This window comes from Cyclopterus lumpus, chromosome 2, assembly GCF_009769545.1.
Source record: "Cyclopterus lumpus isolate fCycLum1 chromosome 2, fCycLum1.pri, whole genome shotgun sequence".
In the NCBI taxonomy this organism is placed as follows: Eukaryota; Metazoa; Chordata; class Actinopteri; order Perciformes; family Cyclopteridae; genus Cyclopterus; species Cyclopterus lumpus.
In genome coordinates, this window is record NC_046967.1 from 3,033,429 (window position 1) to 3,177,607 (window position 144,179).

At 41.7% G+C, this 144,179-nt stretch overlaps 1 protein-coding gene across 6 annotated transcripts; it reads left to right on the forward strand.

Moving 5' to 3' along the window:
- Positions 1 to 31,283: 31,283 nt before the first annotated feature.
- Positions 31,284 to 119,382, forward strand: nlgn4xa (neuroligin 4 X-linked a). Of its 6 annotated transcripts, none has more exons than XM_034552439.1 (7): positions 40,693 to 41,143; positions 52,021 to 52,068; positions 60,317 to 60,319; positions 62,101 to 62,253; positions 103,580 to 103,765; positions 106,532 to 107,321; positions 118,000 to 118,894. In XM_034552439.1, exons 1-7 carry the CDS (start codon positions 40,693 to 40,695, stop codon positions 118,892 to 118,894), a joined length of 2,526 nt encoding a protein of 841 aa, XP_034408330.1. The 6 variants fall into 6 exon arrangements, with proteins under 6 accessions (XP_034408336.1, XP_034408344.1, XP_034408330.1 ...); XM_034552461.1 differs by lacking the exons at positions 52,021 to 52,068; positions 60,317 to 60,319 and adding exons at positions 58,258 to 58,276; positions 59,733 to 59,750 and having other exon boundaries at positions 40,759 to 41,160; XM_034552445.1 differs by lacking the exons at positions 52,021 to 52,068; positions 60,317 to 60,319 and adding an exon at positions 31,284 to 31,585 and having other exon boundaries at positions 40,422 to 41,143; positions 118,000 to 119,382.
- Positions 119,383 to 144,179: the final 24,797 nt, after the last annotated feature.

The window sequence follows — 144,179 nt, forward strand, 5'->3', positions numbered from 1 at the left end:
TTCTGATTCTCCTGATCATTTGCCGGCCGCAGGAAAAACTACCACATCTCAGGCCTCACTGACCGCTGCAGCGCAAAATTACATCTCGCCTGTGTCGTCCCAAGTCTCTGCCCTTTGCAAACATGTTGAGGCTTCTCTCCCGTTAGCTAGCAGCATGAGCAAATGATGATGATGTAACATAAAAGCTAGTTCCACATATTGCAGGGTCACCCTCAGATCAGGTGAGAACTATGTGGTCCCATATCCCCTGTAGGCTGTTTGGACCACTCCTCAAGAACACAAATTATTATTATTATTATTATTATTATCATTGCATGAAGCAGCCTAGACAGCGGTTCGGGTGAAGAAATACACCTTCTGGAACAAAGCTGCACCTGAGCCGCAGCACTAGACCGCTAGACGGTCGACTAAAGATAATGCGCCCTCCAACCGCTGCATCTCAACATGCTGGGGCTCCTGCCTCATCCTCCCCATTGAGATATCATACTCCAGTGGCTGCAGCCCAACATGCTCTGCACCAACGCAGTAAGAGTCAGCAGCTGACCCCCACCTGGTCCAACCCGGCTTCCGAGATGACCACAAACAACGGCATCGATGGAAGTGACTGGATGTGGGGAATGTGTCGAATTCTAGCTAAATAATGGAACCATAACATTTACGTTCCTCTCGAGCAGTTCCCTGTCTGCCTGGGTTCCTAATAAGTAATTGTTTTGGCTCCCCACACAAATCAAAGGCTCTCTGCTATACAACAGGCATAGCCAAGAAACTTCCTCTTCAAAAATGTACTGACCGTAGAGAATTCTTATCCACCTCCTCCCCATCGGAGCGCGTTAGTGGTGATTCTCTAGCACAACCAGCACTCACCATTTCAAGGCAGCCTTACCATCTGTTGTACACAAAGGCAACAAGCTGGTGGCAAATAATGTCAATAGACACTCCACAGATTCAATTTTATTCATTTTGTATAGCCCCAAATAATACATTTGCCTCAGAGGGCTTCGTGCCCGCCAGCTGTGGCAACCCTCCTTTGAATTTGTCCTAGGTCCTGTTTGCTGTCTCTTTTCTGTCTTTCAGGATGTTGATCGTTTTAGTTTGGTGAGTCTCTGGTTAGGCAGTCAGAAAAAGGGCTGCAGAGAGGTCAGCTGTGTATGGGCTGCTTTTGCAGTTAATGTGTGAGTGTAATGATCCAATGCTGTACGGATCAGTTTGGGTTTATTTCCTCCGTTCTTGAGTCATTGGCGCTGCTGTTGGGTGTCAGACCTAAGTTGGATGCTGTTGGTCCTGGACTAGAAGCATTTAATGGCTTTATGGAGAGAGACAGTTTAGTTTCTAAACTGGTTTTGTGATCATGGTCATGCTCCAGTTATGAGAGCTCTGCACAGCCTTTTGGGTGGTTGGACCCAGTTTATATTGCAGCCTTTGAGCCGGGTTGGAGCTGGAGCACAGCTCATCCTTGGATACATGGATTTCAAGGGACTTGACCCTGCAGAATGTCCACATTCATGTAATTTTAAAGCACAGAAAGTTCCCGCATTTCTCTTTCCAGATATTCCAATACTATACCAGTACAACCAGCTGCCATGTGGCAAATCGCTGCCTCCGATTACTTTATTCAAGTGCACGGAAAAGGCGCCGATAAATAAGGGATCAGGGTTTTGTCCTACTTAGATGACCTAATCCTTATGCCCCCTGTCAGGAGAAGGGTGAAATCCACATGGTGGAAGTTTGAGCTTTTTTTGAGGGGATTTACCCCGTGCTGCGCACTCCCGTCAGTCTCCCTTTTGAGCCGATAGACCAAACTTCTCTCAAGATTCTATCACTCAAGACTGCGCTCCTCCTAGCACTGGCTTTTGGCAGCGCAGAGTGAGGCACCTTTCACACAGCATTGCACTCTTAAACCCATCATTTAAAAAGGGTTTTCTTTGGCTTCTGAAACATTTCATGTATAAAAATAGCTCTTAGGAAAGCCTATAATAGCCTATATATAATGTTAATTACGTATTCTAACTAAAGATTTTATGAGTACAGGCATAGCCCTCTAAGCTTTGGAACCATCTGGCTCCGCCTATGCCAGCTGAAGAAACGCTGGTTTAATTTGGGAGCAGAACTATTTTGCAATTCCATTATATATCATAAGAGGTCGTGCAGGGCACAAGGGCATTAAAAAAATCTCCACAACTGTGCAATCACATTGCAACGGAAGGCCAAGAAGGAAAAGGTTGGCCATCAATTTGCACAGCTACCACCATTCCATACAGTCAAGTGGACTGACATTTGAAAGAGGCTAGAACCAAGAAGCCTACTTAAAGAAAATGGAGAGGAGGAAGAAAAAGGGTGTTCAACCGTAACCTCCCCATGCCATGTCCCTACCAGGTTGAAAGGTAAATGTTCAGTAAACCTGACCTGAAAGAACGACTGAAGGAATAAATGAAAGAAAACAAGAATACATTTTGATATTCAGTTTATTTTGTATAGCCCAAAATCACAAATCACAAATTTGCCTCAGATGGCTTTACAATCTGTACACATACGACATTGGATCAGGAAAAACCTCGGCTGAGCCTTCTTTGTAAATGTCAAGCTCTCACTTGAGCTCCTGGTTGATGATTGTGCCGAGGAAGCAGAACCACTCCACAGCAGCAATTTGTCATTTAGGATGACAGGGGCAGGTGGGGCTGTGTTCTTCTGGAATTTCACAACCATCTCTATTGTCTTTTGAGTTGACCTCTCAGTCACCAGATCACCAGGTGGTCAGTCTCCCACCTGTAGGCAGACTCATCCCCACCAGAGATGTGTCCAACAAGGGTGGTGTCATCAGCGAAGTTCAGGAGCTTGATGAACTGGTGACAGGAGGTGCAGCTGTTGTCCAGGTAGAAGGGGGAGAACCGGTCCTGATTTTCTGAGAGTTAAACATGTTTCACCAGCTTCACAAGCTGCTTGTGTCCTGAGTGGACAAGTTAGAGTGGAACAGAGAGACTGGAGTGGACTGGTTACACAGTGTTGTCCTCTTTTGTGGTTAATTCTAGTAAGTGTTGCAAAGGATGCAACATGAATGCGAAGGGATGTGGAAGGGTCTACGAACTCAGCACTTTCACCCAGGAGAACGCTGATTGTGTCTCTTGCAAAACACAAAGTCTTGTCACATCCATCATTATTCATATGGGTCCTGAGTGTGTTTTAGAAACGTGACTTGTTTGGTACTCGCTCATGTTAAGTTTTAGGAAAGGCGGGGTTGACATTAATTTGACTCAAAGTGGTTTTGTTGCCTAACTTCTTATGAAGATAATTTATAAAAAATAACATGAGAATCCTTTATAAATCCCAAAGTGGGGACATTTGAAAAGACACTAGCCATGTAACAAGCATATATTAACACTTTGTCACTGACTTGTGCGAAAATGAAGCTCAGGTGGAAATTCAGTAAGGAAGACACTCTTTACACTCTGGTTCATTCATAATCTCAGTCTCTAATTCTCCCAGGATTTTTTCCATCAGCTGATTGGTTCATTTAACATACATGCCCCCCAATCAGAGTCGGCACAGTTTCTGTAAGCCAATCACATTGTTGTCAAAACTTAAAACATGTTCTCTCTGGGACCGTCAGTTGTCATCTCAGCTCAAACAGATGCGACCCTCCTCCACCCCAGGCTCCTCCATTCAGTCCTGCTCATCATCGGGTTACAGCAACTCCCTTCTACACCACCAGTGTCTGGACTCCAGGGAGGATTCTGCCTTAGCAGATATCAGCATCACTGCCCCGTGCTTATCCTAATGCTGCGTTCACACCAAAAGCGTTAATGCACAGACGCAAATGGATGAGAATAAAGTGAAGTTCTGCCGGGCGTCGTGAATCGGGCGAATAACGCAAATAGCGCGAAGCAAAGAATAATGAAGAATTTACCCAACACCGTGTTGCAAAAGCTAATCAGCGTTGGTTGAGATGCTCATCTCCGACGTCCGGCCGTTGTACTGTGGCCCTCTATTGGCCAGCTGCCACTGTCCAAACCGCTTATCCTATTTAGGGTCTCGGGGTGATGGCGCCAATCCCAGCTGACATTGGGCGAAGGCAGGGTTCACCCTGGACAGGTCGCCAGTCTATCGCAGGGCTCATAAAGAGACATATTCACACTCGCATTCACACCTACGGACAATTTAGAATCCAATTAACCTGAGCTGATGTCTTTGGACTGTGGGAGGAAGCCGGAGAACCCGGAGGAAACCCACGCTTCCACGGGGAGAACATGCAAACTCCACACAGGTGTGCCCAGACCAGGATCCGAACCCGGGGCCCTCCTGCTGTGAGGCAATTGCTAACCACTACACCACCGTGTGCAGCCCTGTAATAAATTATTGTTAAACTCTAAACAAGTCTCTCCTGATTGAACTGATGCTAGAAAGGTATGCAGAACGTCATAGTCTGAAGCTTAATGCCACTGACCAAGCTGCGTTATTTGATGCATTGGTCAGAGAATGTGTTTAATATACTGTGTATAATACAGTATACATTTATGGGTATTGACCCCGACCTCCCATTCTAGTCAAAGCATTTGGGGTGTATCTCACAATATGGGGCTACTCTAGTATACTTTCTAAAAGATCACTGGACTGGATGTCACTCATCTTAAAAAGCATTGGTGCAAAATTCATAGCAGCTTTTTGTTAATGTGATTGCGGCATGACCATATAGTGTTAATGGAGTTGTGTATTGATTTTGTGAACACAAGTGCTTTTTTACATGGGATGCTCCACTGATGCTCAGTGTGTGATGCAGGCAGTCTATAATCATCACATAACTTGTGTGGGGATGGAGCCAACTCAAATAAGTATACCGGTATCCGGAATAACTGTCTGACAGTGACAAAAGTGTAAACAAGTAAAATGAGCTTGTTAGAAACAGAATGATCTTGAACTTAAATTATATACGCGCATGAATGTGCCATCTCAATAATCATAGCTGAGTGATGTTTTACTCCCCTTACATCAGTGGGTGTGCTGAGCTCCATTCATTCAGCCTGGCATCTGTTTTACATTAACTTTAGCTTGTAACATAACCGCACAGTGATTATAGATTAAAATCAAGCTCATTTGGTATGATACCGCCTAGCTCTATATCAATAGCCCGTTGCTGCAGAGGGATCAGCTCCAAACTGATGATATAGTCATTAATATCATCTTGTGTCTGGCTTGTCAGAGCCAACTTAAACGATGGATGATACAATAACCAATTTCACCTCCCTCTAGAATGTCTTTGACTGGATTTACATTTCAAAAGCAACAGGCACACCGCTCCATACAGAAACATATTTATGCTCAAATACATATTTCGCATCAATAAATTGAATAAATCACATTTTTTACTATTGTAATGTATTCAACAATGACAATCTTAGCATGGAACATGTCAAACAATGCTTATTTTCATCCCAATTGACCAATGATCAAATTTACTAGGATACATATTTTCGCTTGTTTGTTACATTGGAATACTATATTTGGATTTAAAATGGATGGTGCTGTCAAAAGGGTCCATTCTCTGGGGACCATGTACATCAGTGGTCGCCAACCCGTCGATCTCGGAGACGTTCCCTGTCGCTCTCCAAAATAAAATAAGAATAAATTCAGAAACTCATTGGGCTTCATTCTGGAACATTTTCTGAAGTGTCTTCTGAAATGTTTTCTTACGGACTTCAGAAGACAACGTCAGAAAAGATCTCCTTCTGATTCATGAACGCCTGCAAATGGGTTCTTACACAGCCGAGGTGTTCTCAGCTGCGCTCTTAAATTGAACGCGTGTTCTCGTGCACCTGGCTTTGCATACAGAAAGGTCCCTTCCAGCTCCTTATAAGGGCATGCAACTGAAGAGACGTGTGCACAATCGACAGACTCCACAGGCCACGCTTCAGGAAGCAACTTCAGAATCATGTCAGAGCGGAAAGCGAGCACCGGTCGAGTAAACTGACTGAGACCTACCTTCACCGGTGCAGAGACTGTTGCACAATGTACATTTGTATTATAATTATTTAAATCTGAGGATGTCTGTAGAGTTGATGTCAACGTAATCACGAATGGTCTAAGTTCAGAACGAATCCCAGATGAGAAAACTGTCATGAATGCCAAATTTATCCTGAAAACTGCCAAATCCAAAAGGTACAGGAGCCGGATTACTGACAATGCCTCAGACTGTCTGTGCTGATGAGCCCAACTACAAGCTCACAGACAGTGTTCAGTCACAGACACCTCACTGACTGGAGTCACATGACTTCTGATGGCCTTGTGATGGGACACAGGCCTGAACTGCACTTACATTAGTTGCCCTGACTGAGAATGTTGTCAGTGTTGTGTTGTAACTTCAGTCGATAAATACAACATTAATATCGGTAGTTCATCCAGCCTGCTCATTGCAAATGTGTTTTCTCTTGTTCATATTGTGTGCGGTTAACAAATAATTGACTTGTTATGTTTATGTGAAATTAAGTTATTTAGTGTGTTCTTGGTCACATCAATTTGAATGCTGGACCAACGTGTTTGATTTAATTCAATCACAATTAGGACAAATAAAAAGTCTGGACAGTGTTTTTCTCTCAACGCCTCAATAGGGAGATCTTGGCTGTCACCAAGGCAAGAGGTCATTGATCTTGGGCTTAAAAATGTTGGTGACCACTGATGTACGTACTCAGAAAACTTAGAAAACTCATTAAATCATATCAGTGTCAATAAACCTTACTGTTAGCTGCAACTTAAAAATGTATATTTATTGTGTGGAAATGTTTAGCTGATGGTAGTATCTCAGGAAAGATTCCCAAATCAACCAGATTTCATACCAGACTTGCCAGCAGATATTTTGTTCTGGATCAAAAGGTTGGGGGTTGGGTGAATGGCTGAACCATATTACTATCTTAGATCCTTGTTGCTATGGGCTAAAATAATTTACTCTTTTATTTAGTATGTGACCGGGCAAGAAGAGGCCGCGGCTGAATTTTTGTTCCAGGTCAAATTTTGGAAATGTCACTTTGGGACTTCACCAAATAGATACATATGTTTACTTGATAACATTTCTCAAAACCAGGGTATTTCCATCAATACATAGAACGTAGGTTACATTTTTTTATTTAGTTTAAAATCATACAAATGTGTTTTTAGCCAGGCTCAAAATATGATTTCATAACCTACAAGGAATGTAAAACAGGACATAAATAACTGAAACATTATATAAATAACTTTTTAGATGGGAAGGACACACTGCACACACACACACTGCAATAAATAAAACACAATATAATAAAACGCCAAGCCAAAGGAAGGTGGAGCATGCAAGACACAATGTTCACAAATCAACCGTAGAATTCAACTAATGAAACCCAACAATATTGAAATACAATTAAACATGAAAATAAAAACATTAGTTGTTATATTACTTATACATATCAAGATATAATAGGACAGATTTATAGTTTTTAAAAACTCGGAGTGGCCTGGGGCTCTAAATGAATTGGGAAATACTCAATTCATTACTCGATTCAATCTTGAAATACATCTTGATTATGTACACAGAATATTCAGCTCAGGCTTTGAAAATACTGTTTTATGGAGACACACATGAATTGAAAATATTTTAAGTATTGATGGCAAGGCTGATAGAAAATAAATATACGCAATGTATTGATGAAAAAAAATCAAGTCATGTTTTTTCGTTGAAAAATGGTCTCGAAACTATTGTCATTTTCATTCATTTATTTGTTCTTGTTCAGATTCTCTGTATATTTGAATGGACAGAATAAAATACAACATTTTGATTGCCAATGATTTATGGATGAATTTACAGTAAACCATTGCCAATGATTTATCGATGTATTTACAGTAAACCATTGCAATATGTTTTTTTCATTTGGAATATAATTGGGTTGTGAACAGGAAGCTTCCAACCCAGGGGTCAGGTAAGGGTCACCAAATAAATCTGATGGGTCATGAGATGATTATTGGGAGGAGAGCCAAGAAAAAAATCCATTCTGCTGCATAAATATTGTTAATTTGTCTCACAATGGCAAAAACAGGTGGAAATGTGTCTGTCATGTTGTTATAGGGACCGACAGTGAATCACTACACACATTGAAACATTACGGTGCAGCGGCTTGCTGTAGCATTTATTTAGGATTTTGACAGCATCATCACGAAAAGTTACCAATCTTCATGACGAAAATATTACTTATTGACTGGCGACCAAAATCAGTGGACACACGGTTCCCATTAAGATTCGAACCGCGGATCATGTCCGGAGTCTGACCCTTTAATGAGAAACCAAAGGATTTACAGAGTACTATTATTATTTATTAAATTAGCGTTTTCTTTTGTTACATCAACCTTAATGCACACAGCTCACCATAGCGATTGTTGCCGGTGCAATCACGTGTTTGATTTTTGTTAAACGATGCAAGAAGAAAAGGCAGCCGGTGTTAGAATATATTGTAGAAATATTACTATATTGCAAGGTTACTTAATATTACATACCCAATCTACTCAGGTTCACATTTTGTAATGTGAATGTTATATGCTTTATACGTCAGCCTCTTCCCTCTGTGGCTTCGTGGTTGTTCAGAAGACCGTTTCAAACTGTTTTTCTTTTGCATAGTGTGGTTTGTGAACGGCACAACCTGCATAGTTTATGGTTCTTACACTGCGATTCATATCAAGTATGGTCTAAAACCGCTTGCTAAACATAACTTAGTCACTGGCGTCAATTTAGTTTACTGCCAATCCCGTGAATCTGGCGTATATAAAGTATTGAGTCATAATTCTCGTGGTAGCCACACTTCCTGAAGGCAACGTAGTTGAGGCAGGTCCTCAGGCTTCTATGTTATGGTGTCACTCATGAAACCACGCCCCCGTGGTTGAAACCACGCCCCCACGGCAGATCCCAGCCAAAAGTCTGAACCTGAAAAAATATGATTAGAAACTGGGAAAAAAAAAAGAGTCATACACTTATTGTTATTTCGCAATACATTGTTGAATTTCAGCTCAAGACCAAAACTTACATTTTCAGGTTCAAATGTTTTTTCATATGATCAAAACTATCGGCCTGGATTTGTCTCCATAGGGAAGCTTTCAACAAACTCTCCCGTAGATAGGTACAACTTAATATACAATGGATTGGAAACAAAGAAATGGTACGATAAAAGATAGTTGAAAACGACTTGTTATTGGAAACAATGAACAACCAGAGCTGTCGTGGGAGGGGTGTGAAGCCCTGTGTGGACTTGGCACGCACAACGCACAAGTTAAACTGTGCCTCCACAATTTACAAGAAAAGAATTTCATTTGTGTTGCAAATGCTTTTTTAATGGAGATAAAAACGTTAAAAAAAAGGCATAAAAGTGCAAAGGTTTTTTTTTTTTTTATATACTCGTCTTAACCTTCTAAACTAAGCATGTTTTCTATAAACAAATCGCCACAACTACACTGTTTATCCAAACCAGAAGCTGTAAATACCAACATTATCATCGATTTCATGTGCGACAGAAGCTTAAAATTGTGCATAATTGTATTGGCAATGCGCAAATCAAACAGCATTGTACTCGACTTTAACAACACTAAATTCAAACCTTACAGTTTGGGCACTGATGTATGCTACTTTTAACTTTCAAAAGCTGCGTTCCTCGGAAGCCAGTCAGCCAATCAGAAGATTTCTGAGCACAATGTCACATGAACGGTTTAAACTAAAATAATATAAATCAGGGTGAACAAAGGCAAAAACAACAAGTGATCGCTAACCCTTAAAGAAATACACAAAAAGGACATCCACTAAATCTGGGTCCCTTGGACACAACAGAAACGGTATAAAAGAGAATAAAACATAAGGGCATATTTTCTGAAAGTTTGGAGGCCGAGGGCAGAAAGCTGCTGCTGTCAAACTGCTGTCAGCTGACATCTAGAAACCCAGCAGTTTGAAACACTGGAGCTAACGGAGGGTTTAGACCCCGTTTACACGATGGGAAAACGCATATATTTTCATACGTTTTGGCCTTTCATTTACACAAAAACTGAGGTTTTATCACGGAAAACGATCATTTTTAAAAACTCCGGCCAAAGTGGAGATTTCTGAAAACTCTGTTTTTGTGTTTGCGTGTGAACTCGGTCAAACGGAGTTTTAGGTTGTCAAACGTCACAGTTTGGTTTGCATGTCTTTATCCTTCTCGTTACCCTGCCGACTACAGGTTTGGCATAGTTATGATGGCGCCCGGGGGCGTATTTATGCGGGAACTTAAACAGAAACTTAAACAGAAACTTTTTTGAAAACGACCTTGTGTGTACGACGTTATTTTTGAAAACGGAGGGGCAGAGATATTCGTTTCTGTAAATACCCGGCTATGTGTAAATGTGGCCTTAGTGAGCAGCAGACACACCGCAGGCCCAACTCGAGACTTTAGCGAGTGAGAGAAATTGATACGCTCCTCCGCGACCTTCACTGGTTACTGGTAGCCGCCCGCATCCGCTTCAAAACATTGGTATTTGTGTACCGTGCTGCGAACAGATCGGGTCCGGTCTACATCCAGGACATGGTCTAACCTCACACCCCACCTCGCTCACTACAATCGGCTTCTGCCAATCGGCTTGTAGCTCCTTCACTACGAACTAAACACTCAACAAAATCACGACTGTTTGCGGTGCTGGCTCCTCATTGGTGGAACGAGCTCCCCATTGACATCAAGACAGCAGAAAGTCTCTACATCTTCCATCACAAACTAAAAACACATCTTTTCCAAATATACCTTGAATAGGGAAGGTAGCGCCGTAGTAGCACTTTAGTAGCACTTAAATGGCACTTACTGATAGCACTTTGTAGTTTAACACTTGATTCTTGTTGTTCTGAGTTTGGACTCATGGTTTAATGCACTTATTGTAAGTCGCTTTGGATAAAAGCGTCAGCTAAATGTAATGTAATGTAACACAAAACATTAACGCATTTTAAAAAATGCGTCCGGGTTCGTAAAACATTCAGATAGAACATCCCTGTGGTCTCTGATTGGGGTATTTATGAGATGTGGCCTGAACTGGTCATCAGGGACCGAGAGAGTAACCAGTGACATTACCCACAGTTTAAAATGGGAAAATGTAATAAAAACAATATAGGGCAGCTACACTCACTCAGAACCTGCTTTAAAGATGATCTCCGCTTGTCAGCGACATTACCGATGTTAAGAAACTAACGTGCATATATCTTTTCCTATGGCCTTAATTGCATTTGATTATCTCTTGAAACTGAAGACACTGGATTTTTTTTTTTTAGGGCATACAAAGTAATTCATCTGAACTGAGTTCAAATGTCCACACTACAAAAGGCATAAAACTAAAAGGTGGTCTTTCAGTACCAAACTTTAAATACTATTTTTGTTTTGAGACCAATCTCAATCTGATTGAATCCGGAGGAATCGGTATCTTGGAAACCAATTGAAGAACATCTTGCCTCAGCACGCGGGTCAGAGGACCTGGTTTATTCTAATATTCCGCTCAAACAATATAAACTCTCACTTAGCCCAGTTATATCTGTTGTACTATCAACATGGCGTCTGGCTGAAAAAGAAACCAAAAAACACAACTCAAGTGGCATCTCGACACCCCAATTTTTCATAACTGTCTAATTACCGGTGGGGTCCCGTTTTCTTCATCATGCAAAAAGATACACAAACTAGCAGATGTCTTTAATGAGAATGATTGAGGACGACCTATGACATAAGGTCTATATGTCAGGTCTATACCTACAACTAAGATCATCACTAAAAGCATATGGGGTACCATGGAATGATCCTTTGGGATCACATCACTTGCACTCTATTGAATACAGAGGGCCAAACCGAGGGATTAGTATCAAAACTACTCATTTTTTTTGTATCCCTTACATATTGAACAGGTCTGGGCCAAAGACCTCGAACACATGACAGAGAATATGCTGCTGGACTGGGATTATATTTGGAAAGGTATAACTGGAAACTCTAAAAACCCCAACCATCAGCAGATTTACCTACATGTTTTACACCAAGGAAAAGTTATTTAATGACAATAATCACATCACCAATATGTACTCTTTGTACAGGAGGACTTGTTGGCTCTTTCATGCACATGTTTTGGTTTTGTAAAGATGTAACCCTTTTCCGTTTGACAAAGATCTTGAACTATGTAATTCATGCACTCCTGCTGTGCTGCTTCTAAATGATTTTTCCACACTAGAATTATCACAAACCCCCAAAACGCATCTTATTAACCAGCCTGACAGCTGCAAGATAAATGCTAGCAATGCACTGGAGGCCCCCACATACACTCACAAAACCCCAGTGGTTAGCTAGCTGTCTTGGTGTGAACATGGAACTTTCAATAGCCAGAACACATGGAAAAAATGATCTTATCCTGGTCCTCAGCTTTAAGCAAAATCCAACAATATATATGTAATTGTATCAAAATATAACACATTCCCTTGTATAATATCTGGACATAGGGGGGGTCACGAATAGTGGGAGGGGGTAATTAATAATATGTATGTATGTTTAAATGAGTATATTAATATTAATATTAATATTAATATTATATGCATGGTGTGGTGAGAGCATGGTGAGATAGGCCAAGCTTACATTAGATTGTGGGCCTGAATTATTACCCAAGCCTGGCGCTGGATGAGAGTCTGGATTTTGAGTTTGAGATACAATTACTGATTCTTGTTGTTCTGAGTTTGGACTCATGGTTTAATGCACTTATTGTAAGTCGCTTTGGATAAAAGCGTCAGCTAAATGACATGTGATGTAATGTAATGTAATGAGTAAGAAGGCCAGAAGCGCGCAAAAGCATATACTTTTTTTTATAAATAGAACAATTTATAAAACAGATATGTTGGCACTTATGGACTAAACTTTAAATCAAAGTTTGTAAAGATTTCAATTTCCCTTGCTGTTTCAGTTAATTGCAGAAAAGGCGCTATATAAATTCGTTGTATTATTATCAATGGGGGATCCAGAGACTCACAGTGATTTGGTTAGTCATTTTTATGTTTTTTTGACAGGATTTTCGCAAACTAAATTATAAAGAAATACATTTGTTATTTTGCTGAAGATCACCTGGAACTTCTTTATTGACCCCTACGTTTCCCTGGACTCCTCTCTGTGTACCTCTGCTGTATCCATCCTCCTCCTTGTGTCCAGCAGTGCTTCTCCTCTCTGCTTGCCCTCTCTGGTTTCATAAGAGGCTTTCTGTGTCAGTGAATTTTCCGCACCCGTGCTTCCCGTCCACACACTAACCCCAGGGGCGCAGCCTTGTTTTATGCATGTCCTCTTCCCGTTGTGAGGCCCATAAATGGTCTCTCAGTGGGGAAAAGTGGGCCAGGGCTGCCTGATGCCACTCACATGGGATGCGCCGGGCAGCTGAATGCCACTGATGGTCTGCCCCGAGCCTTCGCTGAATGTGCCTGATTGACCCTCCATGCCGACTCCAATACTTAATGTACTCTCGTAAACTGCACTATATGACTCCAAGAAAGCGACTGTTAAACAGTGATTGCACAGGTCATGTACTCGACCACTGCTTGGCTTTGTGAACAGCAGATCCACGACTCACCCTTAGCCTGTGGAAGACGTGTGTCTAAAGACCAAGGGGTGCTTTCACACAAAACTAGTTCTGATCAATTTAGTTGAACTGTGGTTGGTTTAGCACTTTAGTTTTGTAGTAGCAGATTCTAAAGCCCTCTGAGGCAAATTTGTAATGAGTGATTGTGGGCTATATCAAATAAACTGAATTGAATATGACAGCCATGCAAAAGTTCTGCTTACATTTTGTCTCCAGCTTCAAGCTGGTAAGAAGAAGGAAGAGGTCTACCGGTGTCCATTCATGTACTCGGCTACATCCTCCCATCTGACATTCATCCCAGCTGTGTAAGCTGCCACGGCACGGTCCATGCTGGTCTACATGCCACTTCCGTGCCCGCTTGCCTTTGGAGGAGCTGAACATTGCCAAAAGCCTAGCATCCATCTTTCTGCCAATGGCCACCTTCTTTAGCAAAGGTATATCCACACCGCCCTCTCCTCTGGACCAGGTCTAGCTTGCCTGTCTGACTACTTGCACAAGTGTGCTGCTTACTTGGCAGCATTCCAACATAACATCTTCCTGGTGTCCTCCACAACGGCCACTAAGCTCATGGCTTCTACGGTGGGGAGAATTATGGCATGGCAAACAATGAAATGGCGTAACATATGACATATTGCTTCCACCTAGATGGTCCCATTTCCCCTGATGTCCACTTCTGGGTTAGGAAGCACATCTTCTGGAGAAATCTGCACCTCAGCCACTACATCCCAGACAATGAGATGCTCGCTCCAAGAAGAGGAGACCTTCAGCCAACATGCTCCGGCTCCAGTACCTCATCGCCCCCTGCTGAGGTATCCTAATCTGACAGCTGCAACCCATCAAGATCATGCCATTGCAGTAGAAGCCAGCGGCCCGACCTCCCTCTGATCCAACCCGGCTGGCCCACAAACAATGGCGTCAGTGGTAGAGATGGGAAATGTGAACCGGGAGTCTTCCGGTTGAACAATGGAATAACAGCCCTTTTCAAAAGCCACTCACCTTCAGTTTCATTTCATCCAGTGATATGATGTGTGATAAGTCACCGTGACCCGGGTCAGACTCAGGTCTGATCCTTTTTAAGGAAGCCATCGCATTGGCTGCCGGGAACGAACACTTGTTTCCTAGTGTCCTACCTGACGTGGGCAAAGAAAGGGAGTGACTTATGCAGGTCCTCCCTTTTTATTCAAAGATGGAAGCGCAGCAACATTACAGATAAATGATTGATTTACACCTAAAATCTTAAACTCCTTTCGGTCAAGAAATATTTCTCATGATACGTCGAAAGTCACATGAGCAGGAATATGTCAAATGTATAGAGAATATGTGCAACGTACAGAGCGGACAATAATTTAGTATCTGCCACTTTCATCCACTCCCCCTAGAAACCTGCATTTATTTTTTGTTTTAAGATTTATGTATACAGTCATTTCTATTTACTTTGAAAATATGTTAGAAGAGTGTTGAAATTGGTTCTGGTACAATAAAATAAAAATGTTTTAAAAGTTTCATAATCTTTCAAAGAAAAGCACCATATCTTTGAAAGCAGTTTCAAGAGGAGCAGCCATAATGTCAAAAAGATGATCAATAATCTACTATACTCTCTCGCTCTAATCACCTTTAACCTGACAACCTACTGAGGATTTTTGATATAAGCTATTGCTGCCTTATAGACTATTTTTGTCTCTTGCTATTTTTTTCAGATTGGCATGTCCATAGAAATTAGCATTTTTGGAAAAATGTGTTATTGTATTGATTCTTTAGACATACAATTTAGTCAGAGGAATCAGAGGAACTCAGTGCACTACCATGTTGGTCACACACACACACACACACACATATTTAGATCCGTTTGTGAATAAAAAAAAATGACATTTTCTTCAGAAATGTCCTATTTTGTGCTATTATACAATAAAGGTTCACAGCCTGATTTTTGTTATAGCACTTACAAAGGTCCCCCTTATGTTTCTATAACACAGAGAGTTTGGGAATACACTATACACATTGCTTTACCATGAGGTTTAAATGGAGGAGTCAACAAAAGGAAGAACTGACAGCGTATATTGAGGAATATAAGATAAAGACCTCGTGGCAGTGATTTGTCGCTCTCTAAAGGTTTAGGGTAATGAAACAATTGAATAGTTTGCGAGGTAATGCAGTACTGTAATGACGGAAGTCCCTGGACGCTCTCTGAAATAGTCTTCAACAGACAAATTAGCTGCAGATTGCTCTGCGCAAACAGAAAGAAAAGACCAGAAACAGCAAATGTGAGGCCTATGGTAATGTAACTTTGTTTGTGTGCTTTAACAACCCCGTGTTTTTACTACGCACTGAATGTGCTCAGCATCACGAGGAGGACCAGCTCATGTTTCCACTGATGCACTGGGAGTTAGCAGACTTATGTAAACACTTGTATTGTCCCCTTATAGAATGTTACAGTGAAGCAGTGTGTTAAATTTAGAAAACATGTAAAGCTTTCTCAAATATCCTGTGGGGGGGGGGGGGTATCAGCATGCTTTAGTTAGAATGCTGCTTCGAAAAAAATATACCGAAGCACGTGCCACCATCAATATCTTTAATTATTTATTTTATATATATTTATTTGTTTTACCTGTATTTTAGCTATTCTTATTTATTTATTTTTAGCTTTTAGGATGTTTTAATTATGTGAAGTGTCTTTGAGTATTATGAAAAGCGCTATATAAATTAAATGCATTATTATTATTATTATTATTATTAATTATCAAAAAGCTTGCGGTAAATATGCATGCGTCAAGCTCCTGATTATGCATCTTTTTCTGTCTAACTTGCAAACCATTCTTTGAAATGATGATGATCTCAACCAGGAGATTGTAGTCTTGTTTGGTTGTGTGCGCGCTTGCGTTTGTCAAATATCAAAAATTAAAATAAAAGAAATTGGTCAAATAGGATACGGGTCCAGAGGAATAGAGTGCCCCTTTTTTAAAAGTGGAGCTTGCTGTAGCTCTCTAATATTCTCAGCAGGTTTATGACCACCCATAGACCTGCCTGCTCCACTTAAGTGGGATAATAACCCTCCATACAGCAGACCAGGAGGGAACTAGCTGGAGGAGTTTAGAATCCTTTCAACTAATTAATTTGTGTAGGCCACAGCGATGCTGCTGAAAAATACATGGAGGAAAAAAACATTTCTGTGCTCCCTTAGTGAATACTAAACAGTCCATCTCCAGTCACTGAATTTCATTTGTATAGAAACTGCTGGGTTCAGTGCAGACTGCTTTGAACCATAAGCACATTCTATATTTAACAGTCAGGTAAATCCCACTGAGGCTCAGATCAAAGTGTCAGATGACAGCGCTCTCTTTGGGCTGTGCGGCGGCGTTGAGCAGCAGCCAAATGTTCCACTTGTTCCCGAGCTCGCATGTTTTGATCTGGGATATTTTGTGCAATACAAACACACGATTCACCCATTTCTTTTGGCCCATTATCTGGAAATAACTACGTCATTATCTCACTATAACGATGGTTCTTTAAGTTTTTCAATTAGTTTTTTTTTCTTCAGGATTTAATTATAATCTTTATCCTAACACAACAGATATGCATCAGGACTTCCGTGTGCCATTATCAGGATCCAAAAATGTCAGTCCATCTGGTTTTATCACACTTTAATCTTCCCTTTCAAACTTCAAGGAAAGAGATGCAAACAGGACATTCACACCACCAGCATGTATTAATAGTTGATCATCACATAAATAGCAAGATAGTATGTTGTTTTGTTATGAATTGGTATTTAATTACTATTCTATGAATACTGCTCAAAATGATTTGCGATCTTAAGTAGATGAGAGCTTAAAAGTAATCAAAAAAGTCTCAGTAGTTAGCAACCATAGCTGTTCTGTCACTCCCAAAATACAAGAACAAACATCATATTTGAGCAATGGACCGAAATTAATTAAGCCCAAACTGTATTTCTATCCATGGGTAATGCTCTCCTTAAAACTCAAGCACATGTTCACACACTGAACATGTGCACAAGCGTAACTGGCCAATCAAATGGCTATTTGACCATTTACTGCCTTTATGAAGGGTTGTATGGAGTCAACCCTTCAAGAACCTCATGAGAACCCCCCACGCCCAGCATGCACTGCGGCTGGGTCTGTTGGTTTACCACTTCTTGAAGCCGTAAAAGGGCTGATGCATTTAGGGACCTCTTCTCCATATCGGACTTTCCATGTCGGTCTCCTTTAACTTATGGAAGGTCCGAGATGCCCGCAGCCCGTTGTCTAACGCAGTTGGACGTGGAGTGACGATACAAGTGATGAAATGGATGGACTGGATGAAGAGGCAATGGCCGGTGATGCTGCTTGAACTGAGCTAACTGACGGAATGGCAGGATGGCTAAACCAAACTTGCAATGCTGAAGGAATTAAATATATTAAACATTATTTCATTGTCTACTAATTTGTGTCGTCATAGTTTTTAATCTTTTTCCTTTTTATTAAGAAGTGTCCTGCCTCGTGTGTCCTGTTTGTTTTGGCCCTTTTTGTCTTTGTGGTTGTCTTTCCTTTTTTCTTTTCATTTCATTTCTCTCGTCATCCTTCTGTGTTCCCACCAATCAGCTTTAATCCTGCCCTTGCGTCTTCCCAACTGCGTCTTGTCGTCTGATTAGTTATTCTTTATAGTGCTGTTTACTTCCCTGTTTGTATGTTGTTGTCTTCTTGGGACTGGGATTGAACGTTCATCCTTGGGTCCTTCCCTGCTGCGTGCTCTCTGGCATTGTGACAGAACAAACCGACCAAATATGGACCCAGAAGGATTTGTTGGCCCAGACCTTTATGAGGCAACTCATCAAACCGCTGTCTCCAGAATGACTGCAGATATTCCTCCAGTAGTATGGAAAGGGAGTCAGTCTAGTCTTTGGAAAGCCAGGAGGTTTCCACTAAACCTGGGCAGAGGTCTTTATTTGCCCTCCTGCATCTCAGTCTGCTAGCAATCAGTCTTTACCTTGGCCCGCTAGTAATCAGCCTTCACCATATGCACCGCGTGTTCCTGTGTCGGCGACCTGAGCCTGACCTGTCCTTTTTGGCCTCAAGTCTTATTTTTCCTGTTTCTAAAGGGTCGACGCCCTTCAAGGCAGGTGAGGTGTTCTGCTCTTTAGTCCTGCCTCCTGGGTGCCCTCAAAAGCAGCTCTATTCGTTGGTCCTGCCTCCTGGTCCCCCTCCCGGGTGGTCCAGCTCTTGTGCCTATCCTCCACAGTGGCTCCGCCCACCGGCTTCAACATATATTCAAGTTCCACAACCACAGCTTCAGTGTTGATTTGAAAAACTAAAATCACTCCATTCACCCTCTGTTTGTTTGGGGCAACTCATCAAATAGATCCCCAACAAAAGTCTGCTAACATGAACCATTGTGTATGTAAAGCTGTAATGAAATAATTCTAAGTTAATTCTGTAATTTCCCTATTTTTACAACTAACTTACAATGTTCTGAGGAAAAAGTGAAACTATTGTTAAATGACGGATCTGCTAAATAAAGCCTTAGTAGTGAAGACGGGTACATCCACTCGCCGTTGATGTGTGTGTGATGGCTCCACAGTAGAGGTCAGCTGACCTCTACTGTGTAAACCTTGGAGGAGGACCATGCTGTAAACTCAGCATGGTCCTCCTCCAGCAGACCCCCTTGCTGCTTTTTTAAAAAAGTGCCTGAAAAGCTCTTCAACCAGTTCGGAAGGGGGGTGGAAAAAAGTATTTGGAAAGGCAGTGAAAATGAATTATTGTCCAAGTGTAAAATCCAAAGGAGTTTCCATCACTCGTGCTAATGAGAAGGCATTCAGAGTGCAAACCTCCATGAAAGTTGAACTATTCCGAACCAGAAGCATCATTTCTCTCTCTCGCAGATGCAATTTAATTTGCCCTCTTGACCCTGAAACTACACGCTGAGGATCTGGGCTCTCTGAGCCACACTCACGACTCATATTGGAGATTGTAGGTGTAAATGCAGAATTAGATGAACTAAATATAAAACCATCTCTTCGTTGGTTTACGGTCTGTCTCAAATGTTACGGAAATGTATTCATTTACTTTAAATTCTTACATTGTGAAAACATAAAAAATCTAAATGAGGAACTTTGATAAGAAATGCTTTGATTAGTTATCAATTACAACCCATCACTATTAGTGGATGTAAGACTCTTTTGCTTTGTTTTATCTATTTGGGCTGTTATCCATTTGTTTTACATAGATTTTTCACCTCGAGCATCAAACGGAGGATGTCTGCATCATACTTTGTCTCAGTCTGACAGTCAAAACCTCAACAAGGTGTACACTAATAAAAGCACAACACTCACTGCTCTAGAAAAGTGAGTTTTGGTCTTTGCAATGATGCGTGTCTGAAATATAAAGTTGGATAGACCAACGTCACGAGCGATTTTCTGAAACCTTGAGAGATTTGAAGTCAAAAGTTCAAAAAGGTGCATACAGTATTTTCATTGGGACAAATTGAAAAATAGCTGCTGGCGCTAGGAAAAAAAAGCAATATGGACCCCGGCCCTATTTCTCCAACTGTTCAAAATTAAAGTTCCTTTGACTGCATTCTCTATGACATTTTTAGGGAAACCTTTCTGACGGATTGTTAGTAAATTTAAAGTTTAACATTGTAAATAGAAAAGGTAACAAAAAGGGCTTTGTTTAGGCTTAAAAAGATGTAGATTTGTTATGTTATTTAAGCAACGGACGTACATTTAAATATGTAAATGTTGACTTGGTTTCACACAAACTCAGTTTGTATAGCCCTCAGAGGGCTTTCCAATCCGTAAACAGGGACCTCCTAAGTAAAGGTCCTCCCCATCCCCATGGATCTCCTCCCTAAGTGGACTTCTGCAGACTTTAATTACAAACAATATTGGTCAAAAGCCACAAAATACATCAATTGCCAATCCAGTTTTGTTGCATGGGAACTTAATCTTTTGGGAAAAGGCTGCAGAAATCATACGCTGGAGTCTGTCAACCCAACAGAATCGGATTCATATGCAATGATAGTTTACATCCACGTGACAACGTCCTATATAGACGTTATGATAATTCGGACTGGTGCAAAGGTGGAAGTCAGCTGACAAAGTCTCCAGAGGGAGTAGGTCGGGTTGGATGGATGGGTCAACAACATATCAGACTGGTAAGAGTGTCGGTTGGCCTTTTTTCTTTCACCACGACGCCTCCCTTAACCATATGGTTGTAAAAAGCCTCGAGTTGACAAAGAGGTGTGATGGCGCTTCATGGATAGCAAGCATCAATAGGTGTTGAACGCACGTCCTTGTGGATGCTGCTCATGTGATTTCCCCACACGTTGTCTTAAAACAACTGGTTAATTGATTACTAAGGCGGAATAAATACAAACAAATGTGTCGTGATACAAAGGTTGTTGAAGGAATGATACCTTTCTTACTGCAACCACCAATCACAACCCAGGGAGGTCTCCCAAGATTACTTTTCTGACAAACAAATAATCCATCTTAATCCAACATGGCAGCTGTGTGACTGTGGCCTTCCACCCTGCCACTTACTGTCCCAACAGATAGTGCTCTAATGCAGCTGTAATGAACATTTGACATAGTTTGTTTCCTTGCTCCTCTGACTCACGCATGCATGATTACACAAACTAATGCACACTGCTTATGATTTTATGTGATTAAACAAAATTCCTCAAACCAGTGAGAGCTGCAGCATCCTCGCCGCCTGCCAGAGACTAATGGGCTCTCAGGGACCGCAGCCAGTGAACAGAGTGCTGCGAGGCAGGGCCTGCTTTTGATAGGTCAAGGTCATGGACTGGAATTTGGTCCTACTACAGCCTTATCATTTGATTATCAACACGTATAAAGGCCTACTGTTTAGATGCTGCTATTAGTGGGGATTTAAGTCTCCATAACTTTCATTTGACATGATTATGTGAGGAAACCCCCACCTCAATACACTATAAAGACCATTTTCAAAGTGATTTTAAACCTACTGTTAAGGTTGGTTCTAAAGGTAAGGTAGGTGAAGGAATGGATTGGTGAACGCAGGTAGGGAGGTGTGGTGGCTGCAGTGCAGGAATGGGAATCCTGGGCACAGGAACAGGGTCACAAAGTCAAGACGTCGTAAATCACAAAAAAGTACCGTTTGTTGGAGCGGCCGAGCGGCACACGACCACTGAGCTGACGAAATAATCTGTCTATGGGTCCGAAGGAAGCCGGTGTTTCACAGGATGGTTTGATGACAGCCAGGTGTTGAAGATGAGCCCAGGTGATGGCACTTATTACATGAACTATTATAATTGACGGAGGCAGAGCAATAAACTACACTTATTACATGAACTGTTATCATTAAGGGAGGCAGAGGAATATACTACACTGGCGAGGACGAGCCAAAAGGAGGAGAGGACGGGTTATACTTTATGCTAAAGATAACACAGAAGAGAAGATCATAGATTGGAATAGAAAATACTCACAATAATGTGTAAATAAATAGAGTGAGCACGTCTTCCTGATTGAACTTGTGCTAAGCTTCCCCACCATGCAACCTAACATCTCCTATTAGTTTGAACTTCTATATCCTGGGATTGTAACCCTGTTGTGGGATGATAAGAACAGAATGCAGAGGCAAAGCACAGAGCAGGATGCACAACATCAACAAGTGGCCACATGACATACAGCTGCTCTGTCATTGGATCCGCTTTAAAAGGTCAGTGTTGATTTGATGGCAAGGATAACGCTTCCACTTGCTCTCACTTTAGTGGTTCCTATTTTAAATGGTAAATAGATGGTACTTGTAGATCTCTTTTCTAGTCTTCTGACCAATAAAAGCGCTTTAACACTCCTACTATAATTCACCCATTCACACACCGATGGGACAGCCCAAGGACACATCCACATGGACAAGTGGAGCCAGGGATCGAACCGCTGATCATCCGACCCTCCCACACAGATTGTTAATATTGTTGTTATATTGTATTTAGAACAATATTTTAGAAATTATTTTTGACACGGCAACTTCAGTATGGTTGCAGATTTATAAACAAAAACATCATGAATTGTTCGTGGCCATTCACCCCACCTCGCTACATAAAGGGTGTATTTCCTATTTAAATACTGAACATTTTGCAAGAGATATGGTCAAATTGCTTTTGCTATATTAAAAAAAGTCTTGTTTCAGAGAATATCTATTATATCCATATGGCTCTCAACATGACGACAGCATGAACAGTGCAAACACGAGCAACCGTGCTGACAGAGCTAAGAGTGTTGACCTGAGGGGGAAGTGGGAGGTACGCCACGCTTATCCCATCACCTGTACCCGCAGAGCAGTGGCCATCAGCTATGGGGCACACTCACGTGCACGTACATGCACTAAAAGGAACATGCAACTAGCCCATTTATGTCTCTGATTACAACACACAGAGGGAGAGTGACTGCGTTCTCTGCTCGTGTAACAATTACTTTACATAGCAATGCATTGTGGGCTGCTATATTAATGGTCTGAATATAGAATGTAGCACCATTAAACTTAAGTTGTTTTTCATCATTCACTGCAACTTGCTCCTCTGTTTCTATTGAATCGTAGTTTGACAGGCAGATGGCTCAAGGGGTAGAGAGCAGGTCTTCCAATAATCCAAAAGATGGCGGTTCGATCACGGACTTGTCCTGTCTGCTTCCCCGGGTGTTTTACAGCAGCCCACGGCTCCGAATGCTAAAGAGTCATTTCATGTACGTCTGAGATGATAAAAGTACAGCTTAGAAGTTCTTTAAGAATCTTCTTAAACATGTTTCCATGTCATATCAGCTTGAATGTAGGCGCTTTTCAGAAATGGATTTACCATGGTAAACTATGGTACTTGTATAGCGCCTTTCATGACCCATATACTGATGGCCGGGGTTACCATGCAAAGTGCAACCTGCCCATCAGAACCAACTAATCATTGTAGTCTCGGTTCAGATTTGCCAGCAGCAACAATGGTGTGACATCATCACAAAGTAGTTCCATCCGCTGCTCTCAGGCATACGTTTTTTTTATGATAATGGTAGTCACACCAGTTCATCTGTCCTTCAGCTGGACAAAGCCAAACATATTTTTGTACATTATGAGAGATAGTTAGGATAATTTTAAGCGATGGCAGATAACACAACATTATAATATAAAGGAAATGAATTGCAAACAATGTTTGTGTTGAGAGAGAAAACAAGCCAAGTAAGGAAAGGACCTCCTCAACGACAACTTTGTGACAAAGCTGAATCATGACATGTTTTTAAAATGCACAGCAAACACCAGCTGAAATAAAGACTTCACCCTAGACTCCGTGATATCCACAACATATTGTGATCCGCGGCAACCCATCTGTCTGTGTCCCAGTCCACCGTGGCAGCTGTCATTTACGATGAAGATCAAAAGCCCTATTGGTCAACGGATCGCCTGGGAAGTCCTGCGGTCTAAGGTCAGAGAGAAACTGTGGGCAACATCAATCCAAATCCATGAGTCGGGGTGACACTGGACGTCTGCGAGGTGCACTTCTCTGTTTGAGAAGTGGGGATTTTCTAACAGCACAATGGCTCAAAGGAAGAGCCTCTTTTTTTCCGCTTTTAGTGTAGTATTTGGGAAAATGTATCGGTTAATTTTGTGCCTCATCACCCCAATCAATCCGATTTATATTTCTTTAAATGTAAATATGTTTCTTTAAATGTGCCTGGCAGTCGGCTTAATGGAATGCATCATCCAATGAGATCTTGCTAGCGAAAATAATTCTCAACTCTTTCAGAATAAGTAGATAAAAATAAGCCCGAAGAGTATCTAATTGATACAAATTAATAGATACTTATGATGATATATGTACTGTATGCGCTTATGTATCATGTATGTGTATATACATGTATGTGTAGATTACCATATAGAACTAGGAGTTTGAATATGTGTGTGGGCGGATCAGTATAGTATGTATGTATGTACGTATTATTCATAATCAGAAATTCAATCAATTGAAGCAGTGAAAGCAAATTGTGTGTGATTCTCTCTCTTCTTCTGAGTCCACCGTAATCATTATCTACAATATTCTGGAGTCGTTGACGGCAGGTGGAGTCACAGATCATCTGAAATGAATTATGGTCAGGTCACGGGTATTGTACAGTACAATATTAGCCTACAGCGGGCAATTGCTCGGTCCATGACCCCTATTGTCAAAGACATATGATTGTTTTCATAGCAATGCAATTTGATGTAATAAGTACCTGCACATTAATGCTGTGAAAGCCTTTTCGATTGACAACATTTGCCTCGTTTGGGCGATTTGACGGCTCGAGAAGGTCTTTAATAAATGATTCCTTGTGGGCAGAATCGATAGCGCTCGTATAGGAAGTCATCGTGATGTGATCTTGGCGATCTCGAAGAACTCTCTCCCTATAAAACGTCAATCTAACTAATATCGCTCCTTCAGCAATGGGATCTCTGAGGAAGGGAGCAACCATATTTTTGATAAAAGTGGCCAGTTTATCCAGCTAACTTTAGCTAGCCTGCGCTAAAGCAGGTTCAAGTTTATGGATGTGTTGCTATGGTGATGTTGCCAAACATGCTTAGTGAAACCAAAAAGCCTGACTTATGTAATCTTATCCTGAAAATGATCTGGCTAACTCAGTTAGCCGGGTACGAGGAACGGTGCCCTGATCTGCTTATTTTTCTATTTTCTACCAACTCACAAACACTCCTCTGTTGCTCTCCTGAAGGTTTCTTCCCTTTTTTCCCTGTGAAAGGTTATTTTTGGGGAGTTTTTCCTGATCCGATGTGAGGTCAAAGGTCAGGGATGTCGTATGTGTACAGATTGTAAAGCCCTCTGAGGATAATTTGTGATATTGGGCTATACCAAATAAACTGAATTGAATTGAATTGAATTAACCATTTTTCTTAAAGAATTTGGGGATACATTAGAAATTACCATTATTATAGCAGCAAGTAACTATTCTGTGCTTTCTTTACATAGCGTGGCTGACTCAACATGCCCTTTAGGGAACATTTTTGCATGTAAGTGTGCCCCACTGGCTAGTTCATTGTTGCTATCCACTCTGCTAATACCATTGTTACCGATGATACCGCTATCCCGACCAACTGCGTCGCTGGTAGCACTGGTAGCACTGTTAATTCTCACTCCCATCTATTCAAATGCCAACGCTTGGCAAATATAAAGCTGTATCCACACAAGTACCAATTCCATTACTGGAGTTACAAACAGAGCTATGCTCGTTCAATCACCAGCTCCTCTTTTCTACTTGTTAAAGAGTCCTTGAGCAAGATACAGAACACACTTTTGTCCCGATGAATAGTTGCATGCTGGCTCACGGCCACTGGTGGGTAAGTGTGTGTGTGTGTGTGTGTGTGTGTGTGTGTGTGAATGGGCACGTTTTAAAGTGCTTTGGATTGCTGAAGCAGCGTCACTCATCATTTCAGCCCAGAACATTTGTGTCAGGAGGTTGCTCTAATCGACACATTCCATGTGCCTCTATAAATCTGAGCCATTAAAGCCTTTGTACTAGTACTTATTCATTACTTTGTCTATGAACTAAATTATTATTTACACTTTTATGTTAGCCAGCAATATCTCTGCTGAGAGAGATGGGGAGCTCAGGTGGGTGAATGTCTCTCTTAATTGCTGACCTGATGACTTATAGTCTCGATGACTAATACAAATGTAAATCACTGTGGCAAACTGTAAGTCATTGGCATACGGCGAAGTCCTATATTTACTTAACTCTGACAGGCCAAATCATTTAGTCCAAGCATTTAAAACCAGAGTTATTAATTCATTGATCTGGTTATAATAGTAGTCTGGTCAGTGAAAATAGTCCGGTCATGTATCATAATATAACTATCTTGACGTTGAGCTATATGCAGTTGCTGATGGAGCCATGATCTGTTTGGAGATACATAACAAGGAAAACAAATGGCACATTTAGAGAAAAGAACTAATTCAAATGCATAATGTACACCATTACCTGAAATAGAATTAGCACCACATATATATTTCTAATGACTGTGACTCAGTGGGCAGCAGGGTCCCCCTGCAGAGGATCAGCGGTTCGATCCCCAGCTCAACTAGTCCATGTCCATGTGTCCTTGCTCTACGGTTTATGAATGTGTGTGAATGTTAGTTACTGCTGATGTGCAGGTGGAACCTTAGCCCCGCCCATCAGGGGGTGAATGATGTCATGTAGTGTTAAAGCGCTTTGAGTGGTCGGAAGACTAGAAAAGTGTTTTTTTATTCTTTATTTAAATGACACATTCATTTTTATTGTGATTAAATATTGGGTATGCTAAGGTAGCATAAAAGAGGCATTAATAAGCTGTTGTCTCAGTGTGTAATTAAGACACTTTATATAATAAGCCTTATCGCCAGACAAGGATGTCGATTTTGGATGATCCTTCAAAACCTTAATAGTTAGGATAAGTAAAAATACAACTATATCTTATTATTTCCCTAATTTATCTGCACCTGGCAACTACAAACACACACTGTTGGTCAATGATGGGATGCCAACTATTACACACCCATCCAAAACCCCACCCTTACTTTGCTCGTTGCAAAATGACACTGAATGTTGGCCCTGGACCAAAATCATGCCAAAATCAATATTAATTTATTCCTCGGACGCTACGCTCATATTCCCAAACCAAGACCAACGTTGTTACATCACACTACACTCTTTGCTTTTGATGGATTAACATTATTGTTATGTCATTATTCACAGAACCACAAGAGGTCAGTCCTTAGGCAAACAACTGGTCTTTCTAAGTGACCGAGGGGAGGGTGGTCTCCAAAATGTTTGCACATAAAACTATCTATAAAGATAGAAGTTGAGTTATTTTTGTATTTTGTTGGATCTGGCCCGAGAGTCACGGCGTGTTTTATGGTTTAATGTTCCTTTTTAAGTGGAAGGTTTCATACATAAACTGTAAGTAAACAATTTGTGAACCCAAGATTATCGGCTTGTTTTTTGCAACCAGAAGTGCCACGAGAGGGAGGAGCTAAGTACAATTGAACGCTGAATAACAGTTTTAGGCAACCAACATGTTATAATTAGCTTCCATGAAGTGAAAACACAATGTGTCACTGATTGCTCCTTTTTAAAGACAAATGGTTTAAATTTTTTTTTAAAAAGTCAGAAAAAAGACAGCCATTAGCCCCGCCTCTATTGCATCAGCACAGTGACGATGCTAAGTATTCACTGGAGAGGCCTTGTCCTCGTCTCCACGTGTCAACACCAGAGAGCGAGCTGCTCCTGAAGAATCCCATCGTCATGCCTCAGCGGCCCTTTTATTTTCTTTTGGTAACTGTTTGCTACCCTGAGGCGACAGGAATTGTCTGTGCTTAAACACAGAGGAAGAGAAGAGTCCTCGCTGTCTCAGATCCCCCCCCATCTCTCTGCATGCGGTTACTGACACTGTTTGTTTAAATCATCAGAGGCGAGCTTGTCCTCTGTGAAGTATTAAACGCCACACTTCATGCCCTCAACTTGGGGCGCTGCTATAATTCCACAGGTTTGACAGTTTCTTGAAAGCACACTATCCATCCACGGACACGCAATGCACAGCTGCATTCACACAGGTGTGATGGCGCCGCCTGCACTGCTGACTGCAGCGTGCCTCTGTATGTTCTCGGGACAGCAGCGGCGTGTTGCCTTTGTGTCTCCGATGCGTTATCAAGTCAAATGATGAGGTCGTAGTGATGTCATCAGGGTTATATATTTTAAAAAAAAGACTGTTATGAAGCGAAAGAGTGGACTTGGTTTGAAGGATGTTGGCGTTTTGTTGCATTGTGTGAAATGTAGGATCCAGTGTTTAGGGATTTATAATCAGCCAGCTGCTTTTGTTTTGACCACTTATTGAGTTACATTAAAATGAAAGCAGCATGCTTGTTTTTAACAGTTGAGTTAACTGAACTAGCACAGAAAAGTACTCAATTTCCAAAGTAAACTGAACATTTTAGAAAAGAACAATATTAAAAGGACTGGACCATTCCATATATATTTTTTAGGTTTTTGTTCAAAATCGAACATTGACATTTTGGTGTGGAATAATGATATTTTCCTACACATGTTTTACCACACCTGACCTGTGGGTTCCTGCATGTTGACGCTGCTACATAAACAGTATAGATACAAGACAGTATTACACAGGTGCTATTTATTGTCATTGTGCAACACCGTTATGCTACAAAATGCAGTTTGTCTGCACATTTTGAAAACAAAGTCTATGACACTGATGGCAGGGTGCAAGGTGCCACCTGCTTATCAGGACTAAGTAATCATAAACACTCATTCATACACCGCAGGAACAGCCTGATATTTGGGGTTAAGTGTCTTGCCCGAGGACACATCGGCATGGACGAGAGGAGCCAGGGATCGAACCTCCGACCCCCTGATAGAAGGGTGTCTCCCACTGAGCCACCGTCGACCCCTAGCGTTCACATTAATCATAACCTTTATTTATTAGCTTGATAAACTTAACTAAGTCCACATGCATTTAGCAGAAAACGATGAATGAGATAACTGGAGACTATATGAATTTGACCCTCAACAACTATCTCACGACATTAATTTAAATTTTACATCGCACAGGTAAATAATGGCCTTATGTTATGACATTTTACACCAACAATCTGGAAGGCAATTGAAGCATATTTTGCAATACTTCTCCTAAAACTTCCACTCTGGGTGTAGCTTTGATGATGAAATCCTCACGACAGCTCCATCATGCAGCATACATGCTAATACCGGAGGAGAAAGGTCACATGCGTCATGCTCCGAGGTCCACGGGCCACAGGTTTGCAGGTGGATTCGTAATGCTGCTGAACATTTGATTTGGCTTCGCCCGAGCCAGCGGTGACATCCCATCATCAGTCTTACGAAAGTCACCCAGTCGATCTGGGCCGAGCTGCTGACTGGCTGATATATACATCAGAGGCGAGGAGGATACCCCCGACCGCTGGGGCTTATGGTGTGGGGAGAGGGGATAAATGGTGACGATTTCAAAGGGTGGCCTGCCTGCTGTGCAGCTGTCAGCCAGTCTGATCCTCCGGCTCCGTTCTCCACTGTAGGTCTGTGTTCACTGACATCGTGATGGGGAGCGTTGATTATTTTTTGTCCTGGTTGTTTTGAAATGAACTTGACCTTGATATGGTAGCAAATCCTATTGCAACTTTTAAAAGCATTAACATCCATTTCCAGCCCTTTTAATCGTTATCTAAATTTATCTGCAGGCTGTTGAAGGGAAAGAATATCGTGTTTCATGTCGTTATTGAGATCGAATAAAACGCGGATGGGAATTGAATACAGAAGCCTATATATATTAACTACAGAGGCAAAGAAGGGAGTGGAAGGAAATTGTTATTGAAGTCCGCAAAAGAAAATGATTTTTGTTTGGGGTGTCAGAGACTCCAGCTGTAAAACATGGTTAAACACAATAGATTTCCTGTCTGCTCCATATCTGTGACTGGTGTTGAGAGGACTTTTAACTCGACACGACTTTCTCTTTCACAGACTTACACAGCAGTCTATATTGCAACCAAAAGAGTTTATTTGGTCACTTTCATCAATCTGATATTTCCTTTATTTGTACTGGGATTTAGTGTTGATGTTGTCAGTCCATGTGGACAAAAGGGGAGGGGGGTTTGATCCCATGTGGACCTGCGAGGAGAAAGATGAAGCTCAGCTCCCGGGGGGATGGGGAGCCATGCTGCCGGGTCCCATCTGTGGGAGCTGCTGGGGAAACCTGCAGGATTTTTTCTCATGTTGTGCTGAATCCGACCCAATGACAAGCATTAGGAATAACTATAGGCATTGTCCTTACCGCTGGTCGTGTATACTTATGTAGCTCATGTAGATGCATCAGTACATTCAAACAGTTAAATTCTCCTCGCAGTTAAGATCTGGAACCGTCTTCCAGAAGATGTGAGACAGGCCTCAACGATGTTTAAATCCAGGCTGAAAACAGTCCTTTTTTTACAACTGAAAGTATTTTATCTGCACTCTTTGCTTTTAATATAATTAATTAATGATTATTTGAATGTTTTTATGGAATGATTTTATTTGCCTTTTTTTGTTGTTGTAATTTGATGTAGCTGTAAAGCACTTTGAATCGCCTTGTGTACGAATTGTGCTCTCTAAATAAACTCCTTGCCATTTGTAATGAAGTCGGAATGAAAAGTTAGGAAACATTTAAAGCAAAACACATTATTGTTGTTGAGGAAGTAAAGACATGTCAAACAAGATGCACCAACAACAACAACAACAACAACAACAACAACATTTTAGAGTGACTCATGGGGGATTAAAAATGTTTTTTACATGACATCTTCATCGTCTTGCTACATTAAATACATATAGCCATATTCACCACGGTCTTAACTTTTCTTTGCGTCACAGTGAAGGAAAGCATCCCCTCGCGTGGCTCCCGGGACCCCCAGGACCCTCGGAAGCCGCCGTCGCCATGTTCCGTGCTCCGTGCCAGAGCTGCCACCACACGGCAGCTGGTTAAGGGTGATTGAGAGAATGCGGCAATCTATTGGCTGCAGGCTTAGTAAATTTCAGGCGGTGTAGTCCAATGGCAAGAGAGGGGGAGAGAGAGAGAGAGAGAGAGAGACAGAGAGAGAGAGAGAGAGAGAGAGAGAGAGAGAGACCTGGTTTCTCTAACACTAATCTTGTCCTCGCGACACACTCGCTCTATGAGAGCAATTAGATTCAGCCTCGTTCCCAGAGCCTCCGCAGTGACTCACTGGAGCATCTTCTGCGCTGATAAAGCCGCATCTCTTTTCTCCGGCCGCCACGCGCACACAGGACGTATCGCCGGAACTGCGCTTCTTACTTTGGATTTGTCAAAGCAGGAGGCTGGAGGTGGACTTAATTGTGTGTGTGTTTTTTTTCTTCCCCCTTTATGTGGCGTGTGTTTTGCCGAAAGTCGGGACTTGCATAAAAAAAAAAAAAAAGAAGAGTGACACGGCTGAGGTGAGTGTGCCGCCGGCTGGATGCGATGCTGAGCCTTACACGTTGTCTCCAGAAGGAAAACACACATTTATAGACGAGGGGTTGCATTTCTGTGTGTTTAGGCGCTGGTCCCCCCCCCCCCCCCCCCCCCTCTCCTCCTCTTCCTCCTCTTCCTCCTCTCACGGCTTGTCCGGACGCGCTTCTGTCTCTCAAAGGCGCATCATCCACACCACATTTACTGGCAACATCGGCTGGATCACAGTCATATTGACAACCAGAACTTCTTATGAATAGTATTAAAACGGGCATAATGTGTGTGTTTGATGTGCACACCTCCGCAGCAGCAGAGGCGGATTCTTGCGCACTTTCATCCGACTCCAGTTGCTGATTTGTTCATTTGTAAATGTTGATAGAAGAATGAATGGTTGCCACCAGCCGGCAGTGCAGACGCTGATCACGAGTCAAAGACCAGGCTGGTTTTATTAATTATGTAAATCAGTGATGAGCTTTTGTCCCCCCCCTTGTGCACGCGCGCGCGCGTCGCACACACACGCGCGCACTGCTTTGACTAAACTCGGTGCCAAAGCAACAGCTCGGTTAACTTTAATGCCGGCGGACGGACACGAGAGGCGGTTGTGACCTGACGCCACGAAGTGTTTCCCCTTAACGTGGAGAAGCATCTCAACCCATTTCACACCTGCGCTTTTTAAACAAAAATGTTTTTACATTTGATTATTATTTTATTTTCGTTGTGTGTGGACGAGCTGCAGTAGAGACGGGCACCTGCCAGCAGCTCTCTGCGCGCATCGCAATCCGAGCAGCCACAAGATGGTGGTGGAGATATCTGGATGGGGATTTTGAGGGGGGGGGGGGGTTGTGCCTTGCGTGGTATTTCTTTCCAGATACAGCTCTGCTAATGCTGTGATTTAGTTGTGCTTATAGCATTCAGAGGTGCATCGTAAGCTGGTTTAACATGGGATGACCTTGTGTGTGTTAGACCTGACCCACGATGACAGGGCAATGTCCAGAGTGCCTGTTAGGCCCATGTGGACCACATCTTTTAGTCTTTTACTAGAAAATACAAGGTTGGACAATATCTTTGCAGAAATGCTGCTGCTCTGTCTCTCTCTCTCTGTGTGTGTGTGTGTGTGTGTGTGTGTGTGTGAGAGAGAAAGATAGTTTCCTGGGAAAGTGTAGTCGTGACATCGTATGCATTGTTAAACCTGCTCAGGTATGCACTGCTATTGCACGAGAGCAAATAACTTATTGCTCTCTGATGAAATATATTACTAAAGAGCGTCATATTTAGCTCCAGTGCACTCATTCATGGTGTAGAGCAACGGTTGCCTTCCTTCACCATCTTTAACAGAGAGGGGAGACAGATTCACTCCAGGGAGGCTGTGTGAGACATTTGAAGATCATGGTATGGTTGTTGTTTGACATCAACTGAGAACCCGACATGTCTGACTTCAGTCTGCATGCACATGCGGTCATGTACTCCAGCTCCACGTCCAATCCATCCTCGTTCAATCATTTTCTTCTTTGGCTCTTTGTTTTCAACAAACTGCAGGATGAAATGTTAACAGCATCTCTCCATAATCCACTCCTCCTGCCTGTTCCAAATAACATCGAGGATTCCTGGAACATGTCATGGTACAAATGCAGGAAATTGTTTTTTATGGTTTTGTCGGAGAACAATCTTAAATGAGGGTGCATTTAAAAAAAAAAAAAAAAGAAATATGCATGGGTTTTCCTTAAATCTTTTTTTCATTTTTAATTCCACTGACTCCTCCCCGTTGCCTCTTTTTAAATGGACAAAAGGATTTTGGCGTTTTTTTTTGTCGTTGCAATTTTTATTTTTCATTTTGCTCTCTGTGCATCTGCTTCCATAATCTTGTCATTTCCCCTGCAGGCCTTCCATCATGGTGCATCAACATATTCATGTGACAGTGATGACATGCAGATGCTGAGTAGGCAGTTGTTTGCTGATCTGTCCAAACCGTATGCACAGAAACGTATGACTAAGAGGTAGAAATAGCAATAGCTGTGTAATATGGTATTTGTCTTGCTGGACTATCTACTGTAAATATATTTTATTTTATGTAAGCAGACAAGCTCTTAAGGAGGGATTACTGGAACAGGGAGATGTCCTGCATCCCACATTAATTTCTCCACAACCATTTGTCTGTATTGTGTACAGTTTGCTGCACTGAATCTGACAGATCTGTTAATGTGTTTCATTTATTCATATTTATACAAGTGTGAAGACATTTCTCCTTGAGAAAATATTTAAATAGCTGCATGTGAAATGCATAGGCAGCGTGGACTTTCCCATTATAACAATGTTTTATTTACCGTTTATGTCTGTCACAGACTCGTGAGGGGCAGGCACATACGATTAAAGACCGCCCCCTTTAATGGGAAGACACATTAAGTAAACCGCCTGGAGCAAACCTGGCCAGTGTCTGGTTAGTTGTAATTCTGCCTCCTTCCATTGTTGGGACACTAAATGGTTTTGCAAACATGTTTCAGTAGACCTCAAGATTATTGAGAGCCGGTGATTATTAAACGCTGGCTTCCGTGGTCAAGTTTCTGAATACTTGGGCCTCTTGAGTGACATTAAGGCAAACAAGAAGCATTACACACTGTAATCGGCCAGTACGCTATACACGTATCTATTTGAACCCTCTTTCAATAAACCTAATCAAGTTGTTCCGTTTTAAAACGGTGGCCATCTCCCAACGTTATATAATAGGATGAAGAACCTGAGAGTTGGTGAGAATCGGGTGAAGAAAGTAATAATGAATAAGACAACTGCACACTCACACAAAGACTGCGTTAAAATTCAATTATATTCAGTTTATTTTGTATAGACCAAAATCACAAATTACTAAAGGCTTTACAATCTGTACACATAAAACATCCCTGACCTTTGACAGGGAAAAAAGTGAAGAAACCTTCAGGAGAGCAACAGAGGAGGATCCCTCTCCCCGGATGGACAGATGCAATAGATGTCATGTGTACAGTAAAGTGGGCACCAGGTCATCTTATTAGAGGGTTCATTTATTAATCTCTGAGCCCCAAATTCCAACATACACAGCATGCAGCTGGTTTCCCCCCCCCCATGCGTAAAGCCTTGATCTCGTACTTCCTGTGGGTCTCTCCTTGCAGCAAGACCACATTCACAAAGCTCCCAAAAGTTCTCAAATGTCTCCGCCCATCGCGTTTTGCATAGTTGGAAAATGTTGGAAGTGCACGGATAAGTGAAAACGTGCCGCACAGAACTCACACAAAGGGCTGTTTTTGATGGTGTGAAGTCACCAGCATACGTCATTAATGCAGGAATGCCTTTTGTAGGTACCGTTGAAAAAGGTCCACCGAAAGCTCATTTGTCCGACAGAAAAACAACCTTTTCCCCAAAATACACACTCTCCCAACAACGAAAAGAAGCATGTGGCTAATTATTATACCGAATGACATCATTGGACATTCCTGTTAACAATATTTGTATTCCTGCTATGGCAAAGGCATGACCTGCCTTACTGATTGGCTTACCCTCATATTCTCAACCTAACCAGTCTCACTCCTCATGTCGTCGAAAACCCAACCAACAAAAACACAGAAGGCAGCAAGTAATCAGAGGCAGTGGGTCATGCCTTCAAAATCAAGCAGGTCCAATGACATCATTCTGCATGATGATTAGCCATCTGTTGCTTCTGAACACATGACATCTATTCATCTGAGGAGAGGGATCCTCCTCTGTTGCTCTCCTGAAGGTTTCTTCCATTTTTTCCCTGTCAAAGGTTATTTTTGGGGAGTTTTTCCTGATCCGATGTGAGGTCAAAGGTCAGGGATGTTGTATGTGTACAGATTGTAAAGCCCTCTGAGGCAAATTTGTGATATTGGGCTATACAAAATAAACTGAATTGAATTGAATTGAATGGACAGGCGTGTACATCCTTTATTCTTTTGGAGCAATGGGACTCTGGAACAATGGGCATTTATTTTTGGGATAACGGGCTTTCGACTGTATGAACTTTCGGTCCAATGGATAATTTTTGGGTTTCAGAATAATTGGCAGTTGGAACAATGGCAGTCCCAGTTCTATACACATCCAGTGTTAGTCCATACTATAGCTTAAACATCTACTAAGATGCCGCGTTATAAAATTGTGTGGCCCTGGCAGTATGTTTTGTAAGCCTGCCCCTCATCCCAGTCCAAATACTGCTTCAAAAGCACAAACACAGCATACATGTCTAATAAATACATTATGTATATGTGGTTATTATCAGCTGCTGTGTGTCTGTGACATTTTTTGGAGAGGGTGCCTCTGACAGGATCTTTTTATAATGATTGAAATGCAAATGACAGCAAGCGCCTTCATTAGTATTCATGAGCTTATCTCCTGTAATCATTAAGAGTGAGAACAACGTTCACAATCTGCCACGGAGCCTCTGCATTCAGCCCGAGCCGTCTGAAGAACCGTTTATCATGAACCGGCACGTTATTACGAACACTGTACACTGTGTCAGTTTATCACACAAACATTTTCAAGCATGTGACCTCGGTGAAAAATGAGCGACACATAAACATAAAGTGTTTGACAATTTCTGCGCTGCCGTGTGAGGCGACTGCAAACACAGGCGCTGATATCCTTAATATAGTAGTTGATTTCATCATTAAATATGCGCTTTTGTAGGCAAAAATCCAATGATGGAAAGCCCGTGGTTGTTCTCAAACACCGAACAAAAGGACACGCTAAAGGCCGTTCATCTCCTGTTGCTAGGAAATCTGTATGCAGTAATATTAGTATAATTGAAAATATAGTTTCATTTCCATACAGTCACAATAAATGTAGTTATGTAATAAATTAATAAACACATACTGTATGTTTTTGTTAACATGCTTTTGTATTTTACATTTGGTGTATTAATCTGAGCTCAGTATTTAGCACTTTTCAAGAAAATCAGCTACCCTTATTAATATGCAAACGGTGGGGTAAATATGAAGATGAGTTATGTTCTGTTCTGGGGTTCCTGTGTTCTCACGGCCATACTGAAACCATTGGTAATGCATTTCCTGAATTTGTATGATGCTGCAGTTGAATACCAGCGGTTCCTGAGAATTTATGAAAGAACAAAATCTACAACAAAATGATAATCATGGTATTATTCCATATTTTTCTTTCAGTCAATAAATCCCTGTCTGTGGCTCTCAGCTCCAAAGCCCCATGTTGTTGTAAGTATGCCGTAGACTCATACCAGTATTTGTAGAATCTAAAAAGTAACAACAACAACAACAACGTGAATAGATTAAGGATTCAATATTTCCCCCTCATTATATTTTCTGGCAATGTAAACTGGATTACCACGTGGTCAAAATGGGCAACGTCCTCAGACCCTCAGGGGATCTACAGGCCTCAGATCCTCCATGCAATTAATTTGTGGTAATTGAATAAATTCCTTCTAATTAAGTGTTAATGCTGTGTACACCACTAAAGTCCATTATAAACTGAAATGATAAGGGCCTTTGTCACCTAAACATATGCATTACTGTGATTACATGGTTTGTGTGCTTCATAAAGCTACCACAAACTAATTATGGAATAATCCTTTGTCCGGCTGGATGAACTGTAAATCCTCCACTACCCATGGAGTACTTCAGTCCATAGTCCTTTACAAATCTCTATCTGATATCAGCATCATATCAGTATACATTCTTATGCAGATGATTCCCAAATTCTTCCATTCTAATAGTATGCGAAAAAGCAAACTACATGCATGCTTTATTGGAGTTATCTTATCGCATAACTTTAGTGAAACTCCGATAAATCAAAAGTTATTTTCATCTGGGTCTCGACTTTTCTTCACATTTAGGTTTGTTGTCCTCCAATATATAGTCTCTTTGATCCCAAGATAAGTTTTTGAATTTTTTTTGTTCAGTCCTGCTTCCAGAACCAAAAGTGTTGTTAATTATATGCAAAGCACAAAGTGATAGTAATCCATACGTTCGTCACATTTTAATCTTTACTACTGAAACTGCACACTATTGTTATTAAACTGTTAACAGAAGAGATACAAACATATATTGAGAGGTTCATTGGGAGGAATCTTTGACTGGTTCTTGTCATTGGAAGTTTGTTCATGGCCATAAATCCAAGTCCAATTCATTGGGAAAGAGTTAACAAAACATATCTAGAGATTTGTAGATATGAGGCCAAAGTTAGACATGGACTAAACCCAGTCCTGCATCAGAGTAGCACTGAAAGTTATCACTCTACGCTGATTCTTCACTTAGTCACTTATGATAATGTAGTTTTTCTGATAGTTCATTTATATTAGACAATGTAAAAATAGTTTTGAAGGTATAAAAGGTGTAAAGAAACTATGAAAATGAGGGAAACATATTTCCAATCCATCCAGCTGTCGACACGTAAATCAAAACTACAAATGTCAACCTCGGAGGCAGTCAGGGACTCACTTAAGTCAGTATATGAATGTCTAAATGGCAATCCATCCAACATGTGTTGAGATATTTCAGTCTGTGCTAAAGTGGTGGATTTACTGACATCGCCACACACTAATAACGAATAGATTGAAATAAAATAAATGGATTTGAATCAGCTGTGTGGTATAGTGTGGCCAGCCTTCTCCAATTAAATGTTTTTTTCAATTTTATGGCCTAGAATAGTCCTGCTTTTTTTTTTCAATCAATGTTGCAAACTCATTGAGGACATCTCAGAAATAACTATAATGACTTTTTCTGTGAATATGTCTGTTTTTGTAATGCAAATCCATCCTAGCAGACATCAGCTGCAGTATTGATTTCAGGGCATTTTACTGGAACATTCAGAAATAGGAGTAACTGTAGCAGACATTTAAGAACCTATTTTCCTCCCAAAAATATTTTTAAGGGCTTATTTACAGCAATCTTGAAAAAATATCTTTTCATTGAAGGCGCCACAACATTGTTAGCAAAGCAAAAATTATGAGACATTTGTTGTCTGTTTTTGCCACTTGTAGCACTTTGCAGCTGTCACCGACAGTTTCCATGGAAACACAGCTATCGGCTATGAGACGAGTGTGAGTACTGAACATCAAACTATTTTAGGTTTGAAGGTGCTATTGATCAACATTTATAACATTCATCCACTAGATGTTCAGAATCTGAATTCTGACTCCGGTTACACGTACGCTCTCATCGTACATACATATTTAAATTACAAATGACAGGATAAATATAAAGACATTAAAGACAACAATAGCAACATGTGTGTACAATACAAACAACTACAACAACAGTGAATTAGGGATGTAGTGCAGAAAGTGGTGATAGTGCAAGTAGTGCAGATGGAGGTGATTAAGTGTTCAACAGAGTGACGGCCAGAGGGAAGAAGCTGTTCCTGTGTCTGGTGGTTTTGGTGTACAGTGCCCTGTAGCGCCCCCCAGAGGGAAGAAGCTGTTCCTGTGTCTGGTGGTTTTAGTGTACAGTGCTCTGTAGCGCCCCCCAGAGGGAAGAAGCTGTTCCTGTGTCTGGTGGTTTTAGTGTACAGTGCTCTGTAGCGCCCCCCAGAGGGAAGAAGCTGTTCCTGTGTCTGGTGGTTTTAGTGTACAGTGCTCTGTAGCGCCCCCCAGAGGGAAGAAGCTGTTCCTGTGTCTGGTGGTTTTGGGGTACAGTGCTCTGTAGCGCCCCCCAGAGGGAAGAAGCTGTTCCTGTGTCTGGTGGTTTTAGCGTACAGTGCTCTGTAGCGCCCCCCAGAGGGAAGAAGCTGTTCCTGTGTCTGGTGGTTTTAGCGTACAGTGCTCTGTAGCGCCCCCCAGAGGGAAGAAGCTGTTCCTGTGTCTGGTGGTTTTGGGGTACAGTGCTCTGTAGCGCCCCCCAGAGGGAAGAAGCTGTTCCTGTGTCTGGTGGTTTTGGGGTACAGTGCTCTTTAGCGCCCCCCAGAGGGAAGAAGCTGTTCCTGTGTCTGGTGGTTTTAGTGTACAGTGCTCTGTAGCGCCCCCCAGAGGGAAGAAGCTGTTCCTGTGTCTGGTGGTTTTAGCGTACAGTGCTCTGTAGCGCCCCCCAGAGGGAAGAAGCTGTTCCTGTGTCTGGTGGTTTTAGTGTACAGTGCTCTGTAGCGCCCCCCAGAGGGAAGAAGCTGTTCCTGTGTCTGGTGGTTTTGGCGTACAGTGCTCTGTGGATTCCTGTAACGTAGGCCTAGTCTGTGGTAGCCTATTCTTAGGATATGGCTAGCAAATGTAGGTAACGTTTAGCTTGTAACATGCAGCTCCTATTATGCTAACGATTATGTTATTTTCCTCCACTTGAAAACAGACCCTAGCTGTTGGTAGTTTCAGTTTGTTTTGTGCCAAATTGTAATTTTGTGGGTTGTTGTTCCTAAGATTAAGATACATTAGCTTATATGTGCTAATGTTAGTTGTCACTTGTTGCCACAATAAATATACAGTCCATTTAACATTTACAGAGACAAAAATTAAACCATGTGTACGAACAATGACATCTTTACTGTACTTAGATGATATTTTAAGTGTGGGTGGAGCAGGTACAATAGTACATAAATTAGACTAATGGGGATTCATCCTCTGGAAACCTTAGAATTCATTTAAATTCATCCCCAAACTGTTGCGACATTCACAGAAAACCCCCACACATATTTTGTGGTCAAATTAGATAAAAGAAAACCAGGGAATCACTTTCAAACCATCCAATATTTGCTAAGATATTTTAGTTTGAATCAAAATGGCGGACTGACCAAATTACCAACATTACCATCCCTGGAACCCCCGTTGTCTACTTAAAACATTCTAGGATACTGCTTGGACTAAACCCTTCATCTTTTTTCTTTTTCTTTCAGGATATCCCATCAAGCTGGAGCCCAGGTAACCACAGGGCATCCTCGGCTCTCTCCTGTTCTGGACAGGGGGGCTTAACAGCAGGTGCCAATCTCCATGCAGGCTCTCAGGATGGGGAGTTCTGAGGAAGCTGCTTTGTTGGGCTGGAGCTCCTTCATCCAGCTCGCAGCCTGAGGAGCAGTAGGAAGCATCCCGGTGGAGGGGCGGGGTTGGCCAGCGAGGACCCGAGGGTGGACCATAACCACGACCTGCCAGGCTCAGCACAACAGTAGCATGTCCGCGCCTGGAGGCCCTTCATGGATGTGTCGCTCCACAGCAAAGGCCAACCTTCTGCTGTGGATGGCACTGGCGTCCATCTGCATGGCCGCCGTTCAGACCCAGCAGCACCCAGTGGTCACCACCAATTATGGAAAATTGCGTGGAGTGAAGGTTACATTACCAAATGAGATCCTGGGACCAGTGGAACAATATTTGGGGATCCCGTATGCACTAGCCCCAACGGGGGAGCGGAGGTTTCAGCCGCCGGAGCCACCCATGTCTTGGCCGGGAATCAGGAATGCTACTCAGTTTGCTCCGGTTTGTCCTCAGTTCCTAGAGGACCGCTTTTTGCTCAATGATATGCTCCCTGTGTGGTTCACCGCCAACTTGGATACGGTGGTAACCTATGTGCAGGAGCAGAGCGAAGACTGCCTTCACCTCAACATCTACGTCCCCACAGAGGACGGTAGGTCAACCGGCGGTGTCGCTTGTCTTCTTCCGGTCTTTTACCTCTTCCTGTGTGTCTTTGTGTTGTCTTATCACTTGCCACTTGCTTGAGCCGGTCTACCATGAACTTCAAGGCCGTATTTCACTGAAGGCCTCAGTCCTTTTCTACTCACAGGAAATAATATGCGGCTCGTTTGTGATTCATGTTGTTCACCGATATATATTTTTTTCATGGCACCTATTAGCGCTATAACAAAATCAGGGTGTTTAACTTCAATGCCATCATCATTTAAAGGTGATGCCATTCTAACACAGCTTGTCATATCTGCCCTTCTAACCAGGACTAGACCGCCCCGGTTTTGACTATGTGGTTATTGGATTATTGTTTAATTGGTTCCTGGAAATCCACCACTAATGTTCAACATGGATGAATATGATGATGGCCTTTCTTTTTGCATTTCAATTTTCTTTACTCGACAGAGAGACAGTCAGGGGACATTACGGTTATGTGGTATGACCACCAGGATACATTGTATGGCCACCTGGATGCTCCAGCTGCTGCTTTTGTATTCCAAAGTCTATTTGTGGCATACGTTCTTTATCGGATCAACTTATTATATAGCTAAATTCATCACATTGGCGATTCACAACGATAGACAAACAAATACTATGTGATTGTGGGCTGGGGGACAATAAACACTTCTAAACTAAAAGTGGGGAAATTGTGAAAGTGGATTGTTCATGCAGGATGCTCTTCAATCCTTTTTGTGGAGTTTCAGTAAGCACCATCTGACCTGCAGCAACCACCGTCACTACTGGAAGCTCATTAGCTTCAATAAAATAATCATTTAGAATTGTTAAATTATTCTTCTCTTTATTTAAAAGGGACCATGTAAAGTTCAAACATAAATGGTCATAACAAACATAACACAATAGCAAACAGGACAGGATGAAAGACACAATGCAACATTATGTGGAACGGTGCAGTCTGAGTGACTGTACACAAAGAGTACTGAAAAAAAGTGATATAATAAATAATTGTAAGCCATATAGTTACTACAGGATTTCATCATCACATAGTCTGATCTTGAAATATGGGTATTAAAACATATTAAGTCGTTTTAAATTCAGCTTGATGAACCCTGCAAGAACCCTGAATTAATTTATATTGACGGGTAAACTTCTTGCTAAAGTATATGGAATATACATATGAAAACAAGAAAGTTAAAAATAAAGGCCAGTCTCTCGTATGAACCTGCTTTAAACAAATGTCCGGTTCTTTAGGTCAATAAAGAATCTGGTAACCATCTGATCATTTATAGTACTCCTTCGTAAACATATTGCCGTATTCTAGGGTCTGAGCTAAATATAATGACGCTGCTTTGTTTAGTCTGCTGTGTACAGGTAACACAACAATGATTGCATTATTATGCTTTGATTAGCTGGTTATACAAAATGATTCCCAGTGGTCATGCTGGTAATGCTTGATTATGGAATTGATTCTATGTGGTGGAGCAATTTGATTAAAAATACACATCGTTTTGAAATGTTGATGAAGTCCAGTTGAACTAAAATTGAGTTTTTCTCCTAGCTCTAGACATCGCATCTCCTCACACAATAAAAAAGACAAATAAATCTGGGGCGGAGACATGTGTAGTTTACATTTTGGAATAATGATTATTTCTGCGTATATGGAGCACTTGTTTTCCAGGACTCAGCCTCACACCCGCATTACAGGCCAAGAGAAACGGTTCATATTTCTGACATCAGCCAAAATGGCTTTTGTTATTCTTTTCAATAATGAAAACAAAAACACTTAAATATTGGGCCCAGTCATCAAAACACAAATGTATGCTTCTTAATTTTTACAGTGCATGTTTATTTTATTTTAACCTCTTGTGATTAACTTAATGACTAAATTGAACAAAGGTTTTTCGTGCACTAATTACCTGCTAGCCCTCTAAATAGCCCTTAGTTTGTTATGTGTGGCCTTGCATCAGGACTCAGAGCTCTGCCAGTCCTTTGTGACTGATAACAGTGCTTTTAAGCAAGAGTGATGTAAGATTTAAATTTAAATAAATAACAACACAGAATGCTATCAGGCCAAAGGCTCCCCCATAATAGCTCGCTTCCAGCACTCCCCTCTTTCAATGAGCACTTGTGACTTGGGAGTGGCTGTGCGGAGCACTTTACCCACGCGGGTCCGGCAGCAGCCGCCACCGTGTACGAGACTCGAGCTGTGTGCTGTAAAAAGTGTGTCGAATGTAACCTGCGGGGGTTAGAGGTCAGCGGGACATTGTGGATAGTGAAGCACATTAACGCGTGTGTCAGGCTGAGATCTTTGACAGCTAAGAGCTAAATTTGGACTGAGCTCTTGAGTACATGGTAGATTAAAAAAGTGCAGGAGAGGGATAATCTCACAATCCGGTGTTTTTCTGCGGCTTTTCTCAAATGATTCAGTGTACAAAAGTTATTGTACTCGAGTAGAGCACAATAACATAGTACATTTTTGTGCCTATTTTATGTGAATTTAAATATAATGTATCTTTAATAGCCAAGCCGAGCAGCGGCGATATGCGTTTCCTCTCACAATAAGGGATGGCTACACCAAGCTTTGTTGTAGTTTCTAATCAATGAGTTACGTTTCAGGCACTGATGTCGTTCCCAGACCAAGAAAGTGTCTGACACACCAGGAGTGAAAGGGGAAGCACATGGTGGTTATGCATTGCTAGCTAGACCTAACACAAGTAGAAGATTGTACGGCTCCCGGAACGTAGTTTACGATACATCTAACCAATCAGTTTTGTGTTTTATGGCCACAAATATAAAGTATCGCCACCATCTCTTTTATTCAGAAAGGTTCCATGCATGTAGGTTCTTCTAAATGGGGAGCAGTTTGCTTTCTTTGCTAACAGTTCAAGGTATTTTCTTTAAAGATCGATCATCTCTTTAAACAACCAGACTTTTGATACCACCACAGTAGCATTGACCAAACTCAACAAACCTTTAGCGTACATTCTTTTACTTCATTTGAGTAGCTGGAAGCACCAATGTGGCCATTCTGGCTTGGAGAATATCTCGGACAACCTTTTGATTAACTGATCAATTAATCAGAGGCAAAATGCAGTTGATAGTTTTAGCCAAAAATGTATTCAAAGTAGTAATTCATCTGCATTTGCTACGGATTTTTGTAATATCATTAAAATTCGCCCCTCTCTGATTTAATGCTGCTATCGTATGGAAACATTACACAGAGTGTGCGAAATGGCATGAACTTCCAAAAATATACTGCCGTTTAGCACGACCACGACGACACTGTTCTTTAGTTTGAAAGGTTTTCATCAGACGAGGCATTGGGAAACATGACGCACGGCATTAGTCCAGGCAGCGCTATGTCTCCGAGCTATTTTTAATGGATTCCTGAACGCACCGGGAGTCGGTGTGTGTTTTTGGAGGTGAGGTTAACCTGGAGGAAAACACACTGTATACGTGAACATCACCCAAAGTGGAGTTTTGAGGCGTTCACCTAAACACAAAATAGAATGTGAGGCTTGCCACATGGAAACCGTATTTTGTTTTTTGTAGATGCAGATAATGTACATTTATTTTCTATTAGATTATTACAGAGACAGACGTGTGAGGAGAAACCAAGAAAAGTCAGAATAGTGTATCTTACAGTCTGAGCTCAGCGGGGAATGACATGTCTATCCAAGTTAGAGCTCCCCTCGCTGCCCATCATCTTTATATCCCCCGAGTTGGCCTTTTCAGAAATCCAGTGTTATGTCAAAATATCCTGCGAGCCGAGGATCAGGGAGGGATTTATAGTTTTACTGCACTTCAAGTGGGTTGACAGCTTAAGTGATGCTTATTCTTTGTCATCTGATTTTGAAGTTGAGAGAGGAAATCCGCTACCGCCTGCACCGAGTATGCTCGAATGACTGTTTTGTCACAGCCTTTTAGACTTCCAGCCAAATCCATTGGCCGAGCGGGCGAGGTGCTGGCTGTCTGGAGCTGCAATGCCCAGGAGCTCTTTTCATGGGTGTGCATGGAAAGCGAACGAGGCTGTGAAGGATGTAGACGACGTGTGGGAGTAGAGGAAGAGAGCCACGTTTTTGGAGAGTCCATGTGTGGAGGCAGTAACGCCGGCTTCATCAGCCTCTGCGGCGTTGCTGCCGACTGGCTGAGGGAGGCGGCGTGCAGCTGTAAAGTGAAGACGTTCCCTCTGAAGGGCGTTCTCAGGGAGGGGAGGGGCCCACGCCACGGCCCGCCTCGCCTCCATGTTTTAATTGTCGACATCTCCCACATTAGTTCCGTTTTACTGCTCAACGCTTCCCTTCATACGCTCTACCACAGGCACTACGGAAAGCTTAATGTTTCACCGGGAGACATAATTTATTCCAAGCCCCCCCCAAAAAAAATGTTTTTCAGCTTTTTTGTGCAGCACTGGAGCGAGCTCTTCCTTTAGATTAAAATACTCTTTGCAGCACTTCATAGGGCATAGATAAAATGAGGTAAGCAGTGGCTCTAAGACTGCATTTTTAGAGTCACTGCAGTTCCGTTTTATTTACTTGCATCTTGATGCCAAACACATCAAGTGATAATGTAATATGCAGGGTGTTAAGTCAGCACTTCCACGATGCTTGGTGTAGCCCACAGCCCACATCTGTGCTCCACGCAGCCACAGTCTGCTTAATAATTGTTTCCTTTCCGCATGGTTCATACAGTTAGATACCTGCATCAGCTACAACTATAACACTACGATGTTAACATGTTCATTGTACTGCAATAATAGCTTACATCATTTTACTATACAACACAGGACTTGAACAAATAGTTTTAGGTTCTACAAACACAAACGCATTAATGCAATAAGTACCTTTTGTACATTAATGTTAAGCAATTTTGTTTCAATTTCCTTTAAGACTGTTTTGTCTGGACTCTTGCATCACTCTTCCAATTATTGTTATACTTCGTGGCATTCTAATAAGCTCAACTGTACTGTGTGTATATATATATATATATATATATATATATATATATATATATATATATATATATATATATATATATATATATATATGTGTGTGTATGTATATGTGTGTATGCATAGATATGTAATGGAGGCAGTATATTTTACAGTTTAACAATAACACATTTTGGCCAAAATGGCATCAGTGCACAGTAGACTTCAATGGGAATTAAATAAACATAAATACATGCAAGTAAAAAGTCAGGTACTCAACAAAGGAGAGAGAGAGAATAAGCAACCATTTCTTAACCTTTAACATCACTGGGGATATGCATTGTACTTTATTGGGAACTTTGCCTGACTGACAGACCACAGCTGGCTAGCTACCTCGCTAACACAGCAATCAACGCTAACATGCATTTGTGACATGCCGGTTGTCAGGGACGGGATTATATAGAAAAGGAAATATGATTCGGTCATTGTTTAGTATTTCACAAACTAGTTATCGATTTACCGTGTAGACGCCATCTGACTGCACGCCACCGTCGGCTCAGCTGGGACGCCCACTGATGAGATGAGGCCTATTGTGGCATTCACCATCAATGCAAATGTAGCTTGTGTTTGTGTTCGTGGTGTGTTGGTTTATTTTTGTGTTGGTTTATAGTTTTAAACATCAATGAGGTGGTTGGAACATTTCTTGACTTGAGCTGTATTTTGCTTCAGTAACATTAGCTTCGCCCGCATTATATTCTATATTTGGTGCAAACATGTACACCAATTTACGTCACCGGGTGTAGGAAGCGTCGTGGTTTATATTCGAAAACAACTTAGAAATGTTGATTTTACAAGGTTCATAAACCTCTAAATGTACTGTATTCTGATTTATTGTATTATTATGGTGTGTGTGTGTGTGTGTGTGTGTGTGTGTATGAACAGCTTGAGCAGATGTGAATATTCACGCTCGGCCTACTCACACTGACATGGCACTAGCCCGTGTTTGCGCAGCTTGCCCTCGCACTATTGTGCAAACACTCCGCCGTCCCGGCGACGCTGCCCCATTATGTGCCCGTTGAGACCGATTCTCCACCATTTGTTGATCAGTGAACGTTACGGCACACAAACGGAGGCTGGAAGCGCAGCGAGACAAGGAGATGATGCACTCTGAACAGTGCGAGAGCTCAAGGACTATTGGGCTGCATGCATAATGAGCACTTTTATTTATTACTTCTTTTTTTTTTTATCGCAAAAAAACTCTTCGTAGCGAGCCGCACTTTGCAGGAAGAGAGGTGCAGGAATGAGTCCTACAACCTGGACATGAAGCTTTTGCACACTTCCCTTTTTTTAATAGGCTTTTGGTTCGATTTTGTATTTGTCTTACGATATAAAATATGTCTAACTACCCATCATGTGAATTCTGATCCTTTTAAGTGTCTTGAGCTGGTTGCTAAATGAGACTTACTAATAGTTTGCCTTTACATGCTCGCGTTAAAAAAAAAAATCATAAAGTGTTGTTCAATGTGAAGATTATCTTTCGAAACAAAATGTGAAAGTCACATGAATGTTTGTTTGCCAAATGATTTATTCAGAGCAAAAATGTGCCTTTTTGTCGAGGGAAGCAGTGCGATGCTAACTTTTTTTTTTTTTTTTTATATATATATTTTATTCTCACAAATATTTTCACAAGAAAACATGGAAAGCAGACAGAACACCCTACATTAAACATTACAGAAAATTACACAACAAGTTAGTACAAAGAAAAGAAAGATACACAAGTAGATGAAATAAAATTAATTAAATAAATAAAGTAAATAGATAATTCCCCCTCCCAAAGAGAAAATAAATATGGTACCGTTAGTGTTGTACCCATGCTCTCCAAATAAGGCTGCCGGATATTCAAAAATAACTTCTATGAGCCCCTATTACAGGAAATCTCACATCTTAAAAATACACTTTGTAAAGCTTAGTAGTTTTTACAAAATGTAAGAATGTATTTTGCTCAACGCAGCCTCACTTGAGTTTGAAGACATTGAGCTGCGAGAACACTTTGGATGTGTGGGCGTAACAAATCACATTTAAAGGAGTGATTACACATTTTTGGGGAATTCTTTCTGTTAGAGAGTGAGATGAGAAGATTGCAGGGCCACCGAGACATATCCTGGTGCGTTAGTCCACGCTGTCAACAGCGCTACGACATTTGTTTGCATTAAAGGTACGGTGTGTAGGCTGTGTCGGCTTAATCTTATCCCGAGAATGTTGGAGGGACGTGTGGGAGTAGAGGAAGAGAGCCACGTTTTTGGAGAGTCCATGTGTGGAGGCAGGAACGCCGGCTTCATCAGCCTCTGCGGCGTTGCTGCCGACTGGCTGAGGGAGGCGGCGTGCAGCTGTAAAGTGAAGACGTTCCCTCTGAAGGGCGTTCTCAGGGAGGGGAGGGGCCCACGCCACGGCCCGCCTCGCCTCCATGTTTTAATTGTCGACATCTCCCACATTAGTTCCGTTTTACTGCTCAACGCTCAGTAAAGTAAAAGCCAGTGTAGTGTTAAAGAGTCCCGTTCCATTCATATGCTCTACCACAGGCACTACCGAAAGCTTCATGTTTTACCGGCAGCCATAATGGCCGACATAGCAAGCCGAATAGCTCTCTGGAGCCGGTGTCTGGTTGGTCCGTTCTGGGCTACGGTAGAAACATGGCGGCCTGGCTGGCTCTGTGAAGAAGACCCTCTCCACGTGTAGGTATAAATAAATAAATAAATAAAACACAACAATTCTTATTTTCAGGTGATTACAGAGTAAAGAAAACATTTAGTTATATTCCATTTTTGCCCATATATTCTCCTAAATGCTAAACCCTGGTCTTTTTATTAATGCAGCCGAGGGTTACGTTGGGCCTTCATGAAGGTGATCAAATAAAAAAAGGAAGAAAGCTTAGGGAGAGCAGCGGAGGGGGGATCCCTCTCCAGGATGGACTGAAGTGCAATAAATGTGGTGATTACAGAATAAACAACATAGTCCTTCACAATAAAAGCCCTGGACACATGTCAAGGGAACTAAAGTGCACTCTGTCATCACAGAGAGGCAACTCAACAGAATAGCTTCCATTCTCCTTTCTGAACTTTGTTTGTTGGGAATGTAGTGGACTCATTTAGTTATGTTGTAACACTGCTGATTCATTTGGAATATTCTAAGTAATCAGATGATAAAAGCAGGCAAAAGTCAAATTAGGTGTCAGGTGATCAATTCAACTTTTAATTTGTGCTTTCTATACACCTAAACACAAGGACGGCGTTTTGAGGAATTACTTTCATTATATTACATAATAGATGAACATAAACGATACAAATTAACTTGTTTGTGTGTGTTTTTTTTAATGAATGACTTTTCGATCGACAAACGGGTCGGGCGTATCAAATTGGGGATCCTGAACATCAAATTACTGGTATGCTTTTTATTGCCGGATGTGCCTGAACGATTGATACGAGTCCCACGCATTTAATTTCACACAGAGCTGAAGTCAGGACAGAGTTAGCCTAGCTTAGCATGGGCAACTGGACTACATGTTTACATGGACACTGCTGTATCGGAGGCTGAGGATGCTCCAACCAGAGGTCTGACAGCAGCTGCTGGATGGATCTCTGAACTAAAGGCGGAGCGAACAGCCACACTTCAAGTCTTGAACCATCTTCAGCAGCTGTAGCGGTTTGTCTGAAAGGACAACGCGGTCTCATCACGCCATTTAAAATAGGGCTGCTGCCCATTCTAGTCCAACAGGTCAGTGCTATCTGACAGGATGGAGACCTGCCAGTCAAAAGGAGCAACAGCTGAATATATGTTTTTGACTGTATTGTGTCTTTGTGAGCTCAGCTTGTTCTTCTGCATTTGGCGCCCCACCAGCTGGCTTGGAGATCTCCAATCACAGGAGCTGCACGTCCATCCCTGCAGTAACTCACACACACACACAACTAAAAAAACATGTTTTTATCTCAATTGATTTGAGAGTTCTTAGAATTAATTGGAGCTTACTTCCTGTTTTAATCACATCAGTGTTATTATAAACCAGCGCAGGTTAAACAGGTACACTTCCAGAATGTCATGGTTTCAGAGACGGTGGGTGATGAGGGTGACTTTTCCCCCTCTGATCTTTAAAAGGTAGAACTCTTTAACGTTCAGCCCTTCAAAGTCAGACATGAATAGAATACCACGCCACTAATTGGAGAACGTATTCATACAGACAGATTGTTCCATGTTGGATATGTTGCAATGAGCTGCGATTACAAATGGAGCTACGGGGTCAGTTCGCAAAAAAAAAAAAAACACCTTTACTGGGATCTCTCCATGCTAAATTAATTGTTATTTATTCGTCCATGCGTTGAGATGTTCATCTCTTTAAGAGCTCTGCCTCCACATTAACACAGTGGCGGTTAATGGCATTTAGTTTATGACACACAAAGCATTAAAAGAAATGTATTGTACGAATGAAAACTAGTCATAAAGGAATATCTCTTACAAGATCGAGTGTCCTTTTTAATTATGTATAATTCACAGAATACACTTTTAATATTCATTGGGATTCTTTTTGTTGTTGTTGGTCATTACACATCATGAGCATGGCCTTCAGCAGTGGATCCCAAACAGCAGGGTTGTTCTTCAATCAGAGGGTCGGCGGTTCGATCCCCGGCTCCGCTAGTCCACGTCGATGTGTGTGAATGTTACTTAGTCGTGATGGGCACCTGAGCCACTACCATCACTGTGTGAATGGGTGAATAATAACAAGTACAGTTAAAGAGTGTCGGAAGACTAGATGATACAAGTACAGGCCATTTACCATATCTTATGATGGCGTATATCGCATGAATATCAATTGAATACAAAAAAAGCCAATTTGTAATCTTTCAGAATAAAAGGTGCTCTTATTTACAGACACATATTCAACTTAAAATAAACAATCAATAAAATCTGCCCGCAAGCCAAATGCGTTTGTCATTGTCTTTCAAAATTGAAATGAAAGACATTTTAAAGTCGTTAACTCGAGAGGTCTAACTCCGCTGACGGGCGCTGTTGTTTTGGTGTTTACCTCGGTATGATGTTGGGAACACGCAGTACAACAACGGAGGATATCCGTCGTTCACAAGTGGAAACCTTTTGATGTTACTCCTTTTGGAGCGCTCAGTCAGTCCTGTCAGACTGCGCTGAGGGCTGAGATGTTCCATCACTTTGTTTACTGCGTCAACATTGCCGATCTGACTGCCACTATTTTTCCGACTGCTGAACTCCCGAAAAAATCGTAAAGCGTGTTATTTGACTATAACAACCTGACCTAACTAAGTGCATATAAACATTGTTATACCTGTACTTGTATAGTTAAGCTAAGCTAACTCCTGGATGTTCTCTTCATATATTACTGAATTGTGATGAAATCAATATTCTCATCTAATTCATCTAAGAAAGTAAATAAGCATACGTCCGCAAATAAAGAACAATTCTTTTGGAATTTGGATTAAGCGACTATTTAAACACTTAATATACTACTTAGCCTACCGTTAATACTAGTACCGTAGTAATAATAAAAATCTTCTCACATATACAGTACGGAAAATATTAACTTCATATACATATTTGGAAAGACGTGTTATAGTTATCCTAAAGTGGTTCGACCATGAGAATGAAGGGCATCAGAAGTGACATCATCTAACCCGTTCTTTGTGAATTTGCCCGTGACGGTTCATTAATGAGTGTGTATGTGGAGCTGGACTGGCTGTTTTGGTGCTAGTCGAGGACACTCCGTCACAGCCTGTTCAGCCCACAATGCATTTGTTCCCAATTCTTTTTTCCTCACACAGCACCGCTACCTTTTTCAATAATTTTTGTTCCCTTTTTTGGCTGATATCTTTTTTTTTTCCTTTCAAATGTTTCCCGTTATTCTACTTTTCTAGGGGCCAACTCAAACATGCAAGGCGCAGGTTTCAACAGTAATGATGGTGGCGCTGATGAAGGTATTTTTCCTACAGCCCTCCCCCCCCCTCCCCTTTTTGACCAACAAAATAAAAGCCTGACACTTGTGCATGACAGCAGACCTATTTTTTTCACCCCTTCCTCCTCTCTCTTTTTTTGGACTCCTCTTGAAGTGCTTCTGAGTGCACCAGCGTTTTCCTTTTGAATCAACCTCTTTGGAGTCACGTAAACCAAGAGGGTCTCGTCTGAGGAGAGAGGGCACCTCAAAACAGGAAGGAGGTCTCAGAGCTTTACTCACCCGGCGTCGCCAATACAAATGTATTTTCTGATGAATTAAAATGTTAAAACGATCATGTCCCTTCTCGACATTTCTTTTTCTTCTTCTGTTGCTTGGTGAAGCATGAGCTCTAACCCATGTTGTTTTGACAAGAAGAAAAGATCTTTTTTCTTCCATCTATTAACGCCTCGCTCCTCTGCATGATAATAACCCGATAGTGCAGTATATTCTCTCGGCACCGTGTTGGGTAATCGGTGAGGACTGGCAGATGACTGGAGGTAAAAAGGAGACATTTCAGTTAAAGGGCACCATTTGTCTTGCGGGGGAGTGACATGCAAGTGCCAGGAAAAGCCGTTTCATTTCTGAATCACATGGGCAGTTGTTCAATTCTTACGGATGTTGCTCCAGAGAGTGATATTTGACATAATCCTCACCGTGCATTCTTCTACATGAGTTAGCATTAGCCAGGCAGCAATGTGAGCAGAGTGTTGACCTGGGGCCAGTCTTTCAAACTAAGGGTTTAAATGTTCTTTATTGATTTATAAATGTCATAGCATCCACGTACCGGATCGAAGGGGACTTCACTTCTGGTTAATAGGCAGCTCTTTTTAGACTAATCATACAAAAATAAACCGTATGTGACCAAATCAAACCAAGATATCTGAATGAATTAGCTCTCCTCGCGATAGACATATTTACAGTATGACCTCTTCAGATGTTAATGTTCCTATACTTGTGTTATGTAAAACATTACCATGCAATTCAAAGAAAATACAATTATATCCCAGCTCAATTATATTTTACAATTTTTCCAAAATATTGTTTATTTCACAATGTCCCTTTTAATTACAAAGTAATTATTTTAAAATAATGATTGGATTATTCCACAGATTTGCTCTATATTTAAAAACACTTTGATTCTCCTTAAAGATGGATAGGGCCTTGATTGCTGTGATTTTGTAATTCTAAATTACTGCACTTAAGTCAGAAATAAGAAAATACTTTAACACCATAAAATATTACATTTATTGAAAATATAAGAGAACAGAAAATAGCCCTATGTCCACAGTGCTAGACATATTATTTGAAACAACTATTTCAATGTAATAATTGGTTTAAATGAAACTATTGCATTTAGATTTCAACCTTAAAATCTCTGATGCATTTGTATTCCATTTTCACAACCTATTTCCGTTAATTGCCTGACGTGCAGTAACCTTTACAAGCTCGAACATCTGACAGCTTGATTAAGTGATGGATAAGTAGAGATAAAGTACGACAAGATAAGGGTTGTTAAAGTTGTCGGAAAGTGCAAGTAGAACTGGTTCATTAACAATTACAGCTGGATGTGGAAAGATGTTAAATGGACTCTACTTTTCTAGCCTTCCTACCACTCAACGTGTGTTAACACTAAAGGTTAGAAAGATAAGTAAGGAAATATACATTAATAATTGGATGAAAATAATTTAAATAATATGTTTTCAGTTTAAGCTGAATATAACAGCAACTAAAGAAACTGCATTTAATTAAACTTGACATTCAATTAAGGAATAATAATAATTTACTGCCTTTGCCTGAGATTGTCTCAGTTGGCTACGTTGCAATTTAGTGAGTAAATTCTCAGTAGAAGTAAATGTAAAGCTGTATTATTGTATTATAATACTAGCTTCATTGCTAGTATTACTATGCTACATCGCATCATTTCTGATAAATCCTCACCTGCACAACACTGATGTAATGAGCTGCTGCTGTGGTAGCTCAGGTGCTAATTACATGCTTATCGTGAGCTAAAATTTAATGAAAAGCGCAGTGCAAATTTGCCCCGCAGTATTATATATGCAAATCTTTCCCTCTGTGTTTTTTTTTGTGCCAGTTCCATAGTTAAAATTGATGAAATAAAGGATCCCAGTGGTGTTATTCTTATCTGATGAAAGGACTTCCAGCGCTCCCTATCCTGTCTTTGTTTCTCAGCTCTCTCCATTTCTTTTCTCTGGGGTCCCACTTTATAAAAATGAAGAAAAAAAACAAACATTGTGACCCAATTCACAACAGGTATTATCTGTTAATCGTGAAAACGTTGTTTTCTGCAAGTGTTATTGGAAAGAAACAACCCACATTTAATATTATTTATACATGAGATCAAAGAAATGCATTTTGATGGAGTTAGCAGGCTTTTGTTGTCTTCCTCTCACAGACAGAATATACTCCAGCCCTTAATACCGATTCTGTATTAAAACTATGCTACAATTATTAGAACAATACCAACATTGGTTTGGCTCTACACATGGGCTTTCTTGACAATATCAACAAATCATAGAAATACGTTATTGTTAAATGGACCTCACAACAGATTGTTTTCATAAAGTGTGACTGTAGCAATAAAGCAACACATCCTATACCAAAAACAACGGAATTTGCCAATGACTCCAAAAACAACATATATGACCCTAAGAGAACCAACAACAGACGCATGTTGTGAAACATCCACCTGACTTCCTCCCTCCTCAGTTATTGTTCTTTATACTACGTCACATGACTTCCTTTGCTCCCGTTATAATTACTACGGCCATTTGAATTTGCAGCCTAACAAGAAACACAAATAAGGGTCGTAATACGCTTCCTGTACAGAGGACCTCTACGGCCTTTTTTCTGGAATAAAGATGCATTTGTGCTCGATGTTGCTAGCTTCAATGCATGATGGGAATGTTCAATGGACTGCATTTACATAGCGCTTTTATAATCTTAGCGACCACTCAAACACAAGCCAGGATCCACCCACACATTGGTGGCAGAGGCTGCCATACAAGGTGCCATCTGCTCATTAGTAGAGGGACGGGGATCAAACCATCAACGTTGTCATTAGTGGACTACCGCTCTACGCCCTGAGCCACAGTCGGCCCACAATAACCACTTGAACTTTCATACATTTAAAAAACAAGGACAGTTTATCTGTACACAACTCTATGCTTAATTTCAAGCTACATTAGTTCATATTATTGGCCACATAGGCCAGGAAAACCTATTATCGTCTAATAAAGTCTTTACATGTAGAACTGTTTCCTATCTACACATCAAGCAGACACAGATAACTATCATTCATAATTTGCTACTTTTAGCTTTGTTTTTGGTCTCCTCCAACTCCAAACAAAAGATCTACTGTCCACCAGCTATTCTCTAACTGTGCAGGTAGTGTGCAGTGTTTTCAGAAGTGTGTTGTGGAAAACAGCTGCTGCTGCTGCTGGAAGCAAGGATGATGAGATTGGTGAGAATGGACTGAAACCCTGAAGTTAAAACCAAAACAATGAGCTAAAAGAGGCTGAAAAGCTCATTACAGTTGAGGGGAAAGGGTAATAATGATCTGTTGGATCCCTTATGAGTGGCACTGTTCACGTTACACACATTTGATCCATCGTTAAACTCATTGAAGTGCAGCTTTAATGTTTTGCTTTATCACATTAAGTTTTAATATCAAAAGCCAGCCAAGGCATGAGGGAAAGGTTACTTCATGTGGATGTTTCAGGCAAGTCGGACGATTGAGAGCAAGCAACAGGATTGATGGGAGATGTTGTTTATTTGGAGAAACTCCTATAACACAATATAATTAGTTTACAGTGGTTGTCCTGTGGTTTTCGATTTAAAGTGATGATGATAGATCGGAGCTGGTTGGCCATTGAAGGCGGACTTCAGGCCGAGATGGCCTGACCTTTAGTCGCAAGTATGGATCAAATCCCGAAAGCAAAGGATCCTACAGTTCCTATAATGCAACTCACTAGCCTCTTTTATTGGACTCTTTTTGTATGGTAAAGTCTGAATAGTAATTTGGTGCAGTGTCCCTTTAACCCTCGAGGTTTGCTAACAGGCTCTTCCTTTCCTATCAGAGTGTCCTTAATGAAAGAACCTGAACCCCAAAATGTTCCCAGTGTATGTGTAAATACAAGTATCTCTCTTTGATTAAGTTGTCTGCTGAATAAATGTAATGAAATGATACACTAATGTTTAATAATTCTCCTCAGAGATTTCTTTTTGTGCTCCTTCGCAGGAGAGCGTTCCACAAATTGGTTTCATAAAGTGATTGGCTTCTTTAGGAAACTGTCATTTATTTAGTCGTGCTCTGTAGCACCATCTTCTAAAAGCTCGAGTTACCTACCGGGGGTTTCATCACACCGGTTAGGAAACACCATCACATGTTGGGCTTGTGCCGAACAGATGTAGCGTAGGGTACCTCAAATCAGAAGGGCCAGATCTTTGGGAGGTGGCAATGCGTTGTTAAAATAGATTAAAAACCCACCATCTGCCCTCAGCTGGTGGGGGAAAAAAGATCCTTTGATCCAATACCTTTGATTATGTAGACAGAATGTTCGTACTTAGACGTTACTAGCTCAGGTCTATTGTTATAGAGTGTACAATTGAACCAAAGGAACAGTATGAGCGCGAACTTTTCATCAACACAGTTTCTGCTGAAACTACACTACACTTGGAAAAGAAACGTCTTCTTCATGGTGGAAGGTCTGGATGAACAGCGTCTTCAGGCACCACTTGGCTCAACTGTGTTTTTAGTAGAGCACGTCGGATCGATGCGCTCTGTTTGAACATCTGCAGTGGCAATGAATTACTCCCGTGGACCCCCCCCCCCCACCGTGGCTGCTGCCGCAGAGCAACCTCACAGCATGGCAGACGGCCTGGCTCGGTCCGGCCTCGTGTGCAGCGGACGCGTCCACGTCACATGTTCTGGAAGTTGTCTCGTTACTGTGAGATGAACTTTTGTCTGAAAGGATCATATTTGTGGGGTTTCTACACACACATGTTTACATGCTTTATTGTTCAAAAGACACATTATCTTTCAAATTCAGTTCATGAATACAAGCTTTATTTTTTATTTGGTATTCATAGGGGGGGGGGCTCTAAAGCGGTGAATCCGAGGAGGATATATATATATATATATATATATATATATATATATGATATTTACGATATTTACTCTAACATTGTATTGGTAATGATATGGTCCAGGTTTTACGTTCTGATTTACCTATTTTAGGTAATGCAGCACTACAGTATACATTTAGAATGCTTAAAAGGCATGGCCATATTTTCAGCACAAATACACATTTGTATATAACATATACTATATGGATAGTATAGTATACAACATGCACAGTATTTTAAATGCATCTTTGTCCTGCTCCATATCAGCACAAAGAGTATATTGGATCAAAAATATATTTCCATCTGTTATAGGTAAACATATATCGTGCATTGCTTAATATCTATGTTCACAGCCACATTCTAGATTAGATTCTTTCACAATATACTCCGCGTTTAGTTTCCTGCTGACAGGTTTTTGTTTGACTTTGGGCCAAATAATGACTTTCTGTGAGCGGACAGAGTAGGCTGGCTGTTGTTTTTGGCATGACAGTCGAACTGTATTGAACAGGAAGTAGGTTGCTGTCTGTGCAGAGCATTCTGGGACAGACAGAGGTGATGCGATAGTGGGGGAGGCAGTGATGAGAGACACACTTAACATCGCCTCCCTTTAGCTGCCGTTTGTATTCATCCAGCTAAGAGTAGAATACGCTGAAAGCAACGGGGAAAATTCAGATAGACCCCCCCCTGGAACAAGCTCAATACCATGCCCTTCCTCCCCCCACCCATATAAAGATGAGTAATGTGTGCACCGCCGCGCAGCCACTGGAGGAATATATTATCCCTCCAGCCCGGGTGGCAGTGATGAATGTCCGGGACGAACTCGCTGCACAGTCACCCAGGCAGCGCCACGGGCCCGAGAGAGTGAGAGGGAGAAAGACAGAGCACTTGAAGCAGTTTGATTTCTTTAGTTTTAAGTGCACTCCATGCTGACAGGATTGGGACACGGTGCCCAGAGACCACCCTCTTCTTCCCCGGCCCATAAAACCTGGCTCTAAATCGGCAAGGAATCTCCCAGTTTGATCAAAGTGCCCTGAGTGGACCCCCCCCCCGCCTCATTCCCTCCCTCTGACTTCTGACTCTGCCGATGCACTACACAGAAAGAGATCGGCAGTAACAGTCAATATGACTGTTTGTTTGATGGAGAGTCAGCCAAATAGTTTGGTCGGAGCCCACAGAGGCCTGCAGCGACCATCAGATGCATATCGGTTCGAGACTATGACAACGTAATGGCAGCGCTTTTGTTTTATGTGCCTCTCCAAGGTTGTTTCTGTTCCACCGGGCCTCCTTCAATGTGGAACTGAATGACAAACGGGAACTTATTGACGCCAGCCGGCCTTCCTGCCTCCATAATTAGCAGGCTTTTATTTTTGTATTTAACAGGAGTGAATGTCCGGGGTCGGCGTCCCGAGCCCAATTCGGATTCACCCCCCCCCCCCACAACCCCCTCTCCTCCTGCTTGGCTGTGGGATTAGCAACCCACTCGAAGCACAGCGGAGATTAATAACCTGTCACCGTGGGTTGTTTTCCACGCTTTGCCTCGCTGTTTTCTTTTGCGGAGGAGGAGAATGATACACTCCTCCTGCCCCTGCGCCTCCTTGGCCGACTGAGGCGCATCATATACAGGAACGCCAGCTTTTCCAGCGGCACAGCGTTGTGCATTTTGCCAGAGCTGGAAGAGAAACGAATGGTGTGGGGTAACGGGCATCCTCATTAAACTAATTACACAGCGCAGACTCAAAACTAATGGCATGCTCTGTTTTAAATGACAGAGATGACTTTAGATACCATTCCTGTTACAGAGCATACACTTAATTTCCTAATAAAAGCAGGTGCTCGAATAATGGCTTGGTCTCAAGGTCAGCATGACAAATAAAGAATAGATGGAATTACCTGTACAGCTCGAGTAGTAAACTCAGCGTAATGCACATCTCCACAGCAGTCATGTTATACTCTGCTGATTGTATCTATTGTTTTGTTTGAACAACTTTAAACTTTCTATGAAGGTTAACATTTTGACATTTAACATGAAAACCCAAAGGGCATAATCCATTAATTGGCTGGCAGGATTAGGGTGAGACGATTCCCTCACCATGCTCTCTGGTTGGGGTGACATTTGACCCATTGACCCTTCCCCTTTAACGCCCTAACACGACCCCAGAGGGGAGGGGGTAATATTGGTGGATGAAAACAATGATAATTGTCAGAAACACAGCAGCAGAGTTGTGAGTATTACATAACTGTGCTAATGCAAATAGTGTTTAGTTTGCAATGAAAACAAATCGCTGATCAGAACAAGCAGTAAACTATAGGTGTGTTTCAAATAAAGGCCCACTTTCTGCAGCTTAGGTAAACAGAACACAACATCTTGGCTTTAAATCTCTCACACTGGCAGCACACAAGCTGGCCAGGTCCCTTCTCAATTTGACATTTTCCTCAGCAGATGCTCTCATCCCGAATGACATTTGAGAGACTTCCAAGCAGCCCGGTCAGCGAGGCCGCGGATAATGGGTTCGTTCAGCTGTTGGTTCCAGGCAACCAAAGCTCACTGTAGTGCGCGGGAGGTCTAGAAAACGCAGGGCCGTGTGAGGACAACCATGATTATTATTTTTGCAGTTTTTTTTTTTTCTTTCTGAGAGATACAAACATGTCCACAGAGTGCCTGTTTCACGTGTTGGCAGAGTGCACCTAGAGGAGCTTCGAGAGAGCTGAGGGCTCCTGATGATGAAGGCTGATGTATTGTGAGGATTTATCTCCTGCTTCCATCTTCTTTCATGCAAAGGGCCCACTCTTAATTTATAATCACCACCTACACATGTACTAATCACCCAGCTTAATCACAACTGGAGAGCCTCATAAACAAGGTATTCATCTAGCCTAATTGCAGCATTCCCTACAAATTACACAAAGAACAAATGGAGCAGTCAAGAGGGGCGATGTGGAGATTGCAGGGTTTGAAGCCAAATACATTCTTATTAGAGTGCTGGAGACTCATATCTCTAACATCATCTATCCCTTGTATGTGCTGTACTGTAAAAATAACCCCGAAAGGTCAAACTAGTTTCCTTGTTGTGTAGACAGTGTTTGGTTGTTGATTACAATAAATGAATGCCATCCGTGTTGGGTGACCGTGGTTCACTCCAAGCTGCTGCTGTTCTCTATACTGAAGACTTTAGCCAGAGAGAGTTGTGGAAGAAATGTTTTTATCTTTTAATGAAAAGCTGCCAGATGTAGGAATGTTTATGTAATTCTAATGCATTTAAATTCATTTTGATGGATTTTTGTCTCCGTAGAATGAGACAATCTGAAATAAATTGTCCCCTGCAGTACGTGATGGTTTCCGCCTCGGGGTCCCTTGTTGGAATTGTGTATTGGCTTTTTCATAGAGAGACGGGCCGATAGATCAGCCAGACCAATAGAGAGAAGGAGCTGAGCTTGTTGCAACTATATTGGTATTGATGCATATGTAGGCTAAACAATATAGTAATAAGGAATGTCAGCAGAAAGACGTCAAATGTCCTGCGGAGTAGATACCCCAAAAATATTTTGGGTATCCTTAATATTTATTTATTTGTGTACTATGATTATGTACATGATCTTTAGATATGTAATTGTTATTCATACCATTCAGTGTAGGCTATCGGGGAGAAAAAATACTAACATTGGAAAAACATCAGAAAGCTAATGGATCTTTTTTACATTTACCAGCATCCAATTGTAAAGAGCTGTTTGATAAATGAAGGATGAATGTAAAGACGTAAAGGGTTTAATTGAATAGGAAAGCATTTAAAAGTGTCTTCCTGTCTTCCCCAAACAAATGTCCCCATGGGTCATACTCATGAGTAATTTGTACAAGCAGATCTATGATGATGAAAATTAACAAAATGTATGTTAATTGTTAGCCTGCAACCTCTAGTGACAGAGGGGACAGAAGGAGGAAGTCAGGTGACGCAGTTTGTGTACCACGTGAAACCAAATGGTCATTTGACTTAAGTTAACTTACATATCGTACTTGCGTAATTTAAGTTAACAAGCATACATAAAGATAACTTACAAACTTGCTCATTTGAACCCAAACAAGGATCTATTCCTAAAACTCAGAAAGTAGATTTATTGCCTAAAACTAACCAAACTGAGACCGTTTTACAACGTTAGCTACATGTTTACAACTAAGACTGTTTGTATTCGTGAAAAGGGTTAATACTCATTATGGAGAATGGCTCTTGTCACACTTTGGTCTTCATCATGGTGCAAACACTAAGGAATCTAACCCGCCATCCATTCCTCACTAGCTTCAGTTTTGTTCACTGTAGTTTAATTATTCTCTCACTTAGTTCAATTACTGGGTCGTTTTATTTGTTGTTTCAACAGTGATGTTTTGTATATGTGTATGTGGTACCCCAAAGTCTATTTTCATGCTATTCTTTGTGTGTTTGTGTATGTAGTAACTTGTGTATTGTAGTGAAATATTTAAGGTACTAAAATCAGATTGTGGCATGGGGCCACTGTGCATGTGGCCCGTGATAGTTTAGGTCAATTTTGTGAATTGATGCATGCATCTGTTTTGTTTATCTGCATTTCCCTCACCTTATTTTAAAATGTAATGCACAACTGAACTCTCAGAATGAAAGTAGCTCAAAGTATTTTTGAGTAAATATACTTAATGAGTTACTTTCCACTGCTGACCTGCAATTCAGCACTCTATTGTGACATTAGTGGTAGTGTAAATACAACAGGTACATTTTTTGGGGCATGTTCTTTGACAATTAGTTTTTTAGTCACAATCTGCATGTGGTTTTACTTCAAATGCTTGCTGGATAGAAAGGAACGTTTCATATTTCTTTTTATTTCTTCTTGGCAGACATCCACGATGAGAATGGGTTGAAGCCAGTCATGGTGTACATCCACGGAGGCTCCTACATGGAGGGAACTGGCAACATGATCGACGGCAGCATCCTGGCCAGCTACGGGAATGTCATCGTCATCACAATCAACTACCGGCTCGGTGTTCTGGGTGAGTCCACCAATCCAAGGCTGTAATTAGTTTGAAGAAGGCTGGTTGAGTCAGTACAGAACTATTGATTAAATGAGTCATTATGATGCCTCACCGTTTCACAAAATGGATGGTCTTTGTGTGAAGGAAAGCTCTGGTGGATGATTTGTTGCTTTTTGGGTGCACAGTCAAGGAATCGGACAGTGGAAACCTTGTAAAGCTCTTTCATTACATGTTTGAATCTTTGATAACTTCAATTAAACTCGAAACACATTAATGGTCTGTATGTCGAAACAGATTTCATCATTTCCTTCTTCCAGAGCATATATATACAGTAGCAGATCTAGTCTATTAATTCACACACACTTAGGGAGAGATGTTTGATATATGCTTGATTGCTTGCGTGGTTTGTCTTTTTTTTAAATTCTATCATGCTAATCAGCTGGCAGTGTAGGAGATAGTTTGCATTTCTTTCTCTAATTTGCTTTATTACAAATGTTTGTATTCATATGCAGCCTCGCATGACCTTTGAAGCACAAAATAATCCCATGCAAATGAAGTGAAGAGTCTCATATTTGTAGCGTTTTACTTTACTTTAATTACTCTGCAGCATCAAACATCCAGCAGCCTCAACACTTCCATGCCTGGAAAATTGATCCGTTGTGATCTGAGCCGGTATCTACACCGCACTGCTGGGCATCTTATTTTTGTTCCCTCTGTCAGATGAAAGTGGTTTGTGGATCACACAGGGATACTTTATCTTGCCTTTGACGTAAAGGTTTGGGTTCTGAATATCTGTTGCCCGAGAAAATGTCGCTGTCTGAGAGGAGGGTGATGACATGTTCTGAAGAGTTTTGAAATTCCAGATGAAGCTTATCTGTGGCCGTTTTCTCACTGAACATCTGGCCTCTTCTGAACAAAAACGCATTTTATAAGGGTTGTCAGAAAGTTTACTTTGCCTATTCTAAGTGTAACCTCTAATCTATGTGGAAAACAAACATATGAACCCGTCTTTTCCTTTCGGAAGTCTCATCTTTGTAAATGGCTTGTAATGCCTAATTGGTGACTTCAATCGAAGTTCATCCCCCAGGGGCACATTATCAGAGTACTCGCACTGAGGAACACAGATGTAGAAATAACTGAGCAAAGAGGCTGTTGAGAGTTTATTTCTGCTGTAAATATAGGTCTGACGTAGCTATTAAAGAAGCATCTCTCACATGTGAGTCCTCAGCCACAAGCTTGAAAAGAATCCATTAAACAAGCTTCAGAATTGCAGTCACACTCCTGCCTCTGCAAGATGGAAGGCAATATAGATGGTAGGAAATAGCAGTCAGCTCAACAGAAAAATCAGCAGTTGATTAGAACAAAATCACTTCAATTTAGCCTTAGCTGGGAACTTGTAGAAAGTTCTTATGTTACATTGCAACATGAATAGTGATGTGGCCTCTCCCAGGCCAACAATGCCTACGAGCAGTCCATCTCCTCCATCCACACTGGAGAAGCTAACGTCTACTGGACACCTCTGCGAGAGTTAGCTAGCGTGCTAGCTTAGCTAACCGTAAGCTTTTAGCACCGGACTCAAGGCTACGATGGCTCCACTCACCTCTCCATCCGACTGTGCCAACTGCTCCCACCTGGCCAGATACCACTGCTCCTAGTCCCGCTGCTATGCCCGCTGGGACTGCCTCGCCACCTGAGTCCAGTGTTGCTGCTCGCTGTCCGGCTGCTGATGCTCCTCCAATCACCGTCCACGGGGATTCCTGGATACAACTTGGGGCTAGGTCTGAAGCCTTGGCCAGCTCAACTCCACACCACCAGGAGCCATGGTCCCTGGTCGGTGCTCGCAGCAGGAGAGGAAGGTGTTCCCCCCCTCATTCACCCCCCTGCCGTAGCATCCAGCTGGTGAACAGCTACGATATTCTGGACCAGCATGATTTCCCTCCTCTCCGGCTTTTCCGCGATTTGCTGTCCCCTCTGAGCCTTCCAAAAGCCACAACGCAAAACGTCTCCCACAAAAAAATCTGACATACTTGAAAAGTTTCCCAGCTTCCTGGCCAGACACCCACATGCCCAGGACGTGGTCGTGCATGTGGGATGCAATGACATGTCCAACGAGTCCTCTGAATTACTCAAACAGGATTTCAGCATTCTCGTGGAATCCCTTGAAGTCCTTGTAAAATGGGTCTTTATCAGTGGACTTATCCCTCCGCACAACCGCAGCATGGGCCGTTTCAGCCGCCCGCTGAGTCTCCATTCATGGCTCAAGTCCACCGGCGCAGCGCGAAATGTGTTTTTTATTGACAACTTTAATCCTGATGGTTTCCACCCAAATGGCTTAGGGTCACGCACTCTATTGGACAATATGTTTTACTCCATTCTGACGCATTTACTCCATTCTGACGCATTGACTACCTCACCCTGCATTTCCTCATCCGGTAGCATAACAAGCTCTCCCCCCAGTACAATCAACAATAGCTCCCCTTGGTGGCCTGGTGGGCCTCCTACTACTATCCCTCTAGTCTCCACCTTAACTTCCGCTCCCCGACCCATGAACAATCCGGCCAGAATCACCGTCTCCGCCTCGCACCCTACTTTTGGTCAGGTTCACCGTGTTGTACGAGTGTTGCGTCCAATCACACGTACCCCTAAAACCTCCTGTGCTGATGACGACACAGTGTCTTCCCCCATAAAAATAAAATGTGTCTGATTAATGCACGTTCTGTAGCCAACAAGGCTCACATCTTAAATGATTTGGATTTTCTATTTCTGACTGAAACCTGGCAACGGGAAATCTAAATGAACTATGCCCTGTGAACTGTTCTTTCATTGCGACACGCTTCACAGGCCGCGGTGGAGGTCTCGCAGTGGTCTGGAAGAATCTGTTTTCCTGCCAAATGGGAAGCACAGAACTGTTTACTACTTTTGAACTCCAGCTGACTAAAGTTGGTCGGCTAAAGACGTTTTATTGTGTTTTAATTTATCGACCTTAGGTCAGTTTTTATCAAAGTTCACAGACTTCCTGACCTCTATTATCAAGCTAGATAAAGTGGTACTGGTTGGTGATTTTTATCTGCATGTCAATGATGCCTCAAACTGTGTAGCCACTAAGTTCCTGAACATTACTGAATCTTTTAATTTCACACATGTTTCTGGCTCCACTCACAGGGGTGGTCATATCCTGGACCTTGTGTTCTCTCTGGGTCTAGATATTGATCATATCCGTTGTGAGGACCTACTGATCAGTGATCACAAATGTATTTTCTTTGATCTCTCTGTAAATGCTGACTCTGTATGTCCTAAACGAACATTCCACTCCTGCACTATTACTCGGAGTACAGCTGATCACTTTGCAAAGCACTTCAGCTATGTTTTAAACACAAATTTGAATGATGTTGAATTTTTAATGCAATCTTTTAATGAACATGGCACCACATTGCTGGACAAAGTGGCACCTTTTAAGAAAAGGACTAGGACTGCAAACAACACTTCTCCATGGATAGCAGTCTACTCCTTAAGACGGAGGTGTTGCAGGACAGCGCGGCTATGGAAAGCCACTGGGCCAGAAATGCATCGCACATATCTGAAAAATCTCAGAGTTTATCTTAATCTATTAGTGAAAGAAGCTAGAACTGCATACTTTGCAAACTTAATTTCTTCCTCTAAGAGAAATCCAAAGATTTAGTTCGACACAATTAACACCATTGTTTCACTACCTGTCTCTATATTACCTTGCTTTTCTGCTGATGAGTGTAATAAGTTCCTTACCTATTTCATTGATAAGGTAATGGCGATTAGGTCAGTTATTGCTCCTGGGATTTGTTCACCCAACTGTAGCTTCTCACAACCTCTTACTGTTCTGGACTCTTTCCAGTCTATCAGCCTACAAGAGTTGATGGACTTAATTAATAAATCAAAACCATCGTCATGCCCTCTGGATATTATAAAATGTTCTCTCTTTCAGAAAATCCTGCCAATTATTGGTTCTCCTATAATAATGATTTTTAATTCAACCTTGTCTACAGGAAGTGAACCCTCCTATTTCAAGCATGCCACTATCCAGCCGTTAAAAAATAAAAAAACTTAGATCCTGCTGTGCCCATGAACTACAGGCCTATATCAAAACTGCCTTTTCTGTCAAAAATCCTAGAGAAGGTTGTGGCCGGCCAACTAACTGCTGCAATGGAGAGGCACAATATGTTTGACAAGTCAGGGTTTCGCAAACAGCACTCAACTGAAACCGCTCTCCTGAGTGCTTCAAATGATTTATTAATGTCATCTGACGCTGGTTCTGTTTTAGTGCTCCTTGACCTCAGTTCGCCGTTTGACACCGTGGATCATAATATCATGATTGAGAGGCTACGTGATTGGGTGGGCATATCAGGCATAGCGTTGGAGTGGTTTTCATCATACCTCGCAAACAGAAGTTTTACTGTCTCGGTGGGAGAATTTGTGTCAGACATCTCTCCACTGTCCTGTGGGGTACCACAGGGCTCGGTCCTGGGGCTTCTATTATTTTCTTTATACTTCTTACCCATGGGACAGATCATTACAACCTATAATGTTGCTTATCATCTATATGCAGATGATTTCCAACTCCATGTCTCCTTTAAACCCAGTGAGGCATTCAGGTTAACCAGCCTCCTTGATTGTGTCAATGCTATTAAGGACTGGACAGCAGTAAATTGTTTACAACTGAATGATAATAAGACGCAGGTTCTAGTTATTGCACCTGATGCTGTCCCTATGATCAAGCAGAGTATTGGTCTACTCTCCTCTGCTGTCCACCTAAACCTGCGTAATCTCGGGGTAATTTTTGATAAATCCTTGTTGTTTGACCACCAATGTCAAGCAGCTGTCTATCAGCAAATTGAGATCTATTTTATCGACAGCTGAATTAGAGATGATCACACATGCTTTTATCTCTTCTCGTATTGATTACTGCAATGCACCTTTCTCCTCTCTCAGTAAATATGCGATTAACCGGTTGCAGGTAATCCAAAATGCTGCTGCCAGAATACTGGACAAATAAAAATATAAATAAATAAACTGTACTTACTTACTAGGAATGAAATAGCACAATAGCAGCATATATTTTACACCTGTTTCTCCCAGACAATCAGTTCCAGATGGAACATCCTAAAAGTGAAAAAGTCAAAGATGAAACTTTCTACAACATCCAAATTAAATGCTACATTAGTCATTTGTTCATGACATCTGATATGACAACAAGCATTTACTAATCTGCTGTGCTATTAACTCAACATATTTGCTCTGTTCCTTCCAGAACTGTACACTAGTTTTGTTATGTAAAATGTGCAATGTGTAAGATCTAGACAGAACTTTGCTTTTTGAGTTGAGAGTGAGAATTATCTCAAATTTACTTTAGATTAAGTTCACTCTTTAATTAAAAAGGACTATTTGTGTGTGCATATATCCTGAAAACAGATTTCAGTTCTGCTATTTTGCGAGAGAACATATCGTCGTTGACTATATGGACGGAAGTCATGCTCGTGAATAGAGGATGGAAAATAACTTTTGGCTATCAGTGCTATCATGTTGTATTAAGGACCTAATGAGGGCTATTCAAGTGTTCACAATGGGAACTTGATTTACCTCAAAAGAATGACCCAATATAAGTCTATGTGAAAAACTATTTAGGCCCCATAGGGTCACGTGACATACCCATGAATTGTAATTCCACTATTGGCCACCATGTAGAATTAGCTTCAAGGCCAGGTGCTCTTCCTGAGCCTAAGTCCACCTAGCATGCCCTTCTCCGGTCTGCGCTCCAGAATTAGAAAGCTAGCGTTAGCTAACTAACAGTTCTGCCACTAAATTAATAAAATTAAAAAACTTTATCTACACACCGTCTTAGCACAGGAAAGCACATTGCTATCGCCAGATAATTAGTCTTCAACACTGATTAGCCATACTTTGTAATGTGCTGATAGCTTATTTCAAATAAAGGAGAAAACAGGATTGCGCTGTGATTGAAGGTGGTTACGGAGAAAGAAAACGATTAGCATTCTATTATTGCATCACATAGATTAGTCCAACATGTCAAGTCTATTTTAGAATAGCCCTTGCAAGATCAGGGCTGATTTTAAACAGTAGATTGTATCTATTATCAAATATGGAATGCAGATTCTTTATGAATTTAAGAGATGTCTATATTTCACAGCTAAATAATTTAGTTTATAGCTTAAAAAAAATTCTGTATTTCTTCGATGTTTGAATCTTTAAATTTGATCGTCTATGTGGCTCATCTGCATGTGGTTCATTGTTGAACTGAAGCCACATCTTTACGCTGCTGCTACCTTCAGCGCTGCTCTGCTTCGCTTACCATTTGTTATAAGGCCCGAGCTGTCTGCACCAGTCACTATATTTAGTTGCCTGAGAGCCGGGGGGAAAAGGTGTTCTGGAAAAGAGTGCACCGCAGAGAGGAACAAAGGAGGTGAAGAGAGAGAGAGAGAGAGAAAGAGAGAGAATGCAGATGAGGGTATAGACAGAGACAGAAAAGTGAGTGGAACAGAAAGAGAGAAAAAAACAGTGACAATGTAGAAGTGGTGATCTTGTTAGACTGCAGATGTTGGTGTAAAAACACACCAGTCCCCAAATCACAAAGTGATTGTGGCTCTGACAGAAACGAGTGTTCCATCTCCACTAATTGACACACAGTAGATTCACTCTGTGTGCTCATATAAAATCCTTGTGTCAGTGCAGTCACTGGAGGGAAGCCATCTCTGTGAAAAAGGTGAAACACCTTTCGATTGTAAGCCAAAGCAGCTTCGAGCAGTGTGGTTCCAAACAGAACTGGACTCATTGGAGTCTGGTGTCTCTGGTCCCTTTGGGAGCTTGTTAAAATCGTATTTATAATCCCAGTTAATCACAAAGTTGGTCCTTTTTCTAGATGCCATCATTTCTGCCAATCATTTTAATATTGTACTAAGCTCACTCCTGTTTTATTCCATAACGGCATGGTAACAAAAAAAGAAGTTAACCTTGACAAGATGAGGTAGAGGTGCTGGTGCAGCTCACATCCATCTTCTTACGTCAAGGCCTGATTAGCAACCAGGCATGGTGTCCAAGATAGACCCAGGGAGACACTGGTTTTCCAGGTAGTCCTCCAAAATAAGGTTGACTAAGCTGGCGGTTTGTCTGCTTGTGCCCTTTCTTTCAGGTTCCAGCAGTTACCAAGTGAAAGATAAAAAGGTTCTCACAAGTGTGTGGTATTAAATTACCATCAGATCGTCTAGACTTTTTGGTCGCAGCCCATTGTGGACCAAATGAGGACAGTTATATTCATGGGACAGAGCAAGAAAGGTCTGCTAAACGCTGTAACAGAGCACCGAGCAGTCCCCTCCCCTCACACGATTTCTGGGTTCGAATGGTTCCAACAGATACCTCCAGCCGCTGTGGGGAAGGTGCTCACGTACAGCTCTGCCCATCGCAGTGTGAGAACAGACAGAGCTGAGGCAGACATGTTGTGTGGAGCGACGACGAGCTGTGCACAAAGGGCAGCTTCCGACAGTGTCTGTGCTGACGGGTTGATACGTTAAGACGGGGAGTGAGAGAAGTCATCAGACACTTGTCACCATCCGCTATTTTAACCCCACCCACCCTGTTGGACAGCTGTTTCCCTCAGCTACTGTACCCAGCACACGCATTGACCGATACAGTGAGGGTGAAGCCATATATGGTTACTGTCTCCCCCAGCTATTTGCAGAATATTGTGGAATATCTGGGGCTAGAATCAATATGCAAAAAACGAAAAAATATGCCAGCCCAAATATCATCACGGTTTATTTATCACTAAATCACTGAAACAACCAAGACTAAGGAGAATCATGTCAACAACATGTCCACATAGACCAACGATTGGCTTGTGTTCTTCAAAGTGCTGCATCACTCAGCAGCACAGACTGCAAAGAATCAGTTTAGCACCAAGGGTGCCATTTACTCCCCCAACTGCAAGATGGATGATGGAGTCACCGGGTTCAGGGTGGGCTGGTTATGAAAATATAAAAAAACATGTTTTATTTGACTTAGACTTCAGTTAATAATGATGTTAAGGTAATCGTCAAGATCAGGAAGTATGAGATAATCCCAAGCATTAAAGGATCGGCGGCCACAGATAATTCTCATTTCTTATTGGCTGGAGGGTGTGTATTGATTTCCACTGCACAGCTGCAGCTACTAATCACATTCTATAATATAACTGATATGAACTTACATACAATGTGACACAGCAAATATATTTGGTTGGAAACAGAACGCTGACCAGATTACATTTTCTATTAACCTAATGAGGAAATGTTAATTAATGTGTCTGGCAAGCCACACAAATGTTGATCCTGACTGTATCGTGATTGCAATGTTTACTGACTGTCATTTGTTCTTCGGTCTTGCAATGCAATATCTGCTCCTAATGGCTGCAGCATCATTAAACTTCCCTAAGGTTATGTTTAGGTACTGGCAATACAGAAAAAAGATCATGGCCTGGTTTAATACAATCTAGTGCAGAGGTCTTCAACTAGGGGTGGCAGACCCCCTAGGGTCACCCCTGCCACCCCTAGGGGGTCTGCGAAGGTACTGCAGGGGGGTCGTGAAATATTTGACAATTTTTCCTATTTTTAAACACCTTTATTGAAACAATATTTTGTAGCAAATGGATAAATGGAGGCAGAAATGCACACATTCAGCGACACACAGGAGCTCTCAAGTTGGGCACCGGTTCACTCACAGCGAGACTAGCCCGGACGTGTCCCTCCAAGCCTCTTGCACACAACGAGGAGGATCCGCCCCTATCGCTGCTGTGCCAATCACAAGGCTACATGTTACATGATGGCTATGTCAGGTTCATCGTTATTGGCCGAAAGCCAATTCAGTCCCCAGCTAACGAAGATCCCAGACACGCTGCAATATTATTTGAAAAGAAGATACCGTTGTAAACATTGTTATCCAAGATAACGGTTTATGCGCTAATAGGCAATCACTCATTGTCGTTTTCACATTTATGTGTAAAAGAAAAACGTCAATTTGAATAGCTTGTATGCATGATTATAATGCAATTGACAGACAATGTTGATATTGGTATCAGTTGACAGGGTGTGTTTATAAATGGGACGGCCACTACTCACCTTGCACATGTTTGAAATGAAAACATATAGTAGGGGGTCCCTGCCCCATCTCTCTATCAGTTTGGGGGTCCTTGAAGACCCCTGGTCTAGTGATTCAAAGCACGAGACACAATTTTGGTTATCAACAGTTGAACGGGTTCACCATAACATGCTGTTTGATATTTTACGGCTGCAAGCAAGCAGCCATAAAAATCCAAAAGCAGTTCAACCTAAACTAGTGTTTCTCAAATCTTAACCATCTCGTTCCTAAACGTAATCAGAGACGTCAGGATGTGAACCTATAAATGACACGAGATCACGCAAAAAGGCTTCATGCGTGTCCAGCTAGCCAGTGACTGCACACATGTCTTCCATAGACGTAGCTCTTCTATCAATGCTGCTATTGCATCAGTAATATCATAATTATGTTATTGAAAAAAGAGCAAAGAACAACACTGTAGACTTTTCTAAATGGAAAAAAGATCTTTTCCCACTTTTGTGTTTGAATAACAAATGTTTTATCACCTGCCAAGTATTGTTGCCTGCTGTTTTCTAAAAAGTTTCCTCAGATGGTTCTATGCAACAAACCATCTGGAGGGTCAGGTTAGGAATGTGTGTTTCCACCACAACAAAGGATCCAATTTTACTTTCCACTGGCATTGTTTTCGTTGGAGTAATTAAGTAATAAAGTTTCCCCACATTGCACACTAAACATGAACACATTTGCCTATGTTTTAATTAGTGTGTGACTGTGGTATAATCAGGAAAATTGACTCCAAGCCTAATGGTATTCAACACAATGCTATGGCATGCTTCACAGCTGCTAAGAAGTCTTTTGGTGTAAGTCCAAGTCAACCAATTCAGAACTTTGTTTATATTCAGTCCAGAGAGGGTCAGTTGTGAACTGCCAAACATATGTTCTGCTATGGGTTATGCTAGAGATTATTGGAATTCATTAATTGAATCGAAATGTGGACTAATTGTTTCCAGAAAAAAACATTTTATCAAAAAGAGTTGCATCTCTCTGTTCAGAGACCATTACATTCACACAAACATTTTCCTGTCAAAGCTATGCTCATGGAAACTATGTTCAATGTGAAGGCCAAATAACTTCATATTCAAAGTATGCAAGGCCTGCATCTTGGCACCACCCATTTTGTTTATTGTCCCAATATTTTACAAGTTCAATACTTAAGTTCATTTGACGTCTATTATTTAACATGTTGTGACTTAAATTTGCTTAACCTACTGGCTCCTGGAACCTCCAGAGCACTTATTGACGGGATGATGCTCATGTTTCTAACACAGCAGAGACACCTGCCAGCATTGGTCTGCCGAAACAGGTTCTCATTGTAGTCATGATCTCTTTTACGCTACTGGTGCCTCCTAAATCTGGGACTCCAAGGAACCTCCTGCAAGGTGCTCTCTCCATTTGAGTTTTCTCTCCACAACAAGAATATTGACAGTGAAAGTGCACACAAATCCATGAGGCATCACCAAAGATGACTCCCTGACATGACGGCAGTGCACAAGTCCCAGGGCACATGATACACACATTAGGGCACATATTAGCATGACCTTTCAAGTCCATTGCATGCTATTAGTGTAGTAGCAGCATTGTCCACACGTTCTCGGTTCCCCTCTTTTCAGCATGTGGCCAACACCATAGCTACAGTGGGTCATCTGCACATGTATATTTTGGTGTGGGAGGTACCAGGACAAGGTCTCTTGGATAACACTAAGTGCCATCTGGCTTCAGGAAGCTGTAGCATGAGCCAGAGTGAGGGTGAGCTCCATTATGCTGCACTGGGATCTGTCAGAGGCACATGGCACTCTCCATTTGCTCTGCCTCTGACCCCCCACCGTTGTGGCCAGACGTGAGATGACTCATGATGGTTGACTGAAGGAGATGTGATTTATTTTCTGTGTGCTACAAACCAGCCGGAGAAAAAAGGTTAAACCCGCAACCTGTACTCCGCTTACTCACTTATCTGATTCACTACAAGTACATCGAGGCCCCTTAGACCGGAGATATAGTTTACCTCATTTAATCACATTTATTGGAACACAATGTCATGAACAGTTGGCCAGGAAGTGATCAACCATCAACTTGGTCAGCGGCCCTTTGCTTCAAGCAATGACGCACTAGGTGCCCCTCTAGCGTCAGATTTGTAAGTTCACACTCGTTACAGTCTCTTTTCCAAAATAAATTTGCAACACAGGTTTACTTTATCCTATGCAACACAAATATGTGGTTATATTTAGGCAATAGGCTTGTCACATCACTTCTATTCATTATAATTCCCACTCGCCCTGCGCAGACTTCTCTTTCCAACTACGTCAGTTGGTATCACATGCCGAGGGCCACTGACCAAGTGTCTGTATTTAATAATTTGAGAGTGGGAATGGGTTGTCTGAGTGTACAGTGGGCGTACCAGTGCTTTTTCATTTAAAACAGCTCTTGGGTTGTTGCAGCTGGAAACGAGGCTGATGAGAGTTTGCAGGCTTGGAAATCAACACAATGAGCTCAAAAGGCTTCTGACAGCCTTGTAAAGAATGTGTTAATAATTGGGATTGCAGCCATGGATAACATCATGGGAATCTTTTAATAATCAGAAATAACGAAGACACACATGCAGCAGGTAATACATGCTCGCCTGGTCACGCTGCTACCGCAAAGAATTTCAAAGGTTTGCTGGCCTCAAGAAAAGAGAGATTTTTGAGGACACGTCCCCTAAACACAAAAGCAGACACTATAAAACACAAATTGAAAAACTAGGAAACTAATTGTCTAACTAATAGGATATGAAAATGAGAATTTGTTAAAGGAGAAACTGAAGCAGTGTTTATCCTAAGCATCATGTTTTTGACATCTCATTCAGCCGTCCAAGGCCTGTCACAGTGAATGGAAAGTATGAAATGCTGTCGTGACACTGACGAGTTGAATAAAATGTTATTTTTTGTGGTATTACTTTATGGCGCAGCACTGTTTGCTGAGTTTGAGTCAGTGACCCTGAGAGGGAAATCTCTCACAAATAAGACAGATGGGATGAAGCTCTGAGAGGCTGTCGAACCGCTGCTCACCAATCAACTGGCGCAACCTGGACTCTCTATAACCTCAGGGATTATTAAAGAAACAAGACCTCGCCATCAGATAAAACTGATTAAGAATTTATCACTAATAACTCTCATTGGGTCTGGCTTTGCTGGACAATTTAGTTTAGTTTCTTCAATAGGTTTAGTTCACAGCCCTCATCTGTCTCCTCCGCATTACACACCTCCCCCTTGGTCCCCCCTGCTGAGCAGCACAAAGGGTTCTTCCACCCTCCCCTCCTCTATGTGACAACTGACCAGGTGACAGAGACTCCACCGAGGCAAAGCTGCAGGACCTGATGGCATCAGCCCCAGGGTCCTGAAGACCTGCGCTATCCAGTTGTCGGATGTCCTGCAGCACCTCTACAACCTGAGCCTGAGACATGAGGAGGTCCCGGTGCTGATAACGTTGTCCCTGTACCAAAGAAGACAACTCCATCCGACCTCAAGGACTTCCGACCAGTTTCCCTCACATCCCATGTGATGAAGGTGCTGGAGAGGCTGGTCTTGGCTCACCTTCGGCCGCAGGTGGAATCATCACTGGACCCTCTGCAGTTTGCATACCAGCCTTGTGTGGGCGACGCCATCATCCACCTGCTGCAACAAGCTCAGTCGCACCTGCATGGAACCGGTGGCTCTGTGAGAATCACTTTATTTGACTTCTCCAGTGCATTCAACACCATCCAACCACTGCTGCTGAGAGAGAAGCTGCGGGTGGTGGGGGTCAACTCGTCCACCGTCTCCTGGATCACTGACTACCTCACAGGCAGACCACAGTATGTCCGACTGGGCCGTGTGCTGTCTGGGACGGTGGTCAGTGATGTTGGAACTGTTCTGTCTCCCTTCCTGTTCACCACTGACTTCCAGTACAACTCGGGGTCACGCCATCTGCAGAAGTTCTGATGACTCTGCAGTGGTCGGGTGTATAAAGGATGGACGGGAAGTGGAGTACAGGGCAGTTGTGGAGGACTTTGTGGAGCGGGCCGGTAGAAATCACCTTCTTCTGAACGTGGCCAAGACCAGAGAGATGGTGGTGGACTTCAGGAGGAAGACGACAGCTCCACAACCGCTGAGAGTTCTGGGAGAGGATGTGAACTGGAAGGCCAACATTCATTTTTATTTTGTATAGCTTTCCTAAAACAGGAGAACATTCCTGATACAGGAGAACATTCATGCCCACTGCTCTGGCCAGATCCTCCTCAAATTGAATTAACATCAATAAACCTTGCACCGCTTCACTTTATACTTACTTATATACACTGTATATACTTTTCATTTTTTTCATTTTCATTATTATTTAATTATAGAAATTTCTTACATTTAATATGTCCAGTTCTGCTATTTTTTTTAGTGTATTGTATATATTGTAACCTTGTTTGCTGCTGCTACAAAAACATTTCCCCCTGGGAAAGAATAAAGTATATCAGAATCAAAATCAATGTCCAGACGCTACAAAATATACATTATGGGACAAAGTAAATGCTAAAAGTTAGTTTAATGGTAATACAAGTAGAGAAGAGTTGTACTTTTATCTGCTCCATGAGGCTAAAAACAAGTTTGATCTCCATGTGCTCCAATTCCAAGACAGGCTTAGCTTGGTTATTTATCCCATATTTCTAAGAGACACATTCATCCTCACCTCCTCTCCATTATCCATGTTTTTCTTTTCCTCTTATGTTGTTCAGCATCATTCTATTCAGCTGTTTGTTACTAGTTGCCAGAGGGCAGGTACTCGGCCTCCCAGCAGCCTCCTCTTCCTCCTCCTTCATGACTCCTCCATCTCTGCAAGGACAGCTGTGGCTGGGAGGAGGTCATTACCACTCCGAAGTCCCTCCCCCCTGGCGGTGGAGCGACGACAGCACAAGAGGAGCAAGAGGGAAATGTGCCGTTAAAGTACGACAATCGTCAGCGGCGGATATCCACCCCAGTCATGAGTCAGACGATGAGGTGATGCCTTCTGACATGACATAGAAAGGCAGAAGGCTGCAGCTGCCGCTCAGCTCCTGCTGAAAGAAAAAAAGAAGAAAAAAAAAGGACAAAACATGCTCTTCATCTTGGCCACATGATGAGTGAGGAGAGGAGGGTGAGCAGAGTCATCTGTCGCTTTGGCAAAGCAACATGACAAGTGGTGCTCTGTGTGCTTTTCCCAATGTGTGCCACTGCTATGGTCTTAACTAGTCACCAGTGTCCACTGGCTCGTATTACGTCGGCCCCTCTCCTCCGCCTTCACGTCACAGCATGACACACATTGATTCATTTAATCGGCTCATTGTAATTGTTTAATACGCCTATTTGCTTTGTTTCAGACAAACGAAGGGAAGATCAATCTCATATCTTTGTTAAAATGGAGCTGGAATTTGGGCCAGGTGCTAGTCTTAGGTTCTGAGAAATGAAGCCAACGTGGAAGTGCCTTCAACCTGCATTATATTTAATGGCCAGCAGGGGGTGACTCGTCTGGTTGTAAAAAGCAGTCCAGTTCTATAGAAGTCTATGAGAAAATGACCCTACTGCTCACTTGATTTATTACAGTAAACATTGTTAACATGAGGCACATATTTAGAATCGATAATAAAGGGTGTGTTGGAAAGACTGTGTTTTCTAACCAAATCTGCCTTTTTAAAAGCGTCACAGCCCTTTTACTCAAAACTACTACGTTGATATTTATGTTGACGTATTCTCTCACAACCTTGCTGTCTGATGGGATAGAACACATTGTTGGTTCAAAACAAAATGTGGTTTATGGGTCAGTGTTGGCCGGGAAAATGTTGCAATTTTAAGCATGTATTAGCTTTAGGAGCTTCTCTCCATACAGACGGTCATCTGCAGAATGCAACAGATGCACTGGAGGGATTTACGAGGCAGATGGTTTTTCCCTGCGAGGAGATGAATGTCCCCTCAACCCGCCACATGGACACTGCTGTGCCACGGCTAACAGCTGATAATAATAATATAATAATAACAACCCTTCATCCCCACCAGAGTGTGATATACTTTCCATTAAGTAAGTGTTGTTATAAGCAAAGGATAGTCAAGAATAGTCAATTCATTTTCAGCAATTATATTTGCTGAGATGGCTCATTTTGAACAGGAAATCACACGTCCAAATGGATGTCAAGATATATCCAGAACATCTAAATCAAAGATGGCTAAGTGGGGCAGAATGACAGCAAACAGTCATATTAGCTTTTATCTGTAACAGCAGAGAGCATGCGTGTGTGTGTGTGTGTGTGTGTGTTAGATGGTTGGTTTGTTTGTCTGGAGCTTACAGAGCGTGTGTTTTCATTGGCTTAGCAGTTACAGTCACTCATTGAGGTGACTGTGGGTCAGTGCTTAGCAGGTCTGTCTTTCAAGCAGGGGGTTGGTGGTTCAATCCCCACCCTAGTCAATGTGTCCTTGAGCAAGACACTTAACCCTGAATTGCTCCCTGTAGCTGTTCTACAGTGTATGAATGTAACATGATTGTACAAAATGACATGTATTGAACATCAGCGCAGTCCATTTCCCCCACGTGAGTGGCCCCCCATGACATTTTCAGGTCAATCATCACTTTGAAATGGAAAATATAAAACGTCATAAAGATGCACATATGTCATTTCCTCAAAATTGTATGGGATGTGGTTTTTCCCGTAATTGGCCACTTATGTTGTGCTTGCAGCCAGCAGACAGTCGGTAAGTGCCTGCCATTGCTATAAGTGTATCAAATTGTAGCACGGTTAGCTTCTGTATGGACAAGGTCTCCATCCGTGACATTGCTGCTGCACAACACCTCACGTCATGTGTAACAATTGTAGTACAATAAATGCAATGCAAGACCCCAGATTAGTAGAATACATTTTAAAAAACAGAAATGATTTTGAATGCTAACTATTTCTAATTAATCATATAATTTCTTAGGGCCGGTAAGGTAGAGCAACTAAAACTTGTTGTTTGCCATGACTAAGAGGCTGCAGCACTTTGATGCACACATCAGTGTGATGATGTTTATCAGGTACACTCTGTTTGTCATGTTCACCATCTTAGTTCAATGTGTTAGCATGCTAATGTTTGCTAACAAGCACTAAACACAGCCTTTAACTGTATGGAATGATGAAACAGTCAATAATGTGATGACACAAGATTTCAGAACAAGACCTCTCCGAGCTCACTCTTATGGTGCGTTCACACCAAACGCGTTGTGAATACTCGCAACACTTTACTCGCGTCAGTTTACTCGCCAGATCAAGTTGCGTTCATTTGCGTCTTTCGCAACCATTTGCGAAAAGGGGGTGTGGCTTATCTCCGTGGCTCGTTATAATTTCCGCCCCCACCACGGTCGAAATAACCACTAGTTCTGTTTTATACTTGTTTTGGACATCCCATGAACGTCGGAACGTCTAAAGCGAAATGTTCAACTCTGGCGAAAATTTCACAACGTGCCATTCGCGTCTATCGCAACGCCCCGGCGAAATTCGCAACCATTGGCGTCTGTGCATCGACTTTGCATGGGATCTACTCACGCGAAACATTCGCACCGCGGTTGGTGTGAACGCCCATTAGCTTACCTTTTATTCACGGTCCCAGTAGGCTTCACATTGCAGACTTTACGTACTGCTCTGTGTTTTATTATGGACGCTGTTTTGCAGAAGACATCTTTGTGGATTCGTTAGCCAGGTTGTATTTGCAAAGATTCTCCCAGACAGCAACAGCCTCTTCTCCACGGCAATTGACCGTAACAACAATTTCAAACTAGAAGTGAGTCATTGATTGCATTGGAAGCAGGACATTTTCATCTAATCACAAACAGGATGTTAAATGTTCTTTGTCTGAGACAGGGAGAAGACAAAGAACAGGAGTAAAAATGTGGTTGATTCCGAGACCAGACTTAGACCTTCAAAAGGTAGTCTTGAGACTACGTTGAAACCGAGAGCAATCTCGAAACACTGTAAGACACAATAACAAACAGACGGGATCAAGCCAAAGTTAAAAAAGAAGGTTGTTGTCGCAATAATCTGAATCTAGACAATCTGAAAACAAGGAGGAATTGCCCGATATGATTAAATTATAGCACTTTTGCTGGCTGCAGTGATCCGGGTCAATACTGGACCAGTTTAAAAAATGGTCCGTATTAGTCAATTAGACACAAAACATAAGTTGAAGAATATCGAAGTTACCATTTCATGAAAGTTGAGATTTCAACCAAGCATTTTTTCCATTTTCTGTCAACATTGGATTATTTTAATCATAACACCATGGTTCCAAACCTGTAACAATCAAACCTTGATATTTCCCTACATCTAACCAATTAGTCTTTACATAAACATAAAACCAACAAAACCGTAACCAATTTTTATTATGTTTCAACACTAATGTGAAACAGTTTTTGAAGTCATCCACAATTGATGTTGTCCTCTTGATAATGTGTGTGCCTGAGCGTATCATGACAATGGGCCCCTGGGCACAGCCACGAAAAAGGCCTCTTCACCTCTCCTACATAGCAGGAAAAAATATAGACTATATAATATGTTTAACTATTTTTTGTCGTTGTTTTGCGTTTCTTTTTAGTTGGTCTATCTGTTGCTGGGGTTGTGTCTCTTTGTAGTGGCTCAGTGTCAATTTGTAAGTGCTTTAATTTTTGAAACTTTTTTTGTCTATGGTTATTCTCCTTTTCATAGTATTATAGTAGTATAGTTATTGTTGTTGTGTACTTGTTTGCACTTTTCTAGTCTTCTGACCACTCAAAGCTCTTTAGCACTACATGACATCATTCACCCATTCACAAACATTCATACACTGATGGGAGGGGCTACCATGCAAGGTGTCAACTGCCCATCAGGACTTTGGGGTTAAGTGTGACACATCGACATGGAGTAGCGTAGTCGGGGATTGAACTACCAATCATCTGATTGAAGGACGACCCCGCTGAGCCACAGTCATCTTTTGCATCTCTTTGTAGTTGTTTTATGTTTCTTTGTGGTCATCTTGAATCCTTCCCTCCGCGGTATGATTTTTTGAGTGGCAGGTGAAGGCCAGAGGGGCCCCTGAGACTGTCCCCGGTAGGCCTGTTCAGTAATCCACCCATGGAGATGTGGTACTAGAGAGACAGACACAGTTTAAGATGTCACTGAGATCAAGCCCTGGAATCACAAAGACAACTGAGGTAAACAGCCATAATTTGACCCACTAAACAGCGTTGGAGAGAAACGAGTGGCTTGACGGCATTGTTCCAGATGACTCAAAGGTGTCTGTGAACACACAACTGTCTTGCTGGCTGAAGAGCAGGGTATTTGCACAAAGGCTCAGTATGCCTTCTTTCAACTGCCGCAGACAGTTAGTACATCAAAGACAGCGCTTCCTTACACGTGCAGAAGGGCAAGAGCTGCCGTCAGAGGATATTACTGAATTCTCTCATCCGCAGGCTTTTATCTTGAATGAGAGTGAAAGAGGTATGGAAAGCGTTCGTTGCTCTAGCTACGGAAATGAATGTGCAGTAATTCGGATATCCCACCAAATCAATTTGTATTTAAGCCACATAATCATAAATCTGAAGTATAAATGCCGCAACAAACCACACAAGGCAGGTCGGAGTAATTTCAGTAACTCCACTTCCGTAGTTATTTCAATCAGAACAACAATATAGTCCTAAACCAAACCAACTGTGTTGCCTAAAACTAACTAAGTTGTTTCCTGTGAAGATATCATTTTATTTTGAAAAGACTGTGTGCGCTTAACGAGCATGAATTGACACTTAATTGACATGCACAACAAACGAGAAGTAACATTTTCACAAGATAAGATACGAGCTGAGGATGTGTTGAGAAAGAAAAGAGATGAAGATGGGAATTCATTGTCATAATTTAGAGATTAGATGGTCAACCAGTGGTTACATCTGGACCGTGGTCCTGTCCGACACCCACTGCTATTATCATTACTATTATTGGTTGAATTTCTTTTACTATTCCCGATACCAATTTTTATTTTTATTTTAATGATTATTCTACGATATCCACTGCTGCTGTTGTTATTATTAGTGGTTGTAACTTCTTCATTATGCCTACTACTCTCATTATATGCATATTTGTTGTCACTGAATGTGTTGTAACTCTGTTATGTTGTTCATTCTGTACACATGACATCTATTGTACTTCTGTCCATCCTGATAGAGGGATCATCCTTGTTGCTCTCCACAAGGTTTCTTCCCTTTTTCTTCCCGTAAAAGGTTTTCTTGGGGGAGTTTTTCCTGATCTGACGTGAGGTCTCAGAACAGAGGATGTCATATGTGTTCAGATTCTAAAGCCCTCTGAGGCAATTTTGTGCTATCCAAACGGAATTGAATTGAATTGAACTGTGCATGTTCGTGGCATACATTGGCATGGGGGGACCCACGGTAGTGGACAGCTACTTGTAAAGTTGCAGTGATCCATGCGCTTGTTTGCGGGTGGTGTTCTTCACGTGGATTCAGTCAGTTGTTGATGATGTGATGCCAAAGTCAGTCAGCTCTGTTCTACACTGTTAGGGAGGTTGATAGACTCATGATTTAAATTATGAAAAGTGAATGTGACTTTTTGGTGTCAGGATCAAAGAGCCCTGACTTTTTTTCTGAAGCTGCTGTTCAGCACTGACATTCAGCTAGTAAACAGCTATTTACTATAGGGGTAGATATACCAAAGTATCCAGTAGTCTTATACTTGATAGACCAGAATGCACTGCAGTTACATGCCATCATAGAGCATGTTGGACACATTGCAACTTACTTGTTTTTTCCTTGAACCCAAATGGCTCCTATCTTGGCAAACATTGGATTAGGTGGACTAGATGTTGACAGAGACAAGACTCGACTCTCAATCCCTTATTGCCAAGACACACCTGGCAGATACACCTTAGGGTGCACCGGGACACACATCATGCCTTCTGACTACCAGTCTGGAGGGTCCTTCAGCCGCCTCAGATGCTCCTGATAGCTCGGCCCCTTGTGGCTGCTGTACTGCCCAGTAGTGTAAATGCTTTGCAGAGCAAGCTCTCCATCCCTATGCATGATGTCATAATTGTCATGTTTTCAAAGAAACATATATGCAGGTGAAAACAACCTGCTCTCAACAGTAACTCAGCATTAGCCTTCTTTGGCCTACGTTACTCCAACAACACACACTTTCCCTCAAGTTGTGGTGCCTCTCCTGTTTCCCGCTGGGTTCTAAGTTTCGACATATAAGGATGCTAATTATCATCAATCATCAATATCTCATGATGTTTGTCTCTCTTTCTCCAATGTGCCTCCTCAATCTGATTGTTTAGACTTAGGGACCACAGCAGGAGAGCTTGAGTAGACCGGTCGCCCCCTTAGATTGCGGTTGGGGCTGCTCACATGCTTTCAGGAAGGACATGTGCTTCTGGTAAAGGCACTTGCTGCTCCTGATGGCTGATGTTATGTGCTGTGCTCCAAAGTTGCTCAACAGGGGTAAAAGGAGTCCCTTGAAGCCTTGAAGGGACTCAGAAACACATGGTCCACAACCTGGGGCCAGTTTCATAAAAGCGTTTTCGCAAAAATGTTTGCCCTTACAGATCATTTTGGAAGTTACAGAACATAATGTGAGGGCGTCCTTAGCATCAGCTACAGGAGTTAGCATGGTTAGGAACTACAGCCTTCAACAAGTTGAAGGATACTAAACAATCAATAGTTTCTAAATAAGCATTCAGCGCCATCAGTTCTCTCCAATTGACTGGACATTGGCGAGCAGGTCCATGTTCAGAGAGATTGGAAGGAATGAGACACAAATCAATCTACTAACAAGAAGCACATGGGCCTTGTCCTCTTGGAAATATGTTGTCATTGAAGTATATGAGGAACAAATACTTGTTAAAGAATATGGTTGAAGACTTTTTATTAAAAAAAAAAAAAGATATTTGCAGACAACAGTACCTCTATATTACCAATTTATATAATTATATTATAACTGATTAGGGTTTTCTTATCCTAATCAACATTTTAGAAATAATATTGGGATTCACTCCTCCAGGCCAGAGACACCAGTAGTGTCTGTGGTGAATGGAGCCAGAAGTAAAACAACCAGTGACCCATACACACCCACAGAAACCTCATGAGCCAACAGAAAAGATCACTCTCCAGCTCCATCCATCTGGAAGCCCCCGTAAACGACGAGGTCCTCGCCACAACTGAATTCAGGGTTAGGAGGTAAAGTCTTTGTTCCTGTGAGCTTGAAAAGCAAGGTTGCCTTGGCTCAGGCCTGTATTAATCCAATCTTACATAACATTTCTGGGTTCACAACAGAAGAGCAGGCCACCAGAGTGCATCAAGCCCCACCAGGCGCTGCTCCACCAAACAGCAGTGGGCTCATTTGCATGATATCTTTGGGGCAGAGTGCTCCCCAGATGCAAAGCTGATTAAAGAGTGATGTCGCTCAACAACTTGAGGGCAGAGGAAGAGAAGAGTGAGATGGGACTGAACATCAAGCTGGCCAACAATGCTTTGATGTTCTGAAGACACAAGCTTGAAGGTGGCAGCTGCTGCTTCCCTACCTAATGAACCCGTATGAGTCCTCATGAATGTGAGCTCTTATCGTCATATAACCCGGGTTCTCAAAGTCTGTAATAGTCACATTTTTTAAATATGAACATAGACCTTTTTGAGAATTCATTGAAATTTATTTGACGCATACTGTATTTGCAGTTAAAAGGTGGCATAAACCTGCATTCGCCCACTGGAAATATAATATGTGCTGACCTACAGCATATAAGGCAGCTGGCACGATTTGACACCTGCTTGAGAAAGCGGTCTAGGTGCGACATGGCACTTTAGTAGTGGGTCCGCCATTGCTCATAGAACTAGGGTTACATCATCCGTTGTTTAAACTCTTACAGACAACGTATGCATACCCTGCCACAAACGAGGTAGAGTCGTTATCAAACCCTGCAGGGGTCCAAAGACAAGCAGCAGACACACTGCACACCACATTCACCAGTTCATCAAGAACATGGAGGTGCAACAGAACCGCACCCCCACCCTTTCCCCCAGTCCTGGGTCCAGTGTGTACGGACCACAGTGGGAGTCTCTTTTTGAGATGCACAATCCCAAAGCCATCCCACCAGCCATTTCTTTGATATGGCTTCACGGAGCACACGAACAGCTGTTCAGTGATGGGGGCCTACGTGGTACTACGGAAAACGGAGATAGCTTTGCTTTCCTGTCCCCAACATTTGGGTGAAGACAAAAAAGGATCCATCTTTATAGCCCTCTATGTGAAACAGCTTCTTTAACTTCTGGGTGCACCGACAGGGCGGTTAGTTCACACACTCTCTTAGCTGAGGTCAGTGCTTCCTTAAACCACGCCTTCAGAGAGGAGCGCTCCAGAGGCAACCTTCACCAAAGCCTGAATTACCAGTGGCAGTTCCCACTGCGGGGAGGAGGCACGCATCACTGGGCATTGACCCCATACAAGAACTGTAACGGGTCTGTCCACAGCACCCTTGTGGCAGGAAGAAATGGCTGCTGCACACACTTGAACAGCAGCATGAGGCGGCCCTCTATCCACCAAGCAGAGCAAAACAAATCTTCCGTTCCTCTCACCAGCATCGGAACATTATTTTTAATATGCATATATTTACTGAAAGGATATATAGACGGCTATTGTGCTTCACTTCCCAACATCATTCTTTATGGTTTATGCAATTTGGAGACAATTATCTGTTATTTGCGAAATGTCACCAGAGCTTTATTTTCATTTGAGTTTCAGAACATAAAAAGTATGTTTTTTTTTTATCCTAAAAATAGCCTGTGGCCTGATGTCCCACAATACCTGGATTCATCCCATATGACCGAGATCCTGCGTCTGGGATGAGTGATGTCCTGTTCTCTCAGCACCTCGAGGAGATCACCTGTCACACTGCAGCACTTCACTGCATTCATGTGTGATAATTACAAAAAGCAGCCAGGTGAAATGCTTTTAAGTCTTCCCAGGTCAGGATGTAATGTTAGAGAATATTCTCTCTCATCGCCGTCTCTAGGGCAACTTCAATGCATTAAGAGGAGCAGGGCTCCCCACTCTGACAATTAAGATCCATTATTAGTGCATTAAGGCTTCTCGGGGAAAAAGACTCAAAGTAATGCCGGCGCACTGTCGCAATTGTTTCAACGTGTTTTTATATTCCGATAAAGCATTGATTTCACAATTGGATTCTCACGGTGGCGGTTTGTGGACGGTGCTGCATCAAGCCGTTTATGTCTTTGTCAGCGTCCCTGTAGGAAGCGGCTGCCTGAAGGAGTTCATAACAAAGAGGATCAGCAGCTACTTTGACATGCTTGTACGTCTGCTCGATATTGATTACTTATATAATTTCTCTCTGCTTTGTGACCCACTTCTGTCGACTTGGCACGTGGGTTGAGGTGATGGAACACAGCCCAAAGAAAAAGAAAAAAGACAACAACGCTCTGTCATCAGTGTCCCCAGGAGTCCATCTGATGTGTAATCACAGATATTGATTGTTTATCATATTGAATTTCTCGCCTCACCCTCCACATAAACCTGTCGGAGCTTTAAACACAACATGGCTGCAATTGGATTTTGGCTTCTCCAGAACTGTTACGACTCGACATAACCAATACGTGTGGGCCGATGCTTGCTTTAACAGGAAGTCTGCTGGCGCTCTGTTCGCCATTGTTTCGCAGCGGAGGTCCGTTTTTCTCATCTCCCTTGATTGATTTTCTGAAGTTAAAGTGAACATCAGAAGGACTAAAGCCTTTAATGGAGGAGTTTGACGGTATGGATACTGGCTGGAAAAACAGCAGCTGTGCTTGGGGTTTTATCTGAAAGTTCAGCCAACAAGGTTCTTTTGTGTTTCCTCCGGATCTCTGTTGGTCCTACTCTGCCCAGCAGTCTTTATTGTCTTATCCTCCAGAAAGCATCCCTACCTCCCATGTCTCTCCCGGTCTCTGCCTCTCTAAAAAACTATTTGTTCTGCTTTTTATGGTCGATTCCATCTGCCTGAGACTATTCTCCAGCAGCATGGCCAAGAATGGTAAGGTCGACTCCCCTATGGAAGACCATTTCTGTCCGGAAAACATACAATAATACTGGACATTTTTAAGAATGTGAAAAACGATGAAAAGTGCTCAGTACTTTCTCACTCCCTACTTTTTAACCATGCCTTGTACTAACTTGCAATAGCAAATATTGTTGAGGAGAGTTTGATAAAAAATGCTAAATCAACAGTTAAACTAGTTTAATTACTACAGTTAAAATAAACAATTAAATAATCATATAAATATTTGCTAATTATTCATTATAATGTGTATATATATATATATGTATAGAGAGCACACAATATGTATATAACTATTACATTGATAGATGGACCAGATACCAGTTACATTATAACCGTGGACACTAAATACAGTTTCTTGACGTTTCTAGATGCTTTACAAAATATTTACGTCCCATTTAACAATATATTATAATCATCAGTTGCAACTTTAGTTATCCAAATGCCGTTTGTAGACAGTTTACTATACAATTAACTTTTAGCGAGATATTACAAATATCTGGGTCAACATAGGTTTTACAAACCAACTGTTAGAATAACAAATGAACGCATTACTAATCATCAGTAAACATTATCAATTATCATTTCATTGTTTGTCAACAGTAGAATAACGACCAGTTAATAATGACGGTTGCAATGCAGCGTGTGGCGCCTTCAGGGTCCTCCCTGGCGGCGTGTTGTGCTGTCAACAGAGACGTGGCCATTGTCGGCTGGCGGCTTCACGTCCGTCTGGCGGCTCTGTGGATGTTGACCCGCTAGACCCTGATGGATTTGATAGCCCAGCTTTAGGAGGACAGATGGTATGCGGTGAGTTGACGGGAGTGGGTTGCAATGTGTGTGCGCCCCCGTCTGTGTGTGTGTGTGTGTGTGTGTGTGTGTGTGTGTATGTATAAGGGCCGCTGATGAACAAGGGGATTTAATGACTTGTGACCCAGATCTAGCCTGAGCAGTGATGTGTGTCCAGTGTTCAGTGGTGTAGTCGGGTTTCACTGTGGATGTGCATGTGAGTGTAGTTCCACATGCTGCAGTACAGTGTGTATATACACACACACACACACACACACACAAGTCTATGCTTTTACTGCACTAGTCTGCACACATCACTGTGTAGAAACTCTGGAAGCCAGCAAAGAACAGCAGTGCCTATTGGGACCTGATGGCAGTGTGTGCTGGAGCTCCTCCCCCTCCATCACTGTCACCCGGCTGTCCCCAACCTGGACGAGCTGTCACTCCGCCGGAGATGCCCCCCCCCCCCCCTTCAGCCCCCCCATTATTTCCCTCCGTCCCGCCTGTCCTCCCAGCGCTCCTCGCCACAGTCGGTGGATTTGCCGCACGCAGGCTTGATACCTGTGACAGGTCTGTCACACACATCATGCAGCCCTGCACTATGCACACTATGGCTGGCAGGAGGAGCGGCCCGGCACAGCTCAGGTCAGAGCTAAAGGCTCGTTAAGCCTTCCTGCCGAGCCCACTGTCGACGCCGCAGCCTCAAATTTCAGCCAATTTCCTTCTTCGCTGCCGTTTTCCCCGAGTGTTAAGTGTCGAGATGAAGAGCACGGAATATTGTAATCCTTAGAAGTTATAGCACCAATAACACAAAGGAAAAAGTATGTATAAGTAAAAGCCTTGCGGTCAATCTTTCCTTGAGATTGGAAAATGTAAATGCTCAATTTAAAGAGGAGTTTTCACCGTTGGGTGAAATTACATTTTAATTTGTTACGCACTGGGATAAGTTGGAGAAAGAAAGAAAGAAAGAGAACAAAATGAAATGGTAAGGAATAATGAACATTAAAAAAAAGATGGTGAGGAATGACAGAAAGAGGAGGAAAAGAGGTCAGGAGCCCCATCCTCTTCCTTAATTACATCTAGAAGAAGGAATGAACGAAGACAGCATGAGGATCAGGATGAGGAAGAAAGACCTCCAAGCCATATTACCACTTCATTGACATTCTCTACCTGTCCACCAGATGCCCTCGGACACCTGACTCCCTCACTGGGTCACCTAGCTGCTCTCCACCTGTACCCGTACCACCTGTACCCATACACGTACCACCTGTACATGTACCCGTACCACCTGTACCCATACACGTACCACCTGTACATGTACCCATACCACCTGTACACATACACGTACCACCTGTACCCATACACGTACCACCTGTACATGTACCCGTATCACCTGTACACATACACGTACCACCTGTACCCATACACGTACCACCTGTACATGTACCCGTATCACCTGTACCCATACACGTACCACCTGTAAATGTACCCATACCACCTGTACATTTACCCGTACCACCTGTACATGTACCCGTATCACCTGTACCCATACACGTACCACCTGTACATGTACCCATACCACCTGTACACATACACGTACCACCTGTACATGTGCCACCTCTACATGTACCACCTGTATATGTACCACTTGTACACATACACGTACCACCTGTACCCGTACCACCTGTACCCATACACGTACCACCTGTACATGTACCCGTACCACCTGTACCCATACACGTACCACCTGTACATGTACCCGTACCACCTGTACCCATACACGTACCACCTGTACATGTACCCGTACCACCTGTACCCATACACGTACCACCTGTATATGTACCCGTACCACCTGTACCCATACACGTACCACCTGTACATGTACCCGTACCACCTGTACCCATACACGTACCACCTGTACATGTACCCGTATCACCTGTACCCATACACGTACCACCTGTACATGTACCCATACCACCTGTACATTTACCCGTACCACCTGTACCCATACACGTACCACCTGTACATGTGCCACCTCTACATGTACCACCTGTATATGTACCACTTGTACACATACACGTACCACCTGTACACATACCACCAGTACATGTACAACCTGTACATGTACCACCTGTACCTGTACAACCTGTACATGTACCACCTGTACCTGTACCATCTGTACATGTACCACTTGTACACATACATGTACCACCTGTACCGTACCATCTGTACATATACACGTACCACCTGTACATGTGCCACCTCTACATGTACCACCTGTACCTGTACCATCTGTACATGTACCACTTGTACACTTACATGTACCACCTGTACCGTACCATCTTTACATATACACGTACCACCTGTACATGTGCCACCTCTACATGTACCACCTGTACCCCCATACACATACCACCAGTACATGTACCACCTGTACACATACATGTACCACCTGTACCGTACCATCTGTACATGTACCACCTGTACCTGTACTACCTGTACACACATCTAGCCACCTGTACCCGTACCATCTGTACACATACCACCTGTACACGTACCCATACCACCTGTACACGTACCATCTGTACACATACCACCTGTACACGTACCCATACCACCTGTACTCATACATGCACCACCTGTACTTGTACCACCTGTACACACATGTACCACCTGTACCCGTACCATTTGTAAATGTACCACCTGTACCCGTACCATCTATACATGTACCACCTGTACACATACCCGTACCACCTGTAAACGTACCATCTGTAAACGTACCACCTGTACACATACCACCTGTACACATACCCGTACCACCTGTACACATACCACCTGTACAGATACCCGTACCACCTGTAAACGTACCACCTGTACCCGTACCACCTGTAAACGTACCACCTGTACACGTACCACCTGTAAACGTACCACCTGTACCCGTACCACCTGTAAACGTACCACCTGTACACATACCACCTGTACAGATACCCGTACCACCTGTAAACGTACCACCTGTACACATACCACCTGTACAGATACCCGTACCACCTGTACACATACCACCTGTACAGATACCCGTACCACCTGTAAACCTACCACCTGTACACGTACCACCTGTAAACGTACCACCTGTACCCGTACCACCTGTACCTGTACCACCTGTACACGTACCACCTGTACCCGTACCACCTGTACACGTACCACCTGTACCCGTACCACCTGTAAACGTACCACCTGTACCCGTACCACCTGTACACGTACCACCTGTACACATACCACCTGTAAACGTACCACCTGTACCCGTACCACCTTTACACGTACCACCTGTACCTGTACCACCTGTACCCGTACCACCTGTACCCGTACCACCTGTACACGTACCACCTGTACCCGTACCACCTGTACACGTACCACCTGTACCCGTACCACCTGTAAACGTACCACCTGTACCCGTACCACCTGTACACGTACCACCTGTACACATACCCGTACCACCTGTACCCGTACCACCTGTAAACGTACCACCTGTACCCGTACCACCTGTACACGTACCACTTGTACACATACCCGTACCACCTGTACATGTACCACCTGTACCCGTACTACCTGTAAACGTACCACCTGTACCCGTACCACCTGTACCCGTACCACCTGTACACGTACCACTTGTACACATACCCGTACCACCTGTACACGTACCACCTGTACCCGTACCACCTGTAAACGTACCACCTGTACCCGTACCACCTGTACACGTACCACTTGTACACATACCCGTACCACCTGTACACGTACCACCTGTACCCGTACTACCTGTACACATACCCGTCAAAGTGAATCAAAAACTGTGATGTAGTATACAGTACTCTATACAGTTTTCTATATATTTGGTTACTTCCCACCTCTGATGTGTGTGCAATTAATTTGTTGCTGTTAATTCATCACAGAGGCTCCTTTAGACATAAATATTCCCACATACAGTGATGCAGTAATGATCAAATCATTGGAAATCACCTCCTTGTCCTTGCATGAGTATCCTGAAGGTCGGCTTTAATTCGCCAGTATGACTAAGTGACTCCTTTACCCTGTTTAAAAAGCAGGTTTCCCGTGGGCCATCATGCAAAGACATTGTGGAAACTTATTCCTCTCCGTGTGCCCTCATTCCGTCCTCTGCCAAATGCAGATCTGCCATGGCTGGCTAGGTTTCCGGAGCAATTTGGAAAACTAAGAGGAGGCTGACATCCCCACTCAAGTCAGCCGAGTGACGGGAGGCGGGTGAGAGTGGGTGAGTGTTAAAGGGGGTACAAGTTGGAATATTCGGAATATAGCCTGTACCAGGCTGGCTGTTTCGCAGGAGCTTTGTCAGAGATCCTTTACCCCGGCCTGTCCGTCTCCTCCTGTGTGTGAGTGTGCACCGTCACGTGGGTCGGCCATGATGAGGCTTTAATGATGTGGGTGTGGGCGCTGCAGCAGCCGCGCCTCGGACCCGCCGTCACGGATGGAAGTAAATGAAAGGAGGAGGAAAAGGAAGTGGCCCTGACTCGGCCTGACACATGGTCGGAGTTTGACGACTCGGCGGATTTTTCTGAAGTGACAAACGCTCGGGGAGTCACAAGCCTCGGGATCTCGCCGTCACACATCCGCCTGGTTTTTTTTTTTTTCCAGGTGATCCGGCCGGGTTTTGTGCTCCTTAGCAGTGATACTGAAGTGTGGATTTCAGACCGCGTCCCTGCTGTTGTTTGAACAGTGCCGGTTACTAACCAATTATTCCTACTGTGACACTCCTGCTCTCTGCTGCCATGTTCCCTCATCATCGCCCTCATACTCCAATGCATTTCAAGGAGTTTGATAGTAAAATGAGACTGAGAATCTAAAATGTTCCACATTATAACTGGAACAGGAACATGGTGCATGTTGGAGTTCATTGAGTCAATAGCATGCATGATTACAACAAATAAATATATATATATATATATATATTAGATTTTGTTGAATATACCGAATTCTGAAGGTTTCTTTTAATCCCGATTACTGTATTTCATTATGAAATATATATGTGACATTTTATAATTACAAAAACAGTTTCTGATACGTACACGGAAACCAATTATTTTAGGATTATGAGATCTTTAGCTTGAGATACAAGTTCTGTATTTGCAAATTACCATACAAAATGAGATCTGCTTCTCCTAATTATAAGAAACATATTTCATTATTACAAGAATTTCTAGCAACGTCCTGCAAAAAGGCTTTTCAAGATACTGAAGTTGTTTCCTTGTAATTATGAAATACAGATTCCATACTATCAATAATGATTGTGAGAAAATGTGTCAGATAAGTTAAGTTGTCTTGGGTCTTGTTATAAGGACATCTTTTCACACATTTCTGAGATATCCTTTTCATTATCAATAATACATACATATATATCTATATATATATATATATATATAGATATATATATTTATTATTTATCATATCTTATGATTTTGGATTTGTGTTTTAATCTCATCAGGGAAAATATATAAAATAGTTTTGTTTTTATTATTAGATCTTGGAATTAGGAAACAATTTTCTCGTGCTGAGTTGTGTAACTGCTCCCTACATATGGAGACAATGTATTATACTTAAATATGAACTCCTCGTATTAACAAGATTGAGTCAATTGTTTTCTTGTAGTTTTGAGACACACATCTCACAAATATAGTATTAGGTGCTATTTCATAATGACCAATGAGACATGAGTCTAATATAGTCTATAGTCTAATTGTAGGATCCGGTCGCTCGTATCAATGCCGGGTTGCCAATGTGGCAGACAGATATGGGACTCCATCTTCCCCGGGACCCCTTACCCTGTGTGTCAGCTGATTTTTGGTAATTTGATTAATTGCTCATTTATTTTGGAGGATGCACCTCGGAAGTTAAAAGCCTCGAGGCGAAACCTTACAATACTACTTGTGTTAATCCAAATGTAGCTCGAGATGAATGTCAGAACCAACAAGCCTCGGACTCGGGTTTGCGTCAGTGAGGAGGAGCCGAGTCAGAAGTGAGACCATTCAAATGAACAACAATACATTCGGGCTGCCAGGCCTGCCTATATTGTTTAAGGAGGAATCCGAGCCCAAAGTGCAGAGCTCTGGCTAATGAGACACTTCAAGTCCAGAAGACTCACATGCTTTATTTAAGTACTGCATCTTTTCCCATATTAAACGCCTGCAGTGTGCACGGCTGCTTGTGTCCGTGAATTGTTTGCGCAGTTCTGAAAGCTGTGCAAATGTCTCCCCACGGAGGTCAAATAGATTCTAATTAGCTCTGCGGAATGTAATGAATATAGGCTGGTTTATGGGGGGGGGGGGGGGGGGGGGGAGTGCCCCCGCTGAATGGATGTGTGACCAATCGCACTTCTCCACAGTTAAGAAGGGCTTGCTGCAGCACAATATCTCTCCGGCACATTCTCACTCTCTTTTTTTCCCCCAGGAAGTATTTTTTCTCAAGGCAATGTCGTACTATCCATAAAGAGTGTGTACAGACTTAGAACACAATGATGGAAGTATACATTTTCAATAACCTTTTATTTCTCATAATTACTAGCGAATTGATCAAAAATCACTCTAAAATACCACCTTAGGAGACGCCATTGAGGAACACATGCTGCGATTTGATATAAAAAAACATCTGGATTCAAATATGAGTTTCATTTTCATTTTTCTTGTTGTCAATAGAGGAGCCGTCCATCTTCTGAATGAAGTCTAGGTAGTTTTGTGGTTGTCACGTTTCATGAGTGATTATCCTAGATGTCACAAAAGGTCATTTTATACAGTCAAACTTCAAAAAATGGTCTCGCCGACAAGAAGATTGTCTTTTTAACCGGTTTCTGGTGCAAAATTTGACATCCAAGATATGTCTGTAAAACACATATGTATTCAGGAAGTGCAGTTAGTGACAGTGTGGGCTCTCTGACAGCGTTACCATAACATGCTACTAATAGAGGTGTCATCTAGTGTCATAGGATACCATGCACCTTTATTCTAAAACTGAGCCTCCTGCATCCTCTGAAAGACCTTAAAGTTGGCTGATGATGCCTTCGTCCACAGGGAGTAGAAGAAGAGGTTTTAACCCATTTCCACCAACCGTGTCATGGTTTCAGGGGAGAGTTTTTAAAATTTAGAAACCACAAACAGAGTGCCATCTAGTCCCTTTTATAATAAAGAGGGGGCGGAGAATCTAGACAATAAATAGCACTACAGGCAAGATAAACCATATTTATTGAGCTTTTGTGGGTGAACTGTCCCTTTAAGCAAACGTCACAGTGCAGTGGACACCAGCATCCTACCAGCTGAATGACCTCATGTCTCCACGCTCCCGAATAGTGAAGCTCTCATCCAAATCTCTTTAGAATTGTTGGTCACCACATAAAAAGGGGTTCCAGTGTTACGATCCAGGGAGCAGGATTATGTTTACAACTGCAATTAAAATGCGACCGTGGTTCACACATAGAATTTCACACACAGATTTCTCTTTCCCTGTCGAGTTTGAATTTGAAGGCAACGCTAATACATTTGGAAATATGCCTGATTGCCATCTCACCCAGAGTCAGATGAGGAGATCAATATCAATTCCATCTCTGTCAATCCAGAGCAGAGATCCAGGATGTGTTTAGCCCATTTTAGCTCAGCATAAAGACAGGAAACAGGATATAAATATATATATTTTTTAATCTTCAAAACTGATGAAATGGTCTTTCCAAGAACTTCACAGCTGGTGTTGTATCTTGTTAATTATAGAATATAAAAAACAAGTTAAGTCTAATTTTCATATTTGCTAAATATGCATGTAGCGTTTGAGGTGCATGTGAATAGTGAATGCCAGATGCTCAAGTATGGTGCATTATTATTCATAGTACAATTTTAGCTGTGGGGCTAAAATGAACGCCTCCATATGTACATTTAAGACGGAGCCAATGTGTCAGAACATACAGTTGAATTATGGGTAATGTAGGATCATTGTAGCTAGACTCATACAGGGACAACAATTCAGGAAGTCTTTAAATGTTCATTTAAAAAAAAATTATGGATCACTGAACACACTTAATCACTATGTACACTTTTACACTGAACAAGGTATGATTTTGCATCATGTGAGAATATTTTATCTGTTTTTAATTAGTATTAAAAGTAGGTTTTGGCACACAGACCTTCTGCATAAGGCCTCAACACATTCAAAGGAAATGATGACCATTTTACTTTATACTGTTCTTCAATGGCGCATATATCCATATATCCCTTTTGATCATGGCGGTGTGTTCCAGCCGTCATTGTTCTGCTCTTACTTTACCAGCTGCTGCTGCTATAACAATGTCATAATATTACATTTCACACTTTACAGTTTGATACTTAAGCAACAGTTTGCTAATATTATTGTATTTCTGCTGAATGCAGGACTTTATTATGTAATGCCATCATTTTTACTTTGGTACTTTTTCTTAAAGTTACTGTGAGGAACTTTTTTTTTGAATGGTTAGGACACAGTCTTAATTTAACACTGAAGCCTGTATATGACCTACATAAGCAAACACCACCAGCACCGAGAAGAGGATCTATTTCTGGATCATTTTTAATGCAGCGGTGCCTTCAGACCCCGATGCCGCTTCTCCGCCGTCTTCCACCTGCCTGGCAGGAGCGGCCCGTCCTCCTTCCAGGAGCAGAGCTTCATCTCACTGCTCCGCCACACGGCTGGAGACAGGCCGAGGGGAAAAGGAGGCCTAGGAGAACCGGAACCAAGGCTCAACTTTATCTGGTGCTCGGAAAGGGACTGACAAAAAAACCACCCACAATGAAAGTTCCTCGTAGCAGCTTTAAGTTACGGTCTTGAACACGTCTTCATGTGAGTGGTGACCAGCTACAGCCCATCTGGATTTGAGAGAGCTGTTTGGTACCTGGTACCACCAGACTGTGATGCTGTCACCCATCGCACTAACACAGAATACATATATAGATTAGCAGGCTTGTCCTAGATCAGTATGGCGTTTCCTTTGATGCTGTGACACAAACATCTCTCAGTGGCGAAGTAAACAACAAGGAGAAGACTTGTTATTGGGAGAGAAGTCATATCTCATCACGGAGTTTCTCACAAAAAAAAAAAAAATCACAAAGACCCAGATAACAGATTTATTATATTATTTACTTCAAACAATGCCGCCGAATGATTAAGCTGTGCAACATCTGTGTGTGACTGGCATTGAATGAAATAGTAATTTACAGCATGGAGGAGCGGTGTTTATTGAGTCCATTCAAGCTGTCATCCAAGCCGTATTGTTGGTAGATTATCACAAAGGATTAAAATTATAAGAAGAAACTCTTTTATCAGAGAATATGGTTAGGAAACCACAGGAACACCTTTCACTTATATATATATATATATATATATATATATATATATATATATATATATATATATATATATATATATATATATATATATATATAAATATAGCCAACTTATATATATATATATATATATATATATATTATGAGGGAATATCAGTGCTGATACATCATAAATATTGTATTCTTTACCAAACATGACTTTATGAGTCATTGCATTTCTATAACCCAGCAGAATGAGGAGACCACTGTGTGTGTTCACCTCCCATTAAAGCCTCCAGCTTTGTTTCGCCTCCTCACTACAACCAGAAGTAAGTAACTGTTCACAGTAATGGTAAACAAGTAGAAATAGTCCCATTAAACTGGTAATTATCTGCATATTAAAGTCACAGCAAGACACAACTGCAGAGCACGTGTTGTTGAACATGATCGGTGGCATTAGTCTCTGTGAGCTCCTTTATACGGGGCTTTGGGAGGTAAAGAGAACCTGCTGGCGTCTAACCGGCAAATGCATTTCAGCTTTTTTTTTCACAGGTGTTAATGATGATGGGAAAAAAATGACACTGGGTGTCATCCTCTAAAATACCCCCAAATCTGTCCAGTGTGGAAGACAGGACGCCGCCTAGCCAACCGCAGCTAATCTGCAGCTTAAGTGAAAGAAGAAAAAAAAGAGAAGTTGTAGAGGAATGTCCACATTTGTCTATTTCAGTCATTATCATTATGTCACTCTTAGTGTGGCTCATTGCTCCGCTGTCAGCCAAAAGCTTGATGTGACCCTCCGATGCACCGGCGTGGGCCGTCGCCCCCCGACAGCTGTGCGGTGTTTGTTTCACTGCCACGCTGTCAGTCGGGGGAGGTTATGTTGAACACCAGGCGGGGCCCATGTGGGCTTTAATGCCTCGGCCTAATTACAGACCTCAGCTGTGAGGAAAGGCCTGGCTTTGATTGTCTTCTCTTCACCTTCCCTCGTCCCATGTGGTCGAGCTTGCAGCCGGGCTGACCCGGCCTGGTGGGCCACTTCCTGTCTGACAGACTCAAGTTTGGAGTGCGGCGGAGCCGACCTCGACCATTCCTTTCCCATCATTCCCTTTGATAATTAACATTTCATATGGGAGCTGCGGGAGGGATTATCTTCTGCACAGGGAGCACAATCAAGCACCATCACAAACACGGTCATGTTGTCAGTGCTCTGCCTCTCTCCATAGGACAGAATGATAAAGGACTCGTACTTTTTCCGTCCTGCTGAACTAGAGTGATGGATGAAGTAAATGTGTGCAGATTATTTGCTGGTGTCATTTTATGTTTGCTATGACAACCATCTCTTTCCCTGATCGAGAGACAAGAAAAGGAAGGCTTTTAGCTGCTCCACTTACAATTAATCTGCCACTGAATGAGGACTCTCGGGTGTTTGTTTGAGCTTTCATGCCCAGCTGAGGATGTCTCATATCAGAGCCAAGTGCTTCCGAGCAGAAAAGAGAGTCCATAACCCTATGAAATCACTCCAAGGTTGTGTCGCAATCCAAATACAGCGTTACACTTTTAGTGGAGGGTGTCGTTGTCACTTGAGTTCGGAAAGGATTAGGATTTGTTTCTTGAGTTACTTTGAGTCAACATGTTGTACATGTTACGTGTTCTGTCAAGTGCCATCCAATACTAATTCTCAATCCTATAAAAAGGTGCCAAATTTAAAGTCTGTATATATTCATCTTTACATGAAACTCATTGCGATCATTTGTATGGAACATGAACTTAAATTCTCGGAGCACCCTTTAGACCAGGCGTTCCTCTAACTTTGACTACCTATCCACTAGTCCATGGTCAGAGAGGTGAACACCAGTGTAGACCTAACTATGTTAATTAGTGAAAGTTATCCCACTGCAAGTTTTGAAAAGACTCTTTGCATGTAACGAGTGGGACCTGTAAGATTCCTGTGGACACAGACATTTATTTTGAAAAGACACTGTATTAATGCAATAAGTGGAAACTTTTGGTCTCCTGTGAACGAAACAGTTATAAAAAAAATAGATGTCTTATGGACAGTGAACAACTTACCACAACTTAGTTACCACAAATTCAATGCATATGACGTGAATTATTCTGTATGCATGTAATGAGAGGAACATTTATTTTTCCCATGAACACGGAAGTTTATTTTGAAAAGACACAATGCATGTTACTAGAGGAAAACTGCCCCCCGTCCCTCAGTCAAAAAGTCAACAGGTCCAAAACTGATGCTAAAGAGGTACGTGGAGCCAACTGACCAAGTTAAGAATGTGCTATAATTTCTAGGATTAAATAGACAAAAAAACTACTATTTTTTTATTTGAAGTGATGCCACAATTTGGCGATTAGTCCCACTAGGATCTGTTACATTTTATTGACGCATCCCTAAATCTATAAGAAAAAAAATAAAGCCTGCATGTTGATTTCTTGCAACTTTGAGCTCAAAAGAGGAAATGGGACATTTCTCCATCTCCGGCGCGAGTGATGTCAAATAAATGCATCGACTCATCGGGCTCGCTCGCCCATGAACATGTTGTGCTCGAAGCTGAAGCACTTGGCATCGTGCCGGCTGACCGTCTGTCCACAGAGCAGCCGTGTCATTGGTGTCACCCACACTGCTCTGCTGTCATCTGATGCTGCTACTTTTTTTTAACATTAAACGGTGTACAAAAAAAAGATATTTAGATAACACGCTGATGGTATTTTCAGCACTGGGTAAAAAAACATTTTTGAATTTCAACGGAGATGTTTTGTGCAGATTAAGTCAGTTTAGCTGCTCCAAATGGAACTGTGCTCATACGCGGGCGGCTCTGCAAACTCATTTCTGATGTCAGGTGAAAATCTTGTGTATTCCAAAATGACAGCATTTTATCAACTTGTTCAATTTGATCCCACGGATTTTGATCTTTATCCAGTCGGGTTTGCAGGTCTGTCCGAATACTGATGTTGACAATGTATTATTTTGGCTATTCTAATAAAATACTGAATTGATGCATTTACTGACAATGTGTTTCTCCATGGATCCTAGCTGTACACATTTTGATTGCAATCACTCTGAGATTATTGCACAATTTTCAACTGTGAGTAGCTCCTGAACTTTTATGCTGTGTGGTATATCGTAGGGTAATAGTAGTCCATTTTGCATTCTGGCATTTATCAGAGTAACAATTTGGAGACTCACGAGAGAAGATGAATTATTCCATTATTTAAAGTACCCCAATTTAGTTCAAACTGAAGCATAAGAAATCAAGATATATTGAGTTATAGTCTGTGATCAAGCTCTAAAGAGAGATATTTTTTGGTTTATCATTAATCAAATGAACATATTATGTCATGTGATTCGAACCTGTTCAAAATGTGACCAAGACCCCCAATAGCTGTGAGTCCCTTAACACAAAAAGTCAAATCAGTCTTCGGTTTTTTGTAGCAAAACTAAAATAATATGCTGTAAATTGTACTGGTCAGTCCACATTTTTGTAACTAGTCACCGGAGAGAAGTGTTGTTTTTTTTGAAAGGTCTCACCAATATTGATAGTCAAAATCCAACCAATTACTTCCAAAGGGGTAGTCACAGAAAGTTTGAGAACCCAACACCAGGTTGTGTTTGACCAGATCTGACCACATCAGGCAAGGCTAATTAAAAACAAATATATCATCTTTTAGTCACTGCTCCACTTAAAATAGGTAAAGAAATTAATTGGTATGACCGCACATTAGACCTCCTGCCCCGGTCTTGTTCCTTGTTGTTGTGTCCCTGTACTTTGTCATGACCTACATTAGCCCCTCGCTCCTGTCAAGGCAAAACTAATTCAAATAGGGGAGGTGAGGGTTCAATGCCCCCCCAGAGCTGTTGTTGATGAAGGCCTCGGTGAGAGATCACAGTGCCATTACCAGCATGGGTTGAATCAGCATGATCTGAACAAACTACATATAGAGATGGGCTGTCAGATACTGGCCAAACGTTTCATAGGAACAACAATGTTTGTCCATACATGTTCTGTTAACGTTGATACACTGGTTGAGTGACAGGTAGAACAGCCAAATCAAGCAAACAAATGTTGGGCATCCTTTTTTTCACATATTATTTCACAAGTGCTCAAGTAGGGAGAACTGGGAAGTTGAACTGGAAGTCTTTGTCTTGACCTTTTGGAAATGGCAGTTTCATAAAATATTCATACCGTTGTAACAGAAGCATTTCACCGTGCCGATACGGCAGGCCTCTGAAGGACCTTACAAACACAGAATCTGCATGGATGCATGTATGAAAATTGCTTTCTTGAGTCAATTGATTTCTTCCTGAAAAAGGTAATATATGATACTGCAGTGTGTCAAAGCAAACAGAGGATATTATATAGAACCAATTATTTAATTGTTTAAATGTATGCTTTTTTTTTTTAGGAATTTCTCAACTGCTAAAATCAGTTTTTCCATATTTGCTCAGTTGTAGGTTATGCTGTTCAGCTGACAAGATCAGTTTGTACGGCTCATTTAAAAAGAATACCATTCGGATATCAGAGGCTATTTACATTAGCGACTGTTGTCAGAGGATGTTCTTGTTTAATACCCCACAACTATGAACACAGTAATACTACAAATTCATATGTACAATTATATATGGCTAAACAATCAGAGAAAATTAAGTTTGTTCCTAATGATCTTTTGCAAATTACACAGCAGTATTTGTGGTGTTGAAAATATGCTGGAAGGAAAGGAGAGGGAGTCCAGGACTGAGCTGGGAGCAATGTCAGACCCCGCTGCAGTAACACGAGAGGCGATGTGTTAATAAGGTCACAGCTTATGATTAACGAACAAATAGACGGCAACATTTTGATATCTCACTGACGACTGACTCTGCCAAGCACTCTGCACTGTAGCTGCTTTAGCTAACGCTAGCTTCACAGACTTTAGCTCCAGAACTTAAATGAGGGGATTGCGTAAAACATTATGTCATTTCAAATCTTAATGATGGGATTTTGACAACTGTGTTCCCATGCTATCTGTCATCCACAGAACTAATGACCTAGCTAGCCTAACACGTAAGGCCACTTAGATCGTAGTTGTAGAATACCATTGCAAAAAGACGTATTCCTGCGCTCGTGAAAAAATGTTATCCAACATTTATTAGCTACTTGTGTGTAAATTGTCATAGCTTATGAAATAAACCGCTGCTGATTTAAACTACAGTGTGTTAAGAATATGTAACATAAATCTCACCCATTTTATTTAAGTATATTTTCTTAAATGCATATCTGTATGATTCTTATCATTTCACGATAGGGTTATATTCTTTTAGGTCTCTTCGGATGTTGATACGTCTGTGTTTTTCTGATGGTGTCCATACGTATCTCTTGGCAGTAGGCTTAGTTATTTTTGGGACATAATGCTTTAAAATGAAGCTTTGACTAATCTTCACACATCCTGAGGACAGCCTGGTAGGCATACTCGTCTCCTCGGCTCCTTTGATGTGAGAGATCAGAGGGGAGAGAAAAACCGGGGTAACCGAAGAGAAACGAGAAAGACTGAGGAGTGAGAAGGGGAGCCGAGAGCAGTGGCAGGGCCTGTGGTCATCCTACGGGGTGTATGAGGCTGCCAGAGGCCTTGTAATCCTCCCACAGCGCTGCCCTCCTTTCCTTCCTCTCCATCATCCCCTCCACCTCACCATGACAAACCGGATCTGTTCTCTATCAAAGAGCCACAGGCTACCTCTCCTCTTTTCCCCCTTTCTTACCCAGCAGTCCTCATCCCATTTGTCCTTTACACTGCCTCGGTCTTGGTCCGCTAGCAGAGGCAGGCTGTCGCTGCCAGGCTTGGCCGCCCGAGCTCATAGCCCTGGCAAGAGAAGAGCCACCAGATCCCGCCGTGGCAGCATTTAGAAAGCCACTTAATGGGTTTAGGCACATTTGCTAATTTGTCAACAAGTTTCGATGTGGAACCCGCTGCCAGGCTGGTTGGTCTGGCACTTCGACTGGGAGGGATCCCTATTGGCCCACCATTTCTGGAACCATGGGTGAAATCCAATTCAAGGCCTTTGGATACTGGACTATTTGTATGTTGGCACTTGAGGCAGCAGATCTCCAATTTGAACAATAGGATAATCATGTTATTGTCCAGGGTTTTAATCTAGATGGTAGAAAGAATACAGTTGTGAGAGACAGTAAATGATAATACCTTTTTTTGCATTGATGATGATGATGGTGTCTAAACAGGAAGCGCAGCACGAGCAGCAAATATCAGCAGAGCAGCTTCGGTGCTCAATTTGTGTCTACACAGGATGCTCTGTCTGTGTGGCTCCCAGCCCCAAGTCCACTGGTTATACTGAAGACATAACAGCTCGTGAATTTTAATTACATTCATAAAAGAGACTCATTATTACCGCAAACAAGTAGTTTTTAGAAAATATCACTCAAATAAAACAAGAATCGTGCGGATGAGTTCATCCTTTGTTCTCTAGTGTCCAGTGGTTATTTTCTAGCAGCTGTATGGTGAACGTGGCATCGAGTCAAAATAAACAGTGTTCATGGTAATGAAGGAACATGTCACCCAGTGCAACAGTGCTCGTTGATGTATTTATAATAGTTTTGGGACAACAATGGAGCTGTATGGCACTGAGGAAGAAGATATGTCCGACTTTCAAACAAACAAGTGTCATTAACGTGCACATGACGTCTGGGTGCTGAAGCTGGTTTTACTTTTCACAGAATTGGCAGACCTCGCTCAAAAGGAGCTCAGTTCAACTCTAATGCTAATAAAGTGCTATTTTCATAAAATACTGAAGACCCGACAGATGAATTCCGATGAGAGATGAAGTCCTTTAGTTTCCCCAATGTATCTCTCTCAAACAGTGAAGGGTACAATTCTGATTCAATTAATGTCAAAAGTCTTTCAAAGTAAAGTTTAAATGTATTTTTCTTCTCTTGTTTGTTTTCTTCAATCCAGGGTTTCTCAGCACAGGAGACCAGGCAGCCAAGGGCAACTACGGCCTGCTGGATCAAATTCAGGCTCTCAGGTGGATCAAAGAGAACATCCAGTCCTTCAAAGGAGATCCAAAGAGAGTGACCATTTTTGGCTCTGGTGCCGGAGCGTCGTGCGTCAGCCTGCTCACCCTCTCGCATTACTCAGAAGGTACGTGTGCTGGCTCACAGGCAACCACACAGAGATATGCTCGCACACAAACGGGCTTCTCTGCTATATATGTGCATCTACGGGTGCGTTGATACATGGACATGTCCCCAGTGACCTCTGGAGAATTCCTTTCATTTGATTGTTTCTTTTAAAAAGGTTCAGTACCGTTTACAAAATAAAATTCAAAGAAACTAAAATAAACTTTCTCAAACTGTCACTATATATATATATTACTAGTTCTGCATGAGACAGGTAATAATTAATAATATTTAATAGATAATAATTTGCTTTATTTCAGTACCACCATCAGGAAGAATCACAAATTTGCCTCAGAGGGCTTTACAATCGGTACACATAGACATCGCTACTTGCAATGACATTCTGATTTATTTAATTTAATTAATTTAATTAATTTAATTAATTTAATTAATTTAATTAATTAATTTATTTTATTTATTTTATTTATTTTATTTATTTTATTTATTTTATTTATTTTATTTATTTTATTTATTTTATTTATTTCATTTTATAAATCCAAAGGACTGGACTGAGCAATACATTTTCACATTCGACTCTTAACATTATCAACATTAAAGAATTGCAGGATGAAGAATATTAAATATTTGAGTCCATTTGGACTATGATTTAGACTGTTGGTAGGGTTAGGGTTGCATCTCTTTCACACTGCAGCAAAGAGGAGAACAATATTAAAGTTGGACGTCAACAATTTGATTGGCTCACGGAGATCACATTAAAATCTGGATGGTTTAACCGAAAGAGTGAATGTGCAGTCAGAGACAGAAAGAAAAAAATAATAAGAACAGAGTATTCCTGAATGAACTTCCGCTCAGCTTCATTAAACACGGTATAAGCACAAGAACAGAAAACATGACTTTAGTAGCAAGAAGGCACTAAATCAGTTATTAAAATAGCCTGTTCTGTAACTTTTCACCAGATTACTCATGACATCATTTTTGATCACCACACGAGACAGCAACTAAAGAATGTGTTCATTCAAGTGTGTATTCTACCTCAGTCTGAAAGCATTAGATGATGGAGGATGGATTCTGCATTATTATACTGTATTTGCATCTTTATTAAATGTATTATTAATGGACATTATAAAATAGAAGAGTAAAAAGGTTGCTCTCTTTCTGGCTTTCACAAATGATTAGTTTGCATGCAACGGTGGAAATCGCCTGGCCCATCTGTCAGAAAAGAAAGAGGATTTGGAGGATTGGATCTCAGACAGTGCTGTTGTGGTTCTCAGGCCATTTTCTTCTCCGTGTGTGACTAATACAGGGGTTTGTGAAATGAAAAATGCACCTTCCCACAAAATCAACCTTTATTATCTTGCTGCTCGTTGCAGTTATAAAGGTCTGTTTCATTTTTCTTCACGGTGGACTCCAGGGAATATAAATGTCTTACTTTACATTTAGATTAAAGTCCTCATGTTCTGATGGGCATCAATCACGGCCGAGAGAGTCGACAAACACAACGTGCCCTGCCGAGCATTCTTTGTGATCTTGATCCTTTTTTTTTTTTACGTTTGCTCCTGTAAAATGGAGCTCTGCTCTTGTTAAGCTGCCTGAAAGACAAAGGACCCATCGGCTTGTGCATCAGCAACGCACCGAGATCATTACTCAGTCACTCTTGTGTGTAGTTTTTGTAGTTCATTTTTGACTGTAAGTTTTACTGATCTTCCACATTAGTCTAACAGCGGCAGCAGTAACAGCTCCTACACTGCTAACCAGGCCTTGTGGGAACGGTCTGCTGTGAGCTCCAAACATACTTTTCAAGTCGGCCTGGTTGAGTCACCACCACTGTGTGTTTGCATGAGTATAAATAGAACTCTGTGAAACAAAACAACAACAAAAAACACATAACTCCAGCTTTCCTAGTGCATTGGCATTGCAGCTACTTGCTGATTGGCAGTCTGTGAAGCTGTGCTACCAATATTCCAGGATGTGAAATATGCCCACAGTATTGTTATTATACACACACAGCAAATATCTTTTATGCTGCGGGTTGTTCATTAGGGACACAAAGATGTAACGTCAATATTCTGAATCACTCTTCTATTCGCCTTGACATGTTTTTATGCTGCTGTGACAGGGGATAGAGCTTAAGAATTGGGTTTGTATCGTGATATTTAAAGATTTAAAGAACAGGACGATTCCATGATTATACCTTGTCCCTTTTTATTAACTGGTTGCCATTAGTTTGTTTCCATACAGCCCCAAGTCATTTGTATTTGCATACAGCAGTAATGTTACCAGGCAGGCATTCACACTGACAAACAGCCAGACAGCTGCTGAGACAAACAAGAACCTGAGACGTCCGCCAAGGAAAAGGGCACTGCTGACATCCGTTGGCAGGATATTTCTTCTAATTAGATAGTCAGCTATAACACATTAAATAGCAAAAAAACAAACCTGCAAATGTCAAATTTGTCACTTTAGGTGCACCTTACTCTTCAAAACCACTGCTAACAAAACTATGTCTGCCAATTGCTTGTAAAGCTACAGCACAACTGTGTTCACTCTGGTTCCCCGCTGGGACTCAGCCTGTCAGGCCTCAACTGCCAATCCAACACAGGCACACCCCCTTTGAGGTGCCTGAGAGCAAAACAGATTAACATTTAAAATAATCCCAAAAACCTTCTTTATGTCCTTTTGAAGAAAAAACGATGTAACGCTAAAGTGCACTCCCATTTCCATGCTTTTGTTCATGTGTGTGCTTCACTAACACCAGCTCCTATCTCAGATCTGTTCCAGAAAGCTATCATCCAGAGTGGCACAGCACTGTCCAGCTGGGCAGTCAACTACCAGCCTGCCAAGTACACGCGAGCCCTGGCTGAGAAGGTGGGCTGCAACATGCTGGACACCATCGACCTGGTGGAGTGCCTGCAGAACAAGAACTACAAGGAGCTGATCGAGCAGTACATCACGCCTGCAAAATACCACATCGCCTTCGGGCCTGTGATCGACGGCGACGTCATCCCAGATGATCCCCAGATCCTAATGGAACAAGGGGAGTTCCTCAACTACGACATCATGCTGGGGGTCAATCAGGGCGAGGGGTTTAAGTTCGTGGACGGCATCGTGGACAGCGAGGACGGGGTGTCTGCCAATGATTTTGACTTTGCCGTGTCGGACTTCGTGGACCATCTCTACGGCTACCCGGAGGGCAAGGACACCCTGCGCGAGACCATCAAATTCATGTACACGGACTGGGCGGACAAGGAGAACCCAGAGACCCGGCGCAAGACCCTGGTGGCTCTGTTCACCGACCACCAGTGGGTGGCCCCGGCAGTGGCCACAGCGGACCTCCACGCCCAGTACGGCTCACCCACCTACTTCTATGCTTTCTACCACCACTGTCAGAGCGACATGAAGCCCAGCTGGGCCGACTCGGCTCATGGTGACGAAGTTCCGTACGTCTTTGGGATCCCCATGATCGGCCCCACGGATCTCTTCAACTGCAACTTCTCCAAGAACGATGTGATGCTGAGCGCTGTCGTCATGACCTACTGGACTAACTTCGCTAAAACAGGGTGAGTGTTTTCTTGAGTTTTGACGCCATACCATTCTTATGAGATTCTATTCCTGCAATATATGAGATAGATCCTAAAACCTCACCCCTTCCTCCGGGAGTCACCACACACTGCTGGAATCCATCTTACTCTGAACACTGTCCATTGAGAGTAGACATCCATAATCTGCTTCGAAGTAATCTTTATCATGATCACATTTTCATGTGTCCTTGGTCTCAAAAGTAATCCAGGGACTGTTGTCAAAACACGCAACATTCCAATGTATTCATCCATAAAGCCATGGAAATTACAGTGCCAGAAAGTAATTTCAGATCTGCTGTATTGTGTGATTGAATGAATAAAACAGTGCTGTAGAGCGTCGGCAAACAGGCTTCATTCAAAATAAAAAATCAGCTGCAAAGTGACATTATACAAGCAATGGGGTCAAATTCACTGTAGTATACACTTCAGTCGTACCAGAACACACGTAAACTCAGCGAGCTTTCTCACTCCTTACTATCGATTTATTTACTCACTTCCTGACACTTGTTCTCATTAGTATTCTTATTATTATCATTTATGCAGTTATTAAACTTTCTAATCAAGTAATTAGTTCATCGTAATGACCATTTATTTCTGCATTTATTTTACTCTTTCTTCTTCTGCATGGTCATACCTGAAAATACCTCTGTTCACAGCTAATCATGTACAGTAGGAACAAATGACACACTTAAACAACTCACTTTCACATATACACATTTATAATACAAAAAAAAAATAACTCAAAATATCTCCCATAATCAATTCATAACATCTCTTGCATGTGACACTTTTTCGTTAATTTGTCAGCTTTATTTTTTAAAGAAAGAAAAGAGGCTTCGGCCAACAGCTCCCCGAATGGCTGAATCCAAACTTCCACCCACCAGATCCTCGGAGTGCACACCAACTAGCTTAAATGTAATGACCTTTAACCCCTACAGAGAATACATTTCTCATACTCCAAAGATGGATTTGGAGTGGGGTATCAACAGAGGTTCTGTATGATTAATAATTAACTCATGAGTCAAGGAGCTCAAGTGGAGGTTAATAAAATAAAACAAGTCGAATCCTCCCCTGGTGATGCGGCTGTTCTGGATTTGATGAGGAATGGCACACTGTTTATATTTGGATCACGTTGTTTTTCTTCTTTCATGCACCTGGAGATTAGGTGTCAGGGTGTTTGCAGCCCAGTCATCCTGAAAATTCACTTTAAAGTTGAATAAATATGATGCAGTCTTGATCAGCTTCATAGGCTGCAGCATGCACTCGCTTTCTCTCTGTCCCATCCAGTTGATACCTGAAAGGGGGGGAGGGGGGACGGGGGGATGGGGGGTCCATGCCTTTTATTGAGGTAGCTTGAAGAGTGAGTGAAAGTGGCAATTCTTCAACAAATCTCCCCCACACATTTGCAAAGCCTCCTGTCGTGCATCACAAGTATGTTGTTATAAAATTGGGTTTAAAAATGGGAAGTAAAAATGAACGGCGACTATCTTGTTTATCTTATCACATAATTGTTCAGTCTTTAAGGGACATTGTGCATCTATTGATTCAATTAGCACTGCTTCCCACAGCAGCACAGCTTGTCCTCCAGTTGTCGGGCAAAATGAAAGGACGAGGTCAGCAGCAGGTAACATCTGTGCTTCACACACACACACACACACACACACACACACACACACACACACACACACACACACACACATAACACCCTCCTGCCAACTCAAGTTTTTATTAAAAGGGCTGTGAAAATGAAGAAAATAATAACGTCACCAACACTCAGAACACACCATTAGCCATCGGGTCAAATTGAAGGAGATGTCCCGTATTGTGGCATTATTTTTTATTTATGCATCTGCATTGGTGCATCATCTTGTAAGTAAACCAAACAACAACAAAAATGACACAAAATAATGATGATCACTCACTGGCACTAAATATCAACCAAACAGGTTAACAGACTAACACGCCCTGATTCTGTTTAACATGGGATGATGACCTTCACGAATGAACCTGCGAGCCACAAAACCCCCCCGAGGGGTGTCATTAGTATTCTTATTAGTACACGGGCTGCAATTCTCCGTGTACGCTAAGTGTGGAGGGCAGCGGCCATTAGAGAGGTGTGTTTAGCAGCAGCCAGGTTGAGTCAGATTATACGGGTTTGCATTGGCACTGCTGAACACGTTCACCAGAGCTGTTGGACGGACATACCCGGACCGGTCTGGAGGATTTCTGCAGGTTTCAGCTCTCCTGTTCGGCGCCCTGGGTTGCCAGCTCCACTATCGTCCCTACTAGAATTCCCTAAAGATACAGAAAGAGATGAAGGCAGAGATTCAATACTAACTTGTTTTAATTGACTGTCGAAGACGTTAGGAATGATGTCCGTCAGACCTGCTAGTCTCCTTCTTCAACAGAGCCTCGGTTCGAGCTGTCATACCTTCTCTTGCATGCTCTCCTCCCTACAACGACACCGGGTCTCAGCTTTTGCCAGCTGTTCTCAAAAAGCAGTCCTAATCTTGTTATTCTTCTTTTTAAAGAAGTCCATTTTATCATTTGTTTTTTTATTTTCCTGCCCCCAAGCTTGGACTCTCCCAGTCTCTTGCACCTGGATGATAATCATTTCTTAAATGTGGATTGATTGATGCTTTTCTTTCTGTCACATTCTCCTCATACTTCCTGAGCTGGGTGTAAAGCTCCCCGTTTGGTTTCAGAGCTTTCTAAAGTTCTCTCCGACCGGTTTGACTTTTCTCTTCTCCGAATGCTTCAAGCTCCTGTCCTCGTGGATCAGTTGACACGCATTCTGTGGAGCTTCATCTTCTGGTGGTGCTGCTCCAGTGGTTGGACGTGGACTTCCTCACTTGTGCAGCTGGCCTGTATGGGCAACACAGTCTCGAGGCACTTCATGAAATTGATCTCTCTTCACTGCAAATCTTTCTTTTGTGTTGGTCTGCACGACATTCAATTCAGTATATGTCGTATTGGAGCCAGGGTTTTAGACTCCTCCTAAGGGGAGACTAATGGAATACCCTTTCATCAGGAGGTGACAAATATTACATTAGTATTTTTCTTGCTTGACTCACAGTGTTGATAATTTCCTCGAATAATGATTTCAATCCTTAGATTATAATAATGATTATGATAATGATGATTTGAATCCTTAGATTCAAAAGTAGTACTGTCTTAATGAGGACCGCCATCTAGTCATGTACTCTTGGTAGTGATGACGCATGTCTCAAAAGTCACATTTAATAATCAAAGCATGATGAAATGATCCTGTTGACAGCTCTCAGGCTCAGTGACGTTAGTCGTTACAGACCCTGCTCCAAGTACTATGAGGCTCATGTAGTATATGTTAGATGCTTATGGGTAGCTGCATTATTCCGTTATAAAAAAACCCCATTATTTTTGTAGCTAATGTTCTAATTTCAGAGATGGACGTTTTTTTTAAACTAGAAAATTCACTCCTTTTCGGAATTTGAACCCTTTAAATGCAACTTTGTTTACATAATGCCACCGTTTCTTTTTTTTTAATGTCCACTAAATGCTATTTTTTTCCCCCTACACTCTAGGATATGGTAATTATTAGCAACAATATTGATGTTGATGCTATGCATGAACGGCTGCAGTCCTCTATAATAGAGCAGCAATTATCCCAGTGGAAAAAAGGGAAACCAGCCTGCATTCGCCACATAGGTCAAACATGACAAAAATACATTGTTAACATTTTTTTATAAAGTACCATTTTAAAGCCAGGGCCGTAAATTGAACGCCTGAATCAATAGAATGCACGATTGTATACAGAAATGGCTGATCAAACATTTGGGTTTTTATGGGTTTCAATAAGACATGCTCTTAAGGGTCTGAGTGTCTCTATGGTGGCAGATTAGTATAGACCTATTTTAAGAGCTGAGGTTTAACGTTCAACATGTGAAACTAATTAAATAAATCACACCATTGCCAAAATGTGCACACAAAATAAAATATGCAGCCAAAATAATCCCAAAATTCAAAAGCCAAAAATAGTGTTTGGATATAATGAAAGTGTATCTGAGGTATTTAGACTATTTGTAACACCAGCTAACTTTTTTTAAATATCAAAACAATACTAACACCCAGACAACATCATTGATCAATGACTGAAGAGCATTGGTCCTCTCTGGTTTTTACGGGGTACGGTGGCCGTTTTAAAAGGGAAGGTTGACACATCGGCACATTCTGCCAATAACTCTGCATATGAAGTGTTCAGCAGACAAATACTGTCCTGCAGTTCAAGCACTGCAGCGTCTTACAGCCAGTCTTCAGCCTCCAGCTGTGTAAAGTCCAGTTAAATCCAGTATACTGTACTTTATATCAAAGTGCTCTTCAACAGTCAGCACGCATAATCTCACAGCCAAGTCTTTATTTTTTTTTTTTGGGGAGTTTTTCCTGATCCGATGTGAGCTCCTGGGACAGGGATGTCGTATGTGTACAGATTATAAAGTCCTCTGAGGCAAATTTGTAATTTCTGATATTGGGCTATATAAAATAAACTGAATTGAATTGAAATTATTACCAACAAGCTTTGGCAAATGCATATGATTTTAATACGGGGGATTTTTTCTAACAAAACAAGATTGTATATGTTTTTCGGATTTAAAAGTTGAATGGAGCAGAATTCTCCGGCCCGTGACGTAATAGGCAAGACTGATGTATATTTCTTACGTCGACTTTCCCAACAAATACTTGGCTGAGATGTATTTCTCTTCTATGGCAGTAATCATAACAAATGGGCCAATATTTAGAGCTTAACAGGAGATTTAGGGCTCATGAACTACATTATGTACTGCGACTCCTCCAAGACACACACAGTGGCTCTCTCAAAGGGCCATGAATATGCTTCTGTTGACTGTCAGAGCAGCCAGACACAGACCCAGACAGTGGCTGCTCATGGCTGGTTACCCCCGACTACCAGCTCTGCAGGAAGCTCAGCATCATCACGCTACACTCAGCGGCTGCTGTGCATTTCACCCTCTGCTTCTACAGACAGAGGGTTGTGTTGGGCTTGAAGACCAGTGGTGGAGGAAGTACTCAGACCCTTTACTTCAATACAAAGTAATAATACCACAATGTGTTTAAAGTATAGTAAGCAAAAGATTGATTTGGCCCTAAAATGTTCCATGTCGGTGTTTTACTAATACTGTATATATGATGTTCTTGAATTAATAGTACTGTTGCATTTAACTGCTGAAGATGTTTTTTTTAAACTCCTTTCTATAATATGTGGTAGTTTAATTTAAAAGTCAACTTTTCATGAGCACAGAACAAACGCCCCGTTTTCAGTTGACTTTTTGTTAAAAGTGGTCTCAGAGCGCTTATAGAATGCATTTTATTTGAGATGCATTTCCTATTGGTGTTTAAAGTTAATTCAGCTTAAGAAGTAGGGAACATGTTCTCAATGCATACATGTTCCAAGGTCATTGGCATTGTACACCAGGGTTGCACAATGAGATACAGATGTTGGTCCTATTTTGCTACATGACAAAACACAAACACCAAAGCACTATATCGTCCTGAGGAAAGAAGCCGTTCTGTAGTCTGGTGGTACGGCAGCTGGTACTTCTGTATCTCTTGTAGACGGCAGCAGGTGAACAGGGTGTGGCTGGCTGGGTTTGGTCTTTTGAGCTCTTGCCAACAGCATCAATGATGCTCAGTAGATGGTACCAATGATGTTCTCGGCAATTAAAAAAAAACTCACTACACTATACTTTGTGTAAATTGCATTTATATCTTATTTCAACTTAATGACAATACTTGATTAAATGCAATATAAACTGAGCCCTGGAATTCTTTAATTAATGTGTGATTACCAGACAGAAGTTTCAAACCAACAATGTGTTAATTTGCGTCATGGGAAGTGTAGGAGCCGGCAATTCGTAAGCTTGATCTATAATGGGGACTAAAAGTCTCCTAACTTAATGGAAGTAATACACTAAAGAGCTGGAATATGCTTTAAACTACTGACTATTTTCATAATGAATGAATGGTTTAAATCTAATAAAACAAATGTTCTCAATAAAATGGAAGGAGTCTCTTTCCTTTGAGTTTCCCTACAACCATTCATCCGATTGGCTTTTCCTTTTGCGGTTACTAACCGAGGAACCCCAGTGTCACGTGACACGTTGTTTGGATGGGCGGTTCTTGCATAGAATCTGAATCTCTGAGGCAAATTTGTAATTTGTGATATTGGGCTATATAAAATAAACTGAATTGAATAGAAGAGGCCAAGCAATCGTCAAAAAATACCAAATATTCCCTAATACAGCTTCTCAAAAGTTTGATATTATTGTACATTAAGTACAATAAGGTTTTTGGATTGTTGGTCAGACAAAATACATAAGCGATTTAATGCTGGCTCTTAAAACTTGCTAGTCAGTTATTTCATTGAGCAAAATATTCATAATTAAATGAAAGTGAATTGATTAAGCTAAGAAATTAATAAATATAATAGTCAAAGGATCCTTTATGTTTCAGTCATGCAACATTTGAATTTAAAGCTGCTCTGGTGGCAGATAGTAAATGGCCCACTGACTTCATCACAGCTCCTCTGTTCCACCACTCTGCTGACACGTATTGTGACTGAAATGTCTGCTTTCATACACCTGACAGAGGAGTACAGATTTAGTATCGCCACCTATGGCAAGACTCGCTGCTATTATCAACAGATTGGATGCTCAATGGAAACATATGCAAGCAAAACTGGTATTTTGCAGTTCAGTGAGCACCAAAGGCCCCAAACGTTATCTTTTCCGTCGCAGCATATTGTTGCAGCATATGTTAGCACTGAGGTGACAGGCCCACCACATGCTACCTGTGCCTTATGTATAGTTCCATATGTGGCCACCATTTGGAGGGCAGACTTTGCATTATGGCTGAGTACAACCTTTTTAATGAGAGCCACATGAGGCAACATCCCTGTGTACATGTTGGACCTAAGTGTAAGATCAGTAACCTTGGCAGCAATTACTCCTCCTGGGGTCCATATAAGCAAACAACTCTGTTATAATGGTTTTAGTATGCGAGTGATGATAGTGACATCATTCATTTGTGCCCATCTGCATCCATCTGCAGTGGTGGACTTTAGCCAAGTCTATTTAAGTCTAAGTACATACAGTACTAAGTTCAAATTCAATGTACTTTTACTTTACTTTTTCCATGTTCTGCTACTTTATTCTTGTACTCCATCAAATCTCAGAGGGCAATATTTTACGTTTTTCTCCACCACATGTTTCAGAAAGTTTTTCTTCCTCTTCATGTTAAACATGTTCAATTTGAATTTTTGCAATCAGTCACTTGGATCAGCTGGAAAACTCATAACTCCCTTTTTCCTGGTCCCGTTTTCCATTTTGTCACTAAGTATATAAAAGGTTTTCAGTAATAATTATGGAAACAATACATTGCTGTGTTTCATTTAGCAAAAAGGCCCGATGTACCTCTGTAGCTGGAACTTTCCCAGGAGCTAAGAAACGCTTTAAAACGGACCTCCATTCAACCATATGAAGGAATGCGGAAGTTAATTTGGTTTGTTTAGTCAAAAACATTGCTGTTGTTTGACAAATTTGCCTAAACTTTATACATTTTCAGATGTAGTGGAAAACCAAACAGGAATACCCAAAGAGGACTTTTCTTTCCTGATGTAGCTCATGAGCCTTGGGACAGCTCCTGGGATGATCTGGTCCAAATGGCTCAAAAGAGGCAACATGTGCATAATCACTGCACAGTAGGTCGATGTCTTCTGAGTGGTCCCACGTAAACCCTCCCAGTAAAGAAATATGCATCAGTAGGCTGATGATTGGGTCTATACGGGCTTGTCGTTACAGCCAGCTGACACACTGACAGCGTAAATGCTGGAATATTGAATGAGACTGAGCAAAGTCCATCCATCCATCCATTATCAGCCGCTTATCCGGGGTCGGGTCGCGGTGGCAGCAGGTTCAGCAGGCCGACCCAGGCTTCCCTCTCCCCCGCAACACTTTCCAGCTCATTCTGGGGGATCCCGAGGCGTTCCAAGGCCAGCCGGGAGATATAATCCCTCCAGCGTGTCCTCGGTCTTCCCCGGGGCCTCCTACCAGTTGGACGTGCCCGGAAAACCTCTAATGGGAGGCGTCCAGGAGGCATCCTGACTAGATGCCAGAACCACCTCAGCTGACTCCTTTGGACATGAAGGAGCAGCGACTCGACTCCAAGCTCCCCCCTGATGTCTGAGCTCCTTACCCTATCTTTAAGGCTGAGCCCGGCCACCCTACGGAGGAAGCTCATTTCGGCTGCTTGTATCCGAGTGCAAAGTGAACCATTGAATTATCATTACATATATCTGATAATGAGTTTCAATAAAATATGATATTATAATAAGGCTGTTTGCCTTTAGCGCAAACACAAAATATAATGAAGGACTTCTGGAACTCTTTGAAATGGTCAAATAAAGAGGCACAAGCAGATGGTGTGTGTGGAGGTCTGTTGTGTTTGCAAACTGACTTCCCTCTCTGCCCTCCCTTGTGCACGATCAGTAGAACAAACTTAGAACAAATCTTTGTCTCCCAGAATACCTCCGTTGCTTGGACAAGCTCCTGGTTTGTGCCAAGTTAGGATCTTTTCAAACCAACCACACCAACCACATAGATTCTCTAAGCTTTAGGGATGACTCGGGAGGAATTTTACGTCAGCTGATTCCTCCGACTCGATGCACGGTCTTACTCTGGGTATTATCCTGAAAGAGAACCAATGGGTTGGCTCACAATGTTACCTGGTATGTGAATCTGCTGTTTCAGCTTGACAGGAAATCCTTCTCAAACATAAGACAACTCCCCTAAGCCAACGTCACTGTAGGTTTTAGGGAGGTATAATGTGAAACAATATAAAGTAAGGCATCCATTGGTACCATGTCGTGCTAGCTTGTCAGGTAGGTTGTAACCATGCAGTTGAGGGCAAAGAAACCAGCCGTATGAATGTGTTATTTCCCCCTTATTCTCAAAGAGCGTACACTGGGATAGACTGGGTATGACTGGAAAACTGAAGCTCAATTGTATTCATATCCGATGATGTCAGTCCCCATAGTAGTCCCTCATTTATTTATTTTTAACTTGATCTCACTGTATACAATGACCTTTTGTGACCTTGAGGATAACCACAGCCTCATGAAATGTGACAAACTGATAACAGAACTAGGGCATTTAGAAGATGACAAAAGACAAATGTACATACTTTGTTTTTTAAAAGTGCTATATAAATAAAGTTTATTATTATTTTAACCATTTTAAAATGTGATGATCAAACTGAACTTCCATTACATTTTCACTTTAACAATCAAATATGGACCAAGCACACTAACATTTTATTTCAATGTGTTGAAATTATTTGATGAATATACAGCTCCGAACTTACTGCACCGTCGATCAAACTACAATTTTGAAATATTGACGATTGAACTGCACGGATCCAAAATATAATAGCCATTTGTTATTTTATGATATGCTCCAGGAGCTGTTTTACCATCCTAAATTACCTTGCACATTTCCTTTTGCAAATTGCATAGTAAGTATTTTTTGCATAAACTTTATTTGGTCACTTTTCCAGTGTTAATACAGACTGAAATCATGCACATAAATCGTTTATGGTATGGCTTTTGGCAACACAGCTATACGGTGCATTAGCAACATAGGCACTCACCTTCTCACACTAACACTTTAAGTTTAATATATTGCATTCATTTGAATAAAGAGGTGGCATTGCACATCCATAAACACATCCATGGTCCCATGCAGAGACTGCACAGTGCCCACACTTCTACATTCTCACACACACACACACACACACACCCCTACCCATCTATAACCAGTCAACACAAACCAACCCTCACTGTTTGTTGTTTATACATAGGCAGGAGTTCATTAGTGCACCTCGATGGCCCCTAAAGTGAAATGCATGATTCAAGACGAGCCCCTCCTCTTGAGTATTTAGATACACACACCCCCCCAACACATACACCAAGCCAACAACACACACAGCCACACAAACACTCCAGTGTGTCGCCTCCAAGGTTGTTGTCTAGTCTTCACTCCCCCTCACCTCTCCAAAGTTAATGAAATCGCTCCCACAAAGTCACTGGAGAGGAAGCTCTACTCCAAACTACAGAGAAGAAACATCCCGGGTGAGATTGAATTTTAAGAAAATGTGACAACAGACCTGGAAATGTGTCATTGGTGTATAAAAGGACACAGAACATGTTGTGAGCTTGTGTCTTTAAATTCAGAGTCACCTCAAAACGCATTAGCTGTGAACAGAGGGAGCAGAAAAATAGAAGGAAGGCTTTGACTTTTTGAAATAATGACTCATCTGGAAGGGTCACAAATTAGTGGATCCGATCAAATATATCATTCTGTAAAATGATTTGAAGGACAAGTGCATTAACATGTTTAAAATATGGTAATTTTGTTTAAATGGTGATAAAGGTGAATGTTACATTTAGAATGTTTCCTGTTATTTGATGTTCCATTAATTCATGCTTGTTTTGTTTTAATGGATTTGTAGGGATGTGCCATGTTGTATCCAGTTCCACAGACAAGAGTTTGGTACTTTCAGTACATCTCCTTGATTTTTATTTCTTCTTTCTTTTATTTTCCTCTTTCAGGGATCCAAATCAACCGGTTCCACAGGACACAAAGTTCATTCACACAAAGCCCAACCGCTTTGAGGAGGTCGCGTGGACCAAGTACAACCCCAAAGACCAGCTCTACCTTCACATTGGCCTCAAACCTCGAGTCCGAGACCACTACCGGGCTACTAAGGTGGCTTTCTGGTTAGAACTAGTTCCGCATCTCCACAACATAAATGAATTTTTTCAATACGTATCCACCACCACCAAAATACCTCCACAGGATACCACCCCTTACCCTTACACCAAACGGTTCCCTGGCAAAAACAACTGGCCATCCACCACCCGCCACCCAGGGGTCCCACCCGCCAATACCAAACAGACCACTGACCAGCGCAAGAGTGGCGACCTGACGGATGAGTCGACTGTGGTGATCGAGACCAAGAGGGACTACTCCACCGAGCTAAGCGTCACCATCGCAGTTGGAGCCTCCCTGCTCTTTCTGAACATCCTCGCCTTCGCTGCACTGTACTACAAGAAAGACAAGCGGCGGCACGAGTCCAACCGGCGAGTGCCCACCCCACAGCGCAACTCCGCACCAACCAACACGCCCTCCACCGCCAACGACGTGGCCCACCTGCAGAGCGAGGAGCTGATGTCTCTGCAGATGAAGCAGCAGCAGCTGGAGCACGAGCATCACCACGAGTGCGAGTCGCTGCAGACTCACGACACGCTGCGCCTCACCTGCCCGCCCGACTATACCCTCACGCTGCGCCGCTCGCCCGACGACATACCCCTAATGACGCCCAGCACCATCACCATGATCCCCAACTCGCTGGCTGGCATGCAGCCTCTGCACAACTTCAATACTTTCGGTGGAAGCCAGAACAGTACCAACTTACCCCATGGCCACTCCACCACGCGGGTATAGCTCCACTGGGATGGTATGGCGCTTGATTCCTTCTGGATCAGCCACTAACCTCGCAAGGCAAATATGAGTGGCTAAGTGTGTGAAGCACAGACTTAGAAGATGTTATTTTGGTACCATGTCTTCTGGAAAAGCATATACAGCATAAATTGATCCTCAAAATATTGAAAGTGAATATTACTATAGTAATAACTCTACTTGGCGCTAAGCTTCATGAATGGTTTTTGAGGAGTTTGACCAAAAGAAAAAGGCAACCAGGGGAAGACTATTATTATTCTTACAATATAAAATGAACAGTTTCAGTGTGACAGGAAGCTTTTGCAGAGGCTTGTGTGCCATAAATACACAACAGGAAGACAGTGGTAACCCTTGTTGAAAAGCAACAATTAAACGTCTGAAATCATCTTTTCATGATCCTTCATGCATCAGACACCAGACTTGGGCACAGAATTCTACACCCCAGCCTGAAATGTATTTATGAAAACTTTGTTAAAAAAAAAAAGAAGAAAAAAAGAAAAGAAAAGAAAAAAAAAGGGATATATAGTTGTGCGTGGACATTTTTAAATCTAAAAAAGAAAACAATATGTATTAAAAAAGATCCTTCTATTATTGTTTTTTTAATTATTTTGGCTGAAATCTTTTGGGTTTCCCAGCTTGTGCTTTCTGTTTAGGTGCGTGTAAATATATCTAAACATTCATTCTTCTTCTGATCACAACCTGCGTTTCAATGTTTTTCCACAGAACAACCAAAATGCGAACACAATCCCATCCTCGGAGAGGTGCACGCTGTGCGTCTGCAGGTCATTACATACAGTACTGTCTCATACATTGCTTTGTTTCCACTCTTTAGGCATTGCATGTCCAGGAGGAGCTTTACTCTCCATTCTCAGACACGACCCCTGTCTGAGAATGAGGAGGTTCCCATCACCCGCTGTCATCCTGTTATGCTTCCGATAGTTTTTCTTTGTGGGCTTTTTCTGTCTTGCAATTTCAGCACTGCCTGAGCTTACAGTGTGAGCAGCAATGTATTATTTAGAATTAAAAAAGGCAGAGATTTCTTTGTATCAATATTAGTTGGATATGTTTGTAAAGAAATATATGTTAGATATTTCAAATTGTCATATGCTAGCAATATGTAAAGTATTGTGCCAGGCTTGTGATATTTTGGGTTACAAAAGCAAGTGAATGAGTGTAAATATTAATGATATTAATTATTATAAAATTACAACAAAAGTAACCAATAACCCCGTTTTCCGTTTTGCATCCCATTACAAAAAATGGAAAACAATGGAAGTACATCCAGAAGATTTTAAGCTACATTTGTAAATTCTATAAAAGATATATTCTTGCCATTTGGTCCCTAAACCAGTCAAGAAGACAAGGGTTTTAATCTAGAGTTTTAAAATCCTTAGTTTGTCTTAATTTTGTTTGCGGTTTTGCCTTAAGTGATAATAGAAATATTTCTGGCTGGAAACCTGTATAAACCTTTTCTGCAACATTTTTAATAAAATATCACAGTATTTTCTAAAAAATAGAAAAACATATATTTGTATTTGATTGGATTGATGTGTGTGCAAATGTGATTGGATGTCTGTAAATGTCAATTTGAGAATACTTTATTGGACTTTTATATATTTTTTAAACATACCTCAAAAAGTCAATTTTATCATCTTAACCACTCTGCTGCTCTTAGTTTTCTTTTGACAGAAATACAGTTTACATATATTAATTATTTTCTTTAGTTTATACTGTGGTCTGTCGATTGCTTCAGTTAATTGAGTAACAATAAAACTCAGTACATAGATTCACATAAAAACCTTTCTTGGTTAGATTTGAATGTGAACTGACAAAAAATTTAAGAAAAACTCAAACAAAAAGAAGGAGAAACATTGAATGTAGACAAGTGGTCATGCACAAATAGGCCTTCAGGCCCTCAAATCTATGGAGGGTCATGTATTTTAGAGACATCATTGTCATATTTTTATTATTATTATTATTATATGTGTGCTTATGCCAAGACAATGTCAGAGTTCAGATCAGGAAGCAGAAGTAGAGTTGTAGTCTTGTAGTTATCCACCCTTAACCTTAACTCTATAGAGACTGTGTCTGTCCCACGGCCACTTAAATTAATTAAATCAAAAGTAACCAGAAGAGGAGTCATACAAAATAACCTCATACAGGTTAACATCACTACTGCAACAGTGCAACAAAACAGGATAATTAAATGTGGACTCCTAAATATTAGATCTCTGTCATCTAAAGCTGTTTTAGTAAATGATTTAATATCAGACAATCACATTGATTTATTGTGTCTTACTGAAACCTGGCTGAGTCATGAAGAATATGTCAGCCTAAATGAATCAACTCCTCCAAGTCATATTAATACTCACATTCCTCGAGGCACCGGCCGAGGAGGTGGAGTAGCAGCCATCTTTGACTCAAGCCTATTAATAATCCTAAACTTAGTGCTGCATTTATCTCATTGTTGGACTCGATTGGCTTCTGTCAGAGTACAGAAACCCACTCACTGCTTTGGCCACACCCTCCACCTTGTTCTTGCATATGGCATTGACATTGAGCATTTGGAGGTCTTCCCACAGAACCCTCTTCTGTCAGACCATTACCTCATAACTTTTGAGTTTATACTCCCGGAGTGTACACCGTTAGTCAAAGGTTTCTACACCAGATGTCTAACTGACAGTGCTGTAGCTAAATTTAAAGAAGCAATTCCTTCTGCATTTGATTCAATACCACGTCTCAATGTGACAGAGGACTCCTGTACTAACTTTAGTCCGTCCCAGATTGATCATATTGTCGATAGTGCTACAGGCTCACTGAGAATGACACTAGACTCGATAGCCCCACTGAAGAAAAAGACAGTGAGGCAAAGGAGGTTTGCTCCCTGGTATAACCCTCAGACCCGCAAACTAAAGCAAACTTCACGAAAGCTCGAAAGCATATGGCGTTCCACCAATCTGGAAGAATCACGCTTAGTTTGGCGAGATAGTCTTAAAACATATAAGAAGATAAGAAGGCCCTCCGTAATGCCAGAGCAGCCTATTACTCATCAGTAATAGAGAAAAAGGGTTCTCTTTAGCACTGTAGCCAGGCTGACAGGGAGTCACAGCTCTGTGGAGCCGTGTATTCCTATAGACCTCAGTAGTAATGACTTCATAAACTTCTTCAATGAAAAGACTTGAACTATTAGAGGCAATATTGATGATCTCTTGCCCTCAGCCAGTGCCAATCTGTCCTCAAGTGGAGTGGCCTTGGAAACGGCTGTATGCCCTGGTGTATATTTGGATAGCTTTTCTCCCATTAACCTAGACCAATTGTCTTTAACGGTTTCTACTTCTAAACCGTCTACCTGTCTCTTAGACCCCATCCCAACGAGGCTGCTTAAAGACGTGTTGCCTTTAATTGGCACCTCTCTGTTAGACATTGTCAATGAGTCTATGCTAACAGGCCGTGTACCACATTCCTTCAAAGTAGCTGTAATTAAACCTCTCTTGAAGAAGCCCGCTCTTAATCCAGAGGTGTTGGCTAACTACAGACCGATCAATCTCAATTTGTATTTGTAAACGATGAAGCCTCGATGACCACCAACGTTAATCATGGAGCTCCACAAGGTTCTGTGCTTGGACCAATTTTATTTACCTTATATATGCTTACTTTGGGCAATATTATCAGGAAACACTGCATAAACTTTCATTGCTATGCAGACGATACTCAATTATATCTATCGATCAAACCAGAGGAGACCAACCAGCTTGCTAAAATTCAAGAATGTCTTAAAGACATAAAAACATGGATGACCTGCAACTTCCTGATGTTAAACTCAGACAAAACTGAAGTGATTTTACTGGGCCCTGAACACCTCAGAGATCAATTATCTGGTGATGTGGTTTCTGTAGATGGCATTGCCCTGGCATCCAACACCACTGTAAAGAATCTCTAGTTATCTTTGACCGAGACTTGTCCTTTAACTCCCACGTTAAGCAAATCTCAAGGATTACATTTTTTCATGTACGTAACATTTCAAAAACCAGGCACATCTTGTTTCAAAAAGATGCAGAAAAGCTGGTTCACGCGTTTGTTACTTCCAGACTAGATTACTGCAACTCCTTATTATCAGGCTGCTCTAATAAGTCTCTTAAGTCCCTCCAGTTGATCCAGAATGCTGCAGCTCGTGTACTCACAAAAACTAAGAAAAGAGATCACATTACTCCTGTATTAGCTACTCTGCACTGGCTCCCTGTAAAATCAAGAATCACATTTAAAATTCTTCTCCTCACCTACAAAGCCTTGATTGGTGATGCACCATCATATCTTAAGGAGCTTGTAGTACCATATTGCCCCACTAGAGAGCTGCGCTCACTAAATGCGGGGCTACTTGTGGTTCCTAGAGTCCTAAAAAGTAGGATGGGAGCCAGAGCCTTCAGTTATCAAGCTTCTCTTTTATGGAACCAGCTTCCACTTTCAGTCCGGGAGGCAGACACAGTCACCTCATTCAAGAATAGACTTAAGACTTTCCTCTTTAATAGTGCTTATAGTAAGGGCTGAATCAGGTTTGCCCTGGTCCAGCCCCTTGATATGCTGCTATAGGCTTATAGGCTGCTGGGGGATGTTTTGGGATACACTGAGCACCTATCTCCTCTTCTCTCTCTCCTTATGGATGAATTTACATCTCTCCATTGCACCTTATTAACTCTGCTTCCTCCCCGGAGTCTTTGTGACTCCACATCTCATAGGGTCCATTGGACCTGGCGGTGTCTGATGCCTCCTGCCATGGCCCTGCTGATGCGGCCCGCCCCCTCTTCTCTACCTCCTTCTGTTTCATGGTTTGTGGAGGTCTGGATTGTGGTCCATGCCTACTACGAACTATTCATACATTCTGTCATATTCATGTAATGTGTTTATGTAACTCTGTAATGCTGTTCATTCTGTACACATGACATCTATTGCATCTGTCCATCCGGGGAGAGGGATCCTCCTCTGTTGCTCTCCTGAAGGTTTCTTCACTTTTTTTCCCTGAAAGGGTTTTTTCTATTTCTTGGGAGTTTTTCCTGATCCGATGTGAGGTCCTGGGACAAGGATGTCGTATGTGTACAGATTGTAAAGCCCTCTGAGGCAAATTTGTAATTTGTGATATTGGGCTATATAAAATAAACTGAATTTAATTGAATATTTGTTTAAATCTATCAACATCCCAACAGCAATCAATAAACCAAATGTTCAGCTATCTGTGGCTGTCACAGGACTATTTTTATGGGAAAAGAGTTGGCAACACTTGGCTGCGTCTTTAGTTCAATCATTTTTAAATCCAGTGTCCTCGTGCTGGTTTCTCAAATGTTACTGACTCTAGCTATAGCCTAGGCCCTCTCAGTAGGTCGTAACCCTAACAACCCTTTATCAAGTGAGTACGTAGAACGTCTATACATTCTCACCGCCTATTTTTAATACACTCACACTTTGTCTCTACAGGAGTTATTTGGCCTCATAAGGAAATATTTAGCTGATGGATCCTATTACACAGGAAATATTACACAATACCCATTATACAGGAAGGATTATACAATACTTGCGTGACATATAGCGTCCTTGCAGGTTATATTTAGCGAGTATACTGTTTGCGCTTTCATATTTTTCTATCATTATTCAGTTGTAACAGGACCAGTTTATTTTAAAGACATACTCTGGACTTATGAGAACGATGTGTGATATAACAAGACAAAATCGGAATTTCCCACACCATATATTTATATAAATAAATATATACGAGAAACCTTTCTCAAAATGATGTGATGAAACCCTCATTTTCATAGGCGGTAGACTGTTGCAGTGATGCGGTTATGTAGTGCATATTCAGTTCAATCAGGGATAAAGTTAAGGATGCATGTTTATTGTTAACAGATGATATGAAATGATGAAGTCTCAGAGTCTTTGGCGCTTGGACTCTGCGGGAAGATTTGCAATTGAGGGCCGACCCCCCGATCAGCAACGAGATGGATCCCCCCGTGGAGTCCAGACCTGGTGGTGATGATGAAGGAATGATGAGTTGATGAAGCTGATGGATCCGTGAAGACTGGGCGGAGATGGGGAGGTGGAGGGGTGCGTAACAGCAGCATGAAAGAACTGAAGGTAGAGAGACAGTCATATTTAAATGAGACAGCACCAAGATGATTGGCTAACCGTGTCATTGTTTCCGTGTGCTGATTGGATAGAGGGGATCAGCTGATCTGCGCAGCTGGTGTCATGATTGACGGTGCAGGACGATGACAGCAAGTAAACAATGCGTGAGCATGTGAGAGGAATGATTGGCAGGAATGTGAGGAATAGATGGCGGGCTGAGGGGTGTGGTCTTCCTGTCTGAACTTGCGCTAGAGCTCCATTTGAACTCGATCAATACAACGGCAATCTTGCACTTGAAACTTTTGAAACATTGAATTGTATCTGAAACAGTTTGGTGCTCTGCCAGCAAAGCTACATTGTCGGACTATTTTGGCCTTTGTGAATTGCTGTTGTGCTCCGTCAGGAAAAACAAGACTTGTGAGCTGAATAGCAAAAAGTGCCGCTGCCGTGGTTACAAGCCTCCCCTGATACTCGCATCCAGGCTTGAAACATGCTGTATTCAGTCAAAGTGTCTAGAAATCACCCTCTCCTCTAGCACCACATCTCCCCATTCAATCTATTGATCCCCTTTGCAACAAGCCAAGCAAATTATCTTTTGACTTAAAACTGAAGTGACAGGAGGAAAATTGAAATCTTTAATAGTAATCTGCAGTTACTGAGGCGCAGTGGATGTCTCCATACAATCTCCTGTGACATTTGCAAAGCTCCCCCATAAGTAAAGGCCGATGTGGCAAATTATTTTCAGGAGACGGGGAAAACTTTCTTTCATTAGAAAAAATAGTTTGATCCATAATACATGATCCAGCAAACAAGCACTATACATACCGAGATAAATATCTATTTCGAGACTGGTGTGGAAACAAAGCAGCACGGATGTGCTGGCATCCTTTTAATTGGCATGTTGTTTACTCTGAGGGTAATGGGGTGGAGGTGGAGGTGGGGGGTGGGCCGGATGAGGAGTGATGCAGGCAGAATGGCGGCGGGTGGGGTGTGGGGGGGGGGATGGGGCCGCGGTGGCTGGATGTGAATACTGAAGACTCGACTGGAAGTTAATTAAGCTAGCAAACAATGCTTCATCACTCAACCGCGGTCCCAGAGCTGTCATTCAAGCGCACCGCTCTCCAGGCAGCCATTACCGAGGAATATCGATCGCCACGGTGACACGGTAGCGCACCAAGTGAGAGCAAGAGATGAAGGTTTTGGGGTGAGGACTTTCCATGAACGCCACACAGAACCCCTGCTGTGACCAGCTGCAGCCAGAACCTGTGCTGTGTTCCCCAAGCTTGAATTAAAATGCAGGTAAATACCTCAGCAGCCAAGGCAGTTGATTGTATTTCCCTCCCTGCGTAGCTGGAGCCTTAATAGAGGAAAATATAATCTTCAGAGTCAATATATATATGCAGTAAAGTGGTGAGAAAGCGATGTCGCGGTAATGGCCTCCAGAAATCTCCCTCAACATCTTTTACTTTGGAAAAATATTGTCCTCGACTCACAGCCTCCTAAATAGTTTTCCCATCAGCTGCAGCATGAGGTTCCAGACCGGAGGTGTTTTCCACATCACTTGTTGTCCATGCAAATGAGTGACAGAGCTGTTGGCAGCAAAGGATCATGGGGCTCATTCCAGCTACATTTTGATATTCCCTTTCCACAACATTGGCATGCACAAAGTTTCAAAACATGTCTGCCTGGTATTAATGAATGAAAACTTGTGTGTGGCCCTGTGTTGGTCTTTGGGAGACAGTCATATCCAGAGATTTGTAATTACCTTATCATTTATCCAGACCTGGATTAACAAGGTAGGTGGTCACAGAGTCCCTGTTGATCCCCCAATACCTCCCCCTCTCATTGCATTGTATACTGCACACTTCCAGGCACTGACCACAGGCTCAGCAGACTAAGCATTGCAGCTCCATTATATTTCACCCAAACGCCCAAAATCCTTCAAGTAAGGTTAGGGCCCTAAAACCTTCTGAAGATTATACAATTGTATGTTATAGTGACCTCAATATCATCCAAAACAACCAAAACCAACGTGTGTAAAATGTTGATATTTCTTATGTGTTTTACACAGTGAAAAAAAGCCAAAGAACACCGATGTGTACAAGATGTGTACATTGAAAACATATCATCATGTGAATTTTATGTTTACCCAGTTGTCCCCAATAAATTAGGAAAAGTCATGAAATATGAAGCAAACGTTAAACATTGAATGGGGTCAAATTGAGCCCAAAGGTAATAGGAGGGTTAACCATTTATACATTTCTGGTTAAAGCTAAAACAATTAGTTGATAATTTAGTCCTTCATATTCATACATGTCTGTAGAGGCCCACCCAAACTATTTTCTCATGTGACCCAGCTATCGGTAGGTCGACATCATGTGTCAGCACTTTCAGAAACTGTTACAAAGACTCATAATTCCTACGGCCACTAGGGGGATTTGTCACTTAGAGATACAGTTTGTCAGATCTCAAAATATTACATGACTATTCACGAAGGAAGGGCCTGTGGGTGCCGTTGAAAACAGAAAGTAGATCAGTTGCTTAGTTATCGAAAAATGGTTGTGCTTGATACTTCAGATCGTCCTCTATCATCTTCCTCTTCACACTGACACATTTAGGCTGCACGTTTTTTACTAGATTATGGTGTCAACAATTTGTATATTACAACAGGTGTGCAGAACAAAACAAGGATTGATAAGAAAAGGAAAGTCCTTCATTTTATGTCCAAAAGATATGCGTTTTTTTAAAAGAAAAACATACTAGTGTGGATGTAGCATAAGATTCATGAGATGCTTTTACTAAAGATACATGCAGGTAGATATACTTTACCAATCACTCATTTGTGTGCACTATAATTACAAAAATATGCTGTTTGCAATTTGCTGTGCTAAAATTGGACTCCGATCCAGTCCATTGTGCAAGCTTCATTTGTGTGTAATGGACTGACCATCAGCAAGCCGGTATTCCTGGATGGACTAATGCTGGAAGCTGGGGGCATGTGGGGGACGCAGCTGGCCTCCTCCGATGTCCTTGTTTCTCTTTTACTTTCCCATTTTCATCGTCACAACATCAAACGGATGCCAATCAATTAAATGGTTTACAGTGGAAAAAAATGGGAAGTGGGAGAGCAAAGATTGGAGGTATGAATGAGAGCGTCTGCTCCGTGTAATTACGCTGGTGAACGTGGCTCCTCGACTGCGGAGCAGATGTACTGACATACATTGTCATATTCATGTAATGTGTTTATGTAACTTTGTAAATGCTGTTCATTCTGTACACATGACATCTATTGCTTCTGTCCATCCGGGGAGAGGGATCCTCCTCTGTTGCTCTCCTGAAGGTTTCTTCCCTTTTCTTCCCTGTGAAAGGTTATTTTTGGGGAGTTTTTCCTGATCCGATGTGAGGTCAAAGGTCAGGGATGTTGTATGTGTACAGATTGTAAAGCCCTCTGAGGCAAATCTGTAATTTGTGATTTTGGGCTATACAAAATAAACTGAATTGAATTGAATTGAATTGAATTGAATCTTGTGAGCTCAGCTGTTGTTCGGTGGATCTCATCCAACTTCACGGCACCTTCTCAGACTGCAGTTCACAATGTTGTATTATTAACATTTTTGGTGTGGCCAAAGCAATTAGCGAGAGATTGTTTTATGTGAATGTGTCGGTTCCAAAAAGGCTCCATGCGTTGGATTGTTCCTCTTCCGTCACTGTAACTTTGAAGATGAATTCCACCTGGTTCCTCAAAAGGTGTTGCCAACAAACAGTATAAACCAAGATGTTCAGCCCTGTCGGTGGAAGCATCTGGAGCAGAATACTAAAATATTTTTTGGGCTTGGAGCCAAGCTTAATATTAGCAAAATGTTCACCTGCTTGTCAACCACATAAGTGAGATTTAATTAAAACCTTCAGAGGGTATTTAATTAGTAGAATAATCTATGGAGTTTCTTATTTGAATAAAGCAATGAGCGTAAATACTATACAGAACACCAAATACGTGCTGTAAAATCATCCAATGCAACTGAAAGGATCTATTTCACATTGTAGTAGAACATGGAAGCAAATGAACAATTACTCAGAATACAGTGCGATAGACATGTTCAACAATACTGCTTAACCCATCAATTATGTAACGACCTTAAAAAGGGGAATCCACAATTATTATTAATGACATTCCCGATGCAGCTAATGTGCATTGGCTGATATGATTTGGAGGAAATTAAATGATGACCCGAATAGGTTTTTAACACAGTGAGGAAATTGGACGTAATTGTTAACATTTCTATTTAATTTTCCCTACAACTCGATGTCCAATAGTCTGTTCCGCTCAGTCCAGGTTCTACTGGCGGATCAGGGTCGGCCCCCTGGTGGGCTTCATGCACGGTGTCTTTGCTGACGGGGCGTTTCGGTTGGGTTTTCTTTTTTTTCCGCAAACATTTTCTCACATCAACACATGCTTACGTGACTAAATACTTATTTCCATGTTTGTTTTGTTATTCATTTGTTATCAAATACGCTTATTCGTCACTTTTGAAAATCTGGTATCCCATCTTTTGTTGCAGCTTGTGTGACCATTCATAGAGCCCACTTTACAGTGTGTTCAACATAATGACACCATCTATCTACCATCTTCCTCTCGGTAACACCATACCTGTAGAGGACAGACTTACCTGTAGAGGACAGACTTTAACACACTACCTGTAGAGGACAGACTTACCTGTAGAGGACAGACTTTAACACACTACCTGTAGAGGACAGACTTACCTGTAGAGGACAGACGTTAACACACTACCTGTAGAGGACAGACTTACCTGTAGAGGACAGACTTACCTGTAGAGGACAGACTTTAACACACTACCTGTAGAGGACAGACTTACCTGTAGAGGACAGACTTTAACACACTACCTGTAGAGGACAGACTTACTGTAGAGGACAGACTTTAACACACTACCTGTAGAGGACAGACTTACCTGTAGAGGACAGACTTTAACACACTACCTGTAGAGGACAGACTTACCTGTAGAGGACAGACTTTGCATGCACACAAGGGGCAAACCTCAAACACACTATCCACAGACAGAGAAGAGACAAGGATGAGGTCAAGTCTCCTGGAGATCCAAGATGCTTGTAATGAAGCACTGACGGCCCAATTATAGGAGACAGAGAGACCAGGGGACACCATTTCTGAATGAGTGCTTTTACTTTGTACTTCATATTCTGATACCGTCAGTTTTTAAGATTATCCTTCGTGGTTCTGTTCAGCGTTTGAAACCGTTAATATAAATGTCGTTGTGGAGAGCTTTGAGAAAATAACACTGAAGACATCACTGTGATATTGGTTGCATTTTGCAGTTGTAGGATCCAGTGATTTTGGATCTTGACCCATATTGGGTATACAAGTCAGAATGTGTCATAACTGTTATGTTATTCATTCTGTACACATGACATCTATTGTACTTCTATTCATACTGATAGAGGGATCTCCTCTGTTGCTCTCCAGAAGGTTTCTTCACTTTAAAGTCCCCGATCCGATGAGGTCCCGGGACAGAGGGTGCCGTATGTGTACAGATTGTAAAGCCCTCTGAGGCAAATTTGTAATTTAGGGCTATACAAAAAAAAATTAAGAATATCTTGATCGTGGTGAAAATGTTGGCCCATAACTTTATAGAAGAGTGCTTATAAATACCTGCAGTACCATTGTATGGGAAGTTTTTGCTCTACTTTAATACACCAATCTGCACCAAAATCTAAAAAGAGTCAACGTAGCACTAAATGTAACGTAGCCTGACACCGACTTTAAAATGAATTACATGCCATCACAAAAACATCTGCCAGGATGATGGATGGAAGGATGGATGGGTGAATATTCCCAAAGAATGCATCATTTTTACAGCGACTTTGTATCAGTTACTAGTACCGGAACCCAAAAGCACGACACAGATGGACCAGGAACGTTTAGCTTACTCAAGTTCAGGCAGGTTCAAAACCAGGAGATTGGTCAAAGGCAAACAAAGTCGACAACAGGCAGATATGGGCCAGTATTCAGGAACAATGGCGGACAGCTCGGCAGCAACACAATAGATGATCTGGCCGATTAAACAGTGCGGTGCTGATGAGGGGATGTGCTGCAGGTGAGATGGGCGTGGAGGACCAGGGGAGGGGGATGAGAGCTGATGCTGTGGGAGGATCTGAGATGACAGGAGAGGCAGGTGGGGTGAAAACAATCTATGATGTGGTGGAATGTGACAGACTTTTAATACTTTTAGTTATTTACAAGTTCATTTGACAAGGAGCATGTTTAATATATACATAATCACATTTTCATCTCGAGTCCACGGGCAGATGAACAATAATACAACAGCATATATTACATAGAATAAACATTATAGAACACTGATCACCATATATAGTCACATGATGGATATGGTATTTACAAAACAGGTGTAACTTTTAAATTAATGATTGTCTTCTTTAACCACCTTTTAAGCATCATTAAAAAAAAATAAAGAGGCAGTTCAATCTTTTTATGGCTTTCATGGAAAATGACGACTGCACATTTTGTGGATCTTGAGGGGATGACACAGTTGTAATACTATTATATTTAAAGCAGATCAGATAAAAATGACATGGCTGATGGTCAACAGATTTAGTTTGGCAATAATATTGATGTTGTTCCTCTTCCAATATATATATATATATACATATACATATATATATACATATATATATATATATATATATATATATATATATATATATATATATATATATATATATATATAAATATATATATATTTGAGTCATGTGCCGTTTGATGTACTTTATTGTGCAATAAAACCAGTTTTTTGTTTTTTTAATACAATAGTCAACCTATAGGCTATGATGCATTAATCATGAGGTTATTTGTATGCTTTTTTATTGACTATAAACCATTAATGAAAAGCTGCTGAATAGATATTCTGGGACAATATTTTGTTCACAGATGGTCCTTTAGTACCAGAGCTGCCTCATCCTCACGCAGGGACAACACATCGCCTGCTGCCTTTCATGCGTGACGCGTGCGCTCCACAAATTGACCGACCACGTCCTGCATAATCACGTGCACTTTAATTACATGCGTTTGCAAGATTGAAAACGACGACGCAACAGCTGCATGAAACGTAGAACAATGAAAATAGTGTTAAAAGCTGAAGAAATCTCTCTCTGGAAATACACAGCACTGTAATGTTGTGAACATGATGGTCTTGTTTAGTTTAATGTGCATCTTTATTGCCTGAACATTGCTATTCGTCAACCACCAGCTGGTAACCGGTTAAGATGATAACACATAAACAGCTCCAGGCCTGTACACACACAGACACACACACACACACACACACACTGCGGCTGGGTGTTGTGAGCCCGGTGTTGGGAAACAGAGTGCATCCCCCTCTGATGGAAACCACAGCATGGAGGACGTGGAGGTCAGAGCCAGATGATGGTTTGCCCCGCCGCCTCGTCGCCTGATGGAACAGCACCGATGATTTATGGTGCCTGGCTGGATGGCAGTAGCGCAGGGAGTCGTGCTTTCACTGGCCCCGGCAGACAGACACAATTAGGTTACTCACAAAACGTAAAGGGTCGGTCTCAGACAAACAAATTCAATCATGGCCTTCCTCCCCTGCAGGTTGTTTCAATACTGCTGGATTACAGAGGTCTCTCATCTCTCCATGCCTCTTTACCGCAGACACAGATGTACTCCTGTCAATGTGCATGCTTCACAAACACACAGCCTTCCTCGAGGAGGGCAGGACGGATTTATTTGGCCTGCTTGGAACATAAATCACAAGTTTTAAAAAAAGAAGGTACAACCCCTGAGTTATGTACAAAAAAGGGAAGTTTTACCACCAAAAGCTTCAGAATGCAAATCTTAGTCCCAACACTGATTTATCCAATTTAAGCCATTAATGGCTTAAATTGATAGTCAATGTAATAGTTACTAATAGTTCATACATTATTAATAATACAATTAACCAAGTGTGCAGTTGTAAACAGTCAATAAGTTGTTAATAAATGGTATTTGGAACAGAAGAAATGTCCATTGGAGGATTCCTACTGATAAATTGTAGGCCTAAAAAAAAGGATGGAGCAAGTGTTCTGCAGAGGGAGGATTTTCCACATCATGGCAACCCAGGTGTTGTTCTTATAAATAGGTCAGATGCAAAGGCTGAAGAAAATCCATCTCTGGAAAGGCTTTCCAAAAGATTTTAGAACAGGAGTGCAGGGTTCCCCCATCCCGCAAGAACGTTAGTGAGGTCCCATAATGTGTCGTGTCACGGTCTGTCCCAGGACCGGCTAGGCTGGGGCAGTGCAAGAGAACTGAACAACAGGCACAATCAGAAGGTTTAAATGAAGGGGAAGGTTTATGTTTCCATGCCACAGGCAACTCAGGTAATTCCTTTAAATCAAAAATCTAAAAAAAAAAGCCCATTAATAAACATAAAGAGGTTCCTTAAACCAAACAATTTTTTTTTCTCTTTTCCTCTACGTAGATGTCCGTTCTCATACTGCTTGTCCGGCTCCTCCCCCCCATGTGCTCTCCCCTCTGCCCTTTATGAAGCTTCGCAGCCTCAATTAGGGTGAGTGATGACACACACACACACACACACACACACTGAGTGATATTTAGTTATTGCAGAATTATTGTTTGTAATGTTAATTACAAATCCGTCCCTATATTTGGTATGTAGCTAGCTAGCAACAATGTCGTTTCCAAACCCCCTAAAATAAGATGTACCATTAATTTTTGGATGTTCTGCCTCTGCGCTGGTGCATTATTCATTATAATTGCGTAGTACAATCACATGCGGTGCCTGTGACCTATGAAACCTCATGGGTTGAAGTAAATCGTGTTATTCTTTGCTTACTTTCTGCCCTCTATGAAAGCAGAGTTTCTTCAGAGGCGACACAGAATCTATTGATTCATGTAAATGGCTTTGTGGCCCTTTGTGCCTCGGCTTCTCCTCTTGTCTGCATTGGAGGATCATGGGAACTTTAATGTTTGCTTAATCAACGGCCCGGCACCGCGGGACGCCACTCTTTTCACTGGAAATCAGCATCAGCAGTAGAATATGTAAGGATAACCAGAAAGGTCTCATATTTACTGAAAATTAATGATGGTCCATTGGGGAAAAGCAGTCATTATCTTTGTTGTTACAATTAGATTGAAACTGAACTGGAAAACACTACACATAACAAATATAACATGTGTTAAAGGCGTAGCAAATGCTTTGTTTCTCATGTTGTTTTGGATATAATATTTAATATTTTAAACACGGTTATGAATAACTAAAAAGGCCAACAAAGTCATGGTTCACTCTGTCGCTCGATGTTTTTAGTGCAAATAAGTGTAATGTTTTTTTTAAACTTACCAAGAAGCTAAAGCAGGACAGTTGGCAGCGTTTGGCTAGCTGTAGCGGTTTATGAATGGACATGAACATAATTCATATTATAAAGCTTTAACAGTCCATATGTTCTGTTAACAATGGGTCAAATATGAATATGTTTCCAGATAATTATCACCCAGTTCCCATAAACTGAGTATTTTAGCCTACTTGACCTGTTTTAGTTCATCAGTCAGATTTCCCCTCAGGCGGTTGGTGGAGACCAAACCAGAGCGAAAAGGAGAGTTAATATTGGCCTTGCATTCCTCAGATGGACACGACTTATTAATGATAAAGTCGCTCAGTGACTGCGCAAATAGGGAGCTTGAATATTTACGACAAAAACCTATACAATAACAAAACAATAATGGTTTTTTTTTAAGAGAAATGATGTCCAATCTTACACTTTGCACCTCTAACAATACATTTTAACTGACTCTCAAGCCCAGTAAATATTTAGGAAGCTTTATGTGTGCATATATACAAATAATTAAAGGATAACTTATTTGCTTAACTCTAAAATTGCAGAATGTGTCCATCTGACACAGTGATGTTCCACCTGTTTGTTTGAGAGGTAAACATCACTATGCAGGTGCTGATGCCACAGGAAGCCTCTGGATCTAATTAGTGCTCCATGAAGAGCGCTGCTCATCCGTCAGGCAGGAAGAAGATGCTCCGCCGTGACAACTGAAAAAAGGGATCGCATTGATTACCAGCTTGCCGGCACACCACAGCGCAGTCAATGTACACAGAGCAGTCGAATGCATTAGAGACGGTAATGGCATATGGCCTCTCATATTCATATCTACCATGTGAGAGTGCTAAGGGACACACCCCGTGTTTTACACAATCAAGTTTCTCTCAAGGACGTCTCACTGGATGAGACTTCATTTAAGGAAGCACAGACAAACATGGAGTCATTTGGGGTGAAAGTATGTCTGATAGGATGTAAAAAAAATGGTTTTAGATGTGTAATTATGGACACTGCAGATACTATACACACACATATGCTGTATATTCCCCTCACATGGCTGCCTTACAGAAATAAATGAGGCTGAAGGGACTCCACTTGTCTGCTGATGGCAGTCTACATTGTTCTTTAAGTTGAGTGTCATTTGATAACAGTATTAGTTATTTCTGACAATTCCACTTTACATTGATGTCGTCAGAGAGTGAAAATGAATTGCTAGCTCTTTATAATGAATAATGTATAAAAGGGAATAGAAGCTGAAAGTAATTGGTTTATTAAATAATTTACCAAGATACCATGGTGCCCGGCAAAGATGTTGCCTATTAAGAGAAGAAAAAAAAACATTAAATCATTTCTTAATAATAAATATATTATTTATAAACCGTAAGTACTATTTTGATGACAACATTGTGAAATAAATATTAGATATATTTTGCCTGATATTTCATCTCTCTCTTTGTCCATAATGCAGTATAAATGCTGGTAATATATTAATGAATTATCATACGTTTCTTACATTCTAATAAGACATCTAGTTTGCAGTTGGATTTCGGTGATGGATCAATCCAGCTAAAACCGCCTCTTAAAGAATGTTGTTCATGATCTATCAAGCTTTATGATTAATAAACTATTTATGAAGATGCCTGTGGTAGGAACACATTTATAAAAGGCCAAACATAAAGGTTGTGTTTATTGTCTGTCGATGAGATATGAATCAAAACACACAGGTGGTTGATAAAAACTGTAATACACTATCAAAAGCTCAATTTAAAAGTGTGTTCTTTCTGTGGATTCTATAATATCTGACGCTTGATGAAAAGTGAAAATGACAACACTGCTTCATACAGTTATCAGATTTAGCCCAAGACTAGTTTTTATCTGAAGCCTCTGGGGCAAGCGGATTGTTATATATTAGAGTAAATAAATAACACAATACAAAAAGGAAGACCAACGTTTTCTAAGGCTCTGGACATGAAAATGGCCACATTCAAACATATTGAAAATATCAGCTGAAATCCATAAGTATTGGAATTGGACTTTGGACATTGCTCGAGGTTCTTGTGCTGTGTGTTCGTATTGCTTGGGAGAAAAAACGTGGACAGGCTTGAGGAAAAATGGTGGATATACTAACCCATGAAATGAGTCAAATTTATATTTTACTGTGTAGTACTTTCAATAAAAATGTTTAAAAAAAATAAAAAAAATATATATATACTTGCCTTCATGGAATTTGAAAAGCATTGCCTTTTAAATAGCAAGGTGATGATTGAGGGAAACTAATTTAAATGACTACCTAAATGGTTTTAAGCTTCATCAGTTACACTACAGCACACTGAGCTGTTATGTTTCTCAGTTTTCTCACAGCTCTAAAGAATATGACAGAAAGTCTTATCGCATGAGAAACCATGCTGGTGCTATTCTTTTCCTATTTGCTGTGAAATTCCCTAAGTTGTTGATCCTATAAGTCGACTTGGTTTCTGCCACTGTTATACGCTGGCTCTGGTTATATTCAAGCAAATACCATGATAATCCAATTTCAAAGTCTAGCAGCCACTTTAATGCCACAAAAAACAAGCAGAAAATAGCTGGAGAATATTGAAATGTTGACTCCTATTGAGGATTTCATTAGGGGTAAGTCGCTGTGAAATATAATATTCTGCATGCCCATTTAAAAAAAAAAAAAAAAAAAAAAAAAATAGAGGAATGGTTTCTGTATGGCCCAACATCAGGATTGCCAGTAGAGGACTAGGTATGGACCACTATGCCGTTTCAGCTGCTGCATGGCCATGAAAAAAGTCTTGTGAACAAAAATGTTAATTAAGGGGTGCACACCCGCAAGTGCATAGTTAAATAGTTGAACTAATAGGTGTCCCCATGATATCCCATCATTGAGATAGTCAAACAAGTTTACCGGTGCAATGAACAACAATGTTCTTGCCTGTAGTGTGATGCTTTAACCCTCCTTTTGTTTGTTTCTTACAGCAATGATGTTCCTTCCATAGGTCATAGTTCAATTAACTCACTCGTTTTCATGAAAAATACATGTTCAAACTATCTTTTAGGTACATTGGAAACATCTAGATATAAATTGCATTAGTTTACCATAACATGTATTTTTTCCTACATTTTATTTGCATTTAAAAAAACAAAAAACAATGCCATGGGGCGATGTAGATAAATAGAGATGACCCGTCATGTTGACCCGCTCACTCCAAATCAAGCCAAATGAGTCATAAGGATTTGTATTGAAAGTCAACTTTATTCGTAGTGTTAAGATATATTATGAAAGATGACCAAAGGCCAGCGTGCAGTCGTTCTCTTGGTGCAGTCGTCTGCATCTGCAGGGGGTAATGTTGGTTCTCAGCAACCCTTTGGGATGTTTCGGCCCTCCCCTGCTAAGTGTGGCCACTTCCCATGTCAAAATAGTATCTGTAGGTGGTGAAGTTAGAAAGAGAGTGTGATGAAATAGGGTGTGTGTCACTCTGTTAGTCAGTCTATTAAAAATCCTATAGCACCATATTCATTAGGAGAGACATGAAAGAAACCCTTACTTTAGTGTTCCATGTCCAATAAAAGGTGCATTTAGGGGGAAAGTGAGAAGATAAGAAACATTGTTTAGTCTGGAAAGTGTGGTTCACGTGGGCTGATGGGCACATAGCAGGATAGAGATGGGTTCCCATAGCAACCACCTGATTTCTTTGTTTGAAGTGTAGAACTTTTATATACGGGGCTGTGAACAGGTGTGTGTGAGTGTGTGTGTGTGTGAGAGAGAGACACGTGGTGAAAGAAATGGTCTACTTTCTCTGCCACTTTCTCTGTAATATAAACCTTTTTATATTGATTACACTAAATATGGTAAGCAGAAGAAGTTTCATGTCGAAAAAGCACTTTTTTTTCCCTCTAGATTTTAAAACTTCCAAACGGGTCAATTCAACCCGCAACATAACAGGAGCGTTAAGTCACTTTTAACAACTTTTTTAAAAAAAAGGAGAAGAAAATCAACAACTACAAACTGTAAGCTGCCACTTAATATAACTCTGCAGCATCTTTTTCTCCTTCTCAGCACCACATACCTTCTGCTCTGGTATGATCCGGTGAGCTAGACCGACCCAAAGCTTTGAGAGAATAAAACTAACACGCTATGTGTTCCTCCCTCACTGCTGGCATCACAAATGGATCTGTGGGGACACGTGCACACCCATGAGAGCACCGACTTTAATAGGATGTCATTTACTGCAAATTGTTCCACCCAACTTTCCACAATGTGACATTTTAGAAGGTATGAAACGCTTCTTGCTCCCGTTCTGCTTCGCCACAACAAACAGAACAACACAAACACATTAAAGCCAACGCAATTGAATTGAGCTGGAACATTTAACTGAATATTCATGTACAACATTCTGTGTACAGTCACAATGACGAGCGACAAAGGGCCACATTGACTCTTTACTAAGCCCCGCCCCCCGCCGCTACTTTGCTGCTGTGAGAGCAACCTTGGAGTGCACTCCCACAAAATATAAATATATATATATATATATATATATATATATATATATATATATATATATATATATATATATATCCTGGATGTCAAACTGATTCAGCAGTGACAATAGGTTCAAAAGATAAAAGATACATTCTACACAGTGTTCAAGTGAACATCACCTCACTTGGTGATCGAGACAGAAGTTAAGGAACAACACTGGTCCTGTACTTTATTCACTCTTCCCAGTTAAAGTCTTCTTCCAAATTCTTCTGGTAAAGAGTATTATTTTTGACATTTGATATTCAACCATGACTAGCTAAAGCTTTGATAATCGCAATATGGCACGAGACCCTGAAGTCTCTACACTTTACTACACATTCGCCGGGCTCCGTTTGTTACATTTCATGACAAAGATGATTTCCTAACTCGACTTAAAAATTAGCTTTGCAAGATCAGTTTTTAAAATAATTAATTATTTAAATCTGTAAGAATTGTCAATATTCACACCAAGATTTATGCTTTTTTAAAATCTCAGGGCTGTCATGTCATTTGGTTGATAGCTTAATATACTTAATAAGTGTGCAGTTACTCTTTCAGGTTTTTAGACACATTATTTCAGAGAACACCAACGACACAATAAGCCATATTAGGTATCAAATTAGACCAAATCTACAGCCATTAAGTCCTTTAATAACCAGTAAACAAATAGACGTCATACATCTCCATGTGTCTTTATGTCTTTGCCCATGTTAACAGGCAGCTCAGGAGTGGCCGAGTCTCTTCTCGAGATTCAAGGTCTCTCCATTTATCACGCGGTTCAAATCGATAACGGGCAAAATGATCTTTCGATATATATGTTGACATCATACCAGCAACTTGTTTCAATGTCCACACGTGTAGAACATGCGACAGAAATGAAATAGTTCATATTTATTTTCAAAGCGAACACTGTTTCCGCCCTTTCGCATCTTTCTGTGGACAGAATTACATCATTAGCTGAAACGATGCTTATTTTCTGAAATATTTGCAGGACAGTGTTGTGTAGTGACATTAATAGAGTACAGACATTTCATTATAGACTGTTATTATCATTTACAAATGAAGACTGAATATGAATGATATTTGTAATGGAATGAAAACAAAACTTTCTGGCTTTTATGATAAAAGACACAGGATGCAGAAAGAAGAGCTGGCAGCATTAAAACTGTCTGTGTGGACGCCACAAGCATGAGAGAGCAGTTCGCTTCGGGCATTACACCCTCTGAAAGAGGTTTTTGGAGAAGCTGCATTTTGAGGACAGAACAATGTTTTTGTAGTCTGGACAGAGCTGAAATGGAGAGGAAAAGCAGCATGTGCATATTGAACTGGCTCAATGTGGACTTTCCCCCCGCATTGTGTAAAAAGTCTTTCTCAACGTCGGCAGCAGTTGTGATCTTAAAAGAGTCGAAAATACAGCTCAGCGGGGGTCAAAAGCAGAATGATTTAAAGCTCAGTTCATGTGCTAAATGCACCACAGTGTGACAATGTGTGTCCTAATCAACACCTCGCCTGTCAGAGAAATACAGCAAACTCATAAAAAAGGGGAATGCACATGCTTTTATATTGATCATCACTTGGCTGTCACACGTCTTGTTGGGGATCAGAAGAGTGGCACAAAAAAAAGAAGAAAAAAAAGTCAGCAGCGGAGTATGTCGCAGTTTGCTTCAAGCATGCAAAGATGGAGGGTCAGTATTGTCCTCCATCAAATACGTTCTATTCTGACACAATTAGACGACCATTTTTCTCCTGCTTTCCTCTTCCAGTCGATTATTATGAACCACAAATGGCCATTCCATAAGTTCCTTAAAAAAAAAAAGATGATTTCACTTTTTCGCTGTGTTCAAACATATTTCAATAACGGCAGCTCATATTGTCACAGATCAGCTTCCATTTTCTCCTGCCTAGCCTCCTCCTTCTTCTTCTTTGTCTTCATGAAAATGGTGTCCAACAAAAGGTGCATCACTGCCACCCACTGTATTGGGGTGTGGACCAGATTTATCTATCCCTTTAATAAAAAAAATAAAATATTGCTGTACCTTTCCTGCCCCAAAGGTTAATGGATCTTTTAATTGCATTGCCTCTTCAGCCCGTCTCTCTCAACTATGAATTTCTGGCACTGGCAAATGATATGTTCTACAGTTTCCGCTATATTGCAGTGCTCACATAGTCCTGTTGGGTGTTTATTTTATAGTTGCATGGTTTTGTTCAACCTTGTGTGTCCAATCCTCAGTCTGGTTAATATATTTTCTTCTGCAGTGTTTTCTCTGGTTATCCTCCCTTTGCCAACTTCCTTCTGAAAGGCATAGAGAGGTCTTCCTGTGCCTCCCACGTCCCAACTGCGCTGCTATTCCTTAATAATATTCCTTTTGATTATCGATTTAGTTTCTGCTTTGCTGAATAAAATGGATGTCTTGTTCTGACATTCCAATGCTTGCTTTGCCAATTTGTCTGCCGCTACATTTCCCTTTACCCCTCCATGTACCGGCATCCACATGAATGATGCCAAAATACCCAAATGACTAAGTCGGAACAGTGTTTCCTATATTTCATTGATTAAATCCTGCCTGCTATGAGATGGGCATGATTGTAATGATAAGTGGTGAACTGGAATCTGAACAAACGAAGACCTTACTGATCTGAACCTCCTCCAGCCACTGCAGTGCTGTTAAAATGGCCACGGACTCAACTGTATACACCGACAGATGGTCTGATGTTCTTCGTGTGACCTCATACTGAAAGGATGGAGTGGTGACAGCAAAACCTGTTCCATCTGTATCAGGCTCTTTAGATCTATCTGCGTATGCTGGGGTAAATGATTCCTGCCTACCCAACTGCACTCACTCCCTTCTGTATTACCTCGTCAGCTCTATCACTCTCACCTGCCTCTCTGCTGCACTCACCTAATCAGCTCATTCAGTGCACCTGTTGGTCACACCCACCTCATCAGTTTATTCTGTTCACCTGTTAGCCACACCCACCTCATCAGCGTATTCTGTTCACCTGTTGGTCACACCCACCTCATCAGTTTATTCTGTTCACCTGTTAGCCACACCCACCTCATCAGCTTATTCTGTTCACCTGTTGGTCACACCCACCTCATCAGCGTATTCTGTTCACCTGTTAGCCACACCCACCTCATCAGCGTATTCTGTTCACCTGTTAGCCACACCCACCTCGTCAGCGTATTCTATTCACCTGCTAGCCACACCCACCTCGTCAGTTTATTCTGTTCACCTGTTAGCCACACCCACCTCGTCAGTTTATCCTGTTCACCTGTTAGCCACACCCACCTCATCAGCGTATTCTGTTCACCTGTTAGCCACACCCAACTCATCAGCGTATTCTGTTCACTTGTTAGCCACACCCACCTCATCAGCGTATTCTGTTCACCTGTTAGCCACACCCACCTCGTCAGCGTATTCTATTCACCTGCTAGCCACACCCACCTCGTCAGTTTATTCTGTTCACCTGTTAGCCACACCCACCTCGTCAGTTTATTCTGTTCACCTGTTAGCCACACCCACCTCGTCAGTTTATTCTGTTCACCTGTTAGCCACACCCACCTCATCAGCGTATTCTGTTCACCTGTTAGCCACATCCAACTCATCAGCGTATTCTGTTCACCTGTTAGCCACACCCACCTCATCAGCGTATTCTGTTCACCTGTTAGCCACACCCACCTCATCAGCGTATTCTGTTCACCTGTTAGCCACACCCACCTCATCAGCGTATTCTGTTCACCTGTTAGCCACACCCACCTCATCAGCTCCATCACTCACCTGTCCACTCTGCTGCAGCTATTCTCTCTGGTATTTAAGCCCCGGCTTCTGCCAGACCCTCCAGCAACAGGGGGGATAAAAAGGAGAGATCCTATAGAAGTCAATTCAAATTGGAGGTTCAGTGTAATTATTCAACAAAATAGCCCTACCTTACTATTTGAGTTGACATCTTTCAGAGTCAGATACCTCAGAACTTCTGTATGGCCAGAGACCACTAGAGGATTCTTTCAGGTCTGACGGACAAGGACAATAACCATCAATCAACATTAGTCACACACCGTCCCCCTCATAGGCACACGGGTGGTGGTGGTAATGTCATAGTCAAGCACAGTGATATTCTTTATGGTCGGCTTGGCTGTCAAACTGGGGCTTGTACATGTGTCTCTGGGGCTGTCACGAGCCAAGATACCTGGAGTTCAACTGGAAGGAATCTTGGTTGTATAAAACATCCAAACCTTGAACCATGAACAACATACGTCGAGTTCAAATGTCTAATTGTGTGTGTGTTAAATCCAGCCGGTTGGCACCTTGTTTGGCAGCCTCTGTCAGTTGTGTATGAATGTTGACATGTTTCAAACACTTGAGTGGTGGGACGACTATGAAGAAAATATATAAATGCAAGTCCATGTATCGTTTTCTTCACCTGGAGGCGCTCTGTCAATTTCACCAAGCTGTATTCCATGTGCGCTGCATGGTGGCGCAGTGGCTAGCGTGACTGGTTGTCTGTCTCTATATGAGCCCGGTGATAAACTGGCGACCTGTCTGGGCTGAATGGCCTTCTCACAATGTCAGCTGGGATCGGCTGGATAGGATAAGCGGCACGGATAATGGAACGGTACAAGGAATTTGGCTTTGTGAATACGTAAACCAATATGAACAGAATTTGCTGTGATTATAAAAAAATCTGAAATCATGCTTTTTGCAAGACTACAAGCAACTTTTAAAATGCTCCCCTATAGGTTTCTTCCCATGTGAAAGGTTTTTTTTCTGTTCTATTTTTTTGGGGAGATTTTCCTGATCCAATGTGAGGTCCTGGGACAGGGATGTCGTACATGTACAGATTGTAAATCTGAGGTATTGGGCTATACAAAATAAATTGAATTTGAATCTTGCCTCTATACAAATAGGCGGTATCGTAGAGCTCTGTGAATCCACAGACGGCTCCAATATTATTCTTCCATTTCTGAATCCAAAATGTCCGGAAAACAGGAAAACTCAAATTGTTTCGGAACACAGCGCCACACAAATATCTCCCTTGAGTTGAAATATTACAATTTCATTATCATCGAACCGATATCGCTTTGACACCAAACTAATTTGCAGTTGACGATTATGTATTAGAGGAAGAACTTCCTGCTTTGTCTTAAGTTTAAAAAAAAAAAAAAAAAAACTTGGGCGGAGAGAAAAGTACAGAACCCAATGATGTATAATCAGTATTTAATGATAAAGATGATCAACAACA

Excerpts from the sequence above, each read along its gene's own strand:
- nlgn4xa (XM_034552430.1), top strand. The coding sequence starts at position 40,693 with ATGTCCGCGCCTGGAGGCCCTTCATGGATGTGTCGCTCCACAGCAAAG. Across the intron at positions 103,766-106,531 it reads CCTCTCGCATTACTCAGAAG|ATCTGTTCCAGAAAGCTATC; the intron begins GTACGTGTGCTG and ends CTCCTATCTCAG. Across the intron at positions 107,322-117,999 it reads ACTAACTTCGCTAAAACAGG|GGATCCAAATCAACCGGTTC; the intron begins GTGAGTGTTTTC and ends TTCCTCTTTCAG.